This window comes from Aquarana catesbeiana, linkage group LG05 (genome assembly GCF_042186555.1).
Source record: "Aquarana catesbeiana isolate 2022-GZ linkage group LG05, ASM4218655v1, whole genome shotgun sequence".
Taxonomy (NCBI): Eukaryota; Metazoa; Chordata; class Amphibia; order Anura; family Ranidae; genus Aquarana; species Aquarana catesbeiana.
The window spans coordinates 592,388,281-592,532,459 of record NC_133328.1 but is presented as its reverse complement, the minus strand read 5'-3'; the positions used below and the strand labels follow the sequence as shown (position 1 = coordinate 592,532,459).

The 144,179-nt window shown below is 43.7% G+C and overlaps 1 protein-coding gene across 1 annotated transcript; it reads left to right on the top strand.

Moving 5' to 3' along the window:
- The first annotated feature begins 67,205 nt into the window (after window positions 1-67,205).
- On the top strand, window positions 67,206-138,230 carry KCNV1 (potassium voltage-gated channel modifier subfamily V member 1). Its single transcript, XM_073632168.1, has 2 exons — window positions 67,206-68,338; window positions 137,614-138,230. Exons 1-2 carry the CDS (start codon window positions 67,315-67,317, stop codon window positions 138,120-138,122), a joined length of 1,533 nt encoding a protein of 510 aa, XP_073488269.1. The 5' UTR covers window positions 67,206-67,314; the 3' UTR covers window positions 138,123-138,230.
- The last annotated feature ends 5,949 nt before the right edge of the window (window positions 138,231-144,179 follow it).

Here is a 144,179-nt window from a genome sequence, read left to right as displayed (position 1 = left end):
GCTTGCGTTCGCCTTAGCGCGAGAGCAGGGGGCGACAGGGGTGCTTTTTTTTTTTTTCTTTATTATTTTTTTGCTTTTTTATCTTATTTTTAAACAGTACCTTTCATTTTTTTTTTTTTTAATCATTTTTATTGTTATCTCGGGGAATGTAAATATCCCCTATGATAGCAATAGGTAGTGACAGGTACTCTTTTTTGAAAAAATTGGGGTCTATTAGACCCTAGATCTCTCCTCTGCCCTCAAAGCATCTGACGACACCAAGATCGGTGTGATAAAATACTTCCCCAATTTCCCAATGGCGCTATTTACATCCGGCGAAATCTAAGTCATAAAATGCTCGTAGCTTCCGGTTTCTTAGGCCATAGAGATGTTTGGAGCCACTCTGGTCTCTGATCAGCTCTATGGTCAGCTGGCTGAATCACCGGCTGCATTCTCAGGTTCCCTGTTGAGACAGGAGAGCCAGAGAAAAACACGGAAGACGGTGGGGGGGGCATTCCCTCCCACGGCTTGTAAAAGCAGTCTAGAGGCTAATTAGCCGCTAGGATTGCTTTTACATGAAAGCCGACCGCTGGCTGAAAAGAATGATACCAAGATGATACCTAAACCTGCAGGCATCATTCTGGTATAACCATTCAAAGTCGTGAATGGCGTACCTGAAGACAAAAAAATGGTTAACAATAAAGCACAGTAAACGGTAAAGTATAAAAAATTGCATACCTGAAAAGCAAACATGATAAAACATAATAACAATAAAACATTGCAGAATAGAATACAGTAAAAAAGAGCAGAACAATAGAGAGAGAGAATAGAGAGAGAGAGAAAACAATGAAACGACAACTATTTTTTTTTATTTTATATATATTTTTTTTTTTTTACACTTTTTTTGTAACTAACTTTTATAACGGCAACCGGTTCCAGGTTCGGGTCTCTCAAAATGCGATGGCATCTTGGGAGACCCTGTGAAAGTGTGCCTAGTCTGTGCAATGCTGTACCCTACGCTAATACTCAACTAGTGAATGGTAGCGTTCAAAACATTCACCAATGCAAAGACCAGGATTGTCAGGACAGGAGGGACAATAATAGCGTGTGTCACGCCTATATCCGTGCTTGCTGCAGACACAACATCTTTTTTGGGGGGGTTCGTTGGGTAGGGGTACTCGGGAGGACATAAAGAAAATGCCTCTCATGCAGCCGACTGTATTTGGTTGGGGATGTGAATGGGGGAAGTACGGGCACTGCAGAAGCGGTGGGTTCCCAATTAGGATTGGCGAATGCAGCAGGAAGGGCATTATGGGTACGACGGGCCTGTGTTTGTCTTCTTGGTGGCAGCGGGACACTACTTGTGCTTGCCACCTCACCAGCTTGAACTGCACTTATGGGACTCGCCACGTCACCAAGTGTTACTGCAGTGCTGGTTTGACTACGACCGGGGTGTACTAGGCCGCTGGCGCTTGCCAGTTCAATAAAAAGCTACCAAAAAAACTGTTAGCGATCGCAGGGATCAGGCCTGACTCTGCGAACGCTGCAGTTATGCGTTAAGTGTTTTGTAAGTGACAGTGATCGATCGATACTGCACTTGGGTGGGCTGGGCCGGGCGGAGGGGCAAAATGCAGGTGCTAGCAGGTATCTGGGCTGATCCCGCTAACACTGCGTTTTTGGGAACCCTAAACTGCTGGGGACGCCAGTATAGATCTGATCGGATCAGATATTGATCCGTTCAGATACTATACCACTAAGGGAGGCGTATGCTGCGTGCGTGTGTGTTAGCGGTACTGGCGCTAATCTGACGCTGCTTGGGGCTGGTGCTTGCCAGTTCACCAAAATACTACCAAAAAAACTGTTAGCGATCGCAGGGATCAGGCCTGACTCTGCAAACGCTGCAGTTATGCATTTAGTGTCAGTGATCGATCGATACTGCACTTGGGTGGGCTGGGCTGGGCCGGGCGGAGGGGCAAAACGCAGGTGCTAGCAGGTATCTGGGCTGATCCCGATAACACTGCATTTTTGGGAACCCTAAACTGCTGGGGACGCTAGTATAGATCTGATCGGACCAGATATTGATCCATTCAGATACTATACCACTAAGGGAGGTGTACGGTGCATGCGTGGGTGTTAGCGCTACTGGCGCTAACCTGACGCTGCCTGGTGCTTGCCAGTTCACCAAAATGCTACCAAAAAAACTGTTAGCGATCGCAGGGATCAGGCTTGACTCTGCGAACGCTGCAGTTATGCGTTTAGTGTTTTGTAAGTGACAGTGATCGATCGATACTGTACTTGGGTGGGCTGGGCGGAGGGGCAAAACGCAGGTGCTAGCAGGTATCTGGGCTGATCCCGCTAACACTGCGTTTTTGGGAACCCTAAACTGCTGGGGACGCTAGTATAGATCTGATCGGATCAGATATTGATCCGATCAGATACTATACCACTAAGGGAGGCGTATGCTGCGTGCGTGGGTGTTAGCGGTACTGGCGCTAATCTGACGCTGCCTGGGGCGACGCATATCACCGCCGGGCGATCAGGGGGCTAAACCTTTATTCGGTAATAAACGGCGGGTGCCCTGGCACTATAAAAAATAAACAAACTAACCAGCGTCACCCGTAACAGTTATACGGTGATCAGTGGTGAAAGGGTTAACTAGGGGGCCATCAAGGGGTTAAAACATTTATTATGTAGTATATGGGGGTCCCTGTCACTATAAAACGCTGACGGCGAACCTAAATATTTAGGTCCCTAACTAGCGTCACCAGCGACACTAATACAGCGATCAGAAAAATGATCGCTTAGCGACACTGGTGACAGGGGGTGATCAAGGGGTTAAAACTTTATTAGGGGGGGTTAGGGGGGTATCCTAGACCTACAGGGGGCTAATACTAACTGTCCCAACACTGTAACTGTCACAAACTGACACCAATGTAGTAATCAGAAAAAAAAAAAAAAAAACTGCTGGTGTCAGTTTGTGATGGGGGGGGTGATTGGGGGGGGATCGGGGGGCGATCGGGGGGGGGATCGGGGTGTTTTGTGTGCCTGGCATGTTCTACTGTGTGTGTGTAGTGTTGTGCACTCACATACCTGTCTTCTCTCCTCGGGCCGGAACGGAAATTACCAAGCCGAGGAGAGATGACATCATTTCCTTTGCTGCTGTTTAGCATACAGCAGCAAAGGAATGATTCGATTGGCCGGCGGCGATCGCGAGGGGGGGGCCACGAACGGATGGCCTCCCCCTCACCTCCGATCGCCGTGGGACAAAAGACGACCACCTCGGGCACTGGGGGGGGGGGTCCTATCGGACCCCCCACCCGCGGAAGGCAAATCACGTACATGTACGTGATTTTGCCTGTCCGTGCCACCTTGCCGACGTACATCGGCGTGAGGCGGTCGTCAAGTGGTTAATGATATAAAGGTATTATTAACTTGTTGTAAGTCAGGTTGTAGTAACCTTTCAGCACTGATGTTGGAGGAGAAGACCTGGCTCACAGTCTATGCTCTAATTCATCCCAAAGGTGTTCTATCAGGTTGAGCTCAGGACTGCAAACCAGTCATGTTCCTCCACCCCAAATGCGCTCATCCATGTATTCGTGGAGGGGGAATTATGGTGCGGGATTGTTTTTCAGGGGTTGGGATTGGCCCCTTAGTTCCAGTAAACGGAACTCTTAAGGCGTCAGCATACCAAGACATTTTGGACAATTTCATGCTCCCAACTTTGTGGGAACAGTTTGAGGATGGCCCCTTCCTGTTCCAAAATTACTGCGGACCAGTGCACAAAGCAAGGTCCATAAAAACATAGATGAGTGAGTTTGGGTGTGAAGGAACTTGACTTCCCTGCACTTGACTTCTTATCCAGTTGAGTCCTGACCTCTACCTGATAGGACACCTTTGGGATGAATTAGAGCAGAGGCCTTCTCGTCCACATGGGTGCCTGACCTCACAAATGCGCTTCTGGAAGAATGGTCAAACATTCCCATAGATACACTCCTAAACCTTGTGGATAGCCTTCCCAGAAGAGTTGAAGCTGTTATAGCTGTAAAGGGTAGGCCAACTCATTATTGAACCCTACAGACTAATGCCCCGTACACACGGTCGGATTTTCCAACGGAAAATGTGTGATAGGACCTTGTTGTCGGAAATTCCGACCGTGTGTAGGCTCCATCACACATTTTCCATCAGATTTTCCGACACACAAAGTTTGAGAGCAGGATATAAAATTTTCCGACAACAAAATCCGTTGTCGGAAATTCCGATCGTGTGTACACAAATCCGACGGACAAAGTGCCACGCATGCTCAGAATAAATAAAGAGATGAAAGCTATTGGCCACTGCCCCGTTTATAGTCCCGACGTACGTGTTTTACGTCACCGCATTTAGAACGATCGGATTTTCCGTCAACTTTGTGTGACCGTGTGTATGCAAGACAAGTTTGAGCCAACATCCGTCGGAAAAAATCCTAGGATTTTGTTGTCGGAATGTCCGAACAAAGTCCGATCGTGTGTACGGGGCATAAGACTGGGATGCCATGAAAGTTCATGTGCGTGTAAAGGCAGGCGTCACAATACTTTTGGTAATATAGTGTATATCAGCACACTTCATGTGCCTAGGCACTCCTGTACCTTGAGACTTGTAGCTGTGAGATATGCTGCCTCTGACTGCTTGTTTCAGGAGATTGAAGTGATATTTGGTGATATGCTGCTCACTGTTCTCCTTGCTGACAAGGACACTGTATTTAAGGACATGTAGTGCAAGGATCTCCCTGATCCTGCTTCAATCATTCTGTGGATTTGTGCTTCCTCAGCCTATCCTGATGCTTCTTGATAATTCCCCCACCAGTCATTAGAACACCAGTGATTAGAGGCAGCTCTGACATGAAGAAGAAAAGCCCTGCCTCTACTAAGATGGTGCCCACACGCACAAAAACACAATGCAGAACAAAGCATTGCAAGTCGGAAATAGGGAAAATATCAGCTGCAGGGAGACCACCAGCAATACCGGTGACTGTATATTTAACCTCTGTTTGCCTTTTTTTCCTCATTTCAGGCCTGCTTCGAGATACAAAAAATGGATGTTCTAATGGGTGTATTGACCTTACAGGGAGATTGTGGAGGGTCCCAACTAAGTGCCTTTCATCTGAAAAGAGACATCGCTGGACCCCAGGACAGGTAAGTGGCAATGTATTAAAAGTCAGCAGCTGCAGTATTTGTAGCTGCTGGCTTTTAATATTTTTTTTTTTTGGCGGTGTGGGTGAACCCCCGCCAAAAAAGTATATGCTATCAATGAATGACAAAATATAAATCCTGTTCATTTAGAAAGACAAAGCTTTCTTTTCTGCTCACCATGGTATTAATCCATACAACAGACCATTCCATCCAAGGTAAAAACATTCAAAGTGTTTCACTTGACAAGGAGTCTAATCAAACGAGTAAGCTCCATGTCAGGTGAAATGCATTAGTTGTTTGCACCTCAGATGGACTTGTCTGTTTGTTGTGTGGATTAATAAACAGTACTGGGGCTTTAAACATGGTCTGTGGTTCTCCTTTTCTTTTTTGGAGCTGTCATGGAGACTGTAGTAACTCAGTGTCATCGAAAATTTCATGGTACTGGTGTCAGCTAACAGAGATAGTTACTCATTGCTTGCTTTACTCTTAGTACATCATAATCATTATCTGAGCTTCTTTATTCTGTACATAGAAAAAGAGGCACACATGGATTAAAGTGTAGGACTGGGCAAATACAAAAATGAAATATTTTTAGTAAACTTCTGCAGTATTTGCACATTTCCCCATTATTTTCCATTAAAGTATGCTGTAAGACCTCTTTCACACTGGGGCGGTTTGCAGGGGCTATTGCGCTAAAAATAGCGCCTGCAAACCGACCCGAAACAGCCGCTGCTGTGTCTCCAGTGTGAAAGCCCCAAGGACTTTCACATTGGAGCGGTGCGCTGGCAGGACGGGAAAAAAAGTCCTGCTAGCAGCATCTTCGGAGCGGTGAAGGAAAGGTGTATACACCGCTCCTTCACCACTCCTGCCCATTGAAATCAATGGGGCAGCGCGGCTATGCCGCCGGCAAAGCGCCTCTGCAGAGGCACTTTGTGGTGGTTTTTAACCCTTTCTCGGCCGCTAGCGGGGGTAAAACCGCCCTGCTAGCGGCTGAATACCGCCGCTAAAACAACAGTAAAGCGCCGCTAACAATAGCGGCGCTTTACCGCCGACGCACCTCCCGCCCCAGTGTGAAAGGGGCCTAAGTAAAGAAACATGCCTGCATATGTGCCAGAAGCCCAGTGGACTCCTACCCTGTTTGACCTGACCTGATAATGAAAAAAAAAAAAAAAAAAGATATAGATATATATATATATATATATATAGATATATATATATATATATATATATCTATATATATATATATATATATATATAATAAAAATAGCAATATATATATATATATATATATATATATATATATATATAATGTGTATGTACATGTCTGAGCATGTGCTGTATAAGAATAATGTGTAACGTGAACTATGAAAAAATGATATAAAGAAAAGTATTAAAAAAAAATGATATAAAAATAAACCATTGAAAGAAATACATGCAAATCGAAATCTGAATTTAACCCCTTAGGTTGAAGGGTGTCAAGCCAATGTATCCAATTCACTTCTCTTTTTCTCAACTCCAATTCCCTATTACCACCCCGTCTGTTCTTTGGCACCCCATCAATCACCATAAATCTGAGTTGGGAAACCGTATGACCTTTTTCCATAAAATGTCTGGCTAGTGGCAATTTCTCCAACTTGTTCCTAATGGAATATTTATGTCTCGCGATGCAATCTTTTATTTTCTCTGTGGTCTCCCCCACATAGAGGAGACCACTCAGACATTTAATTACATAAATGACATAAGCGGACTGACAGGTATAATAATCATTGATAGATATGTCATAACCCTTTTAGGGGTGTGAAAAACATTTGCCTTTCATCATACTAGTGCATTGTATGCAAGAAAGACAGGGAAACGATCCCTTATTTTTAGGACCTAAAAAGGTCACACGAGGGATAGGTGCAGAATACTGGTCAGATTTTACCACTCTATCATAAATACTCTTATCTCGATGGTATGATCGCATAGTGGGGTGTTAAAACTCTGGAACCGAAGGATAACTATTGTTAAGGATGGACCAATGTTTTTTAATGATGTCAATTTTGTTGGAAAATAGATGGAATTGAGAGATGAAGGGCATTCTGCGGCCAGAGATAGGGATTTCAGTATTATCATATAAACCAGCACGTTTTTTACAAACCATGTCTCTAAGATATCCTTGTTGTCGCAGCTTGTCCTCCATCTCTCCTAATCTAATCTCTCATGTATCGGGATTACTAGTATTTCTAGCTACTCGTTTGAATTGACTGTGGGGGATGGATTTGAAAACTACAGAATTTTAATAACTGGTTGCGATCAGTTGGTTTCCTATATAGGTCACTAACAATATCCCTTTCTTTGATAGATAACAGTGTGTCTAAAAATGGGAGTTTCTTCATGGTTAACTAACATGTTACATTTCAGGCCTGGAATCAATTAATTAAGATATGTATTGAACAGAGATAGAGATTCAAGATCGCCGGTCCAGATAGCGAAGGCGTCATCAATGAACCTGTACCATACTGTACAATTTTCGTTAAAGAGTGTACAATTGTAAATAAATGCCTGCTCTAACATATCCATGAATGCATTGGCATATGGAGGTGCCACATTTGAGCCCATCGCAGCTCCAGCGAGCTGCAAATAGTAAGTATCCTTGAAGAGAAAGAAATTCTCTTCCAGGACTATTTTTAACAAGTCCAAAAAGAAAGAAATTTGTGCAGGGGTATATTTTATATCTGTATAGTAAATGTTTACATGCTTCTAGAGTGTGTGGAATGGCCGGGTATAAATTAGCCACATCCCATGTGACCATCACCGAGCCAGGAGGTAAATCCCCCTGGACGCCCAATTGTGTCCAGCACCGACTCTGCCATGCCGTTAGATAAATATTTAGACAAGTGCTTAACACCGCTAATTGTCCATAACCGCTCATATACTGTATATGGGGTACTCAGGATTTTCATAATTCAAAATCTTACATTACCTCCTGGCTCGGTGCTGGTCACATGGGATGTGGCTAATTTATACACATGTACATCCCTATACAAAATGTACTATTTTGCTGCCAAAAGTGTTATGCTACACTAAACGTTTTATTCAGCTTTTATATTACTGTGTTTGTTATTATGAAAAGCCAATATAAAATAAAAATTAGAGGTTAAAAAAAAAAAAACGTGTGGTTTAGCCAATCATTTTCTGCATATTATATTGTTGATGTCTGTATTAATGAGGCTGACTGATCAAAAAAAAGAAAAAGAAAAAAGTTTTATCTACAGCCAGCTTAACCACTTGCTTACCGGGCATTTAAACCCTCCTCCTGTCCAGACCAATTTTCAGCTTTCAGCACTCTCACACTTTGAATGACAATTGCGCGGTCAAACAACACTGTATTCAAATTAAATTTTTGTCATCTTTTTCACACAAATATAGCTTTCTTTTGGTGGTATTTAATCACAGATGAGGTTTTTATTTTTTGCTAAACAAACAAAAAAAAAATGGAAAATTTTGAAAAAAAAAAAATCATGTTTCATAGTTTGTTATAAAATTTTACAAACAAGTAATTTTCCTCCTTCATTGATATGCGCTGATGAGGCGGCACTGGTGGGCACTGATAGGCTGCAATGATGGTCACTGATAGGCACAGATAAGGCAGCACTGATGGGAACAGATAAGGTGGTACTGATGGGCACTGATAAGATGGCACTGATGGGTGGCACTGATGGGCACTGATAGGTGTTACTGATAGGTACCACTGATGGCACTGATGGGAACTGATAGGTGGTACTGACAGGCACTGGTAGGTGACACTGATGGGCAGCACTGTTGATGAGGCACTGATTAGTGACACTGATAGGTGGCACTGTGGGCACTGATAGGTGGCACTGTGGGCACTAATGGGTGGCTCTGGTGGGCACTGGTAGGCGGCACTGTTGTGCATTGGTAGGTGGCACTGGCAGGTGGCACAGATGAGCTGTCAGGAGCTCTCCTTGATCGGGACAGATGTCCCTCTGAAAGCCGCCGGTGATCGGCTTTTTTTTTCTCCTCACGCTGTCAGCGCGAGGAAAAAAAAATTGCCGATTATCGGCTCTGTTTACATCACATGATCAGCTGTCATTGGCTGATCATAGACGTACTCCCAGCAAAGTAGGTCCGTGCTGTAGCCGTCATTTAGCGGATCTGAAGCAGTTAAAGAAAGTCCTAACAGACAAGGAACACATATAAACTCAACTTACATAGTATTACTGGTGGGAACTGAGCACAGGTCCCAAGTGCTGCAAAGACAGACTGAAAAGTGCTTTTCAACTTTTTTGTTTTGTTAACATATAGAGCTTATAATAACTTGAAGTACAGGAAATCCATAAATTTATATTACATACACTAGAGGATGCAGTGTGACATTAGACTGTATAATTCGGAGAATGACCTTAGCAGTATGTAAATTAACTTGACCTTTAGTTGTTTACCAGAGTAACATTTCACGGAAAAGGAAAATCTTAGTATTATTGTGTAAGACAAGCAGATCTGCTGATGTTTATGCAGCCAGTAGGCAAAGTGTATCATCGAGACTGGCATTAAAATAATGATTGTTCAGTTCAGCAAACCTAAAGAGACCATGTGACCAACTTAAAGGATAAATTCACCTTTTGTAACATGTTACACCGATATTCAGGGTGTAACATGTAACATGTTACAGATGTACTGGTTTAAGCATCCCTCCCATCCCCTACTTTGACAGTGAGCAGGGGATCTTCTCTGGCTCTGCCCACCCAGCCATGTCATTCATTCACAGGTGTTTATTTATATGAAAACTACAAGTACCAACAGCCGCAAAGGCTTATAGTTCTTAATGAACTACCAGTGCGCTGTTGAGCACTCTAGTAGTTCATTAAGTCTTCTTGTCAGGGTGTAACTGCTTGCCCATGTCAGAGGTATGGACAGACAGCTACACAGTCTGCAGGACCATGGCATTACACCCATTATCTACTGATCGTGGGTGCATTGCTTTACAGGCTCCTAGCAAAAGGCTTCTTTTTTGTAAAGGTGAAATTATCATTTAAACAATTGTAGTTAAATGCACAGAAATATCAAGTATTCTAAATGTTTACTTGCCATGTTTTTTTCCTTTCTATAAATTATTTTTTATTCACTTGCAATGTGCCTTTGAACTTGAGCTGAAACATTTGACTACTCCAGGAAGAATCAATTGCCTAGCACAGCCACCTTGCTCCTTGCATGTCATAGCCCTTTCTTCTTCTAGGGATGTCTAATTACTTTCTGTGCTGGCCCAGCATCTCTGTTCCTCTGCTTGTCCTTCTATATAACCTTATTTGTAGTTATTGGGGAAGGAATGAAGGGGAATACTATAATGTGTCACTTGAGTGACAGCTCTAAATCTGCTGAGGCTGCTGACATCACATCCAAGATGGTGGCACCAAGCAGCAGTCTTAGGGCTTTCAGATTTCTACACAAGGGTGGTTTCTACACATATAATCTAATTATAGCTACAGCGTGGTCGTCTAGTTCTGGGACACTGTCATATGATGGTGTCCCATGTTCGCACCCTCAGTGAGGCGTGGGAGGTGTGCTCTGTGATCTCAGTGTCCAGAGGTCACTGCTGATCACGTATTGAGGTAAAGAGCCAATCAGCGACTCTTTACCATGTAATTAGCTGGGTCCAATCAGCTGATCACAGATGTCAACAGAAGCCAGTTATCAGCACTCTTTTCCTCTTGCTGACAGCATGAGAGAGGAGAAGAGAGCCAATAACCAGCTTCTCTAAAACGGACTTCTACACTGATAAATTTGTGCCCACAAGTGCTGCCAATCAGTGTCCACCAGTGCTGGCAAGCAGTGCCCATCAGTGCTGCCAATCAGTGCCCACCAGTGCCTCCCCATCAGTGGCACCTATCAGTACCGCATACCAGTGCCCATCAGTGCTGCCAATATGTGCCTATCAGTGCCACCTACCAGTGCCCATCAATGCTGCCTATCAGCGCTTATCAGTGAGGCCTATAAGTGCCCATTAGTGATGCCTCCCAGTGCTGTCTATCAGTGATGCCTATCAATGCTCATCAGTGCCACCTATCAGTGCTCATCAGTACTGCCTATCAGTGCCCATCAGTGTAGCCTACCAGTGCCCATCAGTGCCGCCTATCAGCACTTATCAGTGTGACCTATAAGTGCCCATCAGTGATGCCTATCAGTGCTACCTATAAGTGCCACCTATCAGTGCCCATCAGTGCCACTTATCAGTGTCCATCAATGTCACCTATCAGTGCTCATCAGTACTGCCTATCAGTGCAGCCTCATTAGTGCCTACTCATCAGTTCCCACCAGTGACGCCTCTTCAGTGCTCATCAGTGCAGCATATCAATGCCCATCAGTGCCACCTCATCAGTGCCCATCAGTGCAGCCTATCAGTGCCCATCAGTGCAGCCTATCAGTGCGGCCTATCAGTGCAGCCTCATCAGCGCACATCAGCAAAGGAGAAAAATTACCTATTTTTAAAAAAAAATTGCAAACTATGATTTTTTTTTTTCCTTCAAAATTTTCAGTCTTTGTTTATTTAGCAAAAAAAAAAAACGTGGTGATTAAATACCACTAAAAGAAAGCTCTATCTGTGGGAAAAAAATTATAAAATTTAATTTGGGTACAGTGTTCCATGACCGCGCAATTGTCACTCAAAGTATGACAGCGCTGAAAGCTGAAAATTGGCCAGGGCAGAAATGGGGTAAACGTGCCCAGTAGGCAAGTGGTTAAGAATGTTTTTCCAGCCACAGGGCAGGGCACTTTAAACCTCCACCCATTCAAGTTAATGCCTCTGCCCATTGGAAAGATTTTCCTTTGGTTTCTATGCCAGGGGCATGACAGGACGTGGAGGGAATCGAAGGGAAAGCCCCTCTTAGATAGTTGTCACTGATGTCACCATTGGAAGATTTCCCCTCACCACTTGTTCTCATGACCACATTAACATTTTGGACTTCCCATCACTTTCTGCCTCAATGACAATGGTCACCAGAACAAATAGACAGATAGAATCTAACCTGCAAGGACAAAGACAACAATAAAAACCTGAAAGGGGTTCTAACCTTTCCACACAGTACCCAAATCCAAAATAGCATTTTGGCTAAATATGCACCTTAAACTATTTAAGGTAACAATCATTTTACAGACATCTAAACCTAAATAGGTTTCTCAAATCTGCATGTTTGCTGACAGTGTCATCTCCTGTATAGAGAGACATACCTGATCTTGCACTGAGGACCTACTTCTACAAGTTCCAGTTGCCTGATTCTCTCCAGCTTCACTGCTTTCTCAGTCACTGTCCTGAAGCAAACATATGGAATATAAAGTCAAACTGTCCTCTATGACAAAGTCACTATGACTTTGATAACATAAGATCACCAGCATCTGAACATGCATGTGTTTTTTACATGCATTTGTTGTGTCTTATGTATATAATGATTACTACATTATGACCACCCATCTATTATTAAGTAGATCCCTCTTTTACTGCCAAAACAGCCCTGACCCATTGAGGCGTGGACTCCATTAGGGATGAGCTTCATATTCGAGTCGAACCCATGTTCGACTTGAACATTGGCTGTTCGGTCGTTCGCCGAATTCCGAACGTTATGGGCCGTTCGCGCCAAATTTGTGTGGCACGTCACGACCCATAATTCACTGCGGCACTGCAGTGCATTGCTGGCTGATGATTGGCCAAGCATGCACTATGACCCGCATGCTTGGCCAATCACAGCGCCGTCGGTAGAGAGAGCTGTAATTGGCCAAAGCCAGGGTGGCTTTGGCCAATTATGGCTCAGGGGGTTTAGAACATGCCCCACACTATATAAGGCCACCTGCATGGCGGCCCAGTGTAGTGTGTTCTGGCGTGCTGAGAGATAGAGAGAGAGACAGTGTCATTTCATTTGAGTTAGATAGATTAGGCAGGACAATCAGTGAGTTAGCTGCACTTACAGTGTATTGTGTATAAATATGCATCCCAGGTGTTGCATATATATATATATCTATATATAGATATAGATATATATATATCTATATCTATATATAGATATATATATATACACTGTATGCAGTTTAGCTAGATCCATTCATGTTATCTTCTTTCTGACAGGCAGGCTTGTCTTGTTACAGTATTTACAGCTACCTAAAGAAAATTGCTGGTGTGTTCAGTGTTCAGCTAAAGCTACCTGTAGAAGGTTGGTGGTGTTCTCATACTACAGGCAGGCAGTTGATTTTGCTGGCTGCAGTATCAGTATATATATATATATATGTATATATCCCAGCTTAGTGCAGCTACAGGCCATTAGTATGTCTGGAAGGCCAAGAAGGAGAGGCAGACAGTCACAAGCCAATAAGAGAGAGGGCAAGCAGGCTCTGTGTCTAGTGCTGGTCGTGGAGACGGTGCATCCTCATCAGCACGTGGCCGTGGGACACGCTTGGCCTTTTTTTCGGCAGCTGACCGTGTTGAGCCGCAACATGCGGAAGACTTGGTCGAGTGGATGACCAAGCCGTCCTCATCCTCCTCATCCTCTCTCACCCATGCTCAGGGTACTTTGTCTGGCAAAGTAGCGGCCTCTTCCCTCGGCTCAATGTCATCAGTGACTCCTTCCCTAGCCCCACCATGTCCTCCCGAGGAGTCCCTCGACCTGTTTGACCACAGTGTTGGGTACATACTCCAGAAGGATGCCCAGTGTTTGGAAGGCTCTGATGATGATACTGAGCTCGATGAAGGCAGTAACGTGAGCACGGACAGAGGGTGCCCAAGAAGGACAGCAATCTGGCAGTCATGCTCCCCCTGCTGCAGCATACTGCCAGGTTTGCTCCAGTGATGAGGAGGGAGGGGATGATGAGGTCACTGACTCAACGTGGGTGCCTGATAGGAGAGAGGAGGAGGAGGAGGCGGCACATCACCAACGAGGCAGGATGCTCTCCAGGGGCCAGCCTAAGGGCAGCACCTTGACTGCATCACACCCCAAAGCTCCACATGTGCAGGGCGCTGCAGTCTGCGCGTTATTCAAAAAGTTCTTTGGTGTGGGCCTTTTTTGAGACGAGTGCATCAGATCGCACCGCTGCTATTTGCAACATATGTCTCAAGCGTATCTCGCGTGGCCAAAACATCTCCCGCTTGGGTACCACATGCTTGACCAGACATATGTTGACCTGCCATGCAGTTCGTTGGCAAGCGTATCTAAAAGACCCACACCAAAGAGCAAAGAGGACCTCTCCTTGCTCCTCATCAGCTGAGATCTCCAACCCCACTATACCTTCAGTCCTCTCTGAGACCTGCACTGAGAGGAATGAAGGTGTAGAATTAGGTGTGTCACAGCCAAGTACTTGTGGGCAATCTGCTTTTGGTACACCAACGTCAGATTGTACCAGGCAAATTTCCCTGCCCCAGCTGCTGCACCGCTGAAAGAAGTTTGCTCCCAGCCATCCACATGCCCAGCGGTTGAATGCTAGCTTGGCAAAATTGCTAGCACTTCAACTGCTGCCTTTTCAGTTGGTAGACTCTGCCCCCTTCCGTGAGTTTGTGGAATGTGTGGTTCCTCAGTGGCAGGTACCCAAACGCCACTTTTTCTCACGGAAGGCGATTCCGGCTCTCTACCGGCATGTGGAAGGCAATGTCAATGCCTCGCTGGACAGGGCGGTCAGCGGTAAGGTGCATATTACCGCTGACTCATGGTCCAGCAGGCATGGACAGGGACATTACCTAAGTTTCACCGCGCATTGGGTAACTCTGCTGGTAGCTGGGAAGGATGCAGGACAAGGTGCAGTAGTGTTGGAGGTTGTTCCACCACCACGCCTCCAAAATGCCACTACTAATGATTGTGACACACCTCTCTCCTTCACCCCCTCCTCTTCTTCTTCCTCTATGGCCTCTTCCTGTGCTTTGTCCTCGGAACCAGCGGTGCTCCGTAGCCGTTCAAGGGGCTACGCAAGTACGCAGGCCAAAAGATGCCACGCGGTGCTTGAGCTGGTGTGCTTGGGGGACAGGAGCCACACTGGGGCAGAGGTTCTGTCAGCTCTGCAGGGGCAGGTTCAGAGGTGGTTGACACCACGCCAACTTAAGGCAGGAATGGTGGTTTGCGACAATGGCACCAACCTCCTCTCTGCCCTCCGACAGGGACAAATGACCCATGTGCCCTGTTTGGCTCACGTCCTTAACTTGGTGGTGCAGCGGTTCTTGGGCAGGTACCCGGGCTTACAGGATGTCCTGAGGCAGGCCAGAAAAGTCTGTGTGCATTTTCGCCGGTCATATAATGCCAGTGCTCGGCTGGCGGACCTCCAAAAGGAGTTCAACCTGCCCAAGAACCGCCTAATCTGTGACATGCCCACCAGGTGGAACTCAACGTTGGCCATGCTGCAGCGGCTGCACACGCAGCAGAGGGCCATCAATGAGTACCTGTGCGACTATGGCACCAGGACAGGGTCAGGGGAGCTTGGTTTTTTCCCCACGCCAGTGGGCCATGATCAGGGATGCACTGTCCTGTCACCATTTGAGAAGGCCACGAGGATGGTGAGCAGTGACAGTGCATGCATCAGTGACACTGTCACCCTTGTCCACCTGTTGGAGCACACGCTGCATGGAATAATGGACAGGGCACTTGAGGCAGAACAGAGGCAGGAAGAGGAGGACTTCCTTAGCTCTCAAGGCCGCCTTTATCCAGACAGTGTTCCTGCACGCTAGCCGATCACACAGGAAGAGGACGAGGAGGAGGAGGAGGAGGAGGAGGAAGATTGTGTCAGTATGGAGGTAGAGCCTGGCACTCAGCATCAGCAGCAGTCTTTAAGGGATCAGTCCCAAGAAACACATGGACTTGTACGTGGCTGGGAGGAGGTGGCTGCGGACCATGTCATCCTTAGTGACCCAGAGGACTCTGGACCGAATGCCTCAGCAAACCTACGCTGCATGGCCTCCCTGATCCTGCAAAGCCTGCATAAGGATCCTCGTATTCGTGGTATCAAGGAGAACGACCAATACTGGCTGGCAACCCTCCTTGATCCACGTTACAAGGGTAAGGTTGCGGACCTTATCTTGCCATTGCAGAGGGAGCAGAGGATGAAACATCTTCGGGAGGCCTTGCAGAAAGGTCTGTGCAACGCGTTCCCAGAGACTGGGAGGTTACAAACTCCTGTTTCTGGACAACGTGTTGCTGAGGCTTCGGTCAGTCAAAGAAGGAGCGGTGGAGAAGGTGGCCGTCTGACCGATGCGTTCAGACAATTTTTTGGTCCGCAGCCCCAAGGTATGATCGGTTCCAGCAACCATCACCAGCGTCTGTTTTACATGGTACAGGAATACCTAGGGGCAAGATCTGACTTGGACACCTTTCCCACCGAAAATCCTCTGGGTTACTGGGTCTTGAGGATGGATCACTGGCCAGAGCTTGCACAGTATGCAATTGAGCTACTGGCCTGTCCTGCATCCAGCGTTCTTTCGGAACGCACATTCAGTGCTGCTGGAGGCTTTGTAACCGATCACAGGGTGCGTCTGTCCACCAACTCGGTCGATCGACTGACCTTCATAAAAATGAATCAGTCTTGGATCACCACCAGCTACCAAGCACCTGATGCTGATGTAACCGAATAATTTTTTTCAGATCCCTTCAAAGACTGCCTATGCTGATGCTGAGTGACTATCCCTGAGTAATTATCCTCTTCCTCCTCAATGATCACGCCAATAGCTTGTAAGAACATTTTTGGTTCTGGGTGCCACCACCAGTGCCTAAGGCCCAATTTTTCAGCCCCTGTTTAACAGGAGCGTGTAATTACAATTTTTGATGCAATACTTTGCAGCAGGGCTCGTTTCTGCGTTCCAAATAGAGTGTCTGTGAGGGGTTGCAGTGTTGTGGCACCAGCACCACCACAGGCCCAATTTTTCTGCCATTGTTCAACAGGGGCATGTGATTACAATTCTTGATCTAATATTTCACAGCAGGGCCCTGTGAGGGTTTACAGTGTTGTGGCCACAACAACACCTAAGGCCCAAATTTCTGCTGAGTATATAGGGCAGGCCCCTACTTTCAAACATCTAACTTACAAACGACTCCTACCAGCAAATGGAAGGAGACAACAGGAAGTGAGATGAAATCTACCCCTAGGAAGGGAAATTCTCTCCTGTAAGAGTTAATATGGGAAAAACATTTCTCCTTTCCACTGATGCTTTCCAATCCTTGTTCCACAAAAAATCCGAAATTTTCAACATTTGTCATTGGGACAAAAAGTGAGGTGAAATCTTCTGAAGAGGAGGACAGACAGCAAAACAAATGTCACAGGGGTGATAACCCTTCCCTATGTTTTCCAAAAAACTTAAAAAGGATTTTTTGGCTGGAGCTAAACATGTTAAAAATGTACCCGTTCAAAATTACAAACAGATTCTACTTAACAACAAACCTACAGTCCCTGTCTTGTTTGCACCGCCTGTATACTGCTTTTCAGAGTATATGGTGGCCCCACACCTTTCCTTATTTTAATTTGGGTGCAGGGTTCCCCTTAATATCCATACAAGACCCAAAGGGCCTGGTAATGGACTGGGGGGTACCCATGCCGTTTGTCTCACTGATTTTCATCCATATTTCCAGGACCCAACATTACATTAAACCCGCAAGCAGTTTTAAATGAGATTTTTTCCTTTAAAAATTACATTTTGTGCAGGGACTGTTCTAAACACGGGACACATGCGCCACTTTACAGGCATACTATAGACACACCCAAGGTACGATATTTAAAGGAATATTTCACTTTTTTTTTTTTTTTTACTTTAAGCATCATTAAAATTACTGCTCCCGAAAAAACGGCCGTTTTTAAAAGTTTTTTTTTGCATTGATACATGTCCCCTGGGGCAGGACCCGGGTCCCCAAACCCTTTTTAGGACAATACCATGCAAATTAGCCTTTAAAATGAGCACTTTTGATTTCGAACGTTCGAGTCCCATAGACGTCAATGGGGTTCTAACGTTCGTGCGAATTTTCGGTCCGCTCGCAAGTTCTGGTGCGAACCGAACCGGGGGGTGTTTGGCTCATCCCTAGTCTCCATCAGACAAAGCATCACACTGGCTTGCCTTCTTCCTATAGCGCATCCTGCTTCTATTTCTTTCTGCATACGCCCCTGGCCATCCACATAATGTAAGAATGTAAGAAAACATGATTCATCAGACCAGGCCACCTTCATAGCTCCATGGTCCAGTTGTGATGTTCACATGCCCATTGTAGATGCTTTTAGCTGTGGAAACTGGCCATCATGGGCACCCTCACTGGTCTGAGGCTCTGACAGCCACATTCACAACAAACTGCAATGCAGTGCTGGGACAAGGTAATTTAGCGCCCAGGGCAAAGACACCAAACTGCGCCCCCCCCCCCCCCTCCCCTTCCAAAAAATTTTTTTAAAAATTGAGCACTAATCGGCATACTTAGCCCCGAACACAAATAATACCCCCTATCATCCTTACTAGCATAAATTCTCCCCCCCCAATCCCCATTTCTAACAGGCCCAATATTTCCTTTCCTAGCACAAATCTCCCCCCCATCACTTCTTCTAGCACAACCCCCCCCCCCAAAATCCCCCTCCTAGCACAAATCCCCCCCCCCCCCCCATCTCCACGGCACAAATCCTCTCTCCTGGCACAAATTCTCTTTCCCCCACAGAACAAATCCTCCCTCCCAGCACAAATCTTACCCCTTTCACCCCCGAAAATCCCCCTCCCAGCACAAATCTTACCCGTCACCCCCCAAAATCCCCCTCCCAGCACAAATCCTACCCCCAAATTTCCCCTCTAAAACAAATACCCCCAATTATCCCTAGCATAAATTCTCCCCCCCAATCCCCATTTCTAACAGCCCGAATATTTCCTATCCTAGCACAAACCCCCCCCCCCCAATCACCTCTTCTATCACAACCCCCTCCCCCCAAATACCCCTACTAGAAAAAAAATCTTATCCTGGCACCCCTCAAATTCCCCATCCCAGCAGAACCCCCCCAGAACTCCCTTCCTAACACAACAGCACAAATACACCCCCCTCCCCCATATCATTCCCACCTAGAAGTAATCATTTTCTCCCTACAAATACTCTCATCCTCCCCTTGTGTTCTCAGTGCAGCTCTCCCTTCCCTCAGCTTGGCAGCAGCTTTCCTCACACACAGACCTCAGATACAGTGCGGCACAGCGCCCTGTGATGCCCACCTTCCGACGTTCCTCCTCATGTTGTCCCGTCAGAGCTGAGGAGGAGCCGGTTTCTAAACTTGCCTGTGCGGCAGCTAGCGGGAGAGATACAGCTGCTGAAGGGGACCGGGATCGCGGCTCAGAGATGCCCGCCTCCCACCCACACTGCTTTCAAACTTACAGCAAGAGACAGGCTCCTTGGCTCCTATAGGTTGCAGCGCGGCAACAGCTCTCCGCGCTCCACTGAGTCCTCCCACCCCACCTCCGGCCGTGAGTGACCTCACGCCGCCGGCCGGGACTACGAGGCTGCTTCGTAGGGGGAGTGAACAGTGAAGCTGACAGGGAAAGGAGGTGAAGCCAGGGCTTGTTGTGCCAGATGCAGGAGTGCACTCGGCACACTTACAATTTTTCAGGTACAACGGCACTGGCTAGTGTGTATAATGACAGGTGTGAAGCACATTGCCAGCTCTTCACCTGCGCCCCCCCTAGTATAGAAAATCGTACCGCCCAGGGCATCCGCCCCTTCCGCCCCTGCCTTGTACCGGCCCTGCTGCAATGCACTGTGTGTTCTGACACCTTTCTGTTGGAACCAGCATTAACTTTTCCAGCAATTTGAACTATAGTAGCCCTTTTGTTGGATTTGTCCCCATGGGTCATCCTTTGCTCCCCACATGCATCAATGAGCCTTGGCCACCCATGGCCTTGTTGCCGGTATGTCGGTTTTCCTTCCTTGGGCTACTTTTTATAGGTCCTGACCACTGCAGACTGGGAACATCCCACAAGAGCTGCAGCTTTGGAGCTGGTCTGACAAAGTTGCCTAGTCGTTACAATTTGGCCGTGGTCAAAATCACTCAAATTCTTAAGTTTGAACATTTTTTCTGGGTTCAACACATCAACTTCAGGGGCAACATGTTCACTTGCTGCCTACTATATAACACTCATTTTCAGATGCCACTGTAATGAGATAATCAATGTTATTCACTTTACCTGTTAGTGGCCATAATGCTATCGCTGGTCAGTGTAGATCATCTATGTATTGTTTGTGCCAATCCAATGCTCATATGTACCAATCTATGGGTCTGTAGCCTTTTCTCAAAAGTCTAATAAAGAAATATTGAGCTTAGTAAGTCAGAGTAAAGTCAGAACTTAATCCTGATCTGTTTACTTGTTCTAGGTCAGAAAGTAATTAAGCCACTTGCCTGCATGACAGTTATACAACTAGCATTTCTGGAAGGAAAGATCAGAATATAGCAGCTTCCTTATTATCTCAGTACCTGTTTCCTTTTAAGTATGTTTTTTTTTTTTTTTATTCTGAAACAGAAGTACATGAATATTCAATCTGCTTTCAGAAGGATATTCCATAGATACACTATAAAAGAACTCTTGGAATAATGCATATCTGTCATAAATGCACAAAGTGAAAAGCTGTTTACATGCAACAACCCGAGACACAGGGCTGAAGTAACTACAACATTATAAGTAAAGTAGAGTGTGTAGAGCTCAAACAACTGTTCAATGCAAGGAAGGCCTGAACTACCAAATATATGAAAAACAGAGTAAATGTACATCACGCAAAATATTATACCCAGGAAGGAATAAATTGTTAAAAAAAATTGAATTCCTTGTACATGATTAATATAGCCACCTACCAGAGACATTTACTCTTCTACATGTTATGTAGATGTGCAGCAGAGCTTTTTCACTAAGCATAACTGAAACAACAATTTTATGTTGAGGAAAGTGGAAAAATAGCGCTGGATCCATAGGATTTTCTCACTGGTATTGTTATCTTAAAACATTGATACTGATGTTAATAAAATGGTGCCCAGGCCGGCAGATTCTACACCCCAGAGGATCTCCACAGTCTCATTGGCTTGTAGTGTAATGCAACAAAAATTGGAACTGAAGCACCACACCGCTGCTAATCGGTCCATATACAACTTTATTCCAATAAAAGTCAGGGAGACAATCTTAAAGATTATCCAATGCATTTCGGGGGACCAGGGTCACCCACTTCATCTTGACTAGCAAGAACACGAGGGCATTTCTAAATCAATTTATTATTAATACAATACCCCTTCCTTGGGGTTATATTTAAAACCAAATAACCAATAGTATTGAAGGTATCAAAATGAATGTACAAAAACTTCAATCAAATATGAGAACATGAATACTAAACCATACCATATTTTCCTAGGAGCCATCTGTTATTTACATACATATTTCATCAACTGGGTAAAAATATAAACAAACTAGAAAAGCTACAATTTCTGGGGAAATTGTGTGAAGTGTTCTTGCCTCCACCTACAGTAGTCTACAACTGGAGTGGGCGGAGTAACTGGGTGGAGTGGCTTGAGTAACTTACAAGAACATATTTGGGGGGCACACCATACAATGCATTTAAATTCAAGATGGTGCTGCTATAAGACCTACAAACAGTACAAAATATTTTACAGCGCACACATACAAGAATGACATTTCCTGCAGGGCTAGTTAAAAACACCTGAACATATTCAAAAAATACGGGGGTTTGGTCACACTATATGGTCATATAGTGCTAAGCCCACTTACTGCGACAAAGTACCCCGAATTAGTGGGTCCTACACTAGTAATAGAATGGAAGATCCTTTGTCTCAACCATAGGAGCTGAACTCCTCTATGTGGGAGAACTGAAAGGGATACATCCTAATCACTGGTGGCCACTAAATAGGAGGTAATGAGGAGGGGGAGGGGTGCTCCAGCCCAAAAACCTGGTCAGGGCCTATTACAACATACAAGAACATATTTGGGGGCACACCATACAATGCATTTAAATTCAAGATGGTGCTGCTATAAGACCTACAAACAGTACAAAATATTTTACAGCGCACACATACAAGAATGACATTTCCTGCAGGGCTAGTTAAAAACACCTGAACATATTCAAAAAATACGGGGGTTTGGTCACACTATATGGTCATATAGTGCTAAGCCCACTTACTGCGACAAAGTACCCCGAATTAGTGGGTCCTACACTAGTAATAGAATGGAAGATTCTTTGTCTCAACCATGGGAGCTGAACTCCTCTATGTGGGAGAACTGAAAGGGATACATCCTAATCACTGGTGGCCACTAAATAGGAGCACCCCTCCCCCTCCTCATTACCTCCTATTTAGTGGCCACCAGTGATTAGGATGTATCCCTTTCAGTTCTCCCACATAGAGGAGTTCAGCTCCTTTGGTTGAGACAAAGGATCTTCCATTCTATTACTAGTGTAGGACCCACTAATTCGGGGTACTTTGTCGCAGTAAGTGGGCTTAGCACTATATGACCATATAGTGTGACCAAACCCCCGTATTTTTTGAATATGTTCAGGTGTTCAGGTGTTTTTAACTAGCCCTGCAGGAAATGTCATTCTTGTATGTGTGCGCTGTAAAATATTTTGTACTGGCTTGAGTAACTGACTTGAGTTGTGTGATTGGAGTGGTTGTGAAAAGTGTTAAAAATCTTAACATTTTAAAAAGTATAAATAGTAGTAAAAAAGTTGAAGAAGTCCCATCATTAGCTGAAAGAGCTGAACATTTTTTTCAAAAATTATTTATTTTTTTTTTTTTCAACAAAGATTTTTTTTTTTTCAAAAATTATTTTTTTTTTAATGATTTTTTTTTTCAAAAGTGATTTTTTAATTCAAAAATGATTTTTTTTTTCAAAAATTATTTTTTTTTTCAGAAATTATTTTTTTCAAAAATGTTTTTTTTTTTTTTTTAAATGATTTTTTTTTTTTATGGAGTGGTCATAATGTTTTGGCTGATCATGGGGTGGTCATAATATTTTGGCTGATCATGTTGTGGTCATAATGTTTTGGCTGATCATGGGGTTGTCAGCTTTTGTCACCTCCCACTCTAGTTTTGAACATTTCGCCATTCATTCCTATGGGACCAATTTTGCCGCAAAAACGACAATATTTTGTGAACCATTCGGCGAAACGTTCCTCAAAGTAATAGCACACCAATCGGGAACGATCCTCACGTTTTGGTATATTACTATCTATATAGTGTAAAAGCTGTGGGAGGAGTTAGGGTGGTAAATTTGGCTATAATAAGAATAATATATATGTGAGATAACAGTAAGTGGTCTTTCTATGCAAGAAAACTTAATAAATAAATACATAAATAAATAATAATACTACTACTACAATAACAATAATATCACAATAATACATGCTGGTTAATATACAGACCTAATGTGAATAAATATACTCACTTTTATGTAGCAGCAATGGTTCACAGTTTCACACAGACTGTTCTCTGCTACACTCTATTCCTAACAGCTTCCCAGTAATGGTTTTCAGACTACCCCAAATTGGTGCCAGCAATTTAACTCTCTGGTATAGCTGCAGAAAGGAGGTACATATGTGCCAGAAAAGTTGCATATTATTATCATTGTCTGCCTCACGGTAGAAGCTGTACCTATATACGTATCATAGCTAACATATATGGCTGAGCTACACTGACAAACAGTTAAAGTGGAGTTCCACCCACTTTTACAACTCTTCAGCATCCCTCACTAAACTGTGCACTGTAAACGAATTGGATATATTTTAATTTTTTTTCTCAGCACCTACTGTATATCTGCTGTAATCATTTTTCACTTCCTCCTCCCTGGCCCTGGCCCTGGCCCATCGCATCATTTCCTGTTTGCAATGCCTTCTGGGAAGGGGCGGCAACTTCCTCTGACACTGCTGTTGCTATGGAAACCTGACCTGAAACCTATTACACTGTTGTGCTGCACTGAGCACGTGCGAGATCTGCAAGGATGAGATCCAGGAAGAAATACAGTCTGGCTTCAGATGCCCACACTTAAGATGGCCACGGCCTGCTGTAAGTTTATAAAATAACAAGCTACTGCTATAAACTAACCAAACAGACCTTAGTTTACAGACTAACTTTACTAGAATACATTAAGCTTGTGTATTATAGGGGTATTTTTATTTAAAAAGTATACTTTCGGCCGGAACACCACTTTAAGCTATTAAAGTCTCACTACAGGTAAAAATTAAATTGTGATCAGCTGAAATAATCCATTTTGGATGACTGATTATACCCCTAAGCAGACTTGACTGTCAAGGATTGGGGTAAACCTACAGGTACTTGAAAGTTCCCAGTTTCGACCATAAAAGTCCCAAACAGCAAATGTCCTTTAAAGTTGAACTAAATTTAAAAAATAAGCTGTTAGGTGGAATTTTATGGTATAAGAAATGATGTATGTCTCTACTGCTATAAAACCTCTCATCTTCCTGTGAACAATTTTTTTAATACCTTGACCTTACCTTGACTGTAACACATGAAATGTGCAGGGCACCGTCAAAAGCATCTGTAAGAGCAGGTTGCCAGGACAAAGTACAACAGAAACAAAATGTAAAATCCATATTTTCCTTGGAGCCATCTGTTATTTACATACATAATTTCCACTGTCTGTTTTGTACCTGCTTTGTACCTTTGTGTGATGATGCTTTAATTTGAATGTCATTTATAGTTGTGTACATTTTTATTTCAATTCTTTTTCCTGCCCATTTTACTGAGACAATACAGTGGAACGGAAAGTATTCAGACCCCCTTAAATTTTTCACTTTGTTATATTGCAGCCATTTGCTAAAATCATTTAAGTTCATTTTTTGTCCTCATTAATGTACACACAGCACCCCATATTGACAGAAAAACACAGAATTGTTGACATTTTTGCAGATTTATTAAAAAAGAAAAACTGAAATATCACATTCCCCTAAGTATTCAGACCCTTTGCTCAGTATTTAGTAGAACCTTTTGATCCCATGAATCTTTTTGGGAAAGATGCAACAAGTTTTTTACACCTGGATTTGGGGATCCTCTGCCATTCCTCCTTGCAGATCCTCTCCAGTTCTGTCAGGTTGGATGGTAAACGTTGGTGGACAGCCATTTTTAGGTCTCTCCAGAGATGCTCAAGTGGGTTTAAGTCAGGGCTCTGGCTGGGCCATTCAAGAACAGTCACGGAGTTGTTGTGAAGCCACTCCTTCGTTATTTTAGCTGTGTGCTTAGGGTCATTGTCTTGTTGGAAGGTAAACCTTCGGCCCAGTCTGAGGTCCTGAGCACTCTGGAGAAGGTTTTCATCCAGGATATCCCTGTACTTGGCCGCATTCATCTTTCCATCAATTGCAACCAGTCGTCCTGTCCCTGCAGCTGAAAAACACCCCCACAGCATAATGCTGCCAGCACCATGCTTCACTTTTGGGACTGTATAGGACAGGTGATGAGCAGTGCCTGGTTTTCTCCACACATACCACTTAGAATTAAGGCCAAAAAGTTCTATCTTGGTCTCATCAGACCAAAAAATCTTATTTCTTACCATCTTGGAGTCCTTCAGGTGTTTTTTAGCAAACTCCATGCGGGCTTTCATGTGTCGTGCACTGAGGAGAGGATTCCGTCGGGCCACTCTGCCATAAAGCCCCGACTGGTGGAGGGCTGCAGTGATGGTTGACTTTCTACAACTTTCTCCCATCTCCATCTCTGGAGCTCAGCCACAATGATCTTTGGGTTCTTCTTTACCTCTCTCACCAAGGCTCTTCTCCCTCGATAGCTCGCTTTGGCTGGACGGCCAGCTCTAGGAAGGGTTCTGGTCGTCCCAAACGTCTTCCATTTAAGGATTATGGAGGCCACTGCGGTCTTAGGAACCTGTGCAGCAGAATTTTTTTGTAACCTTGGCCAGATCTGTGCCTTGCCACAATTCTGTCTCTGAGCTCTTCAGGCAGTTCCTTTGACCTCATGACTCTCATTTGCTCTGACATGCACTGTGAGCTGTAAGGTCTTATATAGACAGGTGTGTGGCTTTCCTAATCAAGTCCAATCAGTATAATCAAACACAGCTGGGCTCAAATGAAGATGTAGAACCATCTCAAGGATGATCAGAAGAAATGGACAGGACCTAAGTTAAATATATGAGTGTCACAGCAAAGGGTCTGAATACTTAGGACCATGTGATATTTCAGTTTTTCTTTTTTAATAAATCTGCAAAAATGTCAACAATTCTGTGTTTTTCTGTCAATATGGGGTGCTGTGTGTACATTAATGAGGAAAAAAATGAACTTAAATGATTTTAGCAAATGGCTGCAATATAACAAAGAGTGAAAAATTTAAGGGGGTCTGAATGCTTTCCGTCCCCACTGTATACAGACTGACTTGAGGGATCTTTGATCTATTCTTGGGACATTCCAACAAATATCTGAACTTCGTAAATTGTGTCAGCTGTCCCTCATCACATTCTCTATTGAAGAGTATACAACCCCTGGCAAAAATTATGGAATCACCAGTCCCTGAGGATGTTCCTTCAGTTGTTTATAGAAAGAAAGGGGTTCCCCTGAATGGACTTTAACGGCACTTGCAAAAGGATATTAGAGAGTAAATATGTGTACCAACGTACGAGAAATAAAGGAATTTTTATTTCAACATGACATAGATTAAAAACATTGTGTACATTCAATTCAACGGAACATATTACACAGTTAACAAGTTTAGTGTTGTTACCACATGGTAAAAATGTATACGAGGGCTCTTTTCACACCCAACACGTTTCGGAATAAACAGTGTTTTTGTCCTTCAGGGGTGTAGCAGAAAAGAGAAATTCATCTAAAGTAATTAAAATGTAAGATGATAAGTGAATTACCACAACATGTAGATATCAATGTATTCTTCCACTTGCAGTTAGATAATCAACCACTCACTTACATAATATGTTTCGTTGGTTTACTTTAAAAATCCAAAAATTAGAATAGCATTGGGCATTGTTGCTGGTACAGTTGCTGTCTTTGAAACATCATGGTTATCACTGAATATTATTATTTGACAGTGGTCCCATTAATGGGGCATAGTATCTCACCTACCCCCATCTCTCCCGGATGCGTGCAGGCCAGAGCGGTATACTGAGGCAAAAAAGGAGGGAACCCCTAAAAGTAAAACAATAATTGGAAGGAGTGAATAATCTTAGGTTCGAATTATTATTTAAAAAGGGAGGTGCGACATAGGCCTACAGAATAAACGTGTATAGTATAAAGTGAGAAAAATGGTATCTGAAAATATGTAGATACCCTATATTCAATAGTAATTGGAGTATGTATGTATGATAATTGTGTGTCTACATAGTTATCATCAGTAAAAGAGGGGTAGTTAATACAAATGGAAATTTTAACATGATCACTGTATGGTGTTGTTGCTGATGGTAAACACAAAATGTTTGCCTGTATTGTCTATGTGTGGCGCTATAAGTCAGAAAAAGGAGAGAAAGGAAATATTGTATAAATGCATTGGCATCCATTTGAACTGAGCAAAACGTTTTTGCATATGTGTTTTGATATGTTGAATGATCATAATTAATACGAAATGTAATATATTGTTTGTAGAAAAAGGGGATTTAGCCCATATAGATGTATACAAGGGTGCTTTCTGACTGTAGTTATGATCTACAGTCCATGTATAACATTAAAGCACCGCAGAATATAGCTATTAATAATGGCGGTATACGTGCAGCCATAGAGAAACAGTTTTAAAAATATGGGGGAAAGAAGGATAAATCATATTCATATACAACATTGTTGGCCACCTAGATGTGACTGTTGGTACCAACAAGGTTAACGTAGTAATAAGGCTACAGCCTAAGTAGTATAAAGAAAAAATTATTACTATAAGTAGAAATTATACATCTTATGGAGACAGGCCATGAGGGTTGAGTACTAATGTATAAAAAAAAATAATGTATACAGATAGCAATTTCAAATATTGGTGTTGTTGCGGAACTAAGAAAGGGGGGATCACTGAAAAAATTGCCTAAATGAAGATGGGCAGACACAGCAAATAATACAAATGAATATACCTTTTTAGAGAAGATTTGAAGTGTGCCAGAAACGCATCCCAGCATCCAGCGTGTACAACGCCTGAGCTGGGAATGAGTGAGTCTGGCATTTTATGTCAGATGAACTCTGATCAGCTGGCACGATTGCGCTCAGCTGACTTGCAGAGTTCCGTACAGAGAAAGCCTCCTACACGCCCCCTGAGCCGTGGATGCGCGGCGCCGCCCCTACCGCGCGAGCGCAGTTACGTTGGAGCGCCGTCGTGCACACCCGGCCCACCGACACGGAATGCCACAACGGCAGACTGCACATGTCCACCGGAGTAGCAACATGGAGGCCATGGGCGGTGATGTTAAATTGCCCTGGTAACCTCCTAAGACGCCGCCCAGATAATATAGCTGGGCGGCTTTCCGTGCCGGTCGCACCAAGGGGAAACCTGAGAATGGAGAACATTGCATACTTAGCAAAAAAACAAATGCATAGGTATACTATATGTATAAATAGGGGACAACAACATTGGTGAAAACATAGAATTAAAGAACATGTATATTGGCATATAATGCCTAAATATGAATGTCTATTATGGATCATATTCAACCAGAAAGCAAAGAAAAAAGCATCGATATTATTTACCAAACATGAAAATAAATTCATAGACATAATATGGTGAGCTAGATTTGCTTTACCAGACATATTAATTTAAATGAATTCAGATACATACAGAGTAAATGTTACATATTACGTATGATTATTTGATGTTTAGTACAGTACTGCAGATGATAATCTGTAGTGTCAGTACATAAATGTACCTGTAGTGTATAACATACACGGTCTGCAAAATCCGAGTACAGTCATGTAACATGCATTATTAATCATGTTGCTGTTTTATTTCATACAACGCTATTATATTCTTTGTCTGAGTCCATACATGTCTTCATAAATTGAGAATTCAAATAGACGTGTTGTGTGTTGCAAGCAACCTATGTTAGGGGGCATAAGAAAGAAGTTCCCATATACAGTAGGGTAAGAAAGTCTTATAGTCCAAGATGGTTAGAAAAAGGGGCATCTTGGGCGGTTATACATGATTTACTAATTCCCTCTATTGTTGGTAACTTTATAGAGGCCCAGGTTGTTGAAAACATGTATGTCATAGATCGAAGACAGGTTCAAGAATTTTAAGTGCATGTAGGTTAAACATCACATTTAATCATTATTTTCATTTGTCAGCTTGTTAGTCATAGATGCAAGCGAAGAGAATAGATCTCCCTATTGTTAAGAGATAAACATGGATATTCCCAACAGTCAAAAAATTCATGGGGGGATCGTTTATTTCTCCATTCCACCAGAAGAAAAGCCTTCAAGGAATGGCTTAAAGCATACGGCCTTGTTTAGGCCTGGGGGTGAGGTAGCCTTTAATAGGTAAATCCTTCTTAATTCTCTTTGAAGAAGAGTTTTGTTCCAGTCGCCCCCCCCTAGGACTAGGGTGTATCCGGTCTAATATTAAGAATTTAATAGTTGGAAAATTTCCTCCATGTACTAATGCAACATGGCGGCCTAGGGGAAGGTCAGGGTCGCACGTTTGCATGGAAAGTATGTGCCTGTAGGCTCTTCTCCAAAACTCTAGTTTTGTTTTTCCTACATAAAAACACCCACAGCTACACTGGAGCAGATAAACAACTCCAGTGGTCCTGCAGTTGGCAAAGTGTTTTGGGTAGAATTTTTTCCCGTTTGGAAGAGTAGGGTTTCTCTGTGTAAGCATATATCTGCAATAACGACAAGACCCACATGCAAAGGTACCCTTATATTTACAATGTGTTCTCGTTAGTTTGTTTTTAAATTCGCTGTTTACAATTCTATCACTGATGGAGGTAGCTCTTCTAAATGTGAATTGAGGTTTGTCTGGCACTAGGTGGCCCAAGGATGGATCAAGGGTCAACATGTGCCAGTATTTTTGAACGATTTTTCTGACTTGACAGTGTTGTTGATAAAATGTTGTGATGATACGCAATTGGTTTGTATCTTTATGCCTATGGGGTTGGAAAAGTGTGTTTTTAGGTTTTTGCAATACTTTTTTAAAAGATCTTTTTAAGGCCTTATGAGTATAACCTCGTGCTAGTAGTCTGTCTCGTAAGTTTCCTGCTTCTCTTATAAACATGTCATTGTCTGTACAATTGCGCTTAATTCTAAGGTATTGCGAATAAGGTATAGAATTGATAAGGGGTTGAGGGTGAAAGCTGGTGGCATGAAGTATTGTGTTCCCTGTGGTGGTTTTTCTAAATAGCTTACTACCTAGTTTACCCTGTTCACTTTTATAGATCTCTATGTCTAAGAATGTTATTCGATTTCTGTCGGAAGACATAGTGAATGTTAGGTTAAAATCGTTCTTGTTCATTCTTGATAGACACTGCTTGAGTACATCCATAGGTCCGTCCCAGATGACAAAAATGTCATCTATATAACGGTGCCATCCCATGATGTAATTGGTATACTGAGTAAGGCTCTCATCAGAGAGGAATGTTTTCTCCCACTCCCCCAGGTACAGGTTGGCATACGATGGGGCACAGCAAGTCCCCATCGCAACCCCCTGCACCTGGAGGTAGTGGGAGCCATTAAAAGTAAAGACGTTATAGGTGAGGATGTACTCGAGCAGTGTGATAATGAATTCATTATACGTAGGGTCAGTATCCAAATTTTCTTGGAGAGTGTGTCTAATAGCTGCTAATCCACGTTCATGTGGGGTTGAGCTATAGAGCGTTTCTACATCAATTGTTACTAGGTAAGCTCGGTCTGACACATATATTTGATCCAAAATTTGTAGGAGATGACTTGTGTCTCTCACATACGAAGTCAGGGAAACCACAAATGATCTTAAATATTCGTCCACTAGTTTGCTTGCATTATCACTAATTGAACCGATGCCTGAAATAATTCGCCTGCCTGGTGGATCTGTGAGACTTGTGTATTTTTGGAAGTATATAGAACGTGGGAGTCCTAGGAAAATTATTTCTAATAAAGGTCCAAGTAGATTTGTTAATAGTATTATTCAAAAAAGGCTGAATCTATTAATATATAAAACTCTTTATTATATTTCTCGGTGATGGTTGCTGGCATACGACGATACCAATTTACATTATTCAGAATTTTCTTGCAAATATTTATGTAGTGTTCATTGTTCAGAATGACCACACTGCCACCCTTGTCCGATGATTTTATAGTAATTTTAGTGTTGGCGGCTAAAGAGTTTAATGCATCTAGTTTACCTGGGTTTAAATTGGAGGGTCCTTTTGTCTGTATTTTTAATTTTTCAAGGTCATTGTTTATGAGTTTTAAATACTCATTGCCTTTAGTTTTTGGCCATGTCTGTGATCTGCTTTTTTTCTACAACAATAAACAACTGAAGGAACATCCTCAGGGACTGGTGATTTCATAATTTTTGTCAGGGGTTGTAAAATGAAACTACAGTGAGGGAGAGAAAGACATAGACTGTAATCAACCTATTACTCAAAGTAGATTTATTAGTTTATTTATGTATGTATTTATTTATTTTGGAAATATTGTTTTTTTTCAAATATTTGCCTTGATATATTGATATATTGCTCATAGTTATCTTGGTATAAGACTTACATTATTAGGTATAACTTCACAGTAAAGACTGAAAAACAAGTTGTTGAGTGTCAGTGGTAGAAATGGTTACTTTTCATTGTTTTCCAGTCTACACTTCATGATCATTTGAGAAGATCATTAATGTAGGGGAATTTCAGGTTAAAGCCACTTGTTTTCAATGCAAACATAGCTAAAATGGTTTAACTGGTTCCCCTTGGGAAGATCCTTCTGGAGTTTGCCAAATTATGTCCATTCTGGGGAACACATCAGTGCAGTTCCAAAATATGGAAGTTTTTTTTTTTTTTATCTCTCTCTGGCCTGGTAGATGGAAATCTGTTTTCTTTATTATCTTAGCTATGATTAAAGCCAGGAACAATTTTGCAAAAAAAAAAAAAAAAAAAACATTTGTTGCTCTTTACCCATATTTTTGTGACCCCTGATTTGTTTTTGGTTGGCACCTTCTGTTGTCACGCTGTGTTGTTCTACATTGCCTTCTCCTATATTCTCCTAAAAAGAAGACACTTAGGATAAAATCCACAACTTCAGACAATGTATAGCTTGAGAGAGTCATTGAGTCATTTAGAATAAAGAACATTTTTCCAGCAGGAGACTAGGGGGCATACTCCAAAGTAGAAAACGACAAGATGGATCTTGGAAGATTTGCTTAGTCCAATGACATGCCTGAACTAATCTATCCCCCACATGCCATGCAGGATGGTTATAAACAAGTCAGGATGTTTTAATGAGGCACATTTAGGAACACTAATGCTGCGTACACACGAGCGGAATGTCCGACAGAAAAAGTCTGATGGAAGCTTTTCATCGTATATTCAGATTGTGTGTATGCCTCATCGGACTTTTTTTTTTCGAAAATTCTGACGGACCTAGAAATGGAACATGTCCTAAATATTTCCGACAGAACCAATTCCTATCGTGAAAACCACTCGTCTGTATGCTGTTCCGACGGACCAAAAACAACGCATGCTCTGAAGCAAGTATGAGACGGAAGCGCTCGGTGTGGTAAAACTAGTGTTCGTATTGGAGCTAGCACATTCCTGATGCTGCTAATTCTGTGATCTTTTAATGCAGCGAATTCTTTTCTTCTTTATAATGCTAGAAGCATGAAGTTGCTTTGCTGCTCATATTCACACAGAGTTCTCACAAACTTATTTCTTCATTATTTATCCTCATCTTATAATATTTTATTTTTTAAAAGCCCAATCTCCATAATAATGTTTACAATTATTTTTTATACTCATCTTTTATAATTTTTTATTTCATCAAGATTTATTTTATGATTAGTTAAAAATTATTTTCTAGTGATCTCCATATAATTCGTTTTTTTGTTTGTCAAGTTACCACAATATTATTATTATCTTGTATTTTTTAGTAACCTCAAGGAGGTTGGTGTCCCTTGTTAATTTGACATTGTCTTTTAGAAATGTACCTGCCTACTCACAAACAAACTGTACTTTTTGAAGAAAAACACATAGGAAATTATTTATTGAAAATAAAATATCCATTTATTCTGGGTAACAAAATAAAGAGGAAGTCAACGCTGGAGAAACTTTTGGATTATGCAAAGCCTTTTGACCCCCAGGGCACACATCAAGTCTATGGAAAAGAAAATTGGAAGCTTGAGGAGTCCATATAATAGGGAGCACAATCTGGTCCAGGAATCCCAGAGATCAGGACCAGCAGCAGATGACATATATGTCCCCAGGCTGTGGTACTACACCAGCCTGCGTCTTCTGTTAGACCAGACTGAACCCAGGCCATCACTTTCTTTTCTTCGCTCCATCCTTCCCTCCACGCTTCCCTGCAGCCTTCCTTGGAGGCTGTGACTCTGGTGGTGGACTTGTGGCAGGAGGAGGAGAATGTTGACACACCTATGAGACTGAAACAGCTGTTTCATTCTCATAGGGGAGAAAAGACTCGGACACCACTCAGAGGACACCAAGGACCCCCAACATCACCAACCAGATTGGCAAATTATCCCAAGCCCCCCCCCCCCGAGGATCTGGAGGAAGCAGGAGTGGACGAAGTGGGCAAGATGGGCACCCCAACAGATGAGTGTCTGACACCCCAGATTCAGGTAATCTATGTATGCCTGCATATTTCTAAATACATGTTTTTTAAACAATTTTTGGGTGATGTGTTGGTTGTGGAAGAGGAAGCAGCGGAACCTTTCACTAGGGCCACGCCCAAAAGCTCATCCAGGAAATAATGCAATAGAATGGGGAAATCGACAATATTAGAAATAGACTGAACATTATGGAACAGCAAATGAAGAACATGATAGATGTGTTGAGGAGAATATAAATTTTTCCATAATCACATCCTGTTTTTTTATTTTTTTCGACTCCCCAAAAAGTGTTTGTATTGTACATTTAAAAAGCCAAATTTTGAAGATGCACACGGTGTGTCAACATGTGCTATCTGCCATCAGGGGATCTCAATGTACACGTTTTGTGGGTGCAACCCCTTACTGATGACTCTAGAAGGTGAAAGGAAGGGGTTGAACCCCCAAAACATGTCCATTGATCCCCCATGATGGGAGATAGCACATGTTGACATTACCCATTTGGACTCTAAATTTGTGTGCATCTTCAAAATTTGGCTTTTACAGGGGTGACATCACCCCATCTGATGAAGGCAATATTAAGACATTTTTGACACTATAACGTCTGATATTGCCTTCAGTTTTTATACGTTGAACTTTGTAAGTTCCAGAGTTGTGTATGTTATGTTTTAAAACATGCCTGTTTGTTAAAAAAAAAAAATGTATAAACGCACACGTGAATGTGCACAGAGTAAAAATTTTGAGAAACAATGTCTGGCAATGCTTTCAATGCTCAATGCCAGTTTTGTAAGTAATTTTGTGTTTATAGTGACAATGGGGCTTATTTACTAAAGGAAAATCCACTTGGCACTAGGAGAACCTAGGAGACAGCCAAAAAGAAAAGCAAGCAATAAAGAAATTTCAAGATTTTATCTGATCATTTTTTTGTATTCATACAAATTAGACATTGTCTGGCATTGCAATGGCCCGCCTACCCGTAAAATAAGTAACATACTTCTCCCTATCTTCACAGGCACTTTGGGGGGCCAAGCCAGTACGGCCAGTATCCAGGTCCGTCAGGGAATTCTGTTAAATTAGTCCGGCCTCAGGCCCAACTGAGGCTAAATAATTCTGTGAATTGTTGCGTAAATAATTGTGAAGTATGCAGCAGCATAGGATGATATGGTTGATTTTGTAGTCCGCCATATGGATTGTTGTCAGAAACAGGCGGAACTGGCTGGCCATTATCCCGAAGGCATTCTCAACTGCTCTTTTCGCTCTGGCCTGCTGGTAGTAAAAACTCTCCTCTCCGGGGTGAGGGTCCTTTGGGGGAATGGCCTCATCAGGTTCTCGCCCAGACCGAAGCTTCATCTGCAATAAAGACAAAAGGGAGTCCTTCCACGTCATCAGGTGGCAATGCCAGGCCACCAGTCTGGAGATGCTGGTAAAACTCCATCCGACATCCGGCCATTCTTCCCCACGTCCACATAGAGGAACTCATAGTGTGCCAACACCACTGCCTTTAACATTACACTATTACACCCCTTATAGTTATAATAGTAAGACCCCGAATGGGCTGGTGGCACAATGTGGACATGCTTCCCATCTATAGCCCCTCCACAGCTGGGAAAGTCCCAACGGTCAGCAAAATGCGAGGCCACAGTCTGCCATTCCTGTGACGTTGAAGGAAACTGTGGAATCAAACAAGAAAAAAATATAAGTACTTTTGCACATAACATTGCAAGCAAATTACACAAAAAACATTCTTGCACAACATCAGTATAACATTTATTTTAAGGAGTATTTAAAGACAAAAATATAAGGCCCACTTATCAGATTCCTCACCCCCTCTGATGGCCCATTGATAAAATTGTATGGGGGAGGGAGGGTTTGAGGTGACTTTGGGAGCAAAAAAAAAAGCCTCCAGCACTCTGCCTGAATTTAAGGACACACATAACATTTGGACACATTTTACGGGGGGGGGGGTTATAAATGAATTTAAGGACACACATAACATTTGGACACATTTTAGGGGGGGTTTCGAGGAAAGCAGTACAATGGAGCTGACATTATACATTGTTAAGGGACTAGGCTATAGGCGTATATGGGCCCAGGATAGCATGCTGGGGAGGTTAGTGAAGGCAAATATCCATGTAGGCCAAAAAAGGAGCATTAAAAGCTTCCAGTATGTATGAGGATAAAGGGGATATTCACAGCATATTCCAATCATGGTAATTAGGGAATGATGCAATAAATACAATACATTAGCAAACATTAAATACATATAATGTGATGTTAAAGGAGAATACTTACCTTAATATAGTCCTTCTGCAGGACCTGAATGATGGCAGAACAGGTCTCTGGAATATTGATCCCCAGAGCCTGGGGGGAGATGCCTGTTGAGAACTTGAGGTCCTGCAGGCTTCTCCCAGTCGCCAAGTACCGCAAGGTGGCGACTAGCCTCTGCTCCAGAATGATGGCTTGCCTCATGCAGGTATCCTGCCTGTTGATATAAGGGGTCAGCAAAGCCAACAGATGGTGAAAAACGGGGTCCGTCATCCTGAGATAATTCCTGAAATCATCAGGATTATTCTCACAGATCTTACGAAGCAAAGACATGTGCGAGAATTGGTCATGCTGGAGTAACCAATTCTTGGTACATAAACTCCTCCCCACCCTGTTCATGGACTGGGCTTGGGTCAAAGAATGAACCCCAACATCAAGCCCCCACACAGCACGAACTCTAAGACGAGTACGTACACGCAACATGGCTTCAAAATGGTCGGCTGGTCAGAATGAACTTAACAGAACGCACTGAAGAACAGCATAGCCTGTGAAGAGTGAGCTGAAAATCAGCAATGAGTGGACAAGAACGCACTGAAAAAACAGATACGAACTGACTACATGCACTGAAAACCAGATGCAAACCCACAAGCACAAACTGAACAGCAGTAAAACGATCTGAAAAAGCTGGAGTCTGAAAAACGCGAATTGTCTCTCACCAAACTTCTACTAACATGAGATAAACACGAGATTAGCAGAAGGAGCCCAAAGGGTGGTGCACTGGGTATTGAACTTCCTTTTTCTAGCTCCATCGTACGAGCTGTACGCCACCTCATTCTGGACGGTCAGACTTTGGTCGGACTTTGGTTTGACCGTGTGTAGGCAAGACCGATTGAATGGAATTTCGTCGGAGTTCCGTCTGAGAAATCTTCGGAGTTTATTCCAACGGCAAAACCGGTCGTGTGTACAGGGCATTAGACAGCCAATCAAACATAATATGACTGCTGGATCCAGGCAATGATGATCAAGTAATGCTATGCCTACAGACACACAACTTTTGCAGGCATCTTCTATCTTGGAGTTAACAACAATCTTTCGAAACAGATACCCTGCAATAAGACCCAACCCTAACAATAACACTAACGATATCTGCTCCATAGCCAAGTTCATAAACATGCATGCTTGGCTGAAGCGATCTTGCCTCTCCATAGATAGCATAAACATCTTTCTGACCACCATCTTATTTTTAGATCTAGCTTTACATTTGAAGCTGAATGTTGAAGGGATTGCCATCAAAATCATTGAACGTAAGTGTAAGGATGAATGAATCTATTAGTGTATAGTCACTACAGCCCATTTGCTGCAACTAGAGACACCCTTGGTTTGAGAAACCTGTTGGCATACTCTGCAGTCTAAATGAACTAGTGAGTGTTTTTTTGGCCAATTTAAACTAGCTAACTAGTAGGTCAGGCAAATAATCACTGCTCCTTGTAATCACTGGTGGAGTGGAATTAGCATCACTTACACACTTCTACTAATGAAAAGCTTTAAAGCAGAATTTCAATAAAAAACAGAAGTTCCACTCTCCTTCCTCCTCCCTCCTTCTGCCAATAGTAAAAGTGCCTTTTTTTTTGGGGGGGGGGGGTCTGAAGCAGGTGCCTAGTTGAAGTTTGTCCCCTCTGTCCCTGCCAGTGACTTTCTTGGACATGTCACAGGTCCCAAAAGGCTGCAGGACCATTCACAGATCACAGGGTGACTTGTGCATGCGCAGTTGGGAGCTGGCTCTGAAGCCACATGAAGTCACAGCCGGCTTCCAACAGTCAACATGGCAACACCAGAGACTGAAAACCGGCAGAGAATTGGCCAGGTAAGGACTGGATCCCTGGACTGGTAAGTGTCTCTTTATTAAAAGTCAGTGGCGACAGGATTTGTAGCTGCTGACTTTTTTTAAATGACTGAAGATCCTCTTTGAGTAGATGTGTATCTTTCTTGTACTAATCAGCCTCTTCTCTGTAGGCATATGCCATTTCCATGTAGGGCTGATACACTCTGAGTTTTCAGCTTCAAAATAAACAAACATTCTACTACATTTTGGAAATCAAGTGTTAATTAGTTTGTTAGTAAACCAATTAATCTTTTTTTCCTGATAAAAGATATTACCCATGGTGAGAACTCATACAATGTCTACAGATATTGAATATAATTGGTGATTCTCAATGTTATTTTTCATATTTCTTGATTAATATACCCCAGGGAAGATTGCAGTCACAAAATAAAAGCTGTGGTTTACCAATTAAATTGACCCCCTAGTGTTTGAGAGTTTGACTTAATTTTCGTACCTCTACATGAGGAAACTGAAGTGAGGATATTGGAAGATTACACTAGTCCACCCGTAGAGCTGATTGTACACTGACTAGTGACAGATATGTCAATTTAGTCACAAAACAATATAATTCTCATAATAACCTACTTTACACCACAATTTTAATAACATTAATGAATGGATGATTATGCATCTATTTCAGAATAGTACATAAACTTTTTATCTGAGAATTGTGTTGGCATCAAGAGAGTATAAGTCAATAAATAAAAGCAGATAGTGGGAGAGAATTTGGCTAATGGAGCCCCAGCAGTAAAACTAAACAAAGATGTGATTGGATATACAGTTTAAAGTTTTTGTTTTACAAGCTCAAAATCCATGTCAGAGTTAAGTCTCACACACACACGATCAGATTTTCGTGCTTCTCAGTTCGTTTCTAAATGGTCGTTCGTCAACCAGACCTGTTGCGGAATCGGAGGAGATAACGTGTTAACTTGGAGTTATTGCGTTGACCCACATCCAGTCCAGGAACAGGAGGAGGATTTCTTGGACCAAAAATTAATTGCTTTATTAATCGTGACCAATTATGTCGTATGCCTTTGATGCGGGAGCTCCAGGAGAATAATCCAGATGATTTTTGGAATTATCTCCGGATGACGGACCCCTGCGTTCACCAACTCTTGGCATTGCTGACCCCCTATATTAAGAAGCAAGACACATGCATGAGGCTTTTATTTTATTTTTTGGTTGAATAATAATGATTTGAGTTGTTATATATTCTATATATTCTATATTTTTGGATGCATAGAATGCAGTTCTATTGGCAGATAGCATGTCTAATTTTATTTGTTTTCTTTTTTTAATGCACAATAAAAAAATTGTGGAGAATAATACTTGGCTATGTGTTTTACTTCAAATGACAGTTTGGGAGAAGGCAGTTACATTTAAAAAAAAATACAATGTAAAATTGACAAGGGACACCAACAAAGTGGTAATGGTGTTGTGGTAACTTGCCCCCCCCAAAAAAAAAAAAAAAAAAAAAAAAAAAAATCATAATAATATTATTCTTGATATCACTAGAAAAAAAATGCCTTTGAAAATTCATTTGCAAAACTTCCATCAGTATCACCAGCAAAGCAGCTTCATTATTATCCCATTAAAGAAGAAGAGAATTGTGCGCTGCATTTCAAGATTTCATAATTTGCCACGTCACGAATGTTAATTCTCCATTACAAACGCTAGTTTACAAGACTGACCGCTTCTGGCTCGTCCTTGCTTCCGAGCATGCGTGTTTGTACTTTGGACTTTTGTTTGACAGACTTGTGTACAAACGCTCGGAAAACCCGACAACAGACATTTGTCCATGGAAAATTTTAAAAGTCTGCCATCCAACATTTGTACGCAGAAAATCCAAAAACAATTGTCCGATTTTCCGCCAACAGCCTGTCATCACACATTTCCCGACGGAAAATCCGATCGTGTATACGCGGCTTAAGTGTCAGAGTCAGTGCTGAAATGCAGATACTGCAAGGTGCTTTCATGTACTTTTAGTTTTGTCTATGTTTTCTGCAAGTGATCCAGAAACTCAGAAAGCAAGCTAATCTCTGTATTCAGAGCTCTAAATTACCTTGAACTTGATTTGTCCTTCCACATTCCCAATATCAAATGGTGCTCCTCAGCAGTGGATGCTGGTATGGAAGAGAGATAGCTGTGCCAAAGCTCCCAGATGTTGCTTTGTGCCACTTACTTTTGCTTTTTCTTGTTAAAACCAACAGGTTCACTTTAAACTGTCAATACATAAACATATGATTATACAAGATGGCTCCCCAATCCTCTGACATCCAAACTACCTGATGAAAGCTGAAGCACATTAAGTCATTTTACCAACCCATCATCTTACATTATAGTAACAAGTCCACCATGACCTATACAGAGGCCCTATCTATGCCAGTTCAGAAGCAGAGGACATTCATGAAACTAGCATTTGCATAGATGGTTTTGAAGATTTGGGGTACTCAAGTGAGCTAAACAGTAAAATATCAGCTATCTAGTGCTACCTTATGGGGCCTAACTGAATTAATTTTTATTTTTCATTTACATTTGAGTATTAGTCTGAGGTTTAGGAAGAGTGCATCTGGAAGAGCTTGAACATGTAAAGGTGGGAAGATCTCCATTGTTTGGGTTGGGAGAAGATCTATAAATATATTTTAAAGAGGTATATCTTTGAGTTATTGTAGTCCACTGAATTCTGAAATTGTGTGATAAGGCCATTAAAAATGACAAATGCACCTTGGATATTTGACTGAACTCACCTCATAAGACTTTCTTTATTAGATATTTCATTTCCATGCAAATTGAAGGGGACTCGCCTTACCAATTCTAAAATGCATATTCAGTTTTTTATTTATATTCTGCATTTATAAAAAAAAAAAAAAAAATTCTATATTGAGAATTTTATGGCATAGACACACTCAAATATGCTGTAAAATTGCCCAAATTGCTTACAGTTTATGAGCACCTAGTACCAAAGAAGTGAATCATAAACTGGGTTATCTCAGAACACTGATGTCAATGTATTTTGTTTCACATAAGTGATTTCTCCTTTTGTCTCAAACACAACTATAATTAATGCCTCAGTGCTTACCTAATGTAATTGACTTTGACTTGTGTTACATTATAACTAGCAACACACTGTACCTTGAAATATTTCTCCTGGATTGATGTAAAAACGAATGGAGTACTTTGTCACCTCTATCTTAAGAGAAATATGTTACTTTCCAAGATTCCACATACATGAGAGCTATCTCAGAAGAATTTGCTAAGTAATATCTGCATCTAAACTTACCACAGAAGAAAACTTTAAAGAGGTACTCCACATATGGATCTTTTATACATAAAATCCAGCTTGACCCAAAGGGCTTTATTTACTAAAGCTGGAGAGTGCAAAACCAGGCTCACTTCTACATAGAAACCAATCAGCTTCTAATCTCAGCTTGTTCAATATGCTTTGACAATAAAACCTGGAAACTGATTGTTTTTTTATGCAGAAGTGAGCCTGATTTTGCACTCTCTAGCTTTAGTAAATAAACCCCACAGTAACTATGCATATATATTATACCTGGCCAATACCCAGCTACTCTAGTGATCGCCACCTGCATTGTGTTCCAGCAGCAAATGGCTGTCCTGCTGCATTCTAAACACAGGTGGTTTCCTGCTTGACACAGGAGCCACTGAATGAGCCCAAATAGCCAAAGTTCTGTCTAAACTTAGGTTCTGACTAAACCTATGGTCATTGCTAGTAAGAAGTAGAGATGGGCCAAACACCCCCTGGTCCGGTTCGTGCCAGAACTTTCGAACATCACAAAAGTTTGGAGCCGAACAACAAACCCCATTGAAGTCTATGGGATCCAAACTGGAAAAATCTAAATTTTGAGGGCTTATATGTAATTATATGTTATTTATTGGGCATACAAAAGGAAAAAGGTATTGTGGTCCAGGTACTGCCCTGGGGGACATGTATCAATGCAAAACAAGTTTTTTTAAAAAGATAATTTTTAAATGAGCAGTGATTTAATGATGCTTAAGGTGAAACAAAAAAAAATTAAAAATTCCTTTAAATATAGCCCTTGGGGGGTGTCCCTTTAGTCTGCCTGTAAAGTGGAGCATCTGTACCATGTATAGAACCTGCTGCAGCAAAAATTACATTTATAAAGAAAAAAAAAAATTACATTTACCCTTCCAACATTCTTTATTTTGGCTTGGGGAGCTAGTCAGTATGATGAGGCCACAATTTAGTGCACTCGGAACAAGATTAGAGATATTTTGGATACATTATGATGTCTGTTTTGCAGACTTTGGATAGAAGTAACAGGTGCAGAAAAATTGGGCTTTGGGTGTTAGTGGTGCCTTCACACCATAACCCTATAGAGGTACGGTTTATAAAAAAACAGAATTGGCCTTGTCAAAAATGTAAATGATATACACCTGTCAAACAGGTGCAGAAAAATTGGTCCTTGGGTGTTAATTGTGCCCATGAAACCTATACCAAAATATTTCTTCCAGATAAAATCAACACCTACAAAGCTAGGCAGCCCAGACAGTCTTGCAGAGATTCCAGTTCCCCAAAAAAAAACCATAATCGGCGACATCGGCATCAGGGGCTTGATAGCTGCTACTAATCCAGGAATGATTAATTTTGATAAATGACAGCCGGTCAACGGAGTCTGTGGACAAATGCACTCCTTTATCTGTCACAAAACCTCTGTCAGCACTAAATGCCCATTCAGAAAGCACACTGGATGCAGGGTAGCCCAGCAGCTCAATTACATAAGGAGGAAAGTTCTGGCCAGTGGTCTATTCTCACAACCCAGTAATCCAGTGGAGCATCGACTGGAAAGCTCTCCATGTCTGTTTTGTGGAAGCCAACAGCCCTGGGCACCGAGGACTTAAAAAATGAAATGCATCACTCAAGTGGCCCTTCTCCACCACTCCTCCTTTGACCAACAGAAGCCTCATAACTAGCTTTTCCATTAGATTGTAACCTACCAGGGTCTGGAAAGACGTTACATAAACTCCTCTTTAAGGTGTCCTCAAGAAATTTCATCCTCTGCTCCCTTTGTGGGCACTGGATGAGTTCCGAGACTTTCCCATTGTAATGGTGGTCAAGGAGGGTTGCCAACCAATAATGATTCTTCTCCTTGATGCCACACATTTTTGGGTCCTTTCGCAGGCTTTGAATAATTTGGGAGCTCATGCGCCGCATGTTTGCGGAGGCATGAGAAGAAGAGTCCTCATGATCATTGGATTAGGATTGTATCAGGATTACAGTACCTGGAACTGCCTCCTCCCAGCCACATACTACTCCCAAGGGTTCTGGGGATGGAAAACTATCTATTAAAAGGTATGACGTATGTCTTCCTTTCTTCAATGCCTCCAAAACTGCCAGAATCCTCCTCCTCCCTCTCCTCTTGTGTATTCTGTGGCGTTGCAAGAATGGTGTCTGCATAAAGCGGGCCTTGAGAGGAAAGGAAGTCCTCCTCTTCCTTCCACTGCTCTGCCTTGAGTGCCCTGTCCATAATGCCACGCAGAATCTGCTCCAGCAGGAACACAACAGGGATCCTTTTCGCCTCCTCACATGGTGGCAGTACAGTGCATGCATTCTTTATCAGCAGCCATTGGCATGGGAAAAAAAAAAAAAAACGAGCTGCCCTGAGCCTGTCATTGTGCCATACTCACACAGGTACTTGTTGACGGCCCTCTGCTGCATGTGCATGTACAGGCGGTTTATGGGCAGGTGGAATTCCCGCTGAATTTCAGCCAACCGAACACTGGCTGTGTATGACCACCTGAAATGGCTACAGACTCTTCTGGCCTGCTTTAGAAGAACTTGCAACCTTGGGTACCCATTTAATAAATGCTGTCATTTCGCATTGCCATTATCGCACACCAAAATTCCTGGCTCAAGCTGGCGTGAGCAACATCTGGGCCTGCCCCTGCAGAGCTGGAAGAATCTCTGCTCCAGTGTGGATCCTGTCACCTAGAAAAGACAAGCTGAAGCATTGAATGGCATCTTTTAGCCTGACTCGTTGAATAGACCCTTGAACACTTAGGGGGTACTAGTGGTTCATAGGACAATTCAGCAGAGGAGGGCATGAAGGAGGAGGGGGTTTAGCTGACAATTCTTGCATCATCAAGATGCAAGACTTGGCGGCTCCAAGCTCCAGCACTGAGCCCTGTCATGCATTCTTCCAAGTTCCAAGCAGAGTTACACAGTGTGCTGTTAACGAAATATATTGTCCCTGACCATGCTTGCTGGACCATACGTCAGCAATAACGTGGACATTGCTGCTGACTGCCTTGACCAACGATGCCACAACATTGCCTTCCACGTGATGGTACAGAGCTGGAATGGCCTTACGTGCAAAGAAATAGTGACTAGGAGCCTGTCATTGCTATACCATCATCCCTGTCAGTAGAGGCTGCTGAGAGATCATGATATGTAGCAGGGGTTGATCTGAATGATGAGGAGTGAGGAAAAGAAGAATTGCATCCCTGTTTTTTTCTACACTTGATCTGCTTGAGACAAAGTTTGAAAATTGCAACAGTGCGATCGGCTGCACATGTGCTAAAAAAGGCCCAGACAGCTAAGCTGTGGAAAGTCGGCCGGGAGATAACAGCTCCGCAACCTGATAGAATAGGGTGGCTGCTCTTCCATGATGGCTGCCTCTGGAGGACATCTTGTTTCATTGGGGTTGTGCTTCACCCATGATTTCCTCCTCGCCAGTGACTTCATCATCAACATCCCCTCCATCCTCATCACTGGAGCCAACTTGGCAATATGCTCAGGCTGGGGTAACATAACTGTCGATTTGTTGTTTATCAGTGTTCTCCCCTCTCTGTAGGCTCATATTCCTACCCTCCTCAACCTCAGAACCAAAATCAGAAACACGTAATGCCTGTGCATCGTCAAGGAGCAAGTGGCTGGTGCTGTATTTAAATAACTCAGCTGACTCCTCCATGCATGATGCTGGGACTATGGCGGTAGTAGCTGTGGACAAGGAAGCAGAATAAGCTGCTCTGGAAGCTGCGGTGGACTGAGCATAGTTACATAGTTACATAGTTAGTCAGGTTGAAAAACACACAAGTCCAACCAAAAAAAAAAATACAATCCCATATACACAATCCTATACCCACAGTTGATCCAGAGGAAGGTGAAAAACCCCAGCAAAGCATGCTCCAATTTGCTATAGCAGGGGAAAAAATTCCTTTCTAAACCCCCGAGAGGCAATCACATTTTCCCTGGATCAACTTTACATATAAATGTTTGTACCCAGTTATAGTTAGAAAAAATCCAGGCCTTTTTAAAGTAATCTACTGAGCTTGCCAGAACCACCTCTGGAGGGAGTCTACTCCACATTTTCACAACTCTTACTGTGAAGAAACCTTTCCATATTTGGAGATGGAATCTTTTTTCCTCTAGACATAAAGAGTGCCCCCTTATCCTCTGTGATGACCTTAAAGTGAATAACTCAACACCAAGTTCACTATATGGACCACTTATGTATTTGTACGTTTATCATACCCCCCCTTAATCTACTTAAATAAGAACACTGGTCTCTGCTTGGGTGATGGAGGATGAGGATGTTTTCGTAAGCCAGTACACCACATAGTTAAATAGTTACATAGTAGGTGAGGTTGAAAAAAGACACAAGTCCATCAAGTCCAACCTATGTGTGTGATTATGTGTCAGTATTACATTATATATCCCTGTATGTTGCGGTCATTCAGGTGCTTATCTAATAGTTTCTTGAAGCTATCAATTCTCCCCGCTGAGACCACCGCCTGTGGAAGGGAATTCCACATCCTTGCCGCTCTTACAGTAAAGAACCCTCTACGTAGTTTAAGGTTAAACCTCTTTTCTTCTAATTTTAATGAGTGGCCACGAGTCTTGTTAAACTCTCTTCTGCGAAAAAGTTTTATCCCTATTGTGGGGTCACCAGTACGGTATTTGTAAATTGAAACCATATCCCCTCTCAAGCGTCTCTTCTCCAGAGAGAATAAGTTCAGTGCTCGCAACCTTTCCTCATAACTAAGATCCTCCAGACCCTTTATTAGCTTTAACATCCTTCCTGAGGACTGGTGCCCAGAACTGGACAGCATACTCCAGGTGCGGCCGGACCAGAGCATTGTAGAGTGGGAGAATTATCGTTTTATCTCTGGAGTTGATCCCCCTTTTAATGCATGCCAATATTCTGTTTGCTTTGTTAGGCTCAGCAATGGCATGCAATGCCAAGCTGCTGCTATCATCTACTAGGACCCCCAGGTCCTTTTCCATCCTAGATTCCCCCAGAGGTTCTCCCCCCAGTGTATAGATTGCATTCATATTTTTTGCCACCCAAATGCATTATTTTACATTTTTCTACATTGAACCTCATTTGCCATGTAGTCGCCCACCCCATTAAATTTGTTCAGGTCTTTTTGCAAGGTTTCCACATCCTGCGGAGAAGTTATTGCCCTGCTTAGCTTAGTATCGTCTGCAAATACAGAGATTGAACTGTTTATCCCATCCTCCAGATCGTTTATGAACAAATTAAATAGGATTGGTCCCAGCACAGAACCTGGGGGAACCCCACTACCCACCCTGACCATTCTGAGTACTCCCCATTTATCACCACCTTCTGAACTCGCCCTTGTAGCCAGTTTTCAATCCATGTACTCACCCTATGGTCCATGCCAACGGACCTTATTTTGTACAGTAAACGTTTATGGGGAACTGTGTCAAATGCTTTTGCAAAATCCAGATACACCACGTCTACGGGCCTTCCTTTATCTAGATGGCAACTCACCTCCTCATAGAAAGTTAATAGATTGGTTTGGCAAGAACGATTCTTCATGAATCCATGCTGATTACTGCTAATGATACCGTTTTTATTACTAAAATCTTGTATATAGTCCCTTATCATTCCCTCCAAGAGTTTACATACTATTGATGTTAGGCTAACTGGTCTGTAATTCCCAGGGATGTATTTTGGGCCCTTTTTAAATATTGGTGCTACATTGGCTTTTCTCCAATCAGCTGGTACCATTCCAGTCAATAGACTATCTGTAAAAATTAGGAACAGCGGTCTGGCAATCACTTGACTGAGTTCCCTAAGTACCCACGGATGCAAGTCATCTGGTCCCGGTGATTTATTAATGTTAAGTTTCTCAAGTCTAATTTTAATTCTGTCCTCTGTTAACCATGGAGGTGCTTCCTGTGTTGTGTCATGAGGATAAACACTGCAGTTTTGGTTACTGAAGCCCCCGATTCACTCGTGAGGACTGAGGAGAAGAATAAATTCAATACCTTCGCCATCTCCCCATCCTTTGTAACCAGATGTCCTTCCTCATTCCTTATGGGGCCAATATGGTCTGTCCTCCCTTTTTTACTGTTTACATACTTAAAGAATTTCTTGGGATCTTTTTTGCTCTCCTCCGCTATGTGTCTTTCATGTTCTATCTTAGCCGTCCTAATTATGCATTTTTACATTGGAGTTAAGCCATCCAGGACTTTTGCTCGCTCTTTTAAATTTATTACCCAATGGGATACATTGGCTAATGCCCTTATTTAATATGCTCTTAAAGCAAACCCATCTCTCCTCCGTATTCTTTGTTCCTAATATTTTATCCCAATCTATGCCTTTTAGCAAGGTTTGTAGTTTAGGGAAGTTGGCTCTTTTGAAATGCAGTGTCTTTGTATTCCCTTTAGGTTTCCTATTTGTGTGATTTATACTGAAATTAATTGACCTGTGATCGCTGTTACATAAATTGCCCTGTATTTCCACATCCGTGATCAGGTCTGTATTGTTGGTAATCAGTAGATCCAGTAACGCTTTATTTCTATTTGGTGCGTCTACCATCTGACCCATAAAATTGTCCTGCAAGACATTAAGGAACTGGCGAGCTTTAAATGAATGCGCGGTTCCCTCCGCCCAGTCTATGTCTGGATAATTAAAATCCTACATTATGATAACACTTCCCATCCTTGCTGCTAATCCAAATTGTGATAGGAGATCTGTCTCCACTTCCTCCCTCAGGTTAGGGGGCCTATAGCATACTCCCAGTATTATTTTCCCCTTAGCTTCATCCTTTTGGAGCTCTACCCATAAGGATTCCACCTCCTCCCTATCTCCCTCAGTGATGTCATCTCTCACATTCACTTGTACATTATTCTTGATATATAGGCATACCCCTCCCCCTTTTTTACCCTCTCTATCCTTGCGGTAAAGGGTATACCCTTGAATGTTTGCCAGCCAATCATGAGAGCTGTTGAACCAGGTCTCTGAAATTTCCACAAAATCCAAATCCTCCTCGTACAACAGTATCTCTAGTTCACCCATCTTGTCCGCCATGCTCCTGGCATTGGTGAAAATGCCACATAGTTTAGACCGGTCGCATATTGTCCTCGTATTGGGTGTTTCAAGATTGCAACTAGGACTTTCTACAGCTAGGACTACTATACTTACCTTGTGTTTTTGTGCTTTGGTCAACCTACCACTATTGCCCCCATTACTACACTCTGAAATATCTTCCTCGCTGACTATCTCTACCTCTGGACCCTCCCCCCCATTGCCTAGTTTAAAACCCCTCTAACTTTTTGGCCATCTTCATTCCCCGCAGATCTGCACCCTCCTCATTTAGGTGCAGTCCGTCCCTTTCTATAGTACCGGTTATCGACTGAGAAGTCGGCCTAGTCCTCCAGGAACCCAAACCCCTCCTTACTACACCAGCTCTTCAGCCACTTGTTGTACATGTTGTACGTCACCGCGTTCTTGACGCTCGGAATTTCCGACAAGATTTGTGTGACTGTGTGTATGCAAGACAAGTTTGAGCCAACATCCGTCGGAAAAAAAACATGGATTTTGTTGTCAGAAAATCCTATCGTGTTGGGCACAGGAACGGGCCCTGCTGTGAAATGTTATATCAAAAATTGTAATAACATGACCCTGTTAAACAGGGGCAGAAAAATTGGGCCTTTGGTGGTGGTGGTGGTGGTGCCACAACACTGTAACCCCTCACAGTGTCAGCAAAGTACTTACCGAGGCAGAGATGCCGAGATCGGTTCACCCTAGCAACTAAGCGCAGTCCGCCCCCTGGAGTTGGTACAGGGGGTGAATGGCACAAAGAGGCACAGGCTACCCAGTGGACCGTAGAAGACTTGCGTGGAGGTCCTTGAAGGGAGGAGCCGCTGTGCAGGAACTGGTAACAGGAGTTCCTAGTTGGAAGTGAACAAACAAAGTCCAGAACCAGGCTGAGGGTCAAACACCAGAATCAGCAATACAACTGCAGGCTGAGGGATGGTGTCAGGAAGACACAAGGCAAGTCCAGGTTACAGGCAGGAGGTCAAGGCAAGGAGACAGGAGACAAATCCGGGTCACAGGCAGAGGGTCAAACACAGGAGATAGTTGGAGATCCATTTAAACAAGCCGAGGTCAGGTCCAGGGGAAGAGTAGAGTAGTCGGGTAGCAATCCGTGTCACAATGGGTAAACAGGCACAGGAGACAAGATCAAGTTTTCAAACAGGAAGCTGAAGATGAACCAGCAATTTGTCTGAGTACCAGGGCCCTTTATATAGGCCAGATGAAAGGGTCACGTTGGGCGTGCGCCAGTGCTCATGCGCCGGACCGCAAATGCGCATGCGCTGGAGTGCCGTTCCGCCACGCATGCACGCAGGAACACGCCCAAAGTGTCTGGAGGAATTATTCCCCTGACACACATACTCTTGTTGGGCGCAGGAACGGGCCCTGCTGTGAAATATTATATCAATAATTGTAATTACATGCCCCTGTTAAACAGGGGCAGAAAAATTAGGCCTTGGGTAGTGGTGGTGGTGCCCTAAACCAAAAATATTGTTGGAAGCTAGCATCATCAAGATTGAGGAGGAATAGGATAGTCAGCAAAGGCAGTCTTCAAGGCATCCAACATCCATAGCAAATTCAATCAGTTACATCAGCATAAGGTGCTTGATAGCTGCTGATCCAAGACTGATTCATTTTTATGAATGTGAGCCTATCGACGGTGTCTGTGGACAAGCGTACTCTTTGATCCATTACAAACCCTCCAACAGCACTGAATGTGCGTTCAGAAAGAACGCTGGATGCAGGACAGGCCAGTAGCTCAATTGCATATTGAGCAAGTTCTGGCCAGTGATCCATCCTCAAGACCCAGTAACCCAGTGGATGCTCTGTTGGAAAGGTCTCCAAGTCTGCTCTTGCCCCTAGATATTCCTGCACCATTTAATGCAGACGCTGGCGATGGTTGCTTGAACCGATAAGACATTGGCGCTGAAAACTGAAAAATTGTTTAAAGGCATCGGTCAGCCGGCCACCATCTCCACTGCTCTTCCTCTGACTGAACGAAGCCTCAGCAAAATGTCCAGCACCAGGAAATGGTAACCTCCTAGTGTCTGCAAATGCGTTGCACAAACCTTGCTTCAAGGCCTCCTGAAGATGTTTCATCCTCTGCTCCCTCTGCAAAGGCAGGATGAGTTCTGCAACCTTACCCTTGTAATGTGGATTAAGAAGGGTTGCCAGCCAATAATGATGCCTCTCCTTGATACCATTAATCCTAGGGTCCTTTCGCAGGCTTTGCAGAATCAGGGAGGCCGTGCAGGGTAAGTTTGCAGAGGCATCCTTGCTCAGTAGCCACTGGCATGGAGAAAAGAAGCCAAGCTCCCCTGACCCTGTCCTGGTGCCATACTCGCACAGGTAATCATTGATGGCCCTCTGCTGCATGTGCAGCCACTGCAGCATTGCCAACATTGAGTTGCATTCCTTTTGAATGTCAGCCAGCCAAGCACTGGCATTGTATGACAGGTGGAAATGACCACAGACTTTTCTGGCCTGTCTCAGGAGATCCTGTAAGCCTGGGTACCTTCTCAAGAACCGCTGCACCACCATATTCAGGACGTGTAACAAACCTGGAACATGGGTCAAGTGTCCCTGTTGGAGGGCAGAGAGAAGGTTGGTGCCATTATCGAATAGAACCATTCCTGGCTAAAGCTGGCATGGCGTCAACCACCTCTGGGCCTGCCCCTGCAGATCTGACAGAATCTCTGCCCCAGTGTGGCTCCTGTCCCCTAGGCATACCAATTCAAGCACCGCATGGCATCTTTTAGCCTGACTGCTTGCATAGCCCCTTGAATGCTTCCAGAGCACTGCTGGTTCAGAGGACAAATCTGCAGAAGAGGCCATAGAGGAAAAATAAGGGGAGGGGGTGGGAGGAGAGAGCTGTGGCAGAATCACCACTAGTATTTTGGAGGTGTGGTGGGAGAACAAGCTCCAACAACACTGAACCCTGTCCTGCATCCTTCCCAGCTGCCAGCAGAGTTAGGAAAGGTAATGCCCCTGCCCATGCCTGCTGGACCATGAGTCAGCAGTAATATGAACCTTACTGCTGACTGCCCTGTCCAATAAGGCCAAAACATTGCCTTCCACATGACGATAGAGAGCTGGATGGCCTTCCGTGAAAAGAAATGGCGTTTTGGAACCTGCCACTGAGGTACAGCACATTCCACAAATTCACGAAAGGGGGCAGAATCTACCAGCTGAAAAAGCAGCAGTTGCAATGCTAGCAATTTGGCCAAGCTAGCATTTAGACGCTGAGCATGTGGATGGCTGGGACTGAATTTCTTTTTACGGTTCAGCAACTGTGGTAGGGAAAATTGCCTGCTAAAATCAGATGGGGGTGTACTGCTAGCAGATTGGCCTATTGCTATACCTTCATTCCTCTCAGTGCAGGTTTTTGAGAGGACTGGAGGTATAGTAGGGTTGGAGATCCCAGATGAGAAGCAAGAAGTATTTCTCTCTTTTTCGCCTTTTTCTTTGATGTGGGTCTTTCAAGTGCTGTTGCCAACGGACTGCATGGCAGGTCGTCATATGTCTGGGTCAAGCATGAGGTGCCCAAGCAGCAGTGGCTGCTGTTCTGGCTACGTTTGATCTGCTTCAGACATAGGTTGCAAACAGCAATGGTGCGATCTGCTGCACACGTGTCGAAAAAGGCCCACAACAAGGAACATTTAACTCCTCCCATGCTCATCTCCAGGATTTCTCCAGAGCCTCTCCCATCCTCTGGAACTCGCTACCTCCACTGGTCCAGCTATCCCCTACTCTTGCTACCTTCAGGCGATCCCTGAAAACTCATCTCTTCAGGAAAGCCCATCACGTCTCCAACTAATCTTTTACCACTTCCATCAGCTCATTCCCCAGTTACAACCTTTTGTACCACCTGCCCCACCCTATTATATTGTAAGCTCTTCTGAGCAGGACCCTCTTAATCCTCTTGTATTTTATTGTATTATAACTGTATTGTCTCCCTTTTATATTATAAAGCACTGCGTAAACTGTTGGCACTATATAAGCACCAGCGGAGCTCTGTGGTGTGATGCAATAGTGTGGCTCCCCTAGAGGACATCCTGCCTCGGAGGTGTGCCTCCTCCTCTCTTCTCTCAGGCACCCAATTACAGTCATTGACCTCATCATCCCCTCCCTCCTCATCACTGGAGCAAACTTGGCAGTATGCTACAGCTGGGGGAACATGAATGCCAGTTTCTTGTCCTTCTTGGGCACCCTCTCTCTCTAGGCTCACATTACTCCCTCCCTAACCTGGGAACCAACATCGGAGACTTCAAATCACTGCACATCCTCCAGCAGCATGTACCCGACACTGTGATTGAATTATTCTGGGGACTCCTCCATGCATGATGGTGGGGCTATGGAAGGAGTGACTGTGGACAAGGAGCCGGTGGTGTGGACAATAGGCCGCTTTGGCAGCTGCGTTGGAAGGAAAACTACTCTGAGCCTGGGTGACAGAGGTTGAGGAGGATGAAGACGGCTTTGATTCCACTCCACCAACTCTTCTGCATGTTCTGGCTCAATAACATGGCCAGAAGCAGAAAAAAAGGATAAGTGTGCCCCAAGGCCACCTGCAGAGGATGCACCATGTCCACGACCACCACTGTAGACACAGAGGCTGCTTGGCCTGTGAGCATCTGCCTCTCCTTGGTGGCCTTCTGCACATAATGTCTTTTTTGTACTGTACACTGTTCACAAACCGTACACACTGTATTAGATACTGTGTATACCTGAGGTATACCTGCCTGAATGCACAGTACACCACAGAATGCACTGTAGATATAGGCTGTAGATACAGTAGTATGTAATACAGAATGTGGGGATCATGCAGAGTTCAGGGGTCAGTACTAGGTAACTCAGAGTTCAAGGGTCAATAGTAAGTAACACAGAGTTCAGGATCAGTACTAAGTAGCACATAGTTCATAAGGTTCAGTGGTAAGTAATGCAGTAGAGTTCAGGGGTCAGTAGTAAGTATCGCAGAGCTCAGGGGTCCAGAGTAAGTAATACAACATTTATGAGTCAGGAGTAAGTAAGACAGAGGACAGTAGTAAGTAATGCAGAGTTCAGGGGTTAACAGTAAGTAAAAAAGATATCAGGGGTCAGTAACAAGTAACACAGAGTTTGAGGGCCAGGAGTAAGTGGCACAGAGTTTCATGGCCAGGGTATGTAACACAGAGTTTTGAGGTCAGTAGTAAGTAATGCAATTTTAAGGGGTTAAAAGTAAGTAATGAAGAGTTCATGGATCAGTAGTAACTAACCCAGAGTTGTGAGGTCAGTAGTATGTAACACAGTGTTCAGGGTCAGGAGTAAATCACACAGAGTGTGGGGGGTCAGTAGTGTGAAATGCAGAGTTAAGCAGTCAGAAGTAAGTTATGGAGAGTTAAGGGCTCAGGAGTAAGTAAGGCAGAGGTCAGTAGTAAATAACACAGAAGTCAAGGGTTGGGAGTACATAAGAAAGAGTTCAGGGGGTCAGTAGCAGGTAATATAGATATCAGGGATCATGAGTAAGTAAGGCAGAGTTAATGGGTCAGGAGTAAGTATTGCTGAGTCTAGAGTTGAGGTGTCAGTAGCAAGTAACACAGAGTTCAGGGGTTGCAAAATTCCATACAGTGTGTCACATAATGTGGCTCCTCACGTTGACTTTCACAGGTACTGATGCTCAGTGTCAGCAATTGATAATGGTGGCTGTTGATTGACAATCCAGGACCCCACACAGTGAGTAAGGGCCCCTTCCCCAAGCCACCATCATCATCTATCCAAACACAATGTAACATCGTGCATCAAAGTTCAACAGCCAATTTTTCACCTTGTGGACAGGTAACCCTAGCACAGCACAAGCACTAAGCACAAAGCCTCACCCCTTTCCCATATTACTAGAGCCCCAAGGTGACAAGCTGGGGTTGTATGTAGTATATTGTACCATAAGTTTCCTGGCAATGACCCCAGTAAAGCCACAGAGCAAAAAAATGCAAGGGAGGGTCTGTGACCCTCATATTAACCTTGCTTGCCTTTGCAGTAACCAAGGGCAAAATAATTAGGTTTGTTGTTGTCTTGCATCTTATTATATCTATCTACTACCATCTCTTATTCATGATCTCTGACTTAAAGGAAAAGTATGGAAATGCAAAAAATAGGTAGTACATGCTACCCTCATACCTGCATTGCATTTCTTTCTTTCCTCAGTCCTTTCGTTTTTGCAGAATAGTATTTTGAAGATCAGCCTCTAATGGTACTCTCTCAGTTCAAAAGTTTCCAGGGGGTGGAAACATCTCTACAATCCAGCCCCTCCTTCACTCCCTCCCTCTGGAGGACATGTGGGTATGTTTGGTGAGGAGGTGCACACCCAGGCTGCTATCTAGAACAAGCAAATTCTTCACATGCCTCTGTTTCCATTGCAGCATGTCCCCAGCTAAAACCTGGAAGCAGAGACAGTGTGATACAAACAGTGAAATCCTCACCTTTCCCTGGTTGTTATCTGTAAGCTCTTCTCTGAGAGACTCTAACAACTCTCCCCTGGGCTTTGAAGTTCCTGTGTCCTCCGAATTCCCCCCCCCCTACTCATTCAAAGTCTGTATCAGCGTCTCCTCCTGCCGATGGGGGGAGGGGGGAGGGGGAGAGTCAATTCTCATGTCCAGAAATGAACACAGGTAATCTCTCTACACACAGCACTGTGTTATATCAGAAGAGGAGACATGGTAAGGAGCATAGTGACCTGTGCCCTGTGTCTGTTCTCTGGAATGTACACAGTGCTATGTGTAGAGAGTATACATGTGTACAGTACATAGGAGGGGAGACTGACAACTCCCCCACATCTGAAGTGACCCCCGATATGTCCCCAGAGTCTCCTTTATTGTACATACAAATCATCCCTCTGTCACTGTACTCCTATACAACATGTGATGGCACTGTTTAGCATGTGATGATTCTGTACAACATGTTATGACACTGTACGGCATGTGATGGCTCTATACGGCATGTGATGGCTCTATACGGCATGTGATGGCTCTATACGGCATGTGATGGCTCTGTACAACATGTAATGACACTGTACGGCATGTGATGACTCTGCACGGCATGTGATCCTGTAATACTCTATTTACAATGAAGGAAACATTATTACTATAGGGGTACTAGGTAATACACCAATTATGGGGGAGCAAAGCTCTGGCCATGTCTGAGGAGCTCTGGGCTTCAATATGAAAATACAAGTAGATGTGAATGGAAGGTTTCATTGTCTCATATAAAAATCCAGATAGTCAATAAAAGTATTCATTAACAATGTTAGCTCTGATTTTATTTAATTTTACTATACCAGTAATGCATGGAATGCCTGTGTGCTGTCCCATCAATATGTGTATTCTGCTTTACAAATATATTGTTTTCACTCTGGTAGATAGTAATATGTAGAGGGGATTTACATACACAGCACTATCAGTGACTTCTACCTTAGTCACTTAATGAAGTGCTCTTATCTCTGCCGACTCTTCCGACCATTGAAACATGCTGCGGGGGAGAAGGGAGGGTGGAGGAAGGAGGGAGTGAGGGAGGGAGGGAGGGAGGGGGAGCAGCTACACTCTGTGAAATCTCCGGAGTGAGCAGAGAGAGGACATCAATCAAGCAAAATGACAGGAAAGTGGGTGGATCCAGACTCCAGAGCCAGACCGTTGTCGGTATTACACTGTATAAAAGTCTGTAGCCCCTCCCACAGGTATTTAGCTCGATTATAACAGAATGGGGTCACTTTTGAGAGGGCTGGAAAGATTTTTAGATATCAGCAGCTCACATAGAATAGATGTAAGCAAAAAAAAAAGGAAACCCATACTTCTCTTTTAAGCTGGCCATAGAATGTAAGATTTCTCTTGCTCATTCCTGAGGACTGAATGAGAGAAGTATATTGATTCCTCTGTCCATGTTAGGCAGCACAGATGGAAAATCTTCTCTCTTCTAATTGCAAGGATTTGTCTCATGTTACACATGTTACACATTCTAATATAAAACTGCTCATTTCAATGCATACAATATGCTGTATATTACAGCAGAAACAAACAGTACAGAAACATTTTTGATGGCTACTTGCCCCTTGAACAGAGAGCAGTGGAAGATTTCTCCCACCAGAGCTCACTCATGTATTCTGTGTCCCACACCCAAGTAGAATACCAGCTGTCAAACTGTAGCTGCACTCTCTTTACACTTTACACTTGAAAATATTAATAGTCCAGCAGCAGCAGAGACAGTCCACCCATGCCCTACCCCTGAAGATATTATGTACTAGGGTTAAACACAAATAGCGAAGTCTGTCAGAGGGAGGTTGAGGTGGAGTATTTCTGTGACTAATAGTTATCAAGTGAAAAGAAGAAATCAGTATGCATGTTACATTTTCTATCTAGGTCACTTGGCATGGACAAGGAACCAGCAAAGTCTTTCTTCCTTACTTCTGGTACCAATGACCTATTTATCTGTCTGTAAGAGAAATATTTTTCCCACTGACCACCACGCATGAAGCATTTTCCCCCCCAACCATCAATGTAGTAGGGCATTCACCTCTACCAACAAACCAATGGGGGGGGGGAGTTCTCCAATGACCACCAATATAAGGGGACCCTTCCCCACCAACCTCTTAAATAAGTGGAGCCTTCTCCACTGACCAATTTGAGGGCATTTTATCCACTGTCCACCACTGTAAGCAGGCACTACAACCACTGGTGCAAGGGAAAATTTCTTCAATTGCAACTGATGTAGCACACTCTACACTGTTCTCAAACGCAAGGGGGCATTTATCAGCTGACCATGTGAAAGGGCATGTATATCCTGACTACCAATATAATGAAGCCCTTTTTCACTGACCAACAATTTAAAGGGGTAACTACACTGACCAGCAATGAAAGGGGTCACTACCAGGACTACTAATGTAATGACACGATTTTGTCCATTAAAGTATATCTAAACCCCCAAAAAATGTAAAATATTGCAACTTACTCGTCCTTAAATGTAGGGGCTGCATTTAGTTTCCTTTTTAACCACTTCAATACTCGGCACTTCCCCCCCTTCCTGCCCAGATCAATTTTCAGCGCTGTTGCACTTTAAATGACAATTGCGCAGTCATGCAACACTGTACCCAAACTAAATTTTAATAATTTTTTCCCCACAAATAGAGGTTTCTTTTTGTGGTATTTTATCACCACTGGGGTTTTTATTTTTAGCGCTACAAATAAAAAAAAAGACCAAACATTTGGGGAAAAAAAAGTTTTTAAACTATGTAAATAAGTAAGTTTTCTCCTTCACTGATGGGAACTGATGAGGCTGCACTGATGAGGCAGTACTGATTGGCACTGATGAGGTGGCACTGATGGGCACTGATGATGACCGAGGCACTTATATGCAGCACTGATAAGCAGCACTGATAGGTGGCATTTGGGGGGCACTCATAGGCTGCACTGATGAGCACTCATAGGTGGCACTGGTGGGTACTTATAGGCGGCACTGATGGGTGGCACTGATAGATGGTACTGTTAGGCAGCACTGAACAGGAGGCACTGGCAAGCATCACCGATGGACAGAGAGTGCCATCACTAATGGGTACTGATTGGCATACCTGGTGATCATGGGTGGGCATCCCTGATGGTCATTGGTGGGCCTCCCTGGTAGTCATGGGTGGGCATTCCTGGAGGTCATGAGTGGGCATCCATGATGGGTCTGCACTGATAATGCGCTGATTATCAGCGCAGACCCCCTGTCTGGAGAGCAGCCAACTGGCTCTCCTCTACTTGCGCCTGTCAGTGTGAGTGGAGAAAAACCTGATAAACAGCTCTTCCTATTTACACTGTGATCAGCTGCGATTGGTGGCACTGGTGGGTACTTATAGGCGGCACTGATGGGTGGCACTGATGGGCACTGAAGGGCGGCACTGATCGATGGTACTGTTAGGCATCAGCACTGATTGGTACTGACTGGACACAGCTGATCAGGTGGTAAAGAGCCTACATCATAGCTCTTTACCAAGATTGGAGATGCAGTGTGTCAAACTGACACACCACACCACCGATCGCCACGCTGAAAATGAACAAGTCGGAACTGGAAGTGGTGAAATCTGACTTCTGACATCAAAGAGGGGGAGGAACAAAAGACATTTCTCCCACTCTTCCTAGTGCTACCAATGTGAGCAGTAGCATCAGAACCAGGCTCTCCAGTGGGACGGGAGGGCTTGGTAAAGGTGGCAGGAAGGGGGACCTCCTTCCACTGCCTGTAAAAGTGATCACATTTACATGAAAGCCCATAGCCTGCTCTAAAAAAAATAATACCTCAATCATTGCTCCTGCTGCAGTGATGATTGAGATATCATCATTCCCATCTGAGAACATATGTATACATATGGCAGACAGCTACAGCAACAGGATATTTTTTTTTCCTTTTGGGATAAAAGCTTTACAAAAATGAATAAAAGCTGACCATTGTAAGCACCCCTGTCAGTGTCAAATGGTTTGTCTCAACCCAACTGTTGTTAACTTTTCAGGTCAGCTTGGTCTGTGAAAGAAGGAAGAATAACAGATTTACTGGCTAGATCCGCATGTAAAAATAAAGGGAAAAAAGCCTAAAGGCCCGTACACACGATCGGACTTTTTGACAACATGCAAATGAGCTGTTTTGGCGCAACATCCGACCGTGTGTACGCTCCATCGGACAAACTTTCAGTTTCCATCAGACTTTTGTTGGCTGTGCGAACGGATAAACTTTCCAGCAACAAAAGTCCGATGGAGCAAAGTCTGATCGTGTGTACACAAAGCCATCGGACTTTTGTACAAACTACAGTACGCAGCCGCGAGAATGTTTCCAGCGCGATCGGATCGCGCTGGTTCTCGGCGGCAGGGTACTGTACATCTCGTGCTAGCTGCAATAGGAAAAACACATTTTCCTACTGCGGCGGGCGCGAGAGGGAATTCCCCTCTGGGGTATACCAAGCCCTTCGGTCTGGTATGGATTTTAAGGAGAAGCCCCTACGCCGAAAAAATGGCGTGGGAGTCCCCCCGAAATCCATACCAGACCCTTATCCGAGGACGCAGCCTGGCCGGTCAGGAAAGGGGGTGGGGACGAGCAAGCGCCCCCTCCCCCCCCTCCTGAGCCGTACCAGGCCGCATGCCCTCAACATGGGGGGGTGGGTGCACCAGTGTCAACCCGGCTCGTAAGGTGTCTATCTCGCCAATAAAAGTGGCGAGATTGACACAATATCAGACAACAATACAGAAGTTGACCAAAGGGTGGTGGTAAAGAGCTGAAAAAACACGTGATATGGTGAAAGTTGGCTGGAAAAGTCCTGTCGTCTGTATGCAAGACAAAGTTTTGGACAACGCCCTTTGTACAAAAATCCAAGGGAAAGTTTGTACAAAGGCCTATCGTGTGTATGGGGCATAACACTTGTACAGGAGTTAAGGTATTTTCAGGCTTGAGAGTTTTTGCTTGAGCAAATGGAAAGCTGGTAACTAGAAGGAAAAGCAAGAACTCACACAAAAAAAAACAAAACAACATTACTCATGTTTTTAGCCATTTTCAGGCACTCATATTGAAGTTTACAGGAACCAAAAACATGCAACTCTTCCCCAAAGAAGCTCACAGATTTTTTCAAGCTTCGAGCACAAAGCTTTAGGTGACATGACTATTAAGTGTGAAGGACACCAATGAATATTATGGGAATCTGGACGTTAAGTGTTGAAAGGCTTCAGTATGCGCACTTCAAATCTCTCAAGTGTGCATTGCACCCTAAAGTAGTTGGAAAGTTTAGTTATCACATTCCATTTTTTTGAGCACATAAATATATGCTGTTTATAAATCTATCTCTATGTTAAAAAAAAAAAAAAACTTACCAGTTATTTGTCTTCCAGCTTGCAACTGCAGGTAATGTGGTTGCTATTCATGTCAGAGAGATTCACCAACCTGCAGGTGGGTGTAAACTGACCACGCTAGCAGCTGCCATGCTTAGTGTGGTCAGTTTACTATCAGCAGGAAGGGCAGAGGCAGGATCATTCAGGTAATTGAGAAAAACAGCAGGCAGTAAAACAGTATTATTATGAAAAAGCACATAGAAATCCATTAACCACTTCAGCCCCTGAAGAATTTACCCGCTTCCTGACTAGAGCCCTTTTTGCGTTTCGGCACTGCATCGCTTTAACTGACAATTGCGCGGTCGTGCGATGTGGCTCCCAAACAAAATTGACGTCATTTTTTTCCCATAAATAGAGCTTACTTTTGGTGGTATTTGATCACCTCTGCGTTTTTTTATTTTTTGCACTATAAACAAAAAAAGCGACAATTTTGAAAAAAAAAAAAAACGCATTATTTTTTACTTTTTGCTATAATAAATATCCCCAAAAAATAATTAAAAAAATTTTTTTTCCTCGGTTTAGGCCAATACGTATTCTTCTACATATTTTTAGTTAAAAAAAAAAACGCAATAAGCATTTATTGATTGGTTTGCGCAAAAGTTATAGCGTTTACAAAATAGGGGATAGTTTTATGGCATTTTTATTAATAATTTTTTTTTACTAGTAATGGCGGCGATCAGCGATTTTTATTGTGACTGCGACATTATGGCGGACACATCAGACATTTTTGACACATATTTGGGACCATTGTTATTTATACAGCAATCAGTGCTATAAAAATGCACTGATTCCTGTGTAAATGACACTGGCAGTGAAGGGGTTAACCACTAGGGGGCGGGGAGGGGTTAAGTCAGTACTAGGGAGTGTTTTCTAACTGTAGGGGGGATGGGCTGTGGGTGTGACGTCACTGATCTCTGCTCCCGACGACAGGGAGCAGAGATCAGTGACACTGTCACTAGGCAGAATGGGGAGATGCTTGTTTACATCAGCATCTCCCCGTTCGTCCTCTCCATGAGGCAATCGTGGGTATCCCCGTGGCGATCAAGTCCGCGGGACCCGCGACCCGACTCACGGAGCTCCCAGCCGGCGCGTGCACGGAATGGCACAGCGGGAAATTCAATGGGACTTAGAGGTACGCCCATTTGCCCAGCCGTGCCATTCTGCCGATGTACATCAGCGTGCGCTGGTCGGGAAGTGGTTAAAGAGACAGTGCAAAGCTATTTTTATCTTTAGGTTTACAAACACTTTAAGGATTGGTAAGCTGCACTATATACATTTTATTCTTTTGGGTTTAGGTATAAATTAATATTTTATCATTATTATAATTATTATTATACAGGATTTTTATAGTGCCAACAGTTCATGCAGCACGTTACAATGTAGAGGGGGCCAATACAATTACAATACAGTTCAATACAGAAGGAACAGGAGGGCTCTGCTCATGGGGCTTACAATCTAAAGGGGGGGGGGGGTGGTACAAAACATAATAGCTGCAGGGGATAATCTGATGAAGGTAACTCAGTTACAGTCCTTAAGTGAAGGTGGAGGTGGGGTAGGCTTCCCTAAATAAGTGAGTTTTCAGGGACTGCCTAAAGGCAGACAGGGTAGGGGCTGGCCAGACCTACTGGGGTAGGGAGTTCCAGAAGATGGGAGAGTCTCTGGAGAAGTCCTGGAGGAGAGCAAGGGAGGAAGTGACAAGAGAGCTAGAACCATTAATACTGATCAACACTATTTTGTTGTATAGAACAGGGAGGTCATTAAAGAAATGTTGGTTTATTTTATCCACAACTTACAGATCGTTGTAATGTACCATGAGCTGTAAATACAAACACATCGGTAAGGCAAAGAAATAAATGCTCCTGATGATTCTGCATAACACAAAACGAATCACCCTAAACAGAAGCACGGGAACTTTCTGCACCAGAGGACACAGTGACATGAGCAAGGCAAACCTAATTGGCTTGAATGTGAGTTTATTTTAGTCTTGGGTCCTGAAACGTGTGAGGACGGTCCGTTCCGCTCCTGTGCACTGTGCGCTGGAGTGTGCTGGAAGCAATCAGGAGCACAGTGCTCTGTCCACTATGAAGGTGCTGAAAGCAGTCAGGAGCTCAGTGGGAGATCTGTACACTGCCCATGCTGGCAGCTCTATAGCAGTGTGCTGTCCATACTAGAAGGTGCTGAAGCCCTATGGAGCACAATAAACTGCCCATGCTGGAAGCGCTATAGCACAGTACACTGCCCATGCTGAAAGGTGCTGAACCCCTATGGAGCACAATACATTGCCCATGTTGGAAGCTCTGTAGCACAGTGCGCTGTCCATACTGGGAGGTGCTGAAACTTCTATGAAGCACAGTACACTGCCCAAGCTGAAAGTTGCTGAACCCCTATGGTGCACAGCACCCTGTCAATGCTGAAAGCTCTATAGCACAGTGCGTTTTCCATACTGGGAGCTGCTGAACCCCTATGAGGCACAGTACACTGTCCATGCTGGAAGCCCTATAGCACAGTGCGCTGTCCATGTTGGAAGGTGCTGAAGCCCCTATGGAGCACAGTACACTGCCCATGCTGGAAGCTCTATAGCACAGTGCACGGTCCATACTGGAAGGTGCTGAGCCCCTATGGAGCACAATACCCTGCCCATGCTGGAAGCTCTATAATACAGTGCGTTATCCATGCTGTAAGGTGCTGAACCCCTATGGAGCACAGTACACTGCCCATGCTGAAAGCTCTATAGCACAGTGTGCTGTCCATGCTGGAAGCTCTATAATACAGTGCGCTGTCCATGCTGGAAGCTGCTGAACCCCTATAGAGCACAGTAAACTGCCCATGCTGAAAGCTCTATAGCACACTGTGCTGTCCATGCTGGAAGCTCTATAACACAGTGCGATGCCCATGCTGGAAGGTGCTGAACCCTTATGAAGCATAGTACACTGCCCATGCTGGAAGCTCTATAGCACAGTGCGTTTTCCATACTGGGAGGTGCTGAACCCCTATGGAGCACAGTACACTGCCCATACTGGAAGCTCTATAACACAGTACACTGCCCATACTGGAAGCTCTATAACACAGTACACTGCCCATATTGGAAGCTCTATAACACAGTACACTGCCCATGCTGGAAGCTCTATAACACAGTACACTACCCATGCTGGGAGCTCTATAACACAGTACACTGCCCATGCTGGAAACTCTATAGCACAGTGCGTTTTCCATACTGGGACGTGCTGAGCCTCTATGGAGCACAGTACACTGCTCATGCTGGAAGGTTCTGAACCCCTATGGAGCACAGTACACTGCCCATGCTAGAAGCTCTATAGCACAGTGCATGGTCCATTGGAAGGTACTGAGCCCCTATGGAGCACAGTACACTGCCCATGCTGGAAGGGGCTGATCTCCTATGGAGCACAGTACACTGCCCATGCTGGAAGGTGCTGCACCACTATGGAGCACAGTACCCTGCCCATGCTGGAAGCTCTATAGCACAGTGCATTTTCGATACTGGGAGGTGCTGAACCCCTATGAAGCAAAGTACATTGCCCATGCTGGAAGCTCTATAGTACAGTGCCCTGTCCATGCTGGAAGATGCTGAAGCCCCCATGGAGTACAGTACACTGCCCATGCTGGAAGCTCTACAGCACAGTGCACGATCCATACTGGAAGGTGCTGAGCCCTCATGGAGCACAGCACACTGCCCATGCTGGAAGGTGCTGAACCCCTATGGAGCACAGTACAATGCCCATGCTGGAAGCTCTGTAGCACAGCGTGCTGTCCATGCTGGAAGGTGCTGAACCCCTATGGAGCACAGTACACTGCCCATGCTGGAAGCTCTATAACACAGTACACTGCCCATACTGGAAGCTCTATAACACAGTACACTGCCCATACTGGAAGCTCTATAACACAGTATACTGCCCATGCTGGAAGCTCTATAACACAGTACACTGCCCATATGTTGGAAGCTCTATAACACAGTACAATGGCCATACTGGAAGCTCTATAACACAGTACACTGTCCATATCTGCTGAAAGCTCTATACAATACACTGCCCATACTGGAATGCCCATACTGGAAGCTCTATAACACAGTACACTGCCCATATGCTGAAAGCTCTATAACACAGTACACTGCCCATACTGGAATCTCTATAACACAGTACACTGTCCATGCTGGAAGCTCTATAACACAGTACACTGCCCATATACTGGAAGCTCTATAACACAGTACAATGGCCATACTGGAAGCTCTATTACACAGTACACTGTTCATATGCTGAAAGCTCTATACAATACACTGCCCATACTGGAATGCCCATACTGGAAGCTCTATAACACAGTACACTGCCCATATGCTGAAAGCTCTATAACACAATACACTGCCCATACTGGAAGCTCTATAACACAGTACACTGCCCGTACTAGAAGCTCTATAACACAGTACACTGCCCATACTGGAAGCTCTATAACACAGTACACTGCCCATATGCTGGAAGCTCTATAACATAGTACACTGCCCATATGCTGGAAGCTCTATAACACAGTACACTGCCCATATACTGGAAGCTCTATAACACAGTACACTGCCCATATGCTGAAAGCTCTATAACACAATACACTGCCCATACTGGAAGCTCTATAACACAGTACACTGCCCGTACTAGAAGCTCTATAACACAGTACACTGACCATACTGGAAGCTCTATAACACAGTACACTGCCCATATGCTGGAAGCTCTATAACATAGTACCCTGCCCATATGCTGGAAGCTCTATAACAGTACACTGCCCATATACTGGAAGCTCTATAACACAGTACACTGCCCCTATGCTGGAAGCTCTATAACACAGTACACTGCCCATATGCTGGAAGCTCTATAACACAGTACACTGCCCATATGCTGGAAGCTCTATAACACAGTACACTGCCCATATGCTGGAAGCTCTATAACACAGTACACTGCCCATACTGGAAGCTCTTTAATACAGTACCCTGCCCATACTGGAAGCTCTTTAATACAGTACACTGCCCATACTGGAAGCTCTTTAATACAGTACACTGCCCATATGCTGGAAGCTCTATAACACAGTACACTGCCCATGCTGGAAGCTCTATAACACAGTACACTGCCTATATGCTGGAAGCTCTATAACACAGTACACTGCCCATACTGGAAGCTTTATAACACAGTACACTGCCCATATGCTGAAAGCTCTATAACTCAGTACACTGCCCATACTGGAATCTCTATAACACAGTACACTGTCCATGCTGGAAGCTCTATAACACAGTACACTGCCCATATGCTGGACGCTCTATAACACAGTACAATGGCCATACTGGAAGCTCTATTACACAGTACACTGTTCAAATGCTGAAAGCTCTATACAATACACTGCCCATACTGGAATGCCCATACTGGAAGCTCTATAACACAGTACACTGCCCATATGCTGAAAGCTCTATAACACAATACACTGCCCATACTGGAAGCTCTATAACACAATACACTGCCCGTACTAGAAGCTCTATAACACAGTACACTGCCCATACTGGAAGCTCTATAACACAGTACACTGCCCATATGCTGGAAGCTCTATAACATAGTATGCTGCCCATACTGGAAGCCTATAACACAGTACACTGCCCATATGCTGGAAGCTCTATAACATAGTACACTGCCCATATGCTGGAAGCTCTATAACACAGTACACTGCCCCTATGCTGGAAGCTCTATAACACAGTACACTGCCCATATACTGGAAGCTCTATAACACAGTACACTGCCCATATGCTGAAAGCTCTATAACACAATACACTGCCCATACTGGAAGCTCTATAACACAGTACACTGCCCGTACTAGAAGCTCTATAACACAGTACACTGACCATACTGGAAGCTCTATAACACAGTACACTGCCCATATGCTGGCAGCTCTATAACATAGTACCCTGCCCATATGCTGTAAGCTCTATAACAGTACACTGCCCATATACTGGAAGCTCTATAACACAGTACACTGCCCCTATACTGGAAGCTCTATAACACAGTACACTACCCATATGCTGGAAGCTCTATAACACAGTACACTGCCCATATGCTGGAAGCTCTATAACACAGTACACTGCCCATATGCTGGAAGCTCTATAACACAGTACACTGCCCATACTGGAAGCTATTTAATACAGTACCCTGCCCATACTGGAAGCTCTTTAATACAGTACACTGCCCATACTGGAAGCTCTATAACAGTACACTGCCCATATGCTGGAAGCTCTATAACACAGTACACTGCCGATGCTAGAAGCTCTATAACACAGTACACTGCCTATATGCTGGAAGCTCTATAACACAGTACACTGCCCATACTGGAAGCTCTATAACACAGTACACTGCCCATACTGGAAGCTCTTTAATACAGTACACCGCCCATACTGGAAGCTCTTTAATACAGTACCCTGCCCATACTGGAAGCTCTTTAATACAGTACAACACTGTCCATACTGGAAGCTCTTTAATACAGTACAACACTGTCCATACTGGAAGCTCTTTAATACAGTACACTGTCCATACTGGAAGCTCTTTAATACAGTACAACACTGTCCATACTGGAAGCTCATTAATACAGTACAACATTGTCCATACTGGAAGCTCTTTAATACAGTACAACACTGTCCATACTGGAAGCTCATTAATACAGTACAACATTGTCCATACTGGAAGCTCTTTAATACAGTACAACACTGTCCATACTGGAAGCTCATTAATACAGTACAACATTGTCCATACTGGAAGCTCTTTAATACAGTACAACACTGTCCATACTGGAAGCTCTTTAATACAGTGCGCTGTCCAGCTGAAGGTGCTAAAAGCTCTCAGGAACCTAATGCCGTATTAATGCGAGCCAACAGAGCGGCATGACATTCGTTCTCCCTCCTGACTTTGACAAGTTTTCAGCCCCCCAAGAGAGGAATCAGCTATAGACAATAGGGGCCGGTTATGTCTTTATGAGCCAGTACAAGGGGAGGCATTTATTTCCCAGGTAGTCACGACTTTAGAGCTGAGCTGCAGTATCAGGCAGGCAGCAGCTCCTCCGCTCATTAGAACAGAGCACACACCGCACTCATGTTACCGACTCTGCTCTGCTCAGATGTCCCATGTCATTCGGAGGATGGAGGGAGCCTCAGGATGCCTTTGCGCTCCGGCAGCGGTAACATGAATCTAGGGACGTCCTTCAACGCCTATGTAGACGGGGAATCCGACTCTGCCCTGTCTTTGGATTCCAGCGTTTTTTGCAGCGATTACTCAGCCGCTCCCCGGGACCATCTGACCATCAATGTCGGGGGGAGCCGGTTTGTCCTGTCTCAGCAGACCTTGTCCTGCCACCCGCACACCCGCTTGGGTAGGTTGGCCACCTCTGGAGGGGATGAGGTCTTCGAGCTGTGCGATGACGCCAACTTGCTGGACAATGAGTATTTCTTTGACCGCAGCTCTCAGATGTTTGAGTACATCATGAACTACTACAAGACCGGGCGCCTCCATGTGATGGACCAGCTGTGTGCCGTCTCCTTCCTCCAGGAGATCGAGTATTGGGGCATTGATGAGCTGAGCATAGACCACTGCTGCAGGGACAGGTACTTCAGGAAGAAGCTGAAGAGCGAGACCTTGGACATTAAGAGTAATGAAGAGGAGATAGAAGACGAGGTTGATGACTTCACTGGAGTTGTCTGTGAGGAGTTCAGGCAGAAGCTCTGGGACGTCCTGGAGAAGCCAGGGTCTTCTGTGGCTGCAAAGACCTTTGGAACAGTCTCCATGACTTTTGTAGTTGTCTCCATAGCTAACATGGTCCTGATCTCCTCTGAGGTCGGCTCTATAGACTCCCCACTATTGAATGTATTGGAATACATCTGTGTTTCGTGGTTTACAGTAGAGCTATCCCTTAGGTTCCTCTGTGTGAAAGACAAGTGCCAGTTCATGATGAGTGTTCTTAACCTCATAGACATCGTTGCTATCTTGCCCTTTTATATTACTCTCTTGGTGGAAACCTGGTTTGGTGAGAGTACCGAGCTTGAAAATGTTGGGAGAATAGTGCAAGTCTTGAGGCTTATGAGATCCCTGAGGATGTTAAAACTTGGCAGACATTCAACAGGTAATTTATTCCTGCTCACACAATCATTGAGTTTTAATTTTGCAGGTACTAATGGACGTCTGGTTCAGTTATACACTGGTTACTTAAGAAGCACACACCAATATTATCTTACTGACCAGAGCTATGACCCAAGATGCACTTTGACTAAACAGCGGGGCTTCTATTGTATCAATTCAGGGGACGTTTGTTTATTCAAGAGTTGCTGTGTAAAAAATAATAAGGAATAGGCTACAATTCCAACTTATCTACATAATGTGGAAGAACAGATGTAAAAGAAAGAAAAACTCTAGGATATCCTGGAAAGGTCAGGGTCTTTTGTGGTGGGCCTTTGGGATGGTCTCCATGAGTTCTGCTATTATCTCCATAGCTAACATGGTCTTGATCACCGCCATGGCTCGCAATATAGACCCCTACTAGAAAATCGGAGGAAAAATATTACTTTCGGAGCGATCATCCGATAATCTGATCATTAGTACCCAGCTTTCGAGAGCTGATCACAACAGTTCATACAAAATTATCCAAAGGGACAAGCACTGAAAATTGGGTGACCAAGACCACGCATGCTGGAAAATGAAAGAATACATTACAATACATTACAATACATTACAATACATCACCTTCGAAGTTGTATTTTGTCATACAAGAATTTTTGTAACTTTAGTAACTTATTGGTTTTCAATATGAGACTAGCATGCGAAAAAGCAGACAATCATTCCTCCAATGTTCTTATTGTGTCTATTAGGCATTAGTTTATGGTAGAGCACCCACCATTCTTGGTATTACTACTGACTACTGTAGAGTAGAAATTAACCATTACTTGATATGAAGAGCTATGATAAGCTTTGACTACAGTCAAGGATGTTTAGGTGTATCAACTAAGGGAACTTTTGTTTATTAAAGTAATATAAAGATTAACATTTGTCAAGTAATATATGTAGTGCTATTTTGAAATAATAATGAGAAGATGGCAGTAACCACAACTTATCTTCATAATGCAGTGTGTAATGCAATAATAAGGGATTTATATTCAAGGTATATTTATTTCTGGTATAATAAAACCTGGGGAGAGTGCGACAACAATTTGAACCAAATTGTTTATATAAAACCTTTGAAAAAATACCTGCTTTTTACCTACTTTTCTTTAACCACTTGCTTACTGGGCACTTAAACCCCCCTCCTGTCCAGACCAATTTTCAGCTTTTAGCGCTGTCACACTTTGAATGACAATTGCGCGGTCATACAACACTGTACCCAAATGAAATTTTTATCATTAGTTTCCCACAAATAGAGCTTTCTTTTGATGGTATTTGATTACCTCTGCGGTTTTTAGTTTTTGTTAAAAAAATTGAAAAAGACAGAATTTTAAAAAAATACAGGTATATATATTTTTTATATTTTGTCATACATTTTTGCAAACAGGTAATTTTTCTCCTTCGTTGATGTACGCTGATGAGGCAGCACTGATGGGGACTGATGGGTGGCAGTGATGGGCACTGATGGGTGGCAGTGATGGGCACTGATTGATGGCAGCACTGCTAAGTGGCATTTGTGGGCATTGATAGGTGGCACTTGTGGGCACTGATAGGTGGCACTTGTGGGCACTGTGGGCACTGGCAGGTGTCAATGACAGATGGCACTTGGAGGCACAGATGAGGCATATGTGCCTCCTTCCTCTTCGGGACCGATGTTCCTTTGACATAAGCCGGTGATCGGTTTTTTTTTCCTTCTCATGCTGTCAGCGTGAGGAGAAAACAAAACCGATCACCGAGATTTTGTTTACATCATGTGATCAGCTGTCATTGGCTGACAGCTGATCACATGGTAAGGGGCTGGGACCGGCCCCTTACTCGGATCTGTGATAATCTGAGTTTCCGTGACCCGGTGATCACAGCGCGCACACCGCATGCCCTGCAGGGTGCGCGCGGTGCGTGTGCACTGGGGAGGATGTCCCATGATGGCCTCCCGGAAATTGAGGTCCGCGCTGTAGCCATCATTCGGCTATGGCCCAGACCTCAAGTGGTTAAAGTGGTTGTAAAACCACTAAAGTTACTAGCTTTTGGTGATACACAGAGATGAAACAAATCCTCCTACATAAGTTGTACCAATGCATCTGCAGTCTTCTCTTCTCCACATATGTTCAAAGTCTGGAATTTATAAAGCTTGTCTGAGCTTGTCACCCCCCTTCACACAGCACACAGAAACAGATCTGAGTCTGTCAATCAGCTGGAGCTCCCTCCCCAGTCACACTTTTTCTGTTAGTGTAAGGAAAACTTGTCATAAGTGAGTCATGCTGATAGCAGAGGAATGAAACAGAAGACAGAGATGACATTTAGTGCCCTTAATTGTGAGAAGTACACACTATAGAGAGATATGCTTTGTTCATATTTAATGTCTGAGGTTTACAACCACTTTAACCCCCTTCTGTATGTCCCAAAGTGAAACTTTAGACACTAGTCATAGATAGCATGCTACAGTACCCTGCTGCATTTGGGCCTCCCATGCCACGCAGCCTCTCCTTTCTTGAATGATTTGGTTTAGCAAAGTCCCAAAAGCCATTAACCCACTGATTCTGAAGTGTGCACCATCTAACTTAAAGAGGAGTTCCCATTTTTTTAAAAAGATTAAAAGTCAGCAGCTACAAATACTGCAGCTGCTGACTTTTAATAATCGGACACTTACCTGTCCCACGGTCCAGCGATGCAGGGGATAGAAGCCCCGCTTGTCTCCCCCTCCCTTCGGCGGCGCCGGCATTGCAACTGTGGGCGTCGGGCTGTGGCTTCACAGCCGGGCACCCACTGCACCTGCGTAAGCGGCGCCACGCGCCTTGATTGGCCACTCAGTCATAAAATGGACTTGTAATGTGTCCCAGATGATTGACAAGAAGGAGGGAGCAGAGCTGAGCCCTTCCTGCGCCGAGGGGAAGTGATGTCATCAGCCCAGGCACTGAAAGAGGCAGACTACAAGGGACCCCCTAGCAACAGGCATTTAGAGTTGAGTTAAAAAAAAAAAAAATCCAAATGTTTTTTTTTAATTTTTTTTAGGCACATTTATGCATTTTTTTTTTTTTGGGTGGAGCACCACTTTAATTTGACGGGTTGTTTAATATTACAGAATGGATAGTGAATATAGTTGTCTGCTTGACAGCATCCACTCCTGGTTTCTGCTTGCACTGTACAATGGGGTTGATGATGGAGTGTAGGTCAAGATAAGGGGACTATATCGGGGGGGATAAGGAGGGCTTGAAACAAAAAAGGAGAGTAGTCAGGAGTTCTAGACTTTCCAGCCTTACCATTAGGATCCCAATATAGGATATTACTGGCTGCAAAAAATGTTTTGCTTTTCAGTCTTTAGAGATCTGTCCAGGTACACCATCATCTTTAATGCACATTACCAGAAACAGAACTTGCTGTTACTACTTCAGCTACCTAAAAACAATTAATTGCTTTCTCTAAAAAAGACCCCAAGAGAGGATTGGCTAATAATAAGATTGACTAAAATAAAATGCAGTTCTCACCTACCCATATTCTTTTTATAATCTTTAATCATCACCCTTTCAATGGGGTAAAACTCATGATGCCAAATATGTTTTAGTTCTCCAGATGACATAGTAATGGCATAGTGATGGCCAATCTTAGTTACAATTCTTCTGATCAGATTCAAACTTTGATTGCTTACCTCTAATGTGATGACAACATATTAGTTAATTGTTCCTATAGACTGCACGGGAACATAGGGCAGCTGTAGGCCAGGGGGTTAGGTCTGAACCCTCCTTTGTGCTTTTCCTAGGGTGCTCTTTAGATACAATCCTCTCCTTGTCTCATGGTAGGAATAAAACAAATGTACTGCATCTACTATCTGCTTAATTGAAATGGCATTCTGCATCTAGGGTAAAGATCACTTTATATCACAGACAATAAGACATAAATGTATGCATAAAATAACATTCTAAATAATGATGTAAACTGTTCAAAAGTTAAAATGTCACTCCCTATTAAAATGTGCTTTCTGAGACAATTTCATAACTAATAATATACTGTATACTTTTTACCATTTTTTGTAATTTTAGTTCCCTTTTCTTCTGTTTTTTTTTTTATAGAATTCTTATGTGTCTCCTTTTGAGTGTAAATTATTATCACTCAAAAGGAGACACATTTAGGAGTTCCTAAATGTCTTGCAGGACAATTTCATGAGTCAGATGGTAGACGCACCAACTAGAAACAAGGAGTTACTAGAGCTACTGATTACCAACAATATAGACCTGATCACAGATGTGGAAATATAGGACAATTTAGGAAACAGCAATCACAGGTCAATTGGCTTCAGTATAAATCACACAAATAGGAAACACAAGGGCAACACAAAGACACTGAATTTCAAAAGAGCCAACTTCCCTAAACTACGAACCTTGCTAGAAGGCATAAATTGGGATAAAATCTTAGGAACAAAGAACATGGAGGAGAGATGGGTTTGCTTTAAGAGCATATTAAATAAGGGCATTAACCAATGCACCCCATTGGGTAATAAATTTAAAAGAGCAAACAAAAGTCCTGGATGGCTTAACTCCAATGTAAAAATGCATATAAAAGCAAAGGAGAAGGCCTTCAAAAAATACAAGGCTGAGGGATCATCATCAGCATTCAGACTTTACAAAGAATGCAACAAGATATGTAAGGGTGCAATTATGGTGGCTAAGATAGAACACGAAAGACACATAGTGGAGGAGAGCAAAAATATCCCAAGAAATTCTTTAAGTATATAAACAGTAAAAAAGGGAGGACAGGCCATATTGGCCCCATAAAGAATAAGGAAGGACATCTGGTTACAAAGGATGGGGAGATGGCAAAGGTAATGAATTTATTTTTCTCCTCAGCTTCACAAGGGAATCAGGGGGGCTTCAGTAACCAAAACTGCAGTGTTTGTCCTTTTGACACATCACAGGAATCACCCTAATGGCTAACAGAGGACAGAATTAGAAATAGACTTGGGAAACTTAACATTAATAAATCACCGGGACCAGATGGTTTGCACCCGAGGGTACCTAGGGAACTCAGTCAAGTAATTGCCAGACCATTGTTCCTCATTTTTACTGACAGTCTACTGACAGGAATGGTACCAGCTGATTGGAGAAAAGCCAATGTAGTACCATATTTAAAAAAGGGCCAAATTACATCCCTGGGAATTACAGACCAGTTAGCCTAACATCAATAGTATGCAAGCTCTTGGAGGGGATGATAAGAGACTATGTACAAGATTTTAGTAATGAAAACGGTATCATTAGCAGTAATCAGCATGGATTCATTACCCACTTCCCTACCCGCCAATTGTCATATGATGTCGGCAGATGGGATCTCCCATCCTGGGCGGGCGTCATATGACGTTCTCGGCTTCCCGGCGGTAAAGGGTGCGCGCATGCAGCGTCACCAAGGAGCTGATACGCGTGCCCTGTGGGTTGTGATGTCCGCCAGGCACTCGTGATCACTCGTTACAGAGCAGGAACGTGGATCTGTGTGTGTAAACACACAGATCCACATCCTGTCTGGGGAGAGGAGACAGATTGTGTGTTCCTAGTATATAGGAACACCGATCAGTCTCCTCCCCAAGTCATTCCCATCCCCCCCACAGTTATAATCACTCCCTAGGAAACACATTTAACCCCTTGATCGCCCCCTAGTGTAAACCCCGTCCCTGCCAGTGACATTTCTACAGTAATCAGTGCATTTTTATAGCACTAATCGCTTTATAAATGTCAGTGGTCCCAAAATAGTGTCAAAAGTGTCCGGTATGTCCGCCGCAATGTCACAGTCATGATAAAAAAAAAAATCGCAGATCGCCGCCATTACTAGTAAAAAAAAAAAATAATAAAAATGCCATAAATATATCCCCTATTTTGTAGGCACTATAACTTTTGCGCAAACCAATCAATACACACTTATTGATATTTTTTTTACCAAAAATATGTAGAAGAATACATGTCGGCCTAAACTGAGGAAATTTTTTTTTTTTAAATTTGGGATATTTATTATAGCAAAAAGTGTTTTTTTCAAACTTGTCGCTCTTCTTTTAGTTAATAGCGCAAAAAATTAAAACCACAGAGGTGATCAATTACCACCAAAAGAAAGCTCTATTTGTGGGGAAAAAATGACAAAAATTTCATTTGGGTACAGTGTTGCATGTTTGCGCAAGAGTACAAAGAAGGGCAACAAAGCTAATAAAGGGTCTGGAGCATATTAGTTATGAGGAAAGGTTGCGAGCACTGAACTTATTCTCTCTGGAGAAGAGATGCTCGAGAGGGGATATGATTTCAATTTACAAATACCATACTGATAACCCCACAATAGGGATAAAGCTTTTTCGTGGAAGGGAGTTTAATAAGACTCGTGGCCACTCAATAAAATTAGAAGAAAAGAGGTTTAACCTTAAACTGCATAGAGGGTTCTTTACTGTAAGAGCGTCAAGGATGTGGAATTCCCTTTCACAGGCGGTGGTTTCAGCGGGGGGCATTGATAGTTTAAAAACTATTAGATAAGCACCTGAACGACCGCAACATACAGAGATATACAATGTAATACTGACATACAGTATCTCACAAAAGTGAGTACACCCTCACATTTTTGGAAATATTTTACTATATCTTTTCATGTAACAACACTGAAGAAATGACACTTTGCTACAATGTAAAGTAGTGAGTGTACAGCTTGTATAACAGTGTAAATTTGCTGTCCCCTCAAAATAACTCAACACACAGCCATTTATGTCTAAATCGCTGGCAACAAAAGTGAGTACACCCCTAAGTGAAAATGACCAAATTGGGCCCAAAGTGTCAATATTTTGTAAGGGCCACCTTTATTTTCCAGCACTGCCTTAACCCTCTTGGGCATGGAGCTCACGAGAGCTTCACAGGTTGCCACTGGAGTCCTCTTCCACTCCTCTATGATGACATGATGGAGCTGGTGGATGTTAGAGACCTTGCGCTCCTCCACCTTCCGTTTGAGGATGCCCACAGATGCTCAATAGGGTTTAGGTCTGGAGACATGCTTGGTCAGTCCATCACCTTTACCCTCAGCTTCTTTAGCAAGGCAGTGGTCGTCTTGGAGGTGTGTTTGGGGTTGTTATCATGTTGGAATACTGCCCTGTGGCCCAGTCTCCGAAGGGAGGGGATCATGATCTGCTTCAGTATGTCACAGTACATGTTGACATTCATGGTTCCCTCAATGAACTGTAGCTTCCCAGTGCCAGCAGCACTCATGCAGCCCCAGACCATGACACTCCCACCACCAGGCTTGACTGTAGGCAAGACACACTTGTCTTTGTACTCCTCACCTGGTTGCCGCCACACACGCTTGACACCATCTGAACCAAATATGTTTATCTTGGTCTCATCAGACCACAGGACATGGTTCCAGTAATCCATGTCCTTAGTCTGCTTGTCTTCAGCACACTGTTTGCAGGCTTTCTTGTGCATCATCTTTAGAAGAGGCTTACTTCTGGGATGACAATTTGATGCAGTGTGCGGCGTATGGTCTTACTGACTACCCACCCCTTCAATCTCTGCAGCAATGCTGGCAGCACTCATACGTCTATTTCACAAAGAAAACCTCTGGATATGACTCTGATCATGTGCACTCAACTTCTTTGGTCGACCATGGCGAGGCCTGTTCTGAGTGAAACCTGTCCTGTTAAACCGCTGTATGGTCTTGCCCACTGTGTTGCAGCTCAGTTTCAGGGTCTTGGCAATCTTATAGCCTACGCCGTCTTTATGTAGAGCAGGGGTCTTCAAACTATGGCCCTTCAGTTGTTCAGAAACTACAATTCCCATCATGCCTAGTCATGTCTGTGAATGTCAGAGTTTTACAATGCCTCATGGGATGTGTAGTTCTGCAACAGCTGGAGGGCCGTAGTTTGAGGATCCCTGATGTAGAGCAACAATTCTTAATTTCAGATCCTCAGAGAATTTGTTGCCATGTTGAACTTCCAGTGACCAGTATGAGAGAGTGAGAGCGATTTTGTTGTCGGAATGTCCGATCAATGTCCGACCGTGTGTATGGGGCATAACAGTGATAACACCAATTTTAACACACCTGCTCCCCATTCACACCTGAGACCTTGTAACACTAACAAGTTACATGACTCCAGGGAGGAAAATGGCTAATTGAGCCCAATTTGGACATTTTCACTTAGGGGTGTACTCACTTTTGTTGTCAGCGGTTTAGACATTAATGGCTGTGTGTTGAGTTATTTTGAGGGGACAGCAAATTTACACTGTTATACAAGCTGTACACTCACTACTTTACATTGTAGCAAAGTGTCATTTCTTTATTGTTGTCACATATAAGATATAATAAACTATTTACAAAAGTGTGAGGGCTGTACTCATTTTTGTGAGATACTGTATAATCACACACATAGGACTTGATGGACTTGTGTCTTTTTTCAACCTCACTTACTATGTACCTATGAGAATGTAGGGATAACTTTTTTTTTGTTTTTTCTTTTGTTAAATCCCTGTGTATCTCCTAAGGCTATCCACTTCAGTGGGCTTATTTAAGAGTTATAAGGCTAGCCACTTCAGTTGACAATGTTTATTATCAATTTAAAACTGGATCCAAACCCATCTGTTTAACTTTTTCCCAAAACAATTACATTCAAGGCATGCCATGAATAATAACTGTCAAATAGTTGTTGTTCTAACTGATCACATGTGCAGTACCATGACAATTGCAATTCATACAGAGGCTAAGATGGCAGCTTCTCTGGCTGTAAAGGATAAGAGGGTTTAAATCCGCTTTCTTTCGATAAATTTATTAACTTTTACATCAAAATTACAAAGAAACAACAGTATACAAAGTCGTGAGATACATTAATGATCAAAAAAAAAAAAAAAAACAAACAAAATAAAGTATTAAACATTACAAGTGTAGCAATAACTCTCGGTGGAGCTGCTGGTTTAAAGCGGGCTGTTACCTTCACTTTCGCCACCTCTGTTTCACCGACACCGGGTCTGGGGTCCCGTTGAGTTTACCTCTGGACGATGTAGGCACCAAACACTTGAGTAACTTTTCCAATGCTTTATTGAACAGGTAATAAAGGAAGTAGCAGGAAAGAGGTAGAAGGAAAGATGCAGGGAAGCTCAATTACCTTTCCTTAGTATTCTTTAGTACATTATTAGGAATTGAACACTTGTAGTTGAATGCACGCCTCTTGTGGGATTCAATCTTTGCCCGCCTGGATAGGCCTCTCTCACTTGCCTAGCAGCCAGTACGTAGCACGAACAAAAGTCTTTGCCACAGACTTGTTTGGAACAAAACCCGTACGATCCTCTGCCACAGGATGTAATGGTTTACGATGAATATCAGACACAGCACTTGAACCTTTACGCCAACCCGGCAGCACTATGCAGTAAGATTACTTCAGGATACCCTGTTTCCCCGAAAATAAGACCTAGCGTGATGGTCAGTGATGGCTGCAATATAAGCCCTACCCCCCAAATAAGCTCTACCCTGTTTACCCGAAACTAAGCCCTACCCTGAAAATAAGACATACAAGGACTTTAACTAGGGCTTATTTGGGGGGTAGGCCTTATATTGCAGCCATCACCAACAATCACGCTAGGTCTTATTTTCGGGGAAACAGGGTACGTCCTCCAACTGAGTCACCAGGCCCCTCTCCAGACCAGCACTCTGCGTGATCCTTCCATGACGGGTCCTCCCCTGGGATCTCCTCGGTTGTCCAGCTTCTTCACTCAGGATAGACAGCCCAGGACCTTTCCTCTGCCGCTGTGGTAGTCCCCAGACAGGCTTCTGGGCCCAACCACACGCTGCAGCGACGTGGGCCTCCGGAACGGAGGACCACAAGGTGTTATTCCTAATGTATACCTGTCGGCCAGGAGGGCCAGCAGGTGGATGAAAACAAACCCCTAAACATGGCGTCTGTCCCATAAATACCCTCTCCCAGAATGCAACTCGGAGGACCACCTCCACCGAGTTATCTCCGGGACAGAGGAGCACTCATACGCTTCAACATGTTGCCTTTCCAACACTGGCCCATGGTGACAACGACACCCACCGGCGCAGTGTGAAACTACACGCTACACAGCCAAGCTGGAACAGAGGCAAATCTAACTTCACCTAACAAGTAACCCACTAGATTTACCTATCAGCAGTAGATTAAAAATCTACCAGCGCTACACAAGAAAATCATGTCAGCTATGTCTTTCATAGATCAAAAGAGGTACAGAAACATATACATGTAGAAAAATAGGACAACTTCCAAATGACTGTGTCGGGAGTAACAATCTGGTTATGTGGATACCTAATCAGGTTTATTGGAGGAAGTTGTAATGTAAGCTGGTTTAATAATCTATAGAAGTAGCATCAATAAAATAAACCAAGTTACAAGTAACATTATAACAACCATAACTGTCACATAGAATGACTGAATGACTTGTATTGCGCTACCTATGTGAACTGAATTGCCTCAGGGCACTTGCCGCCGGTGTCCATCTGCGGTATAGCGCGCTACTTTACCTTATAGCAGTGGTTCTCAACTCCTGTCCTCAGGACCCACTAACAGGCCGGGTTTGCTAGATAACTGAAATACATCACAGGTGATATCATTTGCTGCTCAGTGATTGCAGTATTCTAGTCTGAATCTCCCCAAGGTAATACTTAAAATCTGGCCTGTTAGTGGGTCCTGAGGACAGGAGTTGAGAACCACTGCCTTATAGGGTCCCAACGTGCTTACGGACACATACACATATTTTGGCCAATTTTTAGACAGGGTCTAATTAAACTACCAGCATGTCTTTGGAGTGTGGGAGGTAACCACGCAGGCATAAATATATATTGGAGGAGACAGAATCTGGAGCAGCTGTGCATGGCAGCCAGTCATCTTCTATCTTTAGCTTGTTCAGCTAAGCTTGGAAAATAAAAGATAGAAGCTGATTGGTTGCAATGCACAGCTGCTCCAGATTCTGTCTGCTCCAATTTTAATAAATCCCCCTCCCTCCCCTTTGTGCTTGAGAAAACTGTATACATTGGAACATGATGCCAAACATAGTGAAAAATATGTTTAGTATTTGTTAGAGGGCAAGTGCACACTTGGCAGTCATTAAGACAATCCCCCAGGGAATAGAACCAGCTGTGGTTAAACATGTACAAGAATCTGAATATTGAACTGACAGTTATTTTAACATATGACATCACGCATGAGACTCAATTTACAAAGCTAAAGTGGAACTTTACGTCTTGCTAGATCATCTTAGATCACCTTAGGCTGGCCCTTTTTGCAGGCATAGCATGGTAAACATTAACAAAAGTGCCTATACTGTTCAAAATCCAGTAATACACTGGGGTTGATTTACTAAGGGCAAAACGACTGTGCACTTTGCAAAGTGCAATTTCACTCTGCATGTGCAGTTCCTCCAGAGGTTAGTAAATGAGCAGAAGCTCTGCTGACTTTCATCATCCAATCACATGCAAGCAAAAATGCTTTTTTTTTTATTTTCCTTGCACGTGATTGGGTATTCTTTGCAAAGTGAAGCCTTACCTCATTTAATAAGCTCTAGAGAAACTGCACTTGCAGGGGGCAAAGTGCACAATCCATTTGCCTTTAGTAAATCAACCCCATTGTGTCACCCTTCTCTGCACATGTTCAGTTGCTCTCCATTTTTAGGCACTTTTAGGCACTGCTGAATTTGCAGAGGCCAATCTGCTGACAGCCTTAAGGGCCTACACACGATCTGGCTTTTTGACAACAAACATGCAAATTAGCTGTTTTGGAGCAACATCTGACCGTGTGTACGCTCCATTGGACAAACTTTTTCAATTTCCATCGGACTTTTGTTGGCTGTGCGAACGGACAAACTTTCCGGCAACAAAAGTCCGATGGAGCAAGAATGTTTCCGCGAGAATGTTTCCAGCGCGATCTGATCGCGCTGGTTCTTGGCGGCAGGGTACTGTACATCTCGCGCTAGCTGCAATAGGAAAAACACATTTTCCTACTGCGGTGGGCGTGAGAGGGAATTCCCCTCGGGGGAATACCAAGCCCTTCGGTCTGGTATGGGTTTTAAGGGGAACCCCCTACGCCGAAAAAAATGGCATGGGGGTCCCCCCTAAAATCCATACCAGACCTTTAATCGAGCACGCAGCCTGGCCGCTCAGGAAAGGGAGTGGGGACGAGCGAGCGCCCCCCCCTCCTTAGCCGTACCAGGAAGCATGCCCTCAACATGGGGGGTGAGTGCTTTGGGGGAGCACCTTGTCCCCATGTTGATGAGGACAAGAGCCTCTTCCCGACAACCCTGGCCCTTGGTTGTCGGGGTCTGCGGGCGGGGCACTTATCGGAATCCGGGAGCCCCCTTTAATAAGGGGGCCCCCAGATCCCGGCCCCCCACCCTATGTCAATGAGTATGGGGTATATCGTACCCCTACCTATTCACCTAGGGAAAAAAGTGTCAATAAAAAAACACAGTACACAGGTTTTTAAAGTAATTTATTAGGCAGCTCCAGGTCTTCTTCTGACTTCGGGGGTCTTCTTCCGACTTCGGGGGTCTCTCCGGCGTCTTCTCCCAGTGTCCGCATCTTCTGCCGGCTCCACCACTATCTTCTGGCGCTCTTTTGCCAGCGGTGGTCCAGACTTCTGGATCGTCTTCTTCCCTCTCCTCTTCCAGAGATGTTGACACGATGCTCTCTCCAGCCGGAATGGTTTCTGTGCGCTCCGCAACGGACTTATATAGGCGGTGACCCCACCCCCCTATGACATCACAGTCCCGGGGCATGCTGGGACTGTGAGGTCATAAGGGGGCGTGGTCATGTCATCATATGACATGACCTGCAGGGCGCGCGTGGTGCGCACTGTGATCACCAAGTCAATGAGACTCGGCTGATCACGGCCCCTTACCACATGATCAGCTGTCAGCCAATGACAGCTGATCACGTGATGTAAGCAAAAGATTTGTAAGAAAAAAAGCCGATCACCAGCTTCTGTGTAAGGGACATCCCTCCCGAAGAGGAAGAGGCACAGCCACTTCATCTGTGCCCACCAGTGCCACCTGCCAGTGCCCACATTGCATATCAGTGCCACCAATCTGTGCCCACCAGTGTATATCAGTGCCACCAATAAATACTTATGAGTGCCACCTATCAATGCCCACCAGTGGTGCCAATTAATGCCTCATCAGTGCCAGCTAGCAGTGCTGCCTATCAGTGTCACCTACCAGTGCCCATTACTGTCCATCACTGCCACCCATCAGTGCCCATCACTGCCACCTATCAGTGCCACCTATCAGTGCCCTTCAATGCCACCTATCAATGCCCTTCAGTGCCACCCATCAATGCCACATCTCAGTGCCACCTCTTGGTGCCCACCAGTGCCACCTTATCAGTGCCCATCAGTGCCACCTTTTCAGTGCCCATCAATGCAGCCTATCGGTGCCCATCAATGCAGCCTTATCAGTGTACATTAATGAAGGAGAAAAATTACCAGTTTGCTAAATTTTATAACAAAATATAAAACTGTTTTGTATTTTTTTTTCAAAATTTTCGGTCTTTTTTAATTAAAAAAATAAGTAAATAAAAAACCCAGAGGTGATCAAATACCACCAAAGGAAAGCTCTATTTGTGGGGAAAAAATGATAAAAATTTGGTTACAGTGTTGCATGACCGCGCGAGAGTGACAGCGCTTAAAGCTGAAAATTGGCAGGGACAGGGGTTTAAGTCCCCAGTAAGCAAGTGGTTAAGGAACAAAGAAAAAGATCCTTTTCAAAAAGTGGCAATTATCTTCAGCTAGGTCCAATGAGATTTTAAAATGACATTTGCTGAAAATAAGGATCCTTGTCTTTAAGTAAAGCTTTGAAATTCAAGCCTCTGACCTCCTATGAATATATAAGTGTGCAAGTCCTGTAGCCTAGAGAAATCGAGACAACAATAGGATAATATTACTCAAGCGTTTGGAGACAGTGGGGGAGAATTAAAGTGGATGTAAAGGTAGAAGGGTTTTCTTTTTTACCTTAATGCAAAATGTTAAAAAACCTTCTATGTACAGCTTCCGCACTCCAGCTCCCCCTTATAATTACCTGAGCCCGATCTCAATCCAGCGCTGTGCCTGCAAGTAGCAGATCTTTCCTCTGTCTCTCTCTCCTCACTCGACATGGAGGCAGTAACAGGGACCATTGGTTCCTGCTGCTGTCGATCACAGCCTGTGAGATTGGGCAGGGGTCAATGAACACACACAGCATAGCTTGGGATTGAGCCTGCATGAATGCACCCACAGCTAGTGACTTGCTATGGGGGCACTTGGCGGGGGAGCCAGGAGCACTGGTGGGGGACCTCAGAAGAGGAGGTTCAGGGCTGCTTTGTGCAAAACCATTGCACAGATTGGGGAAGTACAGCTGTTTTTTAAAATATTTTTACAGAGACTTTAGAATCACTTTAACAAGAGTACTGCAGGCTTTATGCCTGCAAACAGAGTTGAGGCTGATCCTAATTAAAAGGTAACAAGCCCCTTTTTTTAAATAGGAACAATCGTTCAGACACAGCACAGACCAGTTCAGTTGGAGCCACTCTGATCACTCTGCCCCGTCTACCTCCATGCTCAGTGTAGGAAGAGACATAGTGGTGCGTAGTGCTGGAAGGAAGAGGTTTGACACATGCAGTGTAATCACTGCACTGGCAGAGAAAAAAAAAGTAAACTGTCTACTGACAGTTCACATCCTGTATGCTAAATCCAACCTGGTGGGGATCTGCAGCATATCCAGAATAAAAAAGGTTTAGCCTTCACTTCTGTCTTAAATTAAAAGCCTATACATCAGTTTGTCAAAAGTGCCATCCATATTCTATAAGTCAGTTGGTTATAGATTTGGTTCATGGCATCACATAATATGTTTAATTTAAACAGGAATACACTTTTATGTCTTCATTTTAATTAGCAGTCTCTGTGGTAATACATTAAAACATTCTCTAGAGAAAATTTTTATTTAAATGCACAATATTACCAATTAGCAGACTGACTCAGCTACAATTTCCAGTCTTAATTTTCTACATTCTATTAGTAACTTGCAGGGCCGGTACAAGGCAGGGGTGGAAGGGGCGGATGCCCTGGGCGGTACGATTTTCTATACTAGGGGGGGCGCAGGTGAAGAGCTGGCAATGTGCTTCACACCTGTCATTATACACACTAGCCAGTGCCGTTGTACCTGAAAAATTGTAAGTGTGCCGAGTGCACTCCTGCATCTGGCACAACAAGCCCTGGCTTCACCTCCTTTCCCTGTCAGCTTCACTGTTCACTCCCCCTACGAAGCAGCCTCGTAGTCCCGGCCGGCGGCGTGAGGTCACTCACGGCCGGAGGTGGGGTGGGAGGACTCAGTGGAGCGCGGAGAGCTGTTGCCGCGCTGCAACCTATAGGAGCCAAGGAGCCTGTCTCTTGCTGTAAGTTTGAAAGCAGTGTGGGTGGGAGGCGGGCATCTCTGAGCCGCGATCCCGGTCCCCTTCAGCAGCTGTATCTCTCCCGCTAGCTGCCGCACAGGCAAGTTTAGAAACCGGCTCCTCCTCAGCTCTGACGGGACAACATGAGGAGGAACGTCGGAAGGTGGGCATCACAGGGCGCTGTGCCGCACTGTATCTGAGGTCTGTGTGTGAGGAAAGCTGCTGCCAAGCTGAGGGAAGGGAGAGCTGCACTGAGAACACAAGGGGAGGATGAGAGTATTTGTAGGGAGAAAATGATTACTTCTAGGTGGGAATGATATGGGGGAGGGGGGTGTATTTGTGCTGTTGTGTTAGGAAGGGAGTTCTGGGGGGGTTCTGCTGGGATGGGGAATTTGAGGGGTGCCAGGATAAGATTTTTTTTCTAGTAGGGGTATTTGGGGGGAGGGGGTTGTGATAGAAGAGGTGATTGGGGGGGGGGGTTTGTGCTAGGATAGGAAATATTCGGGCTGTTAGAAATGGGGATTGGGGGGGAGAATTTATGCTAGGGATAATTGGGGGTATTTGTTTTAGAGGGGAAATTTGGGGGTAGGATTTGTGCTGGGAGGGGGATTTTGGGGGGTGACGGGTAAGATTTGTGCTGGGAGGGGGATTTTCGGGGGTGAAAGGGGTAAGATTTGTGCTGGGAGGGAGGATTTGTTCTGTGGGGGAAAGAGAATTTGTGCCAGGAGAGAGGATTTGTGCCGTGGAGATGGGGGGGGGGGGGGGGATTTGTGCTAGGAGGGGGATTTTGGGGGGGGGGGTTGTGCTAGAAGAAGTGATGGGGGGGAGATTTGTGCTAGGAAAGGAAATATTGGGCCTGTTAGAAATGGGGATTGGGGGGGGAGAATTTATGCTAGTAAGGATGATAGGGGGTATTATTTGTGTTCGGGGCTAAGTATGCCGATTAGTGCTCAATTTTTAAAAAAATTTTTTGGAAGGGGAGGGGGGGGGGGCGCAGTTTGGTGTCTTTGCCCTGGGCGCTAAATTACCTTGTCCCAGCACTGGTAACTTGGATCATTTCTGTTCTTAAATTGTAGTGGAACTCCAAACTCCATCCAAACTGTGTTCTGGGGAACTATATGAAAATACATATATATATATATATATATATATATATATATATATATATATATATATGTGTGTGTTATGACCACTGTCAGATAAGGTGAATAACATTGATTATGTGGTGACAATGGCACCTGAAATCGGCTGGGTTATATTAGGCAGCATGTTGTCCTTAAAGTTGATGTGGTGAAGGTAGGAAAAATAGGCAAGCGTAAGGATTTGAGTGACTTTGAGAAGGGCCAAATTGTAATGGCTAGACAACTAGAACAACTCCAAAACTGTAGCTCTTGTGGGATGTTCCCTGTCAGCAGTGGTCAGGACCTACCAAAAGTGGTCCCAGGAAGGAAAATCAGTGGATTACTGACAGGGTCATGGGCAGCCAAGGCTCATTGATTCACGTGGGGTGCAAAGGTTGGCCAGTGTAGTCTAATCCAATAGAAGAGCTACTGTAACACAAGTTGTTGAAAAGTTAATGCCGATTCTAATAGAAAAGTGTCAAAACACACAGTGCATTACAGTTTTTTGCGTATGGGGCTGTATAGGATGCCCAAGCTGACCTCTGTTCACAGCCAAAAGTGCCTACAATGGGGACATTAGCATAGAACTGGACCAAAAAAGCAATGGAAGAAAGTGTTTTCAAGGTGTTCCCTTGGCCTCCGAATTTTCCAGGTCACAATCCAATCGAACATCCTGTTGATGGGCAACAAAAACAAGTCTGATCCATGGAGACCCCATTTCATAACTTACAGGACTTATCTGTAGAAGTATCTGATACTGATGGCTTGGTACTAGATACCACAGCATATCTTCAGAGGGTCTAGTGGAGTCCATGGGTCAGGGTTGTTTTGGCAGGGAGGACCTACTCAATATTTGGTGGGAGGTCATAATGTTATGGCTGATGTATATCTGAATTTTTATATATATATATATAGTGAGGTTTGGGGGTTGTTTAGCTCAAGTGTAGCACCCGCTAGCGAGAACAGTCCACACAGATAATTCCTTTTCAGGGCTTTTTGGCCCACTTTTATTAAAGAAAAACAAAGTTCCAGAAATGAAAACAAAAGTAGTTTCCCTCGCAGGGGTTTTCACCATTAGCTTTATATAAAAGGATATTTAGCCTCCTGGCTTACACATGCAGCATTGCAAACAAAAAATACCGAGCCACCTGGCTCTCTTCAGCAGCAGACGCACAACTGCTCAGACTCCCACATAGAGCTCTCCTGACTACTGTCAGCGACCTCAGACTCAGGTCTCTGGCTTTTACCTTACAGCCTGCACTCTCTGGATACTTCAGTGAACCCCTGCACTCTCTGGATACTTTAGTGAACCCCTGCACTCTCTGGATACTTCAGTGAACCCCTGCACTCTCTGGATACTTCAGTGCACCCCTGCACTCTCTGGATACTTCAGTGCACCCCTGCACTCTCTGGATACTTCAGTGCACCCCTGCACTCTCTGGATACTTCAGTGCACCCCTGCACTCTCTGGATACTTCAGTGCACCCCTGCACTCTCTGGATACTTCAGTGCACCCCTGCACTCTCTGGATACTTCAGTGCACACCTGCACTCTCTGGATACTTCAGTGCACACCTGCACTCTCTGGATACTTCAGTGCACACCTGCACTCTCTGGGTTCTCCCTTGCAAGCCTGGACTCCTGGAGACCTCCTGCCTCTCTGGGTGGAGCCCAGAATCATGGTCCTGACTCTTCTATCAGGCCCACACTCACCTGAGCAATCAGTGTGCCGGTGAGTCCCAAAACCTGGACCCAGGACTGGGGATTTCATCCCACCAGGATCTCTAAGAAATCCCCAGGCTCCAGGTCCCAAAATGGACCTTACTAAATAATGAGGAAACTGAAAAGCCAGTTTCCTCTCAAACAAGCAAATACCCTGGAGCCCCTCAACCTGCCTGGTTGAGAATCCTGGACCAATACACTGGTGGGGTACCACACCATCACAATATATATATATATATATATATATATATATATATATATATATATATATATTTAAAGGCCAGTATGGTGGCTTGAAATAATGGGAGGAGCCGGGGGGGGGTATTTAAGCAGATCACCCACACTGGTCTGTGTCGGTTTTTAGTGTGCGGTATTACACATCACTAGGCTGACTCTCCCAGCTTACCTCATTTTTGTGAGTCTGTGCATTCGATCACAAGTGCGTCACGGCTTCTCTGTTTGTGGTCTTCATCGGCTGTTCCCAGTCACTGTTGCAGGTAGGGTTCAAACCTTTTCGTAACGCGCAATCTTGCGATTCGTTATGCTTCCAATCCCGCATGCCTTTTCGTTAAAAAACCTGCCCGTGCCAAATGATGTCCCGACATTATTTGGCATAGGCGTAGTACGTTCATAGATTCTTGTGCCTTGTTTGTCATCCCATCTGCAAACATATGATTCATTTTTAGATCCAAGCCTCCGAGCCGCTGTCAGTCATTGTCCGATATCACTCAACATAGGCTTCACTGCTTAAAGGATTCACTGTCCATGGGGTTGCCGTCTCATCCATTTGGAGATGAGCATGTATTGCTTGTACAGGTTCTGTGGCCAATTGAGGTGGTAATTAGACCCACCTGGTGCCTTGCCTGCACCTTGATTAGCCTGGGTGGTTGGTTGTGTTCGGTTTCAGAGCTAGGGGTGGCATACACTCTACAAACAATTTGCATCAGATCCATTTAATACTACTTACTACCGATTTGTATCGAATTTGTTTCATACATTTTTAACCAATTCGTATCGGAGTCATCTCACTTTACAAACTGATTCATAGCAGACATCATTTCATATGTTCAGACCATTGTCTATCATGTTCCCTATTCGTAAAATTGTCATCACCTCATGTCGTAAGTCCCTTGCCTCATTCTCACTGCTTTGTAGAAATTTCACCATATCATTCATATATATTCGTACTCATTAGTTGGGATTTGTACCTCATTCGAGCCCCGTCAGGACTCGGGGCAGCCCTTTGCTCGGGACCATTCGTATCTAGCTGCCTAGGCGGCACGAACATTACGAATACATATAACTCACGCACACTACAAGAAACTTCTGAATCAAGTCGCATTAGTGGCGTATGTCCCGAAACCTGGGCCCGACATACCACACCTCCTACTAACCCCACACCTCCTACTAACCCCCACGCCTCCTACTGACCCCTACACCTCCTACTAAACACCAAACAGCCACCTACAGCCAATCCGAGTCTAGTCGCATCATCGGCGCAACAATTCAGATCCTTAGCATAAAAGTCCCACCGTTACTCACACCTACAGCTGATCCAAGTCTAGTCGCATCATCGGCGCAACGATTCGGATCCTCGGCAAATACAAACCGATACTCACACCTACAGCCCATCCGAGTCTAGTCGCATCATCGGCGCAACGATTCGGATCCTCTGCAATACAAACCCCACTGTTACTCACACTCCAGCCCAGTTCAAATCTAGGTGCATCGGCGATACGAACACAGCGGCACAACGATTTAGATCCTCGGCCTTACATTACTCATATCAAGCATAAACATACATGTCTCACTCCATCTATTTGTATGTTGTTGCAGTCGGTCATTCCTACATGCTTAAATTCCGCTACCTTTGTTTTCACCCTTCCTGATAAGGCTGCTTACTTGCAATCATTGCAAGCATCTCTGCAAGTTGCTCAAATCGACCACTCACCATCTCCAGTGGCAAATCGGCTGCTCACCTATTCTCTGTCGCTTATCCCTTTAAGTCAGTAGAGTTCCAGTTGGTCCATCCTGCACCAGGTTTGGACGGTAGTCCCTCAGGTAAAAAAAAAACTGTGTTCATTCACACACTGACGACAGGGCTCACCGAGGGCCAGCCATGCCCCAAACAGCTCTTTGCAATACCACCTTGTTAAAACAATTTCCTATGTCACCTTACTACAGGTTCCCGGTCGACCCAGTTCTCGACTCCAACCAGGACATCACAAGCTAGGGCATTGAGTCAGGTGCATAGTACAAGGGATCTCACACCTACAGCCGATCCGAGTCTTGTCGCATCATCTGCACAACGATTCGGATCCTCGGCACTACAAACACCGACAGCCCGCATTTGTCAGTCAACCTAGCCATTCAAGCCATCGTTAGTATAGGAGTAAGTGCTTGGCGGTCCAAAGCGGACATCTCAGACGCTTTCAAATTACTGCCCATCGAGACATCCCTCTAGAGATGGCATAGGGATCAAGTGGAAAGGCTTATATTATTTTGCCACCAAATTGTCATTTGGTACTAATAAAAAAAAAAACCACAGCCCGTGGCTGTTCGATACTTTTGCCCAGTCCATTTCCTGGACCCTGTTCGGCACGTTGCCAGAAAGTCATCCACTATCTTGATGACTTCCTGCGCATCGAAATACCCGGTGAGCCCCCAGTAGAGGTTGACAGCTTAAGAAGGGTATTTGGTACTTTAATGTGCCATAGCAGAGAATAAAGTGGAATGCCTGGCACAGTCCATCACCTTCTTGGGTGTCGCGCTCGACGCATGGTCCATGCAGGCCAGCCTGCCTCCCGACAAGTTGACCGGCATCAGGACGGTCGTTCACACCTTTACCCTTACTCGAGGGTGTACCAAGAGACAGCTACAATACTTGCTGGGCATACTCGATTTCGCCATGAGGATCATCCCTCAAGGGCGGTCCTTCATCTCACCCCTCTTAGTTTCCTCTCGCAGGCGCAAATTCCTAGGCTAGACACAGCAGCAATAGTGGATTTGTCAATGTGGGACGAATTTCTCACAAACTGGAATGACATATCAATGTTCATTCCGTCAGCATCCTCTTCGTCACCTCGGGTAACCATGGATGCCGAAGCCTCTATAGGCTTTGCGGCAATTTTTGCCCATCATTGCTTGCAGAGCCATGGCAACCAGAAATCTTCCTGATCCTCGGGTTCAGGACTATTAAAACTCTACCCTGTTGTGGCTGCAGCTCAAGTCTGGATCAGCACCTGGGCAAGGCAAACAGTGAGTTTGCCACAGACAATCAGGCCACAGCTAATATCATAAATATAGGCAGGTCCAAATCGCTATCCATCATGTCCTTCCGGCGCAGGCTGGTGCAACTATCCCTGCAGCATCAATTCAAAGTGCACTGTATCTATATCCCAGGCAAGTGCAAAGACTCTGCCGGCGCACTATCCCGCTTTAACCTTGCGTTATTCTTCTCATAGGAACGACCCTACCAAGCCATCCTTGTTCTCTGCCCACGCAGTCAAAACCATCCTACGCAATATCCACAGGCAGCAACCCCAAAACTAGCAGCAAGCGCCTACGTGGCACTAGCACCATCTTTAGAGACATCTAAAATCCTGTCACGTTCCCCCTTCAGGTTACTGCTGAGCCTGGTACTCCAAGCAGCCATCTACCTGGCCTTTTATGGCTTCTTATGTCCGAGCGATTTCACCGTCACCGGCCCCGGTTGTCAGGTACGCCATCTTACATGCCATCAGAATCACGTCATCCTGCACCTCGTAGTGTCCAAAAACGCAACAGTCCGGTCCCAGGCTAGATATCAAGCTATTCCAGGCTCACAATGCCTGGTGCCCAGTGGCCATTCTAGACTAGTCGTTATCTCATCTGCCTGACCTGTGGGTGTCTAGCCCATTGCTACCTTTCCAACCCTCTGAGTCGTAGCCAGTTCACCAGACACATTAGGATCCTCTCGCTTAACTTAGGCCTTGACCCCGGCTGATAATATGGATATTCCTTCTGGGTCGGAGCAGCATCAGCAGCGTCACAAAATGGGTCAAGAAGATGGGCAAGTGGAAATCCGCTTGCTTTGCTCGATACATCCCCAATCCGCAAGCAGAAATGTCACAAGCCTTCAGCAAGCTTGCCCTGTAGGATGTTATCAGCTCAGATAAATAATTATCTCACTAACCAAGTCTTTTGCCCCCTTCTCTTGGCATACCGTTCTGCAGACCAGGGCACACTTCAGGTCTACTTTATGTTTTTAATCTTGTGATGTATTTATGTGGTTCACATCTCTCCCGGACATAGGGCTCCGACCATAAATATATATATAGATAGATATATCTATCTATATATAGATAGATATATCTATATATCTATCTATATATAGATAGATATCGATAGATAGATAGATAGATAGATAGATAGATAGATAGATAGATAGATAGATAGATAGATAGATAGATAGATAGATAGATAGATAGATATTAGTAGTTTTGACACTACTGTACACAGAAGGCTCACAAAATGAAAATGGAAAACTTCTCCAAAGTGTTCAACATAAACAGCTCAAGTGCCAGTTTTCTGCACCTGGTTGGTTTGTTACATGCTCCCCAGTGAAATGACTAGTGGGTAAACAACTTTGACCAATTGTACTATCTCCTGGGTTTACTGCAAGAGAACATTACTGCAGGAGAATTAGGGTTATAGATGGACATCCATCAAGCCCTATGCTCCCATCTTGGTTGTCTTGTGGATAAAACAACTCTGGCCACTAGGACAGGAAGTTAGGGAAACTAGTTCACAGACACAGACGTGCAATAATATCTCACAGAGGATCTAACCTTTTGGCACCCTTACCACAGCTAGACAAACAATTATATTTTGCCTGGAATTTTACTTCAAGTGTTTACAGTGATAAAATATTTAAAAACTGTGTGTAATAAAAGTAATACATAGGGGGCGTGGCTTGCCGACATCGTGGATGGCTGCCTGATCTGAATGCTCCGCACAGAACACAGCTATTAGCGGCTCCCCAGCACGAGAAATGGGATAAAATACACCCGACCATCCCCCTAGTGGGTCTCCCAAAGACCAGGCACAATGCTGAAGAGGAGAAAGCAACTAAACATGCCACAGAAGCTGACAGACTTTTTCTCACTGGCCGCAGCGGGCCAAGGACAAGATGGAGCTGGCAATTCACACAGACTTGCAGCTCAGCTCTCTCCTCACACTGGCAACTGTAGACCACAACATCCAGACTTCCCCACACTGGCAAACTGTGAGTACTCTCCACCCCGCTCACCTTCCTCTGCCTCTCCAAGCCCAGAAGAAAAGTTCACATCCCAGAACAAAACCCCAGTATACCTTTCACCTTACCTCCTCCAAACATCCAGCACCCCTCAGCCATAGATAACTTCCCTGCCTCAGACCAGCCCATTTCTGAGCAAACGATGAAAAACATGCTGATTTCCCTTAAACAGACACTGCACTCAGACCTCTCAGCTGCAGTGTCCTCGCTGGCTAATGTAGTACAACACCAGGACCAGCACTGAAGACAAAATGTGCGATCTCCTCTCTACCCATAATGATATAGTGGATGTATGCACAGAACTTGAAGATGAGATGCAGGCAATAAACCTTAAACTAGCAGATCTCGAGGACCATTCTCGCATGAACAATATTAAATTCCGCAACATACCCGAATCGATACAACAACCCGAGCTGGTGCGATTCCTGCAATCTCTAATGCGAGTGCTAGTACCTGACTTGACTGACAGGGATCTAGAAATTGATAGAGCCCATAGGCTACCAAAACCACCTCAAGAGATGCATTAGCGCTCATACATTTCTATAACGCAAAAGAAAAAGTGATGTTTGCCGGCAAGCGAGCCTCAAACCTCTGACCCGTTCACTGCAATTGCATTATATACTGATCTCTCCAAGGCCACAATAAAGAATCATCGGCAACTAACCACGATCACGAAAGCACTCCAAAACCACCATATACCATATAAATGGGGGTTTCCTACCAAACTGATGATCATGTTCCAGGGTAAAACCCACACTCCAGGCTGGCCTCCAGCTACTGAGGCTCTGGCGCATAATCCCTGAGGAAAATCCAAGACCACTTCATTCTCCTCTTTCCAAAATGGAAGCTGACTGGTCACTTAAAGACGCCTGATATATCCCGTACGCGCACATGACCCCAATTTGTTCATAGCCGGGTTGCAGAGGATCACTGACTCTTCCAAGCCTTCCTTTCAATCAACTGGCTCCGAGTTCCTGGACGCCAATGGAGGAAATCCCCCCCGTTTGGAAATTGTCAGCAGTAATTCTGCACATTCAACCCGTATTGTTAACGGGCTCTCTCTTTTTACTTCCTTCCCTGTTCCACACCAGCCTCTAACTGTGCCTTGGCCTAACTTCACCAACTCACCTTTCTACTGACCGGACTGATCCGACAACCCAAGACCACACTCTTCTGCAAATAACCGCTCCTGCCAAGAACTTTTCCCCACCTACCACCATAGACCTGCCAGAAAGAGACATTACCAACTGCCTTAAAATGCCAATAAAACTGACTTCCCTAAATGCAAAGGGCCTAAACAGCCCACACAAATAAGCTAATCTACAAAGGTAAATGACCAAACTGCAGACATTGTATTCATACAGGAGACGCACTTTGCGGAATCAAAAACTCCAGAGTTCAGACTCAAGGGAAATGGCACCGTCTATCTCACCTCGGGCCTAAAGAAGAGGAATGGAGTGTTGACGGCTGTCCGAGATACCCTTCAGTTCCAACTTCACCACACCTATGCTGATCCGCAGGGCCGATACCTAATACTCATTTGCACCATTGCACAAACCATCTACACTCTGGTCAATATATATGGTCCAAACTCCAGACAAGTCCGCTTCTTTTGACGCCTTTACAAGAAAGTTAATAGCCTGCGACAAGGAAATATAGTACTGGGTGGCGACCTTAATATAATTCGAGATCCCTCCATGGACACCTCCACTAACAAAGGTCAACACCGGCCGACTATGAATCCCCTATTCCATGACCTAGATCTCTTTAATGTATGGAGAGCACAGCATGGCTTGGAATGTGACTACACATACTTTTCACACTCACAGCTATCTTATTCACACATCAATTCCTTCCTGGTGGATAAATAGACCCTTCAAAATGTCATGCAATCTGACATCGGTCTCATCTCATGGTCAGATCATGCCCCTATTTCCATAACCCTAGGCAACCTACAACCTGGACCACCGAGACTATGGAGGCTAGACCCCTCCTTGTTAGAGGACCCTAAAGTCCAATGAGAAATTGAAATTGAGCAGCAATCTTTCTTTAAAGCGGGGTTCCACCCAAATTTTGAACAATATCTGTATGTATTCTCTTCCTTGCCTATATGCTGACATGCCGTTTAAAAAAATTTAAATCGCCGTAATTACCTTTTATTTTTCTATTCTTCTTTGCACTTCCTGGTTCTCCTCCCGTGGGAGTAGGCGTGTTTCTAGCCTCTCCCAGACTCCTGGGAGCTAGTCTCAGGCTTCCCAGGATGTCACTGAGCATGTGCGGGAACGAGCGGTGAATGCTGGGAGCACAGCATTCACTGCATCCAGGAAATAAATGCTTGTGGGCTTCAAATGCCCACAATGAAGATGGAAACCGCCTGCAGTGAATAATATAAGTTATTCTTTCCGACGAAATCTGACACAGGCGGACATATTACACACAATATGTGAGTATGTAATGCTGAGAAGAAAAGTTTGTGAATGAACTCAAAAAAAAAAAAAACGATAGATAGGTGGACCCCCGCTTTAAACTTAACAAACTGCCTGATACTGACAAATGTACGCTCTGGTCAACTTACAAAGCTTACCTCCGAGGAATTTTCATAAAGCTGAGTGAAAGAGCGAGACGCCAGAGGACCCAGCAGATTGACAAGGGTATGTGCCAAATATCCTACATAGAAAAAATAAATAAATCCTCCCCACGCACAAGCCATCCGGCTCCTAGAACTGAGACAGAAATTACACACCCTCCTGCTCCACAAATTGGAACATAACTTAAAATTCTCCAAGGCGGGGGGCGTGGCTAACTGCCGAGCAAGATGGACGTCTGACTCCTCAGCTCCTGCACCGATCGGACCACAACACAGCAAAACCGCCATCCAGGCACCTCACAGTGGCAGACAAAGCCACAGAAACACTGACAAAGGGCACAGCCATGTCACATCAAACCCACAAAAAGGAAAGAATACAGGCTGCCGAAGAAATTGACTGATTTCTTCACACTGCTGTCAGACACAGAATCCCAAGATGGCGCCTGCGGCCCTGTACACGGAACGGCCTCAGCCTATACTGATCTCCCTGATGCAGATGACTCCGAAATTTCTCCACAGCATCAATCCTCAGACTCCAATCCACCTTATCCTTCGCTCTCAGCCGGTAACAGTCCTGTAAAATCGAGGATGCGATTGCATTCTACAGATGTCAGTACAGAGGTGAGTCCTGTATCTCCCCTCACCTCAGCACACTCATCCGCCATAGCAGCCTTCCCTACCTCTAATCAACCTGTATTAGACACAACAATGAAGGAGTTGCTCATCACACTGCAGAACTCACTCCACAATGACATAGCATCCATGTTCACAAAATTCTCTTCTCATATACAGCATGTGGGTCAGAAAGTGCATCAAATTGAAAACTGTATAGGCAATATGGCCGAAACGGTAAATGACCTGGTGGAAGCACAAGACCACACACATGAAGAGCAGCAATGGATGAAAGCCAAAATGGCGGACCTCAAAGACAGATCCCGCCGAAATAACGTTAAAATTAGAGGTATACCTGAAAATGTTATGCCGCAAGATTTAAATGCTTATGCCAGAAAATAGATTTCTACCATTTTGCCAGATCTGGCACCGATGGAAACCATTATTGATCGCATACATCGCATTCCCAAACCTCCTCACCTCACTGCAGATGTACCCAGAGATGTCCTTATGAGAGTCCATTTTTTCCACGCCAAGGACCAACTCTTGTTCAAAACAAGGCATTTAGGGAAACTCCCAGCACCATACAGCCACCTACAACTGTATGCTGACCTTTCACAATACACCCGGCAGCTGCGCAGACAGCTGAATACCATCACAAAACCGTTTTTTAATCACAAAATCCCATATCAATGGGGATTCCCCATGAAAATTGTGGTTACCAAAAATGGAGTCAGGCACAATATATCCACGGTTCAGGAAGGAATCAAACTTCTCAATCCTTGGGGAATTATCCCTGAGCCACCTGAAAAAACCATCACCAATCAAAAAGGGCCTGCCCGTACCACTTATGATAATCCCACAGCTGGGAAACATTAAAATGGTCCTGCATGGCGGGTAAAAAATTGAAACCCATGTAATACTTTGTCTGGTTGGATGCCTTGCTTGTTGCAAATACACCACAAACTGTTAGGTACCTGGTACAGTAGTTGAGCCCGACTGGTAGAAGGAGACCTCTCTTAAACGCTGGTTCAGAAGCCACTGGAAGTGGGAACAGTGGTCTCTTGAGCACAGTGGGTAGGAGGGCCTGATGCAGGTTCCTGCGGAAGCAACACTGGAACTGGGAAGACGTCCCTCTGGGATAGCTGAGCTGCGGATGCAGGTAAGCTGAAGCGGATCAGTAGGCAGACAGGAGACGTCCCGCTGGGATGGCTGAGCTGCGTATGCAGGTAGGCTGAGCAGATCAGTAGGCAGACAGGTGGATGATTCAGCAGCAGCAGAATCTGGAGCTTGGCAGAGCAGGCTGTAAGCAGCGTCACAGGACACAGGCAAAGCAGAGTCAGACAGTCTGTTTGGCAGGAGATCAGGCAAATATATAGCAGGAGGGATAATACAAGAATAGGCAGGCAGGCAGGAGTTCGGCAACGGGTCACAAGATATAAGCAAGGTCAGGCAGGCCGGATCGGATAGGAGACAGGAGAATGGTCAGACGGAGCCGGGTCACTAGCAATACAACAACAGGCAGGATACAGGAACTCAGGTGCAGAGCTGCAGATGAACAGCACCTGAAGGAAGCATCTGACAGTCTTTTAAAGGGCCCTTGGTGCCAAAACAGCGCTAGCGCGAACGGGCGCTAGCGCGAACGGGCGCGCGGGAGCGCTCCAGTGCCCCCTGGTGGAGATCTCAGCAGAACTGCCCTGGAAGGGCCCCTCGTGCACCTGTGTGCACGCATATTCGCCCGACGGCCACTGATATGCCCCTGACATTGCCCCCTCCCAACGGGCAGCCTCCGGATGCCCAGATAACTTTTCTTTTCAGGATGAGCAGAGAAATAAGCATGAATCAAACGTTTAGCATGAATATTACTGTCAGGTTCCCATGAGTTATTTTCCGGACCATACCCCTTACATTTAATCAAAAACTGTACTTGCCCCGATCTTTTTCTGCAATCAAGGATGGCCTCCACTTCGTATTCCTCATTACCGTCCACCAAGACCGGTTCAGGGACCCTGGTGCCCCTATCAGGAAAGGGATCATTTACAACAGGCTTCAAAAGTGACACGTGAAACACAGGATGGATTTTAAGTGAGTCAGGTAAACACAGTTCATAGGATACCTCATTGATTTTCCTTTTCACAGGGAAAGGCCCAATAAATTTAGGAGCAAGCTTTTTGGAAGGGCAAGTCAACCTAATATTATTGGTAGACAGCCATACCTTATCACCAAGTTGAAGGTTTAGATCTCCTTTTCTTTTTTGATCGAAGATCCTCTTGCTGTCTGCTTGTGCCTTGGATACTGCTTCCCGTAACATCCGGTTATTATGACTGAGGAACTGCACTGTGTCCTGGACCGCTGGAACTGAGGACTCTGGAAGAAAATCTGGCAAAAAAGATACATGAAAACCATAATTGGCAAAGAAAGGGGATTGACCAGTGGCAGAGTGACTAGCATTATTATAAGCGAATTCCGCTAGGGGCAGCAGGGACACCCAATCATCTTGTACAAAAGATATGAAACACCTAATGTATTGCTCCAGTGTCTGGTTTGTCCTTTCAGTTTTCCCATTCGTTTGGGGGTGGTATGCTGAGGACAGAGCTAGTTCAAATTTCAAGATTTCACATAGGGCTCTCCAGAAGCGTGAGGTAAACTGCACCCCCCCATTGGACACTATATTTGCGGGGACTCCGTGCAGTCTAACAATCTCCTTGATGAACACACGGGCTGTTTCAACAGCAGAAGGTGTTCCTTTTAGGGGCACGAAGTGGGCCATTTTAGACAGCCGGTCGACGACCACAAAGATCGCCTAACATCCTTCAGAGCATGGTAGTTCAACTATAAAGTCCATTGCTATCATCCTCCAGGGTCTATCTGGTATAGGCAACGGTCTCAGTAGTCCCCAAGCTCTGTTCCTGGAAGTTTTATTTTGAATGCAGACAGAACAAGAGTTAACATACTTCCTGCAAAATTCCTTCAGGTTAGGCCACCAGAAAGTGCGTTGCACAAGCTCAAGGGTCTTGCGGACCCCAAAATGTCCTGCAAGTGGGTGGTCATGCAATAATGTCAGCACCTTGACTCGGGCGCTCTCCGGTACGAATATTTGACTTCCTCTCCACAATAATCCATCTCGAGATGTTAAAGAGGATCCCTGGAGACTTGAAGGTTCTGGTGATGCTTCTCTGATCATGGACAGGAGATCCATTTGAAGAAGTAGGAAGCTATTTGCCGGCAAGATAGTGTCAGGTACTGAAAGGTCTTTAGGGTTGTCAAACATGCGCGACAGCGCGTCTGGTTTTACGTTTTTAGATCCAGGCCGGTAGGTAATGTGGAAACAGAAACGTGTAAAGAATAGAGCCCATCGGCCTGTCGGGGTTTCAGTCTTCTAGCAGATCTTAAGTATTCGAGATTTTTGTGGTCAGTGTATATCAGCACCGGATGGACTGCGCCCTCTAACAAGTACCTCCATTCTTCTAAAGCTGCCTTGATAGCAAGTAGTTCCCGGTCTCCCACATCATAATTCCGCTCAGCCGGTGAAAGTTTTCTAGAAAAGAATCCTACGGGGTGCATCAGGTCCTTGTTGCCCTGCCGTTGAGAAATGACAGCACCCATGGCCACTTCGGAAGCATCAACCTCCAGGATAAAAGGTAAGGATGGGTCAGGATGGCTAAGGATCGGAGCTGAAGTGAAACGTCTCTTTAATTCTTCGAAGGCCTCCTGAGCCTCTGGGTTCCAGTGGAAACGAGAGTTCTGCTTGGTTAGCTGCGTGATGGTGGAGATGATGGCAGAAAACCCACTAATGAAGTTTCTATAAAAATTTGCAAATCCGATGAAGCGTTGCACACCCTTTTTGTCCAGAGGAGCTGGCCAATCTAGCACAGCGGACACCTTCTGAGGGTCCATTTTGATGCCGGTTGGGGAGATCACTAAGCCCAAAAACTGAATCTTCTCTTGTTCAAATTCGCACTTCTCCGCTTTAGCATACAGTCCGTGCAAACGAAGCTGGTCCAGGACCCTACGGACATGTTCCCTATGTTGTTTGAGTGAACTGGAGAAGATTAAGATGTCATCCAAGTAGACGATTACAAAGATGTCCAGGAAATCGCTGAACACATCGTTGACCAGATGCTAGAACGTGGCAGAAGCATTGCATAGGCCGAAGGGCATAACAAGATACTCATAGTGTCCGAAACGGGTACGGAAAGCCGTCTTCCATTCATCTGCAGCCCGAATGCGGACCAGATTGTAGGCCCCTCTCAGATCCAGCTTGGTGAAGATGATGGCAGACCTCAACTTCTGGAACAGTTCAGGTATCAGAGGCAACGGGTAGCGGTTTTTGACCGTAACCTTGTTTAACTACCGATAGTCCACACATGGGCGAAGAGTCTGATCTTTTTTGGAGACAAAAAATATTCCAGCACCAGCTGGGGAAGTAGAAGGTCGAATAAAGCCCTTTTTGAGGTTTTCATTTATGTATATCTTAAGTGCCTCTTGTTCCTTTTCAGACAGCGGAAAGATGTGCCCGAAAGTAATCTCAGCCCCAGGGAGCAGCTCAATTGGGCAATCATAGGGGACGATGGGGTGGCAGGGAGTCTGCTCCCTTCTTGCTGAACACATCCGCAAATTCCCGATAGGCCTCTGGTATGGTTTGAAGCAGGTCTTGGTCAATGTCCATACAAAGTAAAGTAGCAGCAGACTTAGAGAGTTCAGGTAAGCAATGTTTTTGGCAGTAGGGTGACCGAAACGTGATCTCACCTGTGGACCAGTTAACATGAGGGTTATGGGCCTGGAGCCAGGGCATGCCCAAAATGATCTGAAATAATGGAGATGAGATAACGTCCAGAGTTAGGATCTCCTTGTGTTGAGATAAACAGGTGGCAGACAAAGGAAGGGTTTCTTGAGAGACTTGTCCTGATTTTATATGGGACCCATCGGCCAGAAAAACTGAGAGTCTGTGTGTCTTGTCTTTTAGGGGAAGATTTTGTTGGGTAGCGAAAGCAGAGTCAACAAAGCAGCTACATGCCCCGGAATCAATAATGGCGTTGACCTGGATTGTTCTTCCCTGGAGCTGTAATGAGAGAGGGAGAGCAAGTTGAGTTGCATTGGCGGTAAAGGCGGATAAACTGTCCAGAGTAGAAGGAAAACACTTACGAGTCTTGACTGGACAGTTGTTCACGTAGTGGCCCGCCCCACCACAGAAGAGACAGAGGTTTAGCTGGCGTCTGCGCGCCCGTTCTTCTGGGGGCAAGGTAGAGCGCATAAGTCCCAGTTGCATTGGCTCAGGAGCATCAGGTGTCTGGGTGACTGGACTTGGGCAGGCAGGAGGTAGATACCGGGAGGCAGGAACCGGAACTCTTGCAGTCATCCACATAGGGCGCATCTGCTGGGAAGAGCGTTCAGACTGACGCTCACGAAGGTGTCGGTCAATCTGGATGGTAAGAGTGATGAGTTCTTCAAGGGTATCAGGCATCCCTACCCGGGCAAGCTCGTCCTTAAGACTCTCAGATAACCCCATGCGGAACTGATGACGTAAAGCTGTGTTGTTCCATTGAGTGTCCGCGCTCCAGCGTCGGAAGTCCGTAACATAGTCCTTGGCCAGCCTGTGGCCTTGCTGGAGCGCGAACAAAGCTGCCTCAGCGGTGGCAGTCCGCTGAGGGTCCTCGTACAACTGAGCCATGGCTTCGAAGAAGGCGGACAAAGACTGGATCTGTACAGAGTTGTTTTCAAGCAGGCGGTGGGCCCAGGTCTGGGGTTCCCCCTGAAGAAGGGATATGACAAATCCCACTTTAATAGCCTCCAAAGAAAAAGTCCGTGGCTGGAGGGCAAAATAAAGTTGACAGGCGATGCGGAAGGCCAGAAACTTGGTTCGGTCACCAGAAAACTCAGGGATGGGGACCCTTGGTTCAGGTGGGAGCATGACCACAGAGGGTGGTGCAGCAGCTTGTGCTGGAGCAGCTGCGGAGGCAGAGGCCACACCTCCAGGACCACTAAGGTTCAGCACTTGACCCTCCAGTCTGTTGTAGCTGTCCTGTAAAGTCTTTACTGCCTAGGTGAGTGCCGCTAGGTGCGTACAGATCTCCTTGATGGGAGAGGTCTCTCCTGCAGGCTCAGTCATGGCTGTTCGTACTGTTAGGTACCTGGTAGTTGAGCCCGACTGGTAGAAGGAGACCTCTCTTAAGCGCTGGTTCAGGAGCCACTGGAAGTGGGAACGGTGGTCTCTTGAGCACAGTGGGTAGGAGGGCCTGATGCAGGTTCCTGCGAAAGCAACACTGGAACTGGGAAGACGTCCCTCTGGGATAGCTGAGCTGCGGATGCAGGTAGGCTGAAGCGGATCAGTAGGCAGACAGGAGACGTCCCGCTGGGATGGCTGAGCTGCGGATGCAGGTAGACTGAAGCGGATCAGTAGGCGGACAGGAGATGTCCCTCTGGGATGGCTGAGCTGTGGATGCAGGTAGGCTGAGCAGATCAGTAGGCAGACAGGTGGATGATTCGGCAGCAGCAGAATCTGGAGCTTGGCAGAGCAGGCTGGAAGCAGCGTCACAGGACACAGGCAAAGCAGAGTCAGACAGTCCGTTTGGCAGGAGATCAGGCAAATATATAGCAGGAGGGATAATCTAAGAACAGTCAGGCAGGCGGGAGTTCGGCAAAGGGTCACAAGATATAAGCAAGGTCAGGCAGGCCGGATCGGATAGGAGACAGGAGAATGGTCAGACGGAGCCGGGCCACTAGCAATATAACAACAGGCAGGATACAGGAACTCAGGTGCAGAGCTGCAGATGAACAGCACCTGAAGGAAGCATCTGACAGTCTTTTAAAGGGCCCTTGGCGCCAAAACAGCGCTAGCGCAAACGGGCGCGCGCGGGAGCGCTCCAGCGCCCCCTGGTGGAGATTTCAGCAGAACTGCCCTGGAAGGGCCCCTCGTGCACCTGTGTGCACGCATATTCACCCGACGGCCACTGATATGCCCCTGACACAAACTTTCACCCTGCAAATCTTACTACAGCCTAGTTGTGATTGGCTGTCAAAAGTTGTCGATCTGCTACGGCTTCCATTATAAACTGTTTGTTTTATAACGTATTATATTGACTTTTCTCTTGCTTTCACCCGTTTCCTCCTCACTTTGCCCCATCACCCCGAGAGCACCTGATTGAAGCAAAACCGGAGTCTTCACAAAATTGTACTGAATATCGTATCGGATACACCTGATTGTGAGTACCACCATTTTTCATTACACATTACCACACGCCAAGCAGAATGCCTAAATTCCTGACGCTCAACATCAAGGGCCTTAACCATCCTGCTAAAAGATCATCTATGTGGCGTACAGCCAGAGAGTCCAACTGTGATGTCCTCTGTTTACAAGAGACGTACTTTAAAAAATCAGCAGAACCTAAATGCACTAATCGCCAATTTACCCACATTTTCCAAGCCTCAGGTCCCACTAAAAGAAATGGAGTTATGACAGCATTCAGAAATTCCCTCACCTTTACATTACACAACAGCCTAATTGACAAAGAGGGTCTCTATCTGGCCCTAGACTGTACCTTAGACAAAACCAGGTATACCATTGTCAATGTATACACACCCAACACGAGACAGCTCAGATTCCTAACTAAACTAATGAAGAAACTCATCAAATTCCGCCAAGGAAGCCTCATAATATGTGGCAATTTCAATATGATACCAGATAACAATATAGACACGTCATCCCGCAAACCCAGACTGGCATCACCCATGGGCTCTTTCATAAGGAATAATCATCTATATGACTTATGGAGATGCCACCATACCACCGAACAAGACTACTCTTTTTTCTCCCATAGACACAACTCATATACCCAGATTGACTATTTCCTTGTAGACAAATGGACTCTGACCAAGATATCAAACCCCTCTATAGGAACAATCACTTGATCAGACCACGCACCAGTATCAATCGACAATACGGACAGGCCGCACCATGCACGTAACAAGATTTGGAGAGCCAATGCAGCAATTATTCAATCCCCCGAACATTCAGATTACATTCGTCAACATCTTGAGGAATTTTTTGATATAAATGCCGGAACAGTATCCGACAATACTACCCTCTGAAATGCCCACAAAGCATTCATCAGAGGGATTCTTATTCAACTTTATGCTAGAGAGTAGAGGAGGAGATCCCAACGTCTAGACAACGTCACCTCCACTATTAAAACGCTAGACAAACAAAACCAAAACAACCCTGATCCTAAAATAAAAGAAAAGTTAACTCTTCTTAGGCAGGAACTAAGAAACATGCTATTAGACTCCCATAAAAATATGCAAACAAGATTTAGAGCCAATCACTACGCAACAGGAAACAAAGCAGGAAAAGCACTTGCACTCAGACTCAAAGGTCACCATATTAAAACTAAGATCCCACATCTTTTTCACCCCGCAACGAATCAAAAACTCATGGACCCCCAAGTCATTGCAGACGCATTTAGCCACTACTACCAATCATTATACAACCTGAAAGATGAACTCAATACTGCCCAACCATCCAGAGAAGATATTGATTCTTTTCTGAAAGAAATTAACCAGTTACCAACCGGCCCATAGCCGAATGACGGCTGCAGGGCGGTTGGATAACTCTGGGAGGACGTACTATGACGTCCTCCCAGAATTTCCCTCTCGCACGCCCCCTGGGGCGCGCACCCGAACACATCCGTGACCGCCGGGTCACCACCGGATCCCGGTAAATGGCCGCTGATCGCGGCCGTTTACCATGTGATCGCGCCGTCATCACATGTAAACAGACCGGCGTCATCTGATGACGCCGGTTCCTCTCCTCCCCTCCTGTGTACCGATCGGTACACAGTGAGCGGAGAGGGGATGGATGGATGTCTGCAGCGCTGTGGGCTGTATGTGTAGTGCCCACAGCGCTGCGCAGAGACATCCATCCATCCATCCATCCATGCTCAGCCATCCCTCACTACTATGCAATGCTGTGCAATACTCTGCAATAACCCCACAATACTCTGCAATACCCCCACAATACTCTGCAATACCCCACAATACTCTGCAATGCTGTGCAATACTCTGCAATACCCCCACAATACTCTGCAATACCCCCACAATACTCTGCAATGCTGTGCAATACTCTGCAATACCCCCACAATACTCTGCAATGCTGTGCAATACTCTGCAATGCTGTGCAATACTCTGCAATGCCCCCACAATACTCTGCAATGCTCTGCAATACTCTGCAATGCCCCCACAATACTCTGCAATGCTCTGCAATACTCTGCAATGCCCCCACAATACTCTGCAATGCTCCCGCCATACTCTGCAATGCCCCCCGCCATACTCTGCCATGCCCCCGCCATAATCTGCCATGCCCCCGCCATACTCCGCAATACCCCGCCATACTCCGCCATACTCCGCCATACCCCGCCATACCCCGCCATACTCCGCAATACCCTGCCATACCCCGCCATACTCCGCAATACCCCGCCATACCCCGCCATACCCTGCCATGCTGAGCCATGCTCAGCTGTACTCGCCCTCTGTATGTGGCCAGGCTGTGGAAGTCTCACACATGTGGTATCACCATACTCAGGAGGAGCAGGAGAATCTATTTTGGGGTGTCATTTTTGGAATGTACATGTTATGTGGTAGAAATATTGTATAAATGGACAACTTTGTGTTAAAAAAAAAAAAAGCGTTTTAACCACTTCCCGCCCGCCGGCCGTCATACAACATCCTTGACTTTGTGCGGGGATATCTGAATGATGGTTGCAGCTACAGGCATCATTCAGATATCAGCTTTTTCAGCCGGCGATTCCCTACACCATGAGAATGATCATAGCAGCTGTTCCACTGCTTGATCGTTCTTACGGGAGGCGAGAGGGGATGTCCCCCCCTCCCGCGCTTCTACCGACTCACCGCTACGATCGAAGCCAGGATCTTTTTTTTTTTTAATTTCAGGCTTCCCAGCCTAGAGGTGAGATGTGGGGTCTTATTGACCCCATATCTCACTGTAAAGAGGACCTGTCATGCCATATTCCTATTACAAGGATGTTTATATTCCTTGTAATAGGAATAAAAGTGGTCAAATTTTTTTTTTTTTTGGAAAAAAGCATCAAACTAAAATAAATAAAGTAAAATGATCAATAAAAAAAAAAATTTTTTTTAAAGCGCCCCTGTCCCTGTGTGCTCGCATGCAGAAGCGAACGCATACGTAAGTCCCGCCCACATATCAAACCACACATGTGAGGTATCGCTGCGATCGGTAGAGCGAGAGCAATAATTTTGGCCCTAGACCTCCTCTGTAACTCAAAACATGTAACCAGTAAAAAATTTTAAAGCGTCGCCTATGGAGATTTTTGAGTAGCAAAGTTTGGCGCCATTCCACAAGCGCGTGCAATTTTGAAAGGTGACATGTTGGGTATCTATTTACTTGGCGTAACTTCATCTTTCACATTATGCAAAAACATTAGGCTAACTTTACTGTTTTGGTTTTTGTAAAGCACAAAACAGTTTTTTTTCCAAAAAAAAGCGTTAAAAAAATTGCTGCGAGATAAAAAGTTGTAACAACCGCCATTGTATTCTCTAGGGTCTTTGCTAAAAAAACATATATAATGTTTTGGGGTTCTATGTAATTTTCTAGCTAATAAATGATGATTTTTACATGTAGGAGAGAAATGTCAGAATTGGCCTGGTTGCTCCAGAACATCTGAAGGTGCTCCCCTGCATGTTGGGTCTCTGTATGTGGCCACGCCGTACTCGGGAGTAATAGTAGAATGTGTTTTGGGGTGTAATTTGTGGTATGCATATGCGGTGTGTGAGAAATAACCTGCTAATATGACAATTTTGTGGGAAAAAAAAAAAGTAAAAAAAAAAACCTTGATTTTGCAAAGAATTGTGGGAAAAAATGACAACTTCAAAAAACTCACCATGCATCTTTCTAAATACCTTGGAATGTCTTCTTTCCAACAAGGGGTCATTTGGGGGGTATTTGTACTTTTCTGGAATGTTAGGGTCTCAAGAAATTAGATAGGCCGTCAATAATTCAGGTGTGATCAATTTTCAGGTATTCGCACCATAGCTTTTGGACTCACAAAGACCAAATAATATCCACCGATTTGGGTTAATTTTACCAAAGATATGTAGCGGTATAAATTTTGGCCAAAATATATGAATAAAAATTACTAATTTGCAAAATATTATAACAGAAATGAAGAAAAATGTATTTTTTTACAGATTTTTCTGTCTTTTTTCTTTTACGGCACAAAAAATAAAGAACCCAGCGGTGATTAAATACCACCAAAAGAAAGCTCTATTTGTGTGAAAAAAAAGGACAAAAATTTCATATAGATACAGTGTTGCATGACTGAGTAATTGTCATTCAAAATGTGAGAGCACCAAAAGCTGAAAATTGGTCTGGTTAGGAAGGGGGTTTAAGTGCCCAGTTGTCAAGTGGTTAAACTACCCACTCTTTCCCAGCAACACATCGCAGAACTACACAAACCATTCACTTCCCTAGAAATTCTAAATATTACTAACAGGAGAGTATTACAAGCAGTTCCTCACTACCCTAGCACCATTTCTAACACTAATGTGCAATGACGTTGCCTCCTCCTCTTCTCTCCCCAATAAAATGCTTAACGCTTTGATAATTACATTGCCGAAGCCAGGGAAGGAACCTACGGTGCCTCAAAACTTCAGACGGATTTCGCTCCTAAACATAGACACAAAGATATATGCTAAACTCATAGTGTCCAGGCTAGTAAAAATTATACCCACATTAATAGATACAGAGCAATCTGGTTTTACAAAAGGTAGACAAACTTATGATGCAACACATAGACTCATAAATATCATCCATAATGCCGAGAGTAAGCGAACGCCTTCTCTGCTCCTCTCACTGGATGCAGAAAAGGCATTCGACAGAGTCCACTGGTCCTACTTGAAGGCAACACTCCATAAATTTGGTTTCCAAGGTCATATCCTCTCAGCCATAATGGCCCTATACTCATCTCCTTCAGCCCTAGTCTATACAGAAGAAATGGTTTCTAAACCCTTTCCAATCACCAATGGAACCTGCCAGGGATGCCCCTTATCACCCCTTATCTTCAATCCATTAATGGAACCACTGACGGAACACATCAGAATGCATAAAAACATTGAAGGATTCAAAATTGGACAAATCAAACTCAAAATGAGTCTATTTGCCGATGACATAATTATGATGATTACTAACCCTGTGTCTTCCCTGGCTTCAATTCAAAATATATTACACAGATTCAGCTCTATTTCGTACTATAACGTTAATGAAAGTAAGTCTTATATCCTAGATCTAGGGCTTGATGCAATCTCCAGCAATCTATTACGTAACACCCAGGGCTTTTTTTCAGCTGGAACTAGGTGGAACTCAGTTCCACCACCTCTGGCTCAGGCCCTCCGCTCCCTGTTCACCATTGTCACTTGTAAACACAGAAGTTCTGCCTCCCAATGGCTCCCACAGATCTGATCTCCTGAGTGGATCCCACTGAGTGCAGGATGGGGACAAGGGAGATGCAGGTGCCTTGGGTGCAAAGCAGATGCCAACACACCAGCTGAATACAGCAACAAAAGTAAGACATGTGGAAGACAGTGGAACATTTAAGGAGGGGGGAGAAGATGGGATGGGGGCAGTGGGGGGATTGCACGCCAAGGTCAGCAGAAGAGGAGTAAAAGTGAGATGTGGATGGGGATGCAGAGGTAAGCAGTTGTGGAAGAAGACTGAACTCTGCACTGTGTGTGTAGTGCACCCCTGAACTCTGCACTATATATTCAGCGCACCCCTGAACTCTGCACTATGTACATAGCGCACCCCTAAACTCTACAACTCTACACTATGTACATAGCGCACCCCTGAACTCGGCACTCTCTGTGTAACCCCCCCAGAACTTTGCACTCTGTGCATAATGCACTCTTGATATTTAATGCTCCTTTAAGACCCTCCCACATTGAAAGGTGTGAGTATGGGGGGAGTTTTTTTTTAGGGGGGGGGGGGTCGTGGTTGAGTTCCTGCACCTATTTTCTGAGAAAAAAAGCCCTGGTAACACCTACACATATTCCTGGGCAGAAACAGGTATATCCCACCTAGGCATCACACTCACAAAATCGGTAAAAGGCCTAATTCACAGCAATTATGTAGAAACCACCAAATTGTCCAAACACAAGCTTTCTTGGTCAGGTAGATTAGCAGCCTTCAAAATGCTCATACTCCCTAAAATACTACACACGTTCTGAGCCCTACCCATACCTCTCAGCAACACATATCTCAAATCCCTCCAAACCATAATTCTACAATACATATGGCAGGGTAAAAAAACAAGAATCAGCCACTCTAAACTCATCAAACACAAGACAATAGGGGGAATGGGACTCACATTAAAGATTATTATCTAGCCACTATTCTCTCCAAAATAAAAGAATGGATGTATACTCAACAAACCACGCTATGGGGGAACATTGAGAACACCGCAACTCCAGGACCAAATCTAAAAAATTGGTTGTTTAGCACTTCCATCGCTGTCTCTAATCTCCACTTATACTCACCGACTATACGAGCAGCGGTCAAAGCTTGGAAAATATTACATAACACCAAGTGGCTATCACTCACCTCTTCATGCCTACAGATACCCTTACATACTCTCCAACTACTATCACCTGATCTAACCATTCCTAAATGGTTACTGCAGATAGCACCAACTACTGAGGAAATCGGAGATCTCACCTATCACCGCATTCAAACATGTCTCAATACTCACATCTGCAGACTGGCTAGGCCACTCCAGGACCTTGAAATGCTTTTTACGAGGCCATTCCTTCATTGCACAGGCGGTGTGTTTGGGATCATTGTCATGCTGAAAGACCCAGCCACGTTTCATCTTCAATGCCCTTGCTGATGGGAGGAGGTTTGCACTCAAAATCTCACGATACATGGCCCCATTCATTCTTTTATGTACATGGATCAGTCGTCCTGTTCCCTTTGCTGAGAAACAGCCCCAAAGCATGATGCTGCCACCCCCATGCTTCACAGTAGGTATGGTGTTCTTTTTTTGCAACTCAGCATTCTCTCTCCTCCAAACACGATGAGTTGTGTTTCTACCAAACTTCTACTTTGGTTTCATCTGACCATATGACATTCTCCCAATCCTCTTCTGGATCATCCAAATGCTCTCTAGCAAACCTTAGACGGGCCAGAACATGTACTGGATTAAGCAGGGGTTACACGTCTGGCACTGCAGGATCTGAGTCCCTGGCAGCCTAGTGTGTTACTGATGGTAGCCTTTGTTACGTTGGTCCCAGCTCTCTGCAGGTCATTCACTAGGTCCCCCCGTGTGGTTCTGGGATTTTTGCTCACCGTTCTTGTGATCATTTTGACCCCACGGGGTGAGATCTTGTGTGGAGCCCCAGATCGAGGGAGATTATCAGTGGTCTTGTATGTCTTCCATTTTCTAATTATTGCTCCCACAGTTGATTTCTTTACACCAAGCTGCTTGCCTATTGCAGATTCAGTCTTCCCAGCCTGGTGCAGGTCTAAAATTTTGTTTCTGGTATACTTCGACAGCTCTTTGGTCTTCACCACAGTGGAGTTTGGAGTGTGACTGTTTGAGGTTGTGGACAGGTGTCTTTTATACTGATAACAAGTTCAAACAGGTGCCATTAATACAAGTAATGAGTGGAGGACAGAGGAGCCTCTTAAAGAAGAAGATACAGGTCTGTGAGAGCCAGAAATCTTGCTTGTTTGTAGGTGACCAAATATTTATTTTCCACCATAATTTGCAAATAAATTCTTTCAAAAATCAGACAATGTGATTGTCTGGATTTGTTTCCACATTTTGTCTCTCATAGTTGAGGTATACCTATGATGACAATTACAGGCCTCTCTCATCTTTTTAAGTGGGAGAACTTGCACAATTGGTGGCTGACTAAATACTTTTTTGCCCCACTGTAATCTCAAACAAGACCCTCTCACTCCACAACCAACTGCAGAGCAAATACGTAGCGTTCTTACCACGATCAATCTACCCAAGATCTCAGAGACCCAATTTGACTATATTTCTAAACCATTCACTACAGAGAAAGTCCTCAGAGCAATTAAGGCTCTCCCTCTGCATAAATCCTCAGGAGAGGATGACTTCACTAATATATTTTACAAAAAAATTGCCGACATCTTAGTCCCTAGACTGATTGACTGTTGCCTCTAACTACAGACCAATATCTCTCTTGAACACTGACATCAAGCTACTTGCTAAAGTTATTGCCAACAGACTGATGGCGTTTCTCCCTGAGCTTGTATACCCAGACCAGGTTGGTTTTGTCCCAGGTAGGCAGGCCCCTGACGCAGCCAGAAGAGTGCACAACCTCATTCACCATGCTGCACATACTCAAACGCCTTCTCTGCTACTATCCCTTGATGCAGAGAAGGCGTTTCATAGAGTCCACTGGACATTCCTTCAGGCGGTGCTGACTAAATTTGGTATTACAGGGTGGTTCCAAGATGTAATTCTATCCTTATACTCCAACCCATCAGCTAAAGTACTCACCGAAGGGAGTTTCTCCACCCCTTTCGAGATCTCTAACGGCACACGACAGGTTTGCCCCCTCTCCCCACTTATCTTTGTCCTACTGATGGAACCTTTGGCCTCTAAAATTAGATCAGATCAACAAATATCATGCATTCCCTGCAACGGCATGGACCACAAAATTAGCCTATTTGCAGACAACGGTTTGATGATCACTAACCGCATGCAGTCCCTACAAGCAATACAAGACACCCTCCATCAATTTAGCTCTCTAACTTAGTACAAACCTAATACCACAAAATCCATAGTCCTCCCCATACATCTCCCGCCACAAATGGCTGCCCGGCTGAAATCCAACATACTCTACATGTGGGCGAGTACATCTATCCCATATCTGGGAATTCAGATTGCCCCAAACCCAAAACGACTGATTGACTTAAACTACCTAACCTTCTCTTGAAACGTACTCACCCTACTGAAATCACTACTCAGCATAGGCCTCTCTACACTGGATGGTATAGCTACCTAAAATGATTATCCTAATCTCCTCTACTTATTTCGAGCACTCATTCTGCCTCTCCCTCGCTCCCTCCTAACCTCAATCCAGTCAACTAACTAAATATATTTGGAACTCTAAACCCCCTAGATGTGCTGGCTACATACTCACTAGGCCCCATAGAAAAGGCTGAGTGGGATTGCCCCATATTGGCAATTACTACTACGCCTCAATATTAGATCAACTTTACTTTTGGTGGCATCCTACACCCGAAAAATATGGTCCACCATAGAAGCCTCATACCCACATCCTGCTACCCTATCAGACTACCTCTTACTAAAGACAGCTGGATATTCTCCAACCCTTCGGAAAATTAACCCAATGATCTCTGCCTCACTGTTGGCCTGGTGAAAACTTTTAAATGTATACCCCCAAAACTCGCCTAGTAGATCACTACCAATACCACTAAGAGCCATATCTTCCTGCATCCCTGATTTGAACCTCTCCCAGTTGCATTCTGCTGGTATTCTAACCATTGGTGACATGAAAAACCATGGTTTGCTGCATACATTTGAAGCTCTCCCAGATAAATTCAAGCTCCCTAGCTCAGAAGCTTTCACATGTACGCAATCTCCCACCATAGTAAATATCCCCATACCAATATACCAATATTACTTCACTACCCCATGCCCCAGCAGAGGTATCTCCCTGATGTACTTGTGCCTTAGCGACACCTGACCCCGCACCCAAGTATATTCCTTAAACAGATGTGCTGAAGAATTGAATGTCCCTCTCACCCAAGACCAGTGGCAACGAGCATTTACAGAAACCTTTAAAGCATCTCACTGTACCAACCACTGGGAATCCTACCAAAAGACCATCCACAGATGGTACTTAACACCCTACTGACTGATCTAAAATGTACCCAGGCCACCCACCATCCTGCTGGAGAAACTACGGCAGTATAGGCTCCATCACACATACCCTATGGTTTTGCAAATCCCTAAGTTCCTTCTGGAATCAAGTATTTGCTTTGGTCTCCTCCATCACTGGGACATCTTGGTCCCCGACTCCTGCACTAGCCCTCCTACATATTGGCATAGAAAATTTTCCACCTCAATCTAGATATGCAGTCCTCCACTTACTTTATGCTTCCAAATTAAACATTACCAGACTATGGAAAACTACTACAATCCCCTCCATTTCAAGCACTATTGCTGATCTCAACTACCAGTGCGAAATGGAAAGGATAGTAGCTAGGAAAAACTTGCACTTAGGAAAATTTATGGCTATGGGGTCACTCTGGTTACAACATCCAAAATGTACTGTTCAAGTTTAACTATACCGATATGAAATGCTCATTGAACATCTATGTCTTTATCTCCGATCCGCTGGTTCCCTTCTTCCTCCTCCTTCCTTCTATCCCTATCCCTTACCCCCCCTCCTTCCCACCCCTTCTCCATCTAGATCCTTTCCCTAATCGACTACCTTGGTTCACCCACCCCATTTTGAATCTAATGCCCTGTACACACGATAGGATTTTCCGACAACAAAATCCATGTTTTTTTTCCGACGGATGTTGGCTCAAACTTGTCTTGCATACACACGGTCACACAAAGTTGGTCGGAAATTCCGAACATCAAGAACGCGGTGACGTACAACACGTACGATGAGCCAAGAAGAATTAAGTTCAATAGCCAGTGCTGCTCTTCTACTTGATTCCGAGCATGCGTGGAACTTTGTGCATCGGAATTGTGTACACACGATTGGAATTTCCGACAACGGATTTTCTTGTTGGAAAATTTGAGAGCCAGCTCTCAAATTCCGATGGAAAATGTCCGATGGAGCCTACACATGGTCAGAATTTCCGACAACAAGCTCCTATCAAACATTTTCCGTCGGAAAATCCTATCGTGTGTGCGGGGCATTACTGTTTGCATTTAACACGTTGCTTGTTAGAAGAGCTTGTTTCTAGTTGGAACATTTGTTTCTGTTATTACAGTTATGGCTATAACATGTATGTACCTTTCTGAACCTCCAATAAAGAACTATATTAAAATAAAATAAAATTAAAAAGTAATACATAATGAATGCTCTATTTCAGGCAGACAATTTAATCTACTTAGGTGTTTATTACAAAAACAAATATTTGATATAGGATTATTATTATTATTATTATTATTATTACTGTGGGGACGGAATGTATTCAGACCCCCTTAAATTTTTCACTCTTTGTTATATTGCAGCCATTTGCTAAAATCATTTAAGTTCATTTTTTTCCTCATTAATGTACACACAGCACTCCATATTGACAGAAAAACACAGAATTGTTGACATTTTTGCAGATTTATTAAAAAAGAAAAACTGAAATATCACATGGTCCTAAGTATTCAGACCCTTTGCTGTGACACTCATATATTTAACTCAGGTGCTGTCCATTTCTTCTGATCATCCTTGAGATGGTTCTACACCTTCATTTGAGTCCAGCTGTGTTTGATTATACTGATTGGACTTGATTAGGAAAGCCACACATCTGTCTATATAAGACCTTACAGCTCACAGTGCATGTCAGAGCAAATGAGAATCATGAGGTCAAAGGAACTGCCTGAAGAGCTCAGAGACAGAATTGTGGCAAGGCACAGATCTGGCGAAGGTTACAAAAAAATGTCTGCTGCACTTAAGGTTCCTAAGAGCACAGTGGCCTCCCTAATCCTTAAATGGAAGATGTTTGGGATGACCAGAACCCTTCCTAGAGCTGGCCGTCCGGCCAAACTGAGCTATCGAGGGAGAAGAGCCTTGGTGAGAGAGGTAAAGAAGAACTTAAAGATCACTGTGGCTGAGCTCCATAGATGCAGTCGGGAGATGGAGGAAATTGTAGAAAGTTAACCATTACTGCAGCCCTCCACCAGTCGGGGCTTTATGGCAGAGTGGCCCGACGGAAGCCTCGCCTCAGTGCAAGACACATGAAAGCCCGCATGGAGTTTGCTAAAAAAACACCCGAAGGACTCCAAGATGGTGAGAAATAAGATTCTTTGGTCTGATGAGACCAAGATAGAACCTTTTGGCCTTAATTCTAAGTGGTATGTGTGGAGAAAACCAAGCACTGCTCATCACCTGTCCAATGCAGTCCCAACAGTGAAACATGGTGGTGGCAGCATCATGCTATGGAGGTGTTTTTCAGCTGCAGGGACAGGATGACTGGTTACAATCGAGGGAAAGATGAATGCGGCCAAGTACAGGGATATCCTGGACGAAAACCTTCTCCAGAGTGCTCAGGACCTCAGACTGGGCCGAAGGTTTACCTTCCAGCAAGACAATGACCCTATGCACACAGCTAAAATAATGAAGGAGTGGCTTCACAACAACTCCGTGACTGTTCTTGAATGGGCCAGCCAGAGCCCTGACTTAAACCCAATTGAGCATCTCTGGGGAGACCTAAAAATGGCTGTCCACCAACGTTTACCATCCAACCTGACAGAACTGGAGAGGATCTGCAAGGAGGAATGGCAGAGGATCCCCAAATGCAGGTGTGAAAAACTTGCTGCATCTTTCCCAAAAAAACTCATGGCTGTATTAGATCAAAAGGGTGCTTCTACCAAATACTGAGCAAAGGGTCTGAATACTTAGGACCATGTGATATTTCAGTTTTTCTTTTTTAATAAATCTGCAAAAATGTCAACAATTCTGTATTTTTCTGTCAATATGGGGTGCTGTGTGCACATTCACGAGAAAACAAATGAACTTAAATGATTTTAGCAAATGGCTGCAATATAACAAAGAGTGAAAAATTTATGGGGGTCTGAATACTTTCCGTCCCCACTGTATTGTTACTACTCTTATTTGGGATTTTGATTTAGTGCAATCAGTAATTAATAAAGATAAATAAAACAGCCAAATTACAATACCATTCAAGGCAAGAGGATTGGGAGGATCACTTTCAGTTGTAGAGACATGATAGGCTTCCTGTACAGAGTTTTCAGGAATTGTCTAAAGGCAGACAGAGGAAGGAAGGAAGTATGGAGCTCCAGAGGATGAGAGAGGCTCCAGAGAAGTCCACGATGTGAGCAAAAGAAGAGGTGACTAGGAAGCTGGAGAGAAGGAGATTTTGGGAGCAAATAGCACAGTTTGAGTAATATTTTGAGTCAAAACAAGGTTGGTGATGTAGCTGGGTGCAAATTTGCAAATGGATTTGTATGTTGTAAATATTTAAAATTTCATTTGGGTGATCAAAAGCAAGTGGAGGGAATGGCATAGAGGGGTGGCGGACACTGAGCTGTTAGTAAGGTGGATGAGTCTGGCAGCAGCATTCATGATAGACTTGTGAAGAGGTAGGGCAATGAGGAGGGTGTTACAATAGTTGAGGTGAGAGATAACAAATTAATGAATTATTGTAGCAGCTTGGTGGTGCCAGTGGTTAAAAAGGGGCATGTTTTCGAATTGTTACAAAGGTAAAGGTGGCTAAATATGGACAATGATTGGATGAGGGGCTAAAAGGAGATCAGAGTCTAGAATTACACCTATCACCTTGGTATTGAGAAGGGGGTAGCTGTGCTACTGAACTGAAAGGAAAAGTCAGGAGAGGGGCACAAGAGAAGGAAACATTGAAAGCTTAGTTTTTGAAAGACTGGGTTTTAGGAGGGGGGTGTGACATCTATAATGATATATCAGTTAGTGAATCAATGATGTGCTTGCTAAGAGCATGACTATGCCTTTGACACTTCTGGTGTCCTTTGGTTTTAGCAGCCAGGGCTTAATTAGTGGCCAAGTCATGGCAGGACAAGGGTGAAATTTTGTCATAGAGGAAATCAGTAGCAGAATAAAGAAGAGATGGTGTGAAATGACAAATGTTTCTTTGGGTAACTACTGGTTGGAGGGATGGGTGGAAGAAAAGGTGAGCATGAAACTGATAAGGTTGTGATCAGAGAAAGGAAAAGGGTATTGAAGGGGTTGCAGGGAGTGCAAAAGTTGGAGAATACAAGGTCAAGGGTGTTGGCATCAGAGAAGTGTTTACCCAGTGATTTAGGTCAAAGGTTTAGGTTAGATTGAGAAATCTAGAGGTAGTCAGGGTGTCAGCATGAACAGGGATGATAAAATCAGCAAGAATTATAATTAGTATAGGCAAGTAGGGTAGCCAGACAGAAAAGTTACCAAAGATGCAGGACACCAGTCCTAGATGCTGATAAATCAAATGCATCTTAGGAGAAAGTGGAGAAAAAGAAAAGTACAGTGAGCTTTGAAAGAGTAAAGGGATAGAGAGGGAGGTATAGAAAGATCAACTTCTGTACAACCACCTTGCCCATGCAAGGATTGAAATTTGGCTAGCCCCTGCTGAGCGGGTCATATTTTGATCCATGTATGGCTGGCTTAAAACAGGTGGTGGTCTGATCAAACAAAATAAGAAGGTAAATCGATCTCATTAATATAGAAAAGATAAACAGTTATAGGTTTATTCAGTGTATCAGTGTTACAGAGGACTGCAGAAACAGTTTTACACAGGATGAGTTTTACATAGATAGCCAGTAAAGAAGAGGTTAATTCAGTGTATCTGTGAAGGAACAGAGAAGAGGAGATGAGAAGATGAATTAACGGTCTGTAGCCATGTTTGATTTCCATGACACTTATGTCAAAATTGATAGCTTGGGGGAAATGGACATGGTAAGAGTGCCAATGCCCCCTGGCAAAGGTAGAAACAGTACCTGATTCTGTCTTGATATCAGACTTTTGTAACCAGTTGGAGTTCTCTGGACTCGGAAGTATAAAAAGCACCATAAGCCTTTTCTGCTTTGCTAGCTTTTGATAGAATGTAGAAAAGTCAAAACTTCTGTCAAATTCTTTTTATTTTATGCTAGTTTGCCCTTTTTGCAAGATATCTACTTAATTCCTGTCTCTTTTGTGGGACTACTTACTTCCTGTCTATTTTGAACCCTAAATCTAATATGGGGGGGATTGACCAAAACTGGTGCACACAGAATCCAGATGCAGCTATGTATATTAACCAGCTTCCAGGTTTTATTGTAAAAGCATAATTGAAGAGCTGAAGTTAGAAGTTGATTGGTTAATTTGCACAGTTACACATATTTTCTGTACTTGCAGGATGTACAGCAATGTATCAGCAGCTAGACAGAGTTTGATCACTAACCTGACCCAGCCTGTGATTGAACATTCAAGAAATAACAGAATACTTATGTGGCAACCCCCTTTTCTCTTCTTCTGTGGGCATGCATGTAAAAAGATTTTTTCCAGACTGAAGCAAAATACAGCTAAGCTCCAAGCAGATATAAAAACAAAATGTATTGTGGAGCTAAACTCAAATATTGAGACACGCTATGTTATATAGAACATCAAGTTCAGTGTGCCTAAGTGTGCCTAAACAATGCCCTAAAATTCTGTAGCTTTTATACAGAATTCATCTTGAAAAAACAGTGCACTTACTGCTATGTGAGTGTGTCTAGGAGACAGTCTTTCCCTTTTTTGGGTTCCTCCAGTATATACTAGGGAAATTAGCAATTTTAGTCTCTACAAATCATGTCAAGTAACCACTGACATCCGGAGCCACCAAGACAAAGAACATTCTTTACACTGATCACCAGTGTAATAGGGTCCTTCTCCCATTGACCACCAGTGTAAGAGAACCCGTTTCCCTATGACCATCAATGTAAGATGGTTCTTCACTCTCTGACCACCAATCTAAGGGGGTCCTTCTCCACTGACAAACAATCTAAAGGATTTTACTGTCCACCAGTAAAGATGGCACTTTACTGACCATCAATGTAAAGTGATATTTTTCCACACACTGCTACAATTTTTCCTGTCTGCATTGCTTTTATGACCTTTATTACTAGTATTTGTTTTGTCTTTTAATACTGAAAATAATTTTGGCCCTTGGCGTCAAATACTTTAACCACTTCAGGACCAGAAGATTTTCCCTCTTAATGACCAGGCCATTTTTTGCAATACGGCACTGCATTGCTTTAACTAACAATTGTGCATTCGTGCGACGTTGTACCCAAACAAAATGTATGTCCTTTTTTTCCCATAAATAGAGCTTTCTTTTGGTGGTATTTGATCACCTCTGCAGTTTTTAATTTTTGCGCTATAAACAAAAAAAGAGTGACAATTTTGAAAAAAAAAAAAAACAATATTTTTTACTTTTTGCTATAATAAATATCCCCAAAAAATGTAAAAAAAAAAACAAATTTCTTCATCAGTTTAGGCCAATATGTATTCTTCTACATATTTATGGTAATAAAAGTCCCATTTTTATCATTTTTTTACTAGTAATTGTGGCGATCAGCGATTTTTAGTGGGACTACGACATTGCGGCGGACAGATCGGACACCTAACTGACATTTTTAACACTTTTTTGGGAACCAGTGACATTATTACAGTAATCAGTGCTAAAAATATGCACTGTTATTGTACTAATGACACCGGCAGGGAGGGGGTTAACACTAGGGGTGATCAAGGTGGTAAATGTGTTCCCTGGGTGTGTTTGCTAACTGTATGGGGAATGGTGTGACTGGGGAAACACACAGATCTGTCTTCCTGCATAACAGAAAGACAGGATCTGTATGATCTCCTTTGTCAGAACAGGGATTTGCCTTGTTTACACAGGCAGATCCCCATTCTGTCACTGAGGGGAATGATCACGGGTGGCTGGCGGACATCGAGTCTGCCCCACCCCTGATTGGCTCCCCCGCTAGCCAGTGGGCACCCCTGCGCCCACAAATCGCCATTTATGAGCCAACGTACAATGACTGTGGTAAGCGAGATCGAGCCACATTGCTACAGTACAACTGCGACGGCTCGTCAACTCCTTAACCAGTTAAGTAAACCACATTGTTTAACCACTCCAGCCCCGGAAGGATTTGCCCCCCTTAATGACCAGATCATTTTTTGCGATATGGCACTGTATCACTTTACCTGACAATTGCGCGGTCGTGCGTTGTTGTACCCAAACAAAATTAACATCCTTTTTTTTCCCACAAATAGAGCTTTCTTTTAGTGGTATTTGATCACCTCTGCGGTTTTTATTTTTTGCACTATAAACAAACAAAGAGCGACAATTTTGAAAAAAGATTAAAAAATTAACTTTTTGCTATAATACATATACAAAAAAAAATTAAAAAAAACAAATTTATTCATCAGTTTAGGCCGAGATATATCTTCTACATATTGTTGGTAAAAAAAAAAATCGCAATAGGCGTAAATTGATTGGTTTGCGCATAAGTTATAGCGTCCACAAAATAGGGGATAGATTTATGACGTTTTTTAAAATTTTTATTTGTTTTACTAGTGATGGCGGCGGTCTGCTATTTTTAGCGGGACTGTCACATTGCGGGGGACAGATCGGACACTTTTGACATTTTTTTGGGACCATTGACATTTATACAGCGATCAGTGCTACAAATAGCCACTGATTACTGTGTAAATGTCACTGGCAGGGAATGGGTTAACACTAAAACAAAATAGATTATAGCTCACACTTACAAAAATCACATTTAAATCCTGCAAGGCTATTTAAAAACACCTGAACATATTCAAAAATATGGGGATTTGATCACACTATATGGTCATATAGTGCTGAGCCCACTTACTGCATCAAAGTACCCCATTATCAGTGGGCCCTACACTAGTAATAGATTGAAGTCTCAACCATGGGAGACAAACTCCTCTTTATGGGAGAACTGAAAGGACTCCTCCTATAACACTGTTGGACACTAATAAGAGGTAATGGAGGTAATGAAGGGGGGTTGGGGTGCTCCAGCCCAAGGAACCTGATTAGGGTTCATACAATATACAAACAGCAGACTTGGGGGGCACACCCTAAAATGCATTTACATTCAAGATTGTGCTGCTATAAGATGGCAAACAAAACAAAATAAAATATAGCGCACACATACAAAAATTACATTTAAATCCTGCAAGGCTATTTAAAAACACCTGAACATATTCAAAAATATGGGGATTTGGTCACACTATATGGTCAACACTAGGGGGGCGATCAAGGGTTTAAATGTGTTCCCTAGGTTTGTTCAACTGTAGGGGGGATGGGCTGCCATACAGCTACGGCAATTCGCACAGGAGAGCCGACCTGCCGCCCCATAACGACAGCGGCTGGTCGGCAAGTAGTTAATGTATTCTTATATCTTGTTGTTCACATCAACGTACCCTGAGCTTTAGATATAGTAATTATTAGTTAAGGTTTCCTGAGACCTCAAAGTTTTTTTTTTTTTAAGGGTTTTTTCATGTTATAAAGTTTGAGAATGGCTGGTTTAGGCTTTTCTGTTCCTACAGTCTTAAGCCTCACACACACGATCGGATTGTTCGCCAACAAAACCGTGAAATTTTGTCTGAAGGGCGTTGGCCCAAACCTGTCTTGCATACACACGGCCACACAATTGTTGGGCAAGAAAAAAAAAAACGTAGTGACGTACTACATTGTTTTTTCAGCTCTTTAGTGCCACCCTTTGGGCTCCTTCTGCTAATTTCATGTTAGTAGAAGTTTGGTGAGTGTAGATTCATGCTTTTCATTTCGCACTTTTCATTTTGCACTTTTCAGGTCGTTTCTAAACGGTCGTTCGTCAACCAGGCATGTTGCGGAATCGGTGGAGATAACGTGTTATTTATTATTGACCTTGGAGTTATTGCTTTGACATTATTTTTTGGTTGAATAATGATTTGATTTGGTATATTTTCTATATTTTTGGATGCAGAGAATGCACTTTTTGGTTAAGTTCTAATGCACAATTAAAAAATTGTGTAGAATAATACTTGGCTATGTGTTTTACTTCAAATGACAGTTTGGGAGTAGGCAGTTACATTTAAAAAAATACAATGTAAAATTGACAAGGAACACCAACATAGTTGTATCTGATCTTAAAAACTTAAAAACTAGGGGATAATGGTGTTGTGATATCACTAGAAAAAAAAAGCCTTTGAAAATGTGTTTGCAAAAATTCTATCAGTATCACCAGCAAAGCAGCTTCATTATTATCCCATTAAAGCAGAAAAGAATTGTGCGCTGTATTTCGAGATTTCATAATTTTCCACGTCACAAATGTTAATTCTCCATTACGAACGCTAGTTTACAAGATCTTGCTCCCGAGCATGCGTGTTTGAACTTTGGACTTTGGTCCGACTGACTTGTGTACACACGCTCGGAAAGTCCAACAACAGACATTTGTTCGCGGCAAATTTTAAAACATGCTAGCCAACAACAATTGTCTGATGGAGCATACACATGGTCGGATTAACCGCCAACAGCCTGTCGTCACACATTTCCCGTCGGAAAGTCAGATTGTGCGTACGAGGCTTTAGAGGAGTATATCTGCAGAATAAGAAAGGTGGAGTGAGATTTGGTGTTGTCACTATCATAATTCTCACTGTTCTCTTTGCTGGAAACACTGACATGGGAAAGCAAAGCCCTACCTCAACCAAATATGGCTGTTTCCATATAGATAACAGAACAAGGCATGGTAATTCAGTATAGGGGAAAGATCAGATGCAGACAAACCACAGGCATAAAAAGTGTTTCTAATGCCACGTACACACGACCGGTTTTGCCGTCGGAATAAACTCTGAAGGTTTCTCCAACGGAACTCCGACGATATTCCATTCAAGCGGTCTTGCCTACACACGGTCAAACCAAAGTCCGACCGTCCCGAACGAGGTGACGTACAACACGTACGACGGGACTAGAAAAAGGAAGTTCAATAGCCAGTAGCCAATAGATTCCGTCTCATACTTGCTTCAGAGCATGCGTCGTTTTTGGTCCGTCGGAACAGCATACAGACGATCGGTTTTCCCGATAGGAATTGGTTCCGTCGGAAATATTTAGAACATGTTCTATTTCCAGGTCCGTCAGAATTTTCGAAAAAAGTCCGATGAGGCACACACACGATCGGAATATACGATAAAAAGCTTCCGTCTGACTTTTTCTGTCGGACTTTCCGCTCGTGTGTACATGGCTTAAATCAATTTTTATCCTAAATAGAGTAGGAAATTGTTAATGCCACTGTCAGTTTTTTTTCCTGCCATCTATGACCTGCTGGGGACACAACAGAAGTAAGAAGAAATATCTTACTAGTTCTAAAAATATATAACTGGATTAAATTGTGTTTTTTAAATTTTATTTATGCTACAGATTGAGTTGCAATTAGCTTCAGCCAGAAAATATCTATTGTTCAGTCACAAAGCTGCTGATATACATTATATTCACCAACAAAGCAGAGCTGCACAACCAAAAGAAGAGCATGTGATTGGCGAGTAGCAGCAGCATTGTATTTATAACTACTGTGTGATCTCACCCAGATGGCAAATGTAAAGTTCTTTGTAGGTGTGATCACTTTTTCTGGTATATGTGTGAGATCGGGATCTGACTTTCACTGCAAACAACGCGCAGTGCAAAAAATAGGCAGTGAAAGGAAAAATAAATCCAGGAATCTCAAAAGCCCTGAAATACAGACAATACTAACATTATTTGTGAGGATATAAATTCCAGTCATTCGTTTTGACTGTTCTGGAGTATTGGTACCATATAATGTAAAGAAGAGATTAGAAGAGAACATTTTTTATTCGTATTGTAGATCAACTCCCACAGCATCAAGGCAGGCTTTATAATCTGCCCCTCATGTCATTGATAATTTCTAGGTAAAATGACGACCAATTAGTAATCTACTAATGATGTCTATAAAACATTGAAATGTTCATCGAAAGCAGCTGAATCTTGAGGACTGTAGTAAGATTACCATCCCTGTTACGCTTCAGCCCATCACTGGTAGGGTTTCCAGTGTTCAGTCTGAAACACAACATAGTCTTCATTAAACACTTATCTTCATGTCTCACTTCCACCAGAAGACAAAATTTATTTTTGAGGTTAGTGGATAGAGCCGTGCAAAACCTTCTATTTGCCATGTGACCACATCTACAACCAGAACCATTGGTTTGTAGCACAGATACAGTCTAATCTCATATTTAACCATTTCCTCAAACTGTGTACAGCAGTTTCAGACTTGTTTAGTCTTCAGGCCCATACACACGATCGGACTTTTTGACAACAAACATGCAAATTAGCTGTTTTAAGGCAACAGCCGACCGTGTGTACGGTCCATCGGACAAACTTTTTCGGTTTTCATCGGACAAATGGCTGTACGAACAGACAAACTTGGCGGCAACAAAAGTCCGACGTCGGCAAGTCCAATCGTGTGTACACAAAACCATCGGACTTTAGTACAAAGTACAAACAGGCATGCTCAGAACCAATGCAAAAGATCAGACAATACAGAAGTTGACCAAAGGGTGGCGCCGGAGAATTGAACGTCCTCTTTTGAAGTGTCGTCAGTACACTGAAAAGTCACTATGTTCGTGTTTTTTGCCTAAAAAGTCCTGCCGTGTGTATGTTTAACAAGTTCACGGCCAACGCCCTTTGTACAGAAATCCACGGGAAAGTTTGTATAAAGTCCGATCGTGTGTACAAGGCTTTAAGCAGAACAGTTCATGGAAACAACAGTCTGTGAAGCAGGGCTTGGGGGCAAGGAAAAGCTATAACCAGGGAGGTTATGGTAAGGTGGGCCAAAAGGAAAAAGCCCTTTATGGATCTTTATATTGTTTATATCACCACCTGCTTATTTGTTTACAACTTTAAAACTCCAATTAGAAGAGCCAACATCCTGGTAAATCTTTAATTTCCCATTAAGTTAAGAAATGCCATATTCCAAGCGCCGTGCACAACGTTGCTTAACTTCAGCTCCTTGGCTTAAGAATTCACAACTATTTTGCACAGGGAATTTTTTTCTCTTGACAGTAAAAATAAAATTACATTTCTTATTTACTTTAAAAGCTTTGCTTTCTATACACAAGCACTGGTTGTATTTTTGATTATTACCTCTATGCAGCTGGGTTGCAGAATCCTGGGGTGGAGAGCATAAAACAGCCTTGGTGCTCTGCCAAGAAATATTTACATACATAAAATTTAGCTTTTAGAGACTAAAGGAGCTGAAAAATATTTGCAGTTATAATGGATATTTTTTCTAAAACCAACATTTTTATGATAAACATTTTAACTGTTTAGTGAGAAAGTTTTGGAGACAAAGTTTGTCTTTTAACGTTTTTAAACCTCAGTGGACCTAAAACAAATGTTAGTTTTCAGGAATAGGAACAATTATTTTTTCAACCATTAACAGAACATTTAGATGATGTATTACAGGCACTATTACACTCCAATACTCATGCACAAACATTATTATAATTATTATTATTATACAGGATTTATATAGCGCCAAAAGTTTGCGCATCACTTTACAACATGAGGGCAGACAGTACAGTTACAATACAATTCAATACAGGCGGAATCAGAGGGCCCTGCTCAAAATACATCCATACATACACACATACACAATATATACAATATCTCGCAAAAGTGAGTACACCCCTTACATTTTTGTAAATATTTTAGCTTTTCATGTGACAACTCTAAAGAAATTACACTTTGCTACAATGTAAAGTAGTGAGTGTACAGCTTGTATAACAGTGTAAATTTGCTGTTCCCTCAAAATAACTCAACACACAGCCATTAACGTCTAAACCTTTGGCAACGAAAGTGAGTACACTTCTAAATGAAAATGTCCAGATTTGGCCCAAAGTGACAATATTTTGTGTGACCACCATTATTTTCCAGCACTGCCTTAACCCTCTTGGGCATGGAGTTCACCAGAGCTTCACAGGTTGCCACTGGAGTCCTCTTCCACTCCTCCATGATGACATCACGCAGCTGGTAGATGTTAGAGACCTTGCACTCCTCCACCTTCCATTTGAGGATGCCCCACACAAGGCTCAATAGGGTTTAGGTCTGGAGACATGCTTGGCCAGTCCATCACCTTTATCCTCAGCTTATTTAGCAAGGCAGTGGTCATCTTGGAGGTGTGTTTGGGGTCGTTATGTTGGATTACTGCCCTGCGGCCCAGTCTCCAGAGGGAGGGGATCATGCTCTGCTTCATTATGTCACAGTACATGTTGGCATTCATGGTTCCCTCAATGAACTGTAGCTCCCCAGTGCCGGCAGCACTCATGCAGCCCCAGACCACGACACTCCTACCACCGTGCTTGACTGTAGGCAAAATACACTTGTCTTTGTACTCCTCACCTGGTTGCAGCCACACACGCTTGACACCATCTGAACCAAATAAGTTTATCTTGGTCTCATCAGACCACAGGACATGGTTCCAGAAATCCATGTCCTTAGTCTGCTTGTCTTCAGCAAACTGTTTGCAGGCTTTCTTGTGCATCATCTTTAAAAGAGGATTCCTTCTGGCACAACAGCCACACAGGGCAATGTGATGCAGTGTGCGGCGTATAGTCTGAGCACTGACATGCTGACCCCCACCTTTTCAACCTCTGCAGCAATGTTGGCAGCACTCATATGTCTATTTCCCAAAGACAACCTCTGAATATGATGCTGAGCACATGCACTCAACTTCTTTGGTCGACCATGGCGAGGCCTGTTCTGAGTGGAACCTGTCCTGTTAAACTGCTGTAAGGTCTTGGCCACCATGCTGCAGCTCCGTTTCAGGGTCTTGGCAATCTTCTTATAGCCTAGGCCATCTTTATGTAGAGCAACAATTCTTTTTTTCAGATCCTGAGAGTTCTTTGCCATGAGGTGCCATGTTGAACTTCCAATGACCAGCATGAGAGAGTGAGAGCAATAACACCAAATTTAACACACCTGCTCCCCATTCACACCTGAGACCTTGTAACACCAATGGGTCACATGACACTGGGGAGGGAAAATGGCTAATTGGTCCCAATTTAAAAAAATAATTAAATTAGGGGTGTACTCACTTTTGTTGCCAACGGTTTAGACATTAATGGCTGTGTGTTGAGTTATTTTGAGGGGACCGCAAATGTACACAGTTATACAAGCTGTACACTCGCTACTTTACATTGTAGCAAATTGTCATTTCTTCATGTTGTCACATGAAAAGATATAATAAAATATTTACAAAAATGTAACTCACTTTTATGAAATACTGTGTGTATATATATATATATATATATATATATATATATATATATATATATATATATATATATATATATATATAGGCAGGTGTGAAAAAATGCAGTAAATTAAGAATGATTTCGGGAATAGAAGTGTTAATAGTTTAATTTTATCAATTAACAAAATAAATGGAAAGTAAATGAACAGAAGAGAAATCCAAATCAAGTCAGTATTTGGTGTGATCACCCTTTGCCGTTGCTAAAATAGAATCAATTGTTCAAGTCTTCTAGGTACATTGCATGCAGTTATTGAAGGAATTTGGCAGGTAGGGTAAACATCTTCAAGAACTTCCAATGGATCTTCAATGGCCTCAAAAATGTCTGTCTCTTCACGTGGACCCAGACAGAGGCAATGATGTTGTGTTCAGGGTTCTCTGGGGGCCAAACCATCACTTCCAGGACTTCTTGTTCTTTTTTACACAGAAGATAGTTCTTAATTACATTGGCTGCATATTTGGGGTTGTTGTCCTGCTGAAGAATACATTTGGGGCCAATCACATGCTTCCCTGATAGTATAGCATGATGGATAAGTATCTGCCTGTATTTCTCAGCATTGAGGATACCATTGATCCTGACCAAATCTTCAACTTTATTTGCAAAAATGCAGCCACAAATTTGCAATGAACCTCCACCATGTGTCACTGTTGCCTGCAGACATTCATTATTGTACCACTCTCTAGCCCTTTGCGAACAAACTGCCTCCTGCTACAGCCAAATATATCACATTTTGACTTGGTCCAAAACACTTGCTGCCATTTCTGGTGAGCCAGTGGGGAGAGAGAGAGACCCAGGAGAGCCGCTGCTCTCATGCACATTGCTGGATCAAGATGGGGCTCAGGTAGGTATAAGAGGGGCTGGGGGGGGATCTGCACCCAGAAGGTTTTTTTACCTTAATGCATAAAAAAACTTGAGCCTTTAGGACCACTTTAAGAATTGGTTAGCTCACTGTAGAATGCCAGCAGTGGGTGGGCCTATTCCCCATCACTGATATTGTAGGATGCCATTGGTGGTGGGGGTGGGGGGATTTGGAAGTCAGCAAGGGGGTTAGAGGTCCTAAATATTCCTTATTTGCCACCCACGTAAAGGAGGAATGCATGGGAGGTATACAACACCTACTCTATTGCCATAATGTCTGAGGGTTGCAATGGAAACGTTGCTGCTGGGGATATAGGTAAAACAAGTTGAACTTTCATTCAGCACCTCAGAATATCACTATAACTGCAAGCTCCACCAAAATATTTAAAACTCTATGCAAAATGAGCGGAACTTAATTATTTAATAGCTTGTAGGCTAGATAGGAGTTTTATTTAAATTGAAGAGGAACTTTACTTTTCTTAGCGGATAAGGTCAACTATGTTACTTTAAATACCCAATCAAGGGCAAACTTAGCAGAGATAACAGTTTTTTGCTTGCACATAATTGGATGGTTGAGGTGAACACAGTATTTTCTTCTTCTTCAAGCTAAGTGAAGTTTAAATTTGTAAAGCAAACATTCTCTTCTGATAAATTAATCCAATTTTTCCAAAACAACTATAACAGCCTGGATAAGTGTCTTATTGCAATGACTATTTGCTCAGGCTTTCAAAAGTTAATAATAATGGTTCCAAAGTCTTTAATTACTGGTTGGTTTAAGAGTAAACTATAATGACTTTGTTGATGTTTCAAACATTGAAACTTGTGTTTTAGATAATTTTTTTATATATATATTTTATTTTGTAATATTTTTAATATTTGTTTTTACAAATAAATATGTACTGCATTACGAAGAAATGACCAAAACACTATAGCTTTTCTAAATATTGAGAACAGTAAAAGATCTTTACTTCCATGTTTTTAGTCCTGGATTTACTGTTTGGATTACAAATTCCCAAGTAGTCACCAACACCAGTCTGGAGGACTAGGCCGACTTCTCAGTCGTTAACCAGTACTATAGAAGGGATGGACTGCACCTAAATGAGGAGGGTGCAGATCAGCTGGGAATGAAGGTGGCCAAAAAGTTAGAGGGGTTGAGGGTCCAGAGGTAGAGATAGTCAGCGTGGAAAATATTCCAGAGGGTAGTACTGGGGGCATTAGTGATAGGTTGACCAAAGCACATAAACTCAAGGTAAGTATAGTAACAAGTCCTAGTTGCAATCTCGGAACACCCAATAAGAGGATAACATGCGATCGGTCTAAACTACGTGGCATGTTCACCAATGCCAGGAGCCTGGCGGACAAGATGGGTGAACTAGAGATACTGTTGTATGAGGAGGATTTGGATTTTGTGGGGATTTCAGAGACCTGGTTCAACAGCTTTCATGATTGGCTGGCAACCATTCAAGTGTATACCCTTTATCGCAAAGATAGAGAGGGTAAAAATGGGGAAGGGGTATGCCTATATATCAAGAATGATGTACAAGTGAGTGTCAGAGATTACATCACTAAGGGAGCTAGGGAGGAGGGAGGAGGTGGAATCCTTATGGGTAGGGCTCCTAAGGGGAAAATAATACAGGGAGTATGCTATAGGCCCCCTAACCTGAGGGAGGAAGGGGAGACAGATCTCCTATCCCAAATTGGATTAGCTGCAAGGATGGGAAGTGTTATCATAATAGGGGATTTTAATTATCCAGACATAGACTGGTCATACATCTAAGGCTCGTTAGTTCCTAAATGTCTTGCAGGACAATTTTATGGGTCAGATGGTAGATGCACCAACTATAAAGCGTTACTGGATCTACTGATTACCAACAATACAGACCTGATCACGGATGTGGATATACGGGGCAATCTAGGTAACAGCGATCATAGGTCGATTGGCTTCATTATAAATCACACAAATAGGAAACATAAGGGGAATACAAAGACACTGAATTTCAAAAGAGCCAACTTCCCTAAACTACGAACCTTGCTAGAAGGCATAAATTGGGATAAAATCTTAGGAACAAAGAACACGGAGGAGAGATGGGTTTGCTTTAAGAGCATATTAAATAAGGGCATTAGCCAATGCATCCCATTGGGTAATAAATTTAAAAGAGTGAACAAAAGTCCTGGATGGCTTAACTCCAATGTAAAAATGCATATAAAAGCAAAGGAGAAGGCCTTCAAAAAATACATGGTTGAGGGATCATCCTCAGCTTTCAGACTTTATAAAGAATGCAAGAAGAAATGTAAGGTTGCAATAAGGACAGCTAAGATAGAACATGAAAAACACATAGCGGAGGAGAGCAAAAAATCCCAAGAAATTCTGTATGTACACAGTAAAAAAGGGAGGACAGACCATATTAACCCCATAAAGAATGAGGAAGGATATCTGCTTACAAAGGATGGGGAGATGGCAAAGGTATTGAATTTATTATTCTCCTCAGTCTTCACAAGGGGGGCTTCAGTAACCAAAACTGCAGTGTTTACCCTCATGACACATCACAGTAAGCACCTCCATGGTTAACAGAGGACAGAATTAAAATTAGACTTGGGAAACTTAACATTAATAAATCACCGAGACCAGATGGCTTGCACCCGAGAGTACTTGGGGAACTCAGTCAAGTAATTGCCAGACCATTGTTCCTAATTTTTACTGACAGTCTACTGACTGGAATGGTACCAGCTGATTGGAGAAAAGCTAATGTAGCACCAATATTTAAAAAGGGCCCAAAATACATCCCTGGGAATTACAGACCAGTTAGCCTAACATCAATAGTATGTAAACTCTTGGAGGGGATGATAAGGGACTATATACAAGATTTTAGTAATAAAAACGGTATCATTAGCAGTAATCAGCATGGATTCATGAAGAATTGTTCTTGCCAAACCAATCTATTAACCTTCTATGAAGAGGTGTGTTGCCATCTAGATAAAGGAAGGCCTGTAGATGTGGTGTATCTGGATTTTGCAAAAGCATTTGACACAGTTCCCCATAAATGTTTACTGTACAAAATAAGGTCCATTGGCATGGACCATAGGGTAAGTACATAGATTGAAAACTGGCTTCAAGGGCGAGTTCAGGGGGCGGTGATAAATGAGGAGTACTCAAAATGGTCAGGGGTGGGTAGTGGGGTCCCCCAGGGTTCTGTGCTGGGACCAATCCTGTTTAATTCGTTCATAACTGACCTGGAGGATGGGGTAAACAGTTCAATCTCTGTATTTGCGGACGATACTAAGCTAAGCAGGGCAATAACTTCTCCGCAGGATGTGAAAACCTTGCAAAAAGATCTGACCAAATTAATGGGGTGGGCAACTACATGGAAAATAAGGTTCAATGTAGAAAAATGTAAAATAATGCATTTGGGTGGCAAAAATATGAATGCAATCTATACATTGGGGGGAGAACCTCTGGGCAATCTAGGATGGAAAAGGACCTGGGGGTCCTAGTAGATGATAGGCTCAGCAATGGCATGCAATGCCAAGCTGATGCTAACAAAGCAAACAGAATATTGGCATGCATTAAAAAGGGGATTAACTCCAGAGATAAACGATGATTCTCTCGGTCTACAAGACTCTAGTCCGGCCGCACCTAGAGTATGCTGTCCAGTTCTGGGCACCAGTTCTCAGGGAGGATGTACTGGAAATGGAGCGAGTACAAAGAAGGGCAATAAAGCTAATAAAGGGTCTGGAGGATATTAGTTATGAGGAAAGGTTGCGAGCACTGAACTTATTCTCTCTGGAGAAGAGACGCTTGAGAGGGGTAATGATTTCAATTTACAAATACCTTACTGGTAACCCCACAATAGGGATAAAACTTATTCGCAGAAGGGAGTTTAACAAGACTCGTGGCCACTCATTAAAATTTGAAGAAAAGAGGTTTAATCTTAAACTACGTAGAGGGTTCTTTACTGTAAGAGCGGCAAGGATGTGGAATTCCCTTCCACAGGCGGTGGTCTCAGCAGGGAGCAGCAATAGTTTCAAGAAACTATTAGATAAGCACCTGAACGATCACAACATACAGGAATATACAAGGTAATAATGACATATAATCACACACATAGGTTGGACTTGATGGACTTGTGTCTTTTTTCGACCTCACCTACTATGTAACACATCACTTGCATATTTGGTAAAATTAGCTTTTTTTTCCAGTGTAAAACAAATCATCAACAATTCACCTCACTGGGGTTCTTTTGTGAAGGTGCAAATATATTAGCACATTATATTTTTCTACTTTGAGCCCTCTCTGCTGAGATACCCCATGTCTGGCAGTTGTGATTCTATTAATACTCCTCTTGGCCATTCATCATGAGTAAATATCAGCTTGGACTATTGAGCTCTGTAAACAACAGCCTTTTTTCCAGTGGCAGTAAGCAAGGAGTTCTGGTCTAAAAGTTAACGTTAATGTACACTTGCATGAGGGAACACATTCATGCTAAGAAATGGTGGGACCTTGCATGTTAATACAAGGGTGGCTTTAAAGTACAGTGCTTTGTACAGGAAAACTCACAGTATTACCCCTCTTATTCTGCTTGTTACTGTAAGAATACAATATGTGTTACTCATTTGTTTCAAAATTTGTTTAGATAATGCATAGTACAACCTCTGTAATAGCTATGTTTATTTCATATAAAAAGTGTAACTAAAATCTAAATGAAAAAAAGGCTAGCAAACAGGCTCCTCGTTGTAGGAGAGGCATGCAGTTTGAGCCCAGATTTGGGTTTTAAGATCAAAGTTGCACAGACATTTGTTTTTCCTGAGAGGGCACTGGCTCAGTATTTTTTTTAAGTGTGTGTTTGCTTGTTAAAGTGGTTGTAAACCCACTTAAAAAAAAACAAAAGAAACTAACACCTGCAAGACAAAGGCATAATGAGCTAGTATGCACATACATGCCGTTGCTTCAGTTTGTGTCAGTGCGCATGTGCCGATGACATTGGCACATGCAAATACAGTGTGCAGGTTTAGGAGATATCCTGGGTAGCTACAGGTAAGCCTTATTATAGGCTTACCTGTAGCACAAAGTGGTCTGTAATGCCGCGTACACACGACCGGTTTTGCCGTCAGAACAAACTCAGAAGGTTTCTCTGACGGAACTCCGAAGGAATTCCATTCAAGCGGTCTTGCCTTCACACGGTCATACCAAAGTCTGACCAAAGTCCGACCATCCAGAACACAGTGACGTACAACACTTACTACGGGACTTGAAAAAGGAAGTTCAATAGCCAGTAGCCAATAGCTTCCATCTCATACTTGCTTCAGAGCATGCGTCATCTTTGGTCTGTTTTCCCGATAGGAATTGGTTCCGTCGGAAATATTTAGAACATGTTCCATTTCTAGGTCCGTCAGAATTTTTGAAAAAAAAAGTCAGATGAGGCATACACATGATCGGAATAGACAATGAAAATCTTTCATCAGACTTTTTCTGTCGAACATTCCGCCCGTGTGTACGCGGCTTAAGGGTTTACAACCATTTTAATATCTTGTGCAGGTTTGGCACTGCTTTCCGCAAGAAACAAAGGTCTTTGATTTTGTAACTGCAGCTCCCATTTAAAAAAAAAAAACAAGATAATAAATCTTGTTATTGTCTGAACTTTTTTTCCCTCTATTAGCTGAGGATTATTTTGGTTTGCTTTTTATTCATGGTGAGCAGTAAGCCTACTTCTAGGCTTTCCCCTTTACTTTCATAAACAAGCTCTTCAACCCATCCTTATGTTTAGCCTTTGGTATGCTATCTTCTGCATATCTAAGTATGTAGATTTTTCTCTCAGTTTTTTTAATTGTAAGCTTCTGACTCGTGTTAGCTTGCATTTTGCATAATATATTCTATTTGTAAGTTGAATAATAAGAGACAATATAAAAGCACAGTAGTACCCCTCTCCTCTCTAGCTATCATTATCAGATTACATCTCTCACTGATCTGACCACAAACAAGTAAACTCTGGTTACTGTGAGTTACTGTAATGCTGTGTTGTTATTCTCTTGGCCTCTACTGAGAGATTAATGAGGAATCCACTAATAATTCCTGATCTACATTCCTGTTGCAGTGACAAATTTCAGGTGTTTCCTTATTGTTAAGCCTAGTACACGCTGCTAGTTTGTTTCAATCAACCCAGCAGGCTGAACGAATAAAAAAAAATACAGTTCAGGTCAGAGCCACTGTACTAACAATTCAATGTTAGTACAGTGATATCCCCTGCTGTTCTATTGGGTTCTGATAGGGGGAAGGCCCCCCTGCCAGAACACTCTGGTCAGCGCTCTCAGCTATTGGCTGAGAGTGCAGACCAGGACCTGGACGACAGACCTTTTTGGGCCGGGTTCTGTTGAAGGGGCATAACTGAAAAAGGTCTGCCGTCCAGGTCCCGGTCTGCTGACCAGAGTATTCTGGCAGGGGGGCCATCAGAACTTCTGTCGGACCGGCTGTTGTATACATGGGCCAAATGTCGGCCAGGTTCTTTTGAAGAGGCCGATGCCGCCCGACATTTGGCCCATGTACAGGGCTTTAGTCTAGGTGACAGTGAAGATGTGAAACCCCCTCTCACAGACAAAAATAAAGACCATAGTTGCTAACCATTTCCCTACCAAAAACTAAAAAAAAAAAGTTTTCAGCTTTAGAAGTTGGATAGGTTGGCATAATTATTTACCAGAGTAGGAAAATATTAGCACCTCCCTTAAATTGTCATTGTTATCTGTGTTCTAGCTGGGGAGAGTCAGCCTCTTTATTTGAAATCCGGGACAGAAAGTGATTTTAAACCAGGACAGGAGGAGAGAGGTATATCTTCAATTAGCAAATTTGTTCTAGTGACAAAAGGGGATTTGCAATCATTGTGAAGACATTTCTGATCACTTCCCAGTGTGTCCTTGGGACAGGAAGTGAACGGAAATCCCCCCCCCCCCCGTGGGACAGGATTTTTAAATAACCTTATGCTTTCCAAAAAAAAAAAATGCTGTAGATACTGGTTTCCACTGAAATTGGACTTATGCCGCGTACACATGGCCTGACTTCCCGACAGAAAAAGTCAGATGGGAGCTTTGGGTCAGACATTCCAACCATGTGTATGCCCCATCTGACTTTTTCTGTTGGCATTTCCGATGGACTCAGATATAGAACATGTTCTAATGCCCTGTACACACAAGCGGACTTTTCGACCGGACTGGTCCGACGGACCGAGTCCAGCGGACAATCCAATCATGTGTGGGCTTCACCGGACCTTCAGCGGACTTTTCCAGTCGAAAATCTGACGAACTTTAGATTAGGAACTTGCTTTAAATCTTTACGTCGTAACTTCGCCGGACCCAGAAATCTGCTCGTCTGTATGCTAGTCCGACGGACAAAAACCGACGCTAGGGCAGCTATTGGCTACTGGCTATCAACTTCCTTATTTTAGTCCGGTGTACATCATCACGTACAAATCCATCGGACTTTGGTGTGATCGTATGTAGGCAAGTCCGTCCATCAAAAGTCCGCCGGAAAGTCCGTCGGACCAGTCCGGTCGAAAAGTCCGCCCGTGTGTACATGGCATAAATCTTTCCATCGGAAATGCCGACGGAGTTTAGCCCGTTGGCAAGTCCACTCGTGTATGTGTATGACTGGGGAATCACTGGGCAAGTCCGCTCAAATGTGTATGACTGGGGAATCACGCATAGACCTCTCTTGGGTGCAGTGACTGACGTGAATAGTTCAGTGTTCTCTGTGAAGCAATACAATAAAGATTGTCAGTGCTACATAATTAAAATTCTACATCCCCAATTCCAAAAAAGTTGGGATGCTGTGTAACAGAAAAACAGAATGCAGTGATGTTACTTACCTGTTGCCAATTAACCTAATTAGTTGCAAAATGTTCTTCCAGCTCTTCCTTGTTAGTCCCACCTATTTTGTCAGCTTTTTGTTGCCCTGTCCCAACTTTTTTGAGACATGTTGCTACCATCAATTTCAAAATTACCTTATTTTTTTCTTAAAATTATAAACTTCCTCATTTTAAATATTTGATATGTTTTCTATTTTCTATTGTGAATAAAATGTGGGTTTATGAGATTTGCAAATCATTGCATTATGTTGTGTGTAGATTTTACACCCAACTTTTTTGGGAATTGGGGTTGTATATCTAGATACTTCATCTGGAAATAATATTAAACAGTCTTCCGGTATAAAGACGATCTTAAGTATAATTATAATAAAAATAAAGGCAGATTAAAAAAAAAACAGTTTGTGTGTTTTTTCAATCAGATTATCACTTTTATTATCTCACACAAATATTTTTTATGATGGTCCAACCCCATAAATAATGACAATTCAAATCACATCTAAAATTCAACAACAGTAGATATAGCCTTTGGTATGATTTCTTAATAAAAAAAAATACATAATAAAGTTCAAACACCCATAACTCATTTCTTATAGCCCTAAACATAAATAATTAAAATACATTCATTTCTTTTTGACTGCTGCTCATGAGATTGTGAAACATTAATATACGAGAAAAATAATTATTATTAAATACATTTGTTCATCATTTAACCTTCCCTGTTATTGCAACGCTGATGCCACAGGCAGCTAGTTATTAAAATTCTTATCAGCCTCCCATAGGATCAGGTCTGTGGCAGAACACGGTCAAAAGGAAATACATATGTATTAATATTCAACAGAGCATGGAATGAAAATGCAAAGCATTTGAAGTAAGAGCTTTACAGGTTATAAGTTTTTTAGCTCACCCAGCAAGAAAACAGGGCTGTATTATGAAACCCAATATATATATATATATATATATATATATATATATATCCTATTATTGTGTCTGCAACTTAATATTTTCCAAGCCACTGCAAACTGCAAAGCACTTGTTGCTACAGTAATGGGAAAGCCAGGCCATGGAGCTGGGTACAGAAGCATAAGCGTAAGTCCTGCTTGACAGGATTTGAAAGGACAGATCTGCTGATGGTTAATAACAGGGAAAGATGTGGTGTGAGGAGTTATGCCGCGTACACACGAGCAGACTTTTCAGCATCAAAGGTCCGACGGTCTTTCCAACGGACTTTCGACGGAGTTACAATGGACTTTCGAACGACCGGACTTGCCCACACACGAACGGACTAAAGTCCGGTCGAAAGTCCGTTGGTTTGAACGTGATGACGTACGAAGGGACTAGTATAAGGAAGCTCATAGCCAGTAGCCAATAGCTGCCCTTGCGTCCTTTTTTTTCCGTCGGACTAGCATACAGACGAACAGATTTTTTGGACTCGAGTCCGTCGGAAAGATTTGAAACATGTTCTAAATCTAAAGTCCATCTTATTTTTGACAGAAAAAGTCAGCTGAAGGTCCGATGAAGCCCACACGCAGTCGGATTGTCCGACGGATTTGTTCCGTCGGACCAGTCCGGTGGAAAAGTCCGGTCGTGTGTACACGGCTTTAGACACTTCCAGTGATTGAAGCTCCATGTGGTGTTAGAAGAGTAGGGGAGATGGAGTAAGGAGGGTTAAGAGACCACCTAGTGTTCAGACGTGTGATGCATTGTCAGATGAGCATATTGCCCTTAGTTATATTATTTTTCCAGACTAGGACCAGGTGTACAGAATACTGATAAGGTATTATTTGTAACTACTGATTTGTGACTGCAGCTGGGCGAGGTCTTAGGGTCTTTGAGGAACCAGAGTTAATAAAGATAGGGCTGGTATGGTGCCCCTTCATTATGGTCATTATTGTCTAGTTTGGGTCCAAAATTGCATCTGCATAGGTTTGGCACATACATTGAGATCTTTGTGTGGGACTGTAGGAAAACCAAACAGAAGGGTGCAAATGCCTAGTGCATTACCAAAAGATTTACTGTATTGTTATATACACATGAGCCAAATACTCACAAATGAAGAAAGATGCAAGCACTGTATCACACCAATCACAGATCCAGTGCTGGTGGAGTGTTTCCTGATCCAATGCACCACTTTGGCAACCCGCTGCATTTTGATGGACGTACCACCTTCCTCAGAGCTAGATCTGCTTGCAGTGCCAGCCTGCTGCTGTCAGTCAACTCCAGTGAGGAGAAAGTGGGGGTGGGGCCGACCCACAGTGTATGTGTCTATAGACCAGTGTTTCTCAACTCCAGTCCTCAAGGCGCCCCAACAGGTCATGTTCTCAGGATTTCCCTCAGATGAAACGGCTGTGGTAATTACTAAGGCAGTGAAACTGATCAAAGCACCTCTGCAGAATAATGGAGAGACTGAAAACATGACCTGTTGGTGCGCCTTGAGGACTGGAGTTGAGAAACACTGCTATAGAAAAATGTAGCCCAGCTTGGGATTGAGCCTGCACATCTGCCTCGATAGCAAGTGGCTTGCTATGGGGGCAGACACAGAATAGGAGGAGCCAAGATCACCAGGGAAGGGGAGACCAGAAGGGGAGGTTCAGGGCCTCTCTGTGCAATGCTATTGAACAGAGCAGGTAAAGATAACATATTTGTTATTTGAAATAAAAATAAAAAAAACAAGCTTTACAATCACCTTAATCAATATGTACCAAATAACCTTTTTACTATTCCTTTGCAGGTTTGAAGTCTTTAGGATTGACAATTGCCCAGTGCTATGAAGAAGTAGGTCTGTTACTTCTCTTCTTGTCAGTGGGTATCTCCATATTCTCCGCCCTGGAGTATGCTGTTGAATTCAACGTCCCTGACACAACCTTTACCAGTGTACCAAGTGCCTGGTGGTGGGCGACAACCTCAATGACGACTGTTGGTTATGGTGATATCAGGCCAGACACAACATTTGGTAAAATCGTTGCCTTTCTGTGCATCTTGTCGGGGATTTTAGTCTTAGCATTGCCCATTGCCATTATAAATGACCGCTTTGCTGCCTGTTACTTTACATTAAAGATGAAAGAAGCCGCACTCAGACAGAGGGAAGCATTGAAGAAACTCATGAAAAATATAAGTACGGAATCGGACATAAATGTGAACCTGCGAGACATTTATGCCAAAAGTATCATGGAGATGTTACGACTAAAAACCAGAGAGCGAGCAAGTACGAGAAGTAGTGGTGGAGATGATTTTTGGTAACCCATGATGTTTTTTTATACAGTATTAAATGTATAATTTCCTTTCTGTGTCTTTTATTTGCAGGTAGTGTGAGGTGTCCAGACATGCTTATAGAATTGCTCACTTTTTATGATTTAGCATTTCAACAGTGACCACATTATGTAGGGACAGGAAGTAATGGGAAATCTCTCCACTGGGTACCGAAAGTATGTTTTTTAGTAAACTGTGCAGGGTTAGTATTTGGTGTCTCTGTCTTTATGTCCAAGTGACAACAGCTACTGCTGTCACAGGAATAAGAAGTGAAGTAAACCATCTCCAATGGGGCCATGGAAAGCAATAGAAATGTGGCAGAAGTATTTTCTTTTCCCAAGTCTATCCACAACTAAAAGAAAAGCATTTTGGCTGGAGTTATGCTTTAAAGTGGAGTTCCACCTATTTAAAAGTCAGCAGCTACAAAAAGTGTAGCTGCCGACTTTTAATAATCAGACACTCATCTATCCCAGGGTCCAGTGATGCGGGTGCATGAAGCCTCGCTCCTTTCCCCCTCCTCTCTGCGGCACCGGCATTCTAACTGTGGACACATACTGCGCATGCGCGAGCCGCGCTTCTCTCTATGAACGGCTGGGCAATCTTCTGGGACCTGTGACGTGTCCCAGAAGATTGCAGGGAGGGAGGGGAGAGAGGTGATCTTCCTTCCAGCCAGGGGAGGAAGTGGGAGCTGGATGCCTCTAAAAACAGGGTACCCGCTCCCCCCCCCCCCAAAAAAAATGACATGCCAAATGTGGCATGTCAGGGGGTCACCAGCACTTAAAACGGAAGTTCCATTTTTGGGTGGAACTCTGCTTTAAGGTCATAGGTGAGCTGATTTTCACTGCTCCTTGCAACATATAAAATGCTTGAATTAGGATTATGATTTGTGGTGTAGGGATTGTACTCATAAGGCTCTGCTACTATTCTGCCCCAGTTTAGTGCTTCTGAATTTCACATTCCATGTCAGGATTGCATTTTACTTTCAGAACACTGGTTCAAAACCAGCAAAAATAGTCATAACCTTTAGACCTCTTTCACACTGGGGCCGTCCGTGTGTTAGTTGTAAAGCACTGCTCATTTTAGCAGCACTTTACCACTGTTTAAGCGGCACTTTTCGGGCACTAGCGGGGCGCTTTTAACCCCAAAGAAGGGGTTAAAAGTGCCCGTGTTGCAGCAATTCCGGAAGCACTGCCCATTCATTGCAATGGGCAGGGGCATTTGGGAGCGCTGTATACACCACTCCCAAACCGCCCCAAAGATGCTGCTTGCAGGACTTTTTCTAACGTCCCGCAAGCGCACCGCCCCAGTGTGAAAGCACCCGGGCACTATTTCTAGAGCTAAAACGCCTGAAAACTGCCTCAGTGTGAAAGGGAATGTGTAGAGTCTTTGTATATATTGCATTTGTTTATTTATTTAGGTATCATGCACTGGACTGAACAAATATTTACATTTTTAACAGTAGCAAACATGACCTATTGCATATGAATACTTCAAATTTACCTCTAATGCCGCGTACACACGATCGGAATTTCGGCCTGCAAAAGACCAATGAGAGTTTTTCGTCGAAAAATGCAACCGTGTGTATACTCCATCGGTCTTTTGCTGGCGGAATTCCAGCCAGCGAAAGATTGAGAGCATGCTCTCAATTTTTCGGTCGGGAAAAGTTCCTATCCGAAAATGCGATCGTCTGTGGCAATTCCGACCTGCAAAATCCCTACGCATGCTCGGAAACAATTCGAGGCATGCTCGGAAGCATTGAACTTCATTTTCTCGGCTCGTCGTAGTGTTGTACGTCACCGCATTCTTGACGGTCGTTATTCCAGCGAACTTTTGCGTGACCGTGTGTATGCAAGGCATACTTGAGCGGACTCCCGTCGGAAAAGCCGTCATATCTTTTTGCGACAAGAAATCCGCTCGTGTTTACGTGGCAGAAGGCCCCTTTCCACACATTCGGGCCGTTCAGGTCAGGTTTTTTAGGCGGACCTGAACGGAAGCTCCATGCATCTCTATGGATCAACGGATGTCAGCGGTGACATGTCCACTGACATCCGATCCGCTAAATCCAGAAGGATGGTGGTCCTATTTTCCATGCGTCTGGCGGGTCAGATCAGATGAAAGCGGACAGGCGGTCCATTTTCATCAGATCTCACTATAGAGGAGAGGAGGGTTCTGAGAGGTCCATCTCTGGACAGTGAGTGGAGACGGACCTGTCATCCGCCGGCTCAGCAGAGATCAACGGATGGCTCCCTGCTGAGCAAGCGGAATTTGTATAATGGATTCGTATGTGTGAAAGGGGCCTTAGGTTCAGTTCACACTGCTGCGACCTGAAAGACATGTGACTTGCGGTGCAACTTTGCCAGGTGACTCCCTGACGACTTGAGTACTACTTCGACTTTGAAGTATAGAAAATAAGAGAAAAGAAGACAGATAGAAGACGCCTTGAAGTAGTACAGGAACCTTTTTTGAAGTCAGGGTGGCGTCAGTAGTGCTAATTAAGACAGCTCTCATTGACTAAGATGGGATTTCATGTGTCACATGACTTGGGGTCTCACAAGTTGGATCCCAAGTTGCGGCAGTGTGAACCGAGCCTTACAGGCACCAGGTGCTGAACTTAATGTCACGGCGTAATCTTTTCTGGAAGATGAATTATTTCTTTGTTCTGACTAGCTCCTGAATATTTGGATGTTAGATTACACACACACAACATAATGAGTCAGAAGAGGGATCCCCCCCCCTTCCTCTTTCCTAAGGCTGGCCATACACTATAGAATTCTCTTGTACAATTTGCCTTTAGATTTACCAAAACCATATAAAATGAGGTCAAAACTAAACACTTTCTATTTGTATGCAGTCAGGCAGGCCCTTGCACTACATAGTTGAAGGTAAATCTAAAGAAAATTGATGAAGAAAATTGTATAATATATGGCCAGCCTAACAATGTTGGGCCTTATCCAGATTAACCAGTTTATATGGGTTGTCAACAGGCATTTAGGTAATGTTTTTTTTGTTCGTTCGTTAAAAAAATGTTTGTTAAAAAAAAAAAGATTTTTCACAAATAATTAAAATATAGATAAAATATAATTTTATAAACTTTCAAATAAAACCAATGTAAAAAAACAAGAAACTTAACCAAAAATCACTATACTTTCCCTTTAATTATGCAAAGGATAACATGTGTATATTTACATTTCCAAGTGTATATCAGCCCAGCCAAATTATATTTCAGTTGTAAGCCAACTATAATTGGCTGAGTCTGCCATGGTTTGTGGCTGTACACCTGCCCTCCTTATAGTTATGTTGCAAACTTCATTGGTGTGCTTTTGCTCCTCTTATTTGATTTTGTGTATTATAAAAATAAAGAAAGAAAACATCTAGCAGTTGAGTGGAACCTTCTTGTCTGCATGGCTGCAATAGGTGCACATACCCGGAAAGTCAGGTGCAGAGATCTTACTGCCAAGGCCATGAGAGATATAAGAGAACCTTAAAGTGGTTGCATGAAGGTAAAAAACCTTCTATGTGCAGCAGCCCCCCCCCTAAGACCAACCTGAGCCCCCCTCTCGATCCAGCGATGTCCACGTGAGCCTTGTCTCTCTGGGAACTCACACTTCTGATTGGTTTTTGGCAGCAGTGGGTGCCATTGGCTCCCCCTGTTTTCAATCACAGCCAGTGAGCCAATCAGGAGACAGAGGGGGCGAGTCACAGCTCCATGTGTGAATGGACACACAGAGCCGTGGGTAGGGAGCGCCCCTTCTTGAGTGCCCCAACAGCAATGCCCCCAGGAGCTCCAGAATGGTACCCGAGAAGAGGAGAATCTGGGCTGCTCTGTGCAAAACCACTGCCCAGAGCAGGTAAGTATAACATGTTTGTTATTAAAAAAAAAACCAAGGCTTTAACCGATTGCCGCCCGCCGGCTGTCATATGACGGCCAGGTGGCACGGCTCTCGATCTGGGAGGGCATCATATGACGCCCTCCCCTTTCCGGCTAACCAGGGGGCGTGCGCGCGCCCGCCGTGTCACAGGGGACTCAGTGCGCGTGCCCGGCGGCCGCAATGGCCACCGGGCACCCGCAATTGCCTGGTAACACAGCAGGACCGTGGATCCGTGTGTGTAAACACACAGATCCACGGTCCTGTCAGAGGAGAGGAGACCGATGGTGTGTTCCCAGTACACAGGAACACTGATCGGTGTCCTCCCCTTGTGAGTCCCCACCCCCTACAGATAGAATCACTCCCCTAGGAAACACATTTAACCCCTCGTGTCCCCCTAGTGGTTAACCCCTTCCCGGCCAGTCACATTTATACAATAATCAATGCATTTTTATAGCACGGATCGCTGTATAAATGTGAATGGTCCCAAAAAAGTGTCCAATAATTCTGCCGCAATATCGCAGTCACAATAAAAATCGCAGATCGCCGCCATTACTAGTAAAAAAACAATAAAAATAAAAATGCTATAAATCTATCCTCTATTTTGTAGACGCTATAACTTTTGCGTAAACCAATCAATATACACCTATTGTGATTTTTTTTTACCAAAAGTATGTAGAAGAATACATATCGGCCTGAACTGAGGAAGAAATTTGTTTTAGAAAAAAAAATGGATATTTATTATAGCAAAAAGTAAAAAATATTGCGTTTTTTTCAAACTTGTCACTCTTCTTTTGTTTATAGCCCAAAAAATAAAAACCGCAGAGGCGATCAAATACCACTAAAAGAAAGCTCTATCTGTGGGGAAAAAATGATAACAATTTCATTTGGGTACAGTGTTGCATGACTGTGCAATTGTCATTCAAAATGTGACAGCGCTGAAAGCTGAAAAATGGCCTGGGCAGGGAGGGGGTGAAAATGCCCGGTATTGAGATGGTTAATATCACTTTAAGTGCTGTAACTCTTCAAAATCTACCTAAATCTGGAATATCAATTTTGGTGTGCACTGACCCTTTAATTTGTCTGGGAACTTGAAAAAGATCATTATGAGGTCTTCTACAGATCATAAACCTTTTTAATGTATACTTTGTAGTGGATGTAAACCGAGGCTTAGATATGTTGTCTACTGGACCTTCTGCCACTGATGACCACTAAACATGCAATAAAACTGCCCCTGCACAGGCTTTCCATTAGCAGACAGTCCAACAGTAAAGAGACTGTGTGCTCCAGTTTTAGTAAATCCCCCCCCCATAGTGTGCTGGTGCTATACACTCACCAGCCTCTTTATTAGGTACATCTGTTCAATTGCTTGGTAACACAAATTGGCTAATCAGCCAATCATATGGCAGCAACTCAATGCATTTAGGCATCTAGACATGGTGAAGACGACTTGCTGAAGTTCAAACCGAGCATCAGAATGGGAAAGAAAGAGTTTTAAAGTGACTTTGAACGTGGCATTGTTGTTGGTGCCAGACGGGCAGGTCTGAGTATTTCAAAAACTGCTGATCTACTGGGATTTTCACACACAACCATCTCTCGGGTTTATAGAGAATGGTCCAAATAAGAGAAAATATCCAGTGTGTGGCAGTTGTGTGTACCAAAATGTCTTGTTGAGGTCAAAGGAAAATGGGCAGACTGGTTCGAGATGATAAAAAGGCAACAGTGACTCAAATAACCACACGCTACAACCAAGGTATGCAGAATACATCTCTGAATGCACAACACATCAAATGGGCTACAGCAGCAAGAGGCCACACCGGGTGCCACTCCTGTCAGCTAAGAACAGGAAGCTACAATTCACACAGGATCACCAAAATTGGACAATAGATGATTGAAAAAACATTGCCTGGTCTGATAAGTCTCGATTTCAGCTGCGACGTTCAGATGGTAGGTAGAATTTGGCATAAACAAAAAAAAGCATGGATCTAGCCTGCCTTGTCTCAAGGGTTCAGGCTGGTGGTGGTGTAATGGTGTGGAGGATATTTTCTGGGCACACTTTGGGCCCCTTAGTACCAATTGAGCATCGTTTAAACACCACGGCCTACCTGAGTATTGTTGCTGACCATGTCCATCCCTTTATGACTACCAGTGATGGGAGTAAGACACACATGTGCAAGTCATA

Coding starts and splice junctions, on each gene's coding strand:
- KCNV1 (XM_073632168.1), top strand. CDS start 67,315: ATGTTACCGACTCTGCTCTGCTCAGATGTCCCATGTCATTCGGAGGAT. Junction 68,339..137,613: donor ACTTGGCAGACATTCAACAG/GTAATTTATTCC, acceptor ATTCCTTTGCAG/GTTTGAAGTCTTTAGGATTG.